Genomic DNA, 144,179 nt, shown 5'->3' on the forward strand with positions numbered 1-144,179 from the left:
TTGTAGAAATTCAGGAATGGTAAAATTTGGTTAAATTAATAATAACAATTAATAACTACAATAATAGTTATTTCATACTGATAGCCTACAATGCCAGGCACATAGTAATCATCACTTGCCAGTAGTTATGATTACTATGTTCCATGCACTGTGATAAAAATTAACATCACCACTTCATAATAATAATCATATAAACTAGGTATTATTAATGATGAAAAGTCAACAATATATCATACATGTATGATAAACAAATGAAATAGTAAGTGAAAAAAACTGGGGCTCAGAAAGTTTAAATAACTTGCCTAAGTTCATGAGACAGAAAGATTTGAAACTTAAGCTAAATCTGAAAATAGGAGCAGATTTGTGGCTAGAGAGGAAGAGGGAAATACCAAGTATCGGGACTGGAAAGAGGAAAGGTGCAGAAGCAGAATAAGCCTGGATGTTAATGGGAAAAAGAGACAGTAAGTCTGACTAGGATAGGGAGTGAGGTATTAGACAGTACATCTTATAGAATGTGGACAGTACAGTTCCTTGCAGTCTAGGAAGAAGAGTTTAGATATGATGTAACAATGTAGACATGACTGTAAACAGAACGACATGAGGAAAGTGTTGTTTAATAAAGATGTAAACAGGCAGCATTAAGCAGTGCAGATCTGACAGAAAAAGTCTATCATTAACATAGGAAGCATTTGTAAGTCTAAAATAGAATTATGAGGGTCTGCATTTTGATAGTTGATTGCAAAGGAGATAAAGAAGAAATAATTAATATAAGATATTTTGAAAGAAAATATGACTATAGAAGTGAAGGGAAAAGATAAAGCAATGAATAAGCCCATGTTTAGTGGGAAAGTATATCAAATGATAGTTTCACTAAAAGAAAAATAGATATAGAATATATTGTTTTACTTTACTAAAAGATAAATAGAAATAGTTAAGAGGTGGAAAAAAGAAAAATTGTATGAGTGAGGTGATAGTGTTATCTTCAAATGTAGATATTCTATGCACTGGTGAAAAGATTGAACTAGGATACAGGTGCGAAATCTGGCTTTGAGATGCAGAGTTTTACAACATGCTATGAAAAAGAGGTGAGGCACTTTAGACCAATATAATAAGCACAACTGATGGAGAAGTGGAACCAAGTTTAAGTTGTGATTATGAAATTTAACTAGAGGAAGTCACAACATCTCTGAAACTCAGTTATTCCGTGTTTAGTGGAGAAGATAGTGTCTACTTCACACACTTTGTTTTGAGCACACAAAATGAAAGGACCTTGCAAAATATACAGCTATATAAATTAAGATAGTATGATGTAAAGTCACGAGAATGGAAGGTTGGAGATTTTAAACTACATATTTCTTAAGGGTTTCCAAGTTCAGACTTTAGCCTTCTTCCCTTGATTGAAGATCCACATTTTGCTGTGCTATGAAGTGGATAACTCCTTATCATAAGTGAACATTAGAAGGCTGATTGGCCGGTCTGCTTCTGAAACACAGTAAAAATACTGCTGAAATCTTTCTAAATCTTGGAAAAGCCTTTGAATAATCATCTTTAGGTTTTGCTTAATTGCAGCAATATAATTTTAACCAACAAATAAAGGAATAAATCAGAAAAATCTCCAATTCAAAAGTTATTTTTCTTATGGCATACTTATGGGTAAACAAGCATGTTAAATATTGCTTATACTTATTCTGTATTATTACAGTTTCAAGCCTTAAAATTGCATAACACTAAATTATAAAATGAAATATTTAGACACATTGATTTAAGGATACATAATAATCCATTTTTAGTTTTTCTTTTACTTTTTAAAGTTACTATTTGCACTGAAATAAATGATATAGCTTTAGGAAATAAAAACAAAACATAGATGCCTGAGCAGAGTAAAAATTCTTAGAGAAGCAGGACTATGTATGTTTTGTGTTTTTAGACTACCTTTACAATATCAATATTTTATTGGTAAAGATTGAGCTGAAAAATATTTGTATCTACTTTATCCATTTTGATTGGATGAGACATGTGCATCTTGATATTTCTTAAGGGTATTACAGCTCAAGTTTTGGTACATAATAAGAAATTTCCTAATATAAATTCAAACCAACTTGTGATTACATTTTCGCTTGCTTTTTTTTTTCCTTTATTTTTGGTATGCTAGTCGAGGTGTGAGTTTTTTATTATAAACATCACAGATGTCACTTTTCCTTTTCCCAAAGGTATTTGAAAGAAAATAAGGAAATTATCTCAGTTTTCACCAGTATGCTTGAGTGTCCCCAGCACAGGGAATTTCTTGATTCAGCTTTGCATCCCAGCACCTTGGACAGTGGCAGGCTCAAAATTGACTTTTAATACCTATTTCGGAACATGAATGATTTTGTCGTGATATCATAATTGTTTTATATGTCTCTAAAGATAACAACCACCAGAGCTTGAGCATGTTTTTATTTTGCTGTAGTAATTGCTTTTATGCAAACTACTCCTAAATTGTTTTTATTTCACTTTTAATGCAAGATCAACACTTGGAAAATTGAATCTCTTAAGCTAAAATTCATGTTAGCACAAAAATTATTATTATTTCAAGATATCTTCTTCATTTTACTTACAAAATCACCATATAAATGTAACACAAATTAAATTGTAAAATGCTCCTTCAAAAGCAGTACTTACTTTTATTCTCATACTCAAGCTCACAAAGGAATTCTTAGAGGTAGAAGGGAGGCTCCCATGCCCCCTGCACCCCCACTCAAAAAAGAAATCGAAAAGAAAGAGAGAAATTTCCACTTAACTTTTAAAAATATTATTACTGTGAAACAGTATGGGTTAGTGTAAATTGTAAAGACAAGTATGTTCTGAACTCCTTTTTAAATGAATTCCCTTTTACTCTGATATAATATATTCTTTCTGCTTTCTGTTATTGTTCGCATGCACTACTATAAAGATTATGGATTCCAGCAGTTACTCCTTATTTTCACTGTAGAAACCGGCACTCAATAGGAAACAGGAAAATGTACAGAGGGCAAACCCGTCTGTAAAGGATCTCTGTGGGCAGATATTTATTTCGGTTTGCACTAAATTAGTCGTGGCTTCGCAAGAACCCTTTGTCTGTGGGGCGGTGGGTCCCATCATGGCAACCATTATCTATTCGTTGAAACGACATCTGCTGACTCCGCCCGGGCTGGGGGTGGGGAGAGAGCACCGCGTGGAGAGCTCGACTGAGAATTAAAGTGAGTGAACAAAGAGAATTCCCAGCAGCCGCCTGCCAGCGTCTCGCAGCTGCATCAGGAGACGTCAGTCACGCCCGGAAAGCTGTTCGAGTCCGCCTCCTTGGAAAAGGAGCTCAAGTAAATAATTGATGGAGATTGACGGAATCCAGGACAAAGCTTTGCAGAAAACCAGTGCATCCGTGTTCGAGCGGTTTTGGAATCTTCTGCCAAGTACGGGATAAGAGAATAGAGCAAGGACTTTGAGCACTGCTGCCAATTTTCCATCTCGGGCGTGGCTCTGGCCTTTTTGTCTCTTTATCACGCCACTCCCCACCCCCGGACCCCGTCCCCCTCCCCGCCGCCTTCTCTTTCCTCTTGAAAGTAACCTCTCTTTGGTTACTTCTACCCTATCGTCCCTTGCAATCCCGCCCTCTCCCCTGCCCAGTTCGGTGAGATCAGCTCATGAATATCTCTGCACTTCCTGGGGAGCGTCTGGCCCAGCTTGGTACCTCGCGTGTTAGCCTGCTGAGAGCTGCAGCTCCAGCCCAGCGACGGACCTCCGGGAAGACACCAGCTCTGGGGGCAGCTGAATCTCGACGTTACCGCCATTGTTTGGAGAAATCGAGTGGGTGTGGAACTGCGGCGAGCGAGCCCAAAGTCATGCTCACCCGGAAAGTCGCATACAATAAAATGAAGTTGAACTTCCCTCAGCGCAGAAAAGCACAATAATAAACCCTGAGATCCCCGGAATATCAGAAGGAAAGTGCTGTTGATTTGCTCAACTACTTGGAAACCTCGCCTCTGCTGAGAAGTGAGCAAGTTCTGGATTTCTAAAGGGTTAGGGATGAATGATGGGGTGGGTCAGCGGGCGGACAAAACTTGAGATTAAAAGTGTTGGTCTAAGTCGTGCCAGGGTTGGTTGGGTGGCAATTTTCACCGGGAAAGCCTTGAAGAGATGCAGCATCTTGTCACTTTGTGGGAACCACGTGACAGCAGCCGGATACCTTTGATTGTGGAGCCCAGTTACTGGAACACAAGCTTTCACCTGGGTTAATGCTGTCTGGGGGCTGAGTTTAAACATTGGCTTCTCAGTTCTGGAATTATTCTGCCTGATTAAAAACAAAAATAAGTTTGCATTGGCAATATAAATCAGTTAGATAGCCCATGTTAGTGTCACCCAAGATGATAAACTAGGCCAGACGTTCTAGTATTATTGTGGCTGGGAGAGAAGATGTAGAAAATAAGTTGATGGGCAAATTTCTCCCCTGATGTCTTCTTTGTTCACCTTTATATTTCAAAGTGAGTTGGAAGGAGATGCCAGAAACAGAAAGGGAGGTGGATTAGGAATCCTCTGGTAATATTTCTTTATAAAATGAGGAATTACTGCATGCTAAGTTGTGATGCTAAAAATAGATGTTAACAAGAATTATGCAAGTAAAATAACTGGCAGTAGGGTAACCTCCTTTCTCTATAGGACAAATATTTTTAAAGCAGAAATTTATGCCTAGTCATGCCCCTTTCACTGCTTTAGACAGAAATAATTTTAAGGAAAAGGCAACTAATTGACTAGCTGCCTGGATCCCTAGGGAGAAGAACCCATGAGGCAGTAGCTTGCTGTTTTTCAGATTAAAGAAGCTAGTGATGGATTTATCTTGGAAATATATATCCTGGAAATTGATCTTACCACCATGAGGGAAGATGCACCAGCCTTCTGGGTTCTGTCTCAGAATATGGCTACATAGGAGGGAATGGGCACTTTAAAAAGTACAACTTTGCCTATGATATGCAATGTAAGAAGATGGCTAAGAACGAAAATATTTTCTATCTAGCAATTACACTTAAAACTAAAGTGATTCATAAGGACTACAAAATTGGATGAGCATAGGAAAATTCATCACCAGAAACTTAGGAAACTGCAGAACTGACCATCAACTTTTCCAAATGTATTTTAAAAATTATTTCCCCAAAGGGAAAAGATATGCTTTGGGGTTGCTAATAACTAACCCATATAGACAATTCTTAATGCTGTTGTTTTCTTGAAACTGAGATTGATTTAAAGGCATTCATTATTTATATTTTCTTTTAGTTCTATTACAAAGGAAATTGGGTGAATTTCCCCAAAAACAACGTTGGAGCTGCCTGGAGAAAGTGTCATTTGTCCGTAGAAAATTTTCTCTAGGAGCCCTACATCATAATTCTTTTCCTCTAATTGAACTTGGGAATACTAATTAAATGAAAACTTTCTCCACTAAACTAGGCTTTACATATGGATTTGATGGTGAGGAAAGCCAACGTTGTAAAAGCAGAGATTTGACAACTCTAATATATGGACATCTTTTCTTTCTGAAGCCCCTTTTCGACTTTATCTCTTTTCTTTTCTATCTCCCTTCCCACAAATTCCTGTCTCACTCTGTACCTCACCCTTTCCAAAGCCTGCTACCATGAGAATGTAAGGTTCAGCTGCTTTCAGATCCGTCATTTTGCTAAGGTGGAGTGAGATGGAGACAGCGCCACCCTGGGCAAAATGAGAATTGACATACCTGCATCCTATTCCTAAAGACAGCCCTGTGTCCTATTCCTAAAGTCAAAGCTTCTACTAAGCGCCATCCAAATCTCATCATTTTCTGAGGGCTGAGATCTCTTGTACAGCAATATCACCCTTTGCTGTGCAACAACGCAGACACGTTGTGTTCTTCTCTCCTTTTGTTTCTGTCCCAGCTTAGGAAGGAAGGTTGGCGGCAGTGAAGAGGGAAGAGGATGATCTAGTAATGGGCTATTCCAAATCGCATCTGGTAGGTTCTTCTTAGCCATGAGTCAGCCACCGACTGGGGGCGCTGCCCCTGCCACAGCAGCAGCTCCTCCCGCCGCAGCAGCCACTGAGGCTCGTCTGCACCCGGAGGGCAGCAGCAGAAAGCAGCAGCGAGCTCAGTCACCCGCTAGACCGAGGGACAATTCGCTGCGACAGACAATCGCGGCCACCAGGTCCCCAGTGGGGGCCGGCACTAAACTCAATTCTGTTCGGCAGCAGCAGCTGCAGCAGCAGCAACAGCAGGGTAACAAGACCGGGAGCCGCACGGGACCGCCCGCCGGCGCCCGAGGAGGCGGAGGCGGGGCCGACAAGGCGACGCCCCTGGCGCCCAAAGGGGCCACTCCGGGAGCTGTCCAGCCCGTGGCTGGTGCTGAAGCGGCCCCAGCCGCGACCCTGGCCGCTTTGGGCGGCAAGAGGCCCGGACCGCCCGAGGAGCTGCCTCGGGAGCTAGAGTCCGTGCCCTCGAAACTCGGGGAACCCCTTCCGCTAGGAGAAGGGGGAGGAGGGGGCGGGGAAGGAGGAGGAGCCGGCGGCGGCTCCGGGGAAAGGGAGGGGGGCGCTCCCCAGCCGCCGCCGCCCAGGGGCTGGCGAGGGAAAGGCGTACGCGCTCAGCAGAGGGGTGGCAGCGGTGGGGAGGGGGCCTCCCCTTCGCCATCCTCCTCTTCTGCGGGCAAAACCCCAGGACCAGGCAGCAGAAACTCCGGAAGCGGCGTTGCGGGGGGCGGCAGCAGTAGTGGAGGGAGCTACTGGAAGGAAGGATGTCTGCAGTCTGAGCTCATCCAGTTCCATCTCAAGAAGGAGCGGGCAGCAGCGGCGGCGGCCGCGGCTCAGATGCACGCTAAGAACGGCGGCGGCAGCAGTAGCCGCAGCTCCCCGGTCTCTGGTGCCCCTTCCATTTGTGAGACCCTGGCAGTCCCCTCCGCCTCCCCAATGGCGGCGGCGGCGGAGGGCCCCCAGCAGAGCGCAGAGGGCAGTGCGAGCGGCGGGGGCATGCAAGCGGCAGCGCCCCCTTCGTCGCAGCCGCACCCGCAGCAGCTCCAAGAGCAGGAAGAAATGCAGGAGGAGATGGAGAAGCTGCGAGAGGAAAACGAGACTCTGAAGGTGAGGAGGGTGGGGGTACCCGGCTGGGGGATGGGAAGAGTGGGCCTGGGAGGATTAGGGCGTGTCCCGGCGGGGGTGAGAGGCTGCTAACCTGTTAGAGAGCCTTGAAGAGGGAAGAGAATAAGAAAGGAGGGAGGGGGTTTCCTAGGCCTTGTCCAAATTTGAAACTGAATCTGCTCTCAGTAACGCGAGGTTTTCATTTAAATTCTAATCCGGGCCTCCGTTTCTTTAATTATAATGGGTTGTCACACTTTTTCCTGGAGAGAGATAGAGTAAGAGAATGAGAGAGGGCCTAAAGTGGGCCTTTTCCCCCAGTTTCCTCTTCTACACTTAGCTCCTTGTCACTCCTGTCTCGTGGAGAGAGGGCAATTAAAGCTGAGAATTTGGAATTGGAATGGGGTGTGCATGGTGTGTGTCGAAAGGGCTGGAAGCGAGTTTGATTTTGACACGCGGCCTGTCACCGCCTCAGAACGAGATCGATGAGCTGAGAACCGAGATGGATGAGATGAGGGACACTTTCTTCGAGGAGGATGCCTGTCAACTGCAGGAAATGCGCCACGAGTTGGAGAGGGCCAACAAAAACTGCCGGATCCTGCAGTACCGCCTCCGCAAAGCCGAGCGCAAAAGGCTCCGCTACGCCCAGACCGGGGAAATCGACGGGGAGCTGTTGCGCAGCCTGGAGCAGGACCTCAAGGTCTGCGGCGCGGGGGCTCAGTGGCGCGCGGCAGGGGCGGCGGGTGGGGACTTTGGCCAAGGGCTCTTTAGGCTGAGAAGTCTTCATTGGCGACTGGCAAGGAGTCTTAGGGACACAGTTTCGTAGCGCTAACCACGAAATACTAGGGTCTCAGAAGGGAGAGAACTGACAGGTGGCTCTAAAGAGTGCAGAGTGTGTGGAGGGCCTGGCAGCAAACGAGCTAAGTGTGCATTCCTGGGAGCAACGGTGGCTCTCCAAGAGGTGATGAGAAGAAGGCTCCCTTCTGGGCAGAAGCAAGGGCGTGGCAGAGCGCAGGCTCTAGCCTTTGATCTGCCCTAGTCTGTCTACTGAGAGAATACGGGTGGAATCGGGCAGTCAGGAGCCACTAAAAGGACTCCTCTGGGGGAGTTGAAACCCAAAATAGGTAATGCACTAGGGAGATTCTAGAGTTAAGATTTATTTCAGCAAGTGAACACTCCACCTCCTTCTTCCAGGACTACTTCTTTTCTGCACTTGCCACTTAGGTGACTCCCTGAGAAAATAAAAACAACAAAAAACAAACAAACAAACAAACAAAAAAACCCCAACTAACCAACTTGGAGCCTGTTTGGTGTGAGGTAAATGAAAGAATTTCATTTTTTAAAGTGAAGTCGCTCCTTCAGAATTTCTTCCAGCAGAAAAATCTCAACCTTCAAGTGCATTTTCTAGACAGGTGTCTGCAGTTCAGTCTGACTGTAGGCAGATTCATTGACAATGCAAACTTAATCTCCTTGCACCAAATAAGTATACTGTTCATTGCATTAACTTCATCAAGATTTAAAGACCAAGTGTAATTTTTCTTTGTTTTAAAGAAAGCTATGTGTAAACATTTTATGAAAGACGTATTACTTTTTTCTTTTCTTTTCTTTTTTTTTTTTCTTTTTTTTGAGACGGAGTCTCGCTCTGTCACCCAGGCTGGACTGCAGTGGCCGGATCTCAGCTCACTGCAAGCTCTGCCTCCCGGGTTTTTTACGCCATTCTCCTGCCTCAGCCTCCCGAGTAGCTGGGACTACAGGCGCCCGCCACCTCGCCCGGCTAGTTTTTTGTATTTTTTAGTAGAGACGGGGTTTCACCATGTTAGCCAGGATGGTCTCCATCTCCTGACCTTGTGATCCGCCCGTCTCGGCCTCCCAAAGTGCTGGGATTACAGGCTTGAGCCACCGCGCCCGGCCACTTTTTTCTTACCATTTGTTGAGTGTTTAGTATGTACCAAGCACTGCAGCAAATACTGTTACATACATTATTATTTCATGTAATTCGCAAGGGAAAAAAATCCTACAATATAGGGATTATTAAGTCACCATTTTCCAGCTGCAGAAGGTACACCTTTTAAAGATGTTAAGTGCCCAGGCCTGGAAAACAACTAATAGGTTCCAGGCTCACTCTCCACTCAGTCCAAAATCACAACCTGTGTCCTAAGCCTCTATACCAGGCTGCTCCACTTTTCTTCCAAACCCTAGAATTTCCAGGATAATCTCAAAACATGAGGCAAAAATGCACAGTCATTCAAAAAGTAATAATCGCAAGGACTAAAATGTTTCCTAACATTAAGCAACTGGAATTCTAGTTATAAGATTGAAATTCAAGCCCAACCCACTACTTGTAAAAGCTTCAATTTTTCATTCTTTAACATAGATTATAATAGAAACATCTACCTTATAGTTTTGTTGAAGTAAAGGAGATTTGTGAAATTTCTTTACATGTAATAAAATCCAATACAACATTTGTTACCACAGGGTAGTGCAGAAGTTAAGGGAACAAAATTTAGAGCCAGATTGCTAGGCCTCTTAGCCCCACAGTGTCTACTCGTTAGCTGTGTGACCTTGACCTCTCTGAGACTCAGTTTCCTCATCTACAAAATAGGAGTAATAATAGTACCTATCTCATCGGATTTTTATAGGGTTAAATGATTGATATATGCAAATGGCTTATATGTATAGTTTGTAGAATAATGCCTGGCACATGGTAAGCACTATATAAATATTGGGTTTTAATGCTTTCAATAGGAATACAATTTTAGCCCTTATTATATAGTCATTAATTATATTTTATTGTTACAAACACCTTAATTCAGGTTGCAAAGGATGTATCTGTGAGACTTCATCATGAATTAGAAAATGTGGAAGAAAAGAGAACAACAACAGAAGATGAAAATGAGAAACTGAGGCAACAACTCATAGAAGTTGAAATTGCAAAGCAAGCTTTACAGAATGAACTGGAAAAAATGAAAGAGGTTAGTATTTGATTATTTCATGGTGTACTATGTATTTTTAGCCCATTAGAAAAGAATCCCAAGGACTAATATGACTGTTAAAAAATTTATTTTATGATTGCAGGACAATTTTTTACTCTTTTCCAAATAGTAAAAAATACATCATTTCATACCAATAAATGAGTAGTGACAAAAGATTCTGACCTAAACACTGTATCTAACTCGACATGTACAAGCTTTGACTGATCTCTGTGTTTCATCTCTGTGTCTTCTAAATGTATGTTAATTAAATAAATTCCAGAGCATACTAAATGCAAAGGGTGTCAAGAGTGTCAAGGAATGAGCCTTGTGATAGTTGAGGGAAATAATTAGCCCCATGAGATTACTATTGAGTTCGAAGAACCATGAATTTTTAGGATGGAAAAGACTCTAAGGTCCATTTGATCTAATTCAGTCATTGCTTGAAGTCTGTCTATAGCAAAGCCACCCCTTCCCACAATGTTCTAATGCTTAGAATATCACCAATGACTATCCCTGAAGATATTTCACAGCAGCCAACTGTATCATATCATAGCTCTGTTTAAAGATTTTCCTTTTTTCTTTTTTTACATGAGATATATTTAATTGTAACTTTAGCCAGTTCATCTTAGTTATACCCTTTAGGGTAGGAGAGTCACAGTTCTCCTTCATGTCAGCTATTCAAAGATTCCAAATGTATTTACCATGAGTCTTCTAAAAGAATAGAATCAGGATAAAGAAATGGAGAAGAAAAGAGACAGAAACATCTATCAAGAAATGATTAGCTTTAAGATAAATAGCAATTTAATTAGAATTAAATTATACTTTTCTTTGATAGCTACCTGAACATGTACAATGCAACTTGTGAAAACTACCATTGAGAATTAGCAAATGCACAAGTTGTCTTCTGAAAAATTTCCTTTGCTTGAATAAGCAGAATTCTAAAGAAAATTCTAATCTTTCCACAGACTGAGGTATTGACCCACCTGTCATTGCTGTGCTTATCTCAAAATGGTACAAAAATATATCTACCATGTAGCAGTGAAAATATCAACAGTCTGATTAAGAATATGTGTTAGGACTTTGCAGAATACAGTTTCAGTGGAGTGAACTATTTTTTTGTCATCTGTCTACTTATATTGTCCTGACTTTAAACATTTTTTAACATAACAAAATATTTTAAAAAATTTTTAATGATATGAAATCCTTGGCTACTAGCTAGGAGTTGCTCTGTGCTATAGTAGAAAAATGTGGAGACTGGGAACTGTGTGATCTATTTTCATCAGTAACTGGATGACTTTAAAAGACCTGTAACTTCTACTTGTCTACTTTTATCCAGTTCTACACTGAAAGGTTGTTTTTGATGATTCTCAACATGTTTTTTCTGGTATATAAGACTTTTTCTCATGAAATTCAGAACATTGCCATTTAAGGAATGGCAAAGATTTTTCCGTGAAGTTAAGAGATCAAATATGAAATTAATACAGATATAAGTATATATTTCTTCAACAATAATGTACAGTTGAAGATATGTCAAAAATTGACTTTCATTTATAGAAAAAAAGTAAAGTAGGTAACTGTATTAGTTCTCTAGGGTAGCTATAACAAAATACCAAAAACTGGGTGGCTTAAACAGCAGAAAAAATGAATTGTCTCACAGTTCTGTAGTCTAGAAGTCCAGAATCAAGACGTTAGTAGGGTTGGTCCTTTCTGAGGGCTGTGAAGACAGGATATGTTCCAGGCCTCCCTCTATGGCTTGTAGATGACCATCTTCATGGTCACATGCCTTTCTCCCTGTAGCTCTCTGTTTCCAGACTCCCCTTTTTTGTAAGAATATCAGTGATATTAGATTAGGGTCCTCCCTAAGAACCTCATTTGACCTGCCTAGGCTCAAGCTATTCTCCCACCTCTGCCTCCCTAAGAGCTGGGATTACAGGCATGAGCCGTTGCACCCAACCCTCATTTTAATTTGATTACCTCTAAATACCCTGTCTCCAAATGAGATTTCATCCTGAGCAACTGGGGTTTAGGACTTCCATATATGAATTTGACAGGGAGGGTAGAAGGAGAGAACTGAATTCAACCCACAGCAGCAACAATCTGATAGCTTCCTGTGAGCAAGCAAAGAGAAAGTTCATCTGTCTCATAGGCGCCATTCCCTGTTCATACATTACTGTGCTCTCTCATATTCCTTGTTTATACAATTTAAAACATTCAAGAACAAACAAACTTTGCTTGATTACCAGAGATAAAAAAGAAATGCCTTGTAATTTGGTGTCATGTGAATGTTTTAAGTGGATACCTAGAAAATTGTACTTAAGAATGGCATAAGAGGTTTCTGATTTTCATTTTACATCTATTAAAGGGGAAAATATGCGTAGATTGTCTATCCATTAGCCAGAACGATGGGACCTCTCCCATCTTAAAATAAAAGCCAAAATAATCTGGCCACCAGGAGGAAAGGGTAGAACTTGAGAATGTCCTCAGGAGATTGTAAAGATGCATTTCCTTGATTCTTTTGCTCACACTCTTCCCGGTGACTATTTCCTTCAGGGCTCTAATTCTGGGTTGGGAAAATGCTATTCCAGCACCAAGCAATGTGGGTATAGAAGTTCATACCAAAGAGGAAATTTAATTCTCCTTAGAGTTATAAAATACCAAATGCCAATGCCTGATTAGGGAATACAACAGTAAAAGTAAAAATAATTTAGGAGTATATATGCAGAACATCAGCCTTTAAAGTAATCTTTTATTAAGAAAATGGCATTCATGATTTGAGAAGATGGAAGGTGGTGGGGAACAGAAATTTAAAAAAAAAAAAAACAGAGGAAGGGAGAAAGAGTGGAAGATAAAGATCTGGAGGATACTAAACATAATAAAGGAAAACCAAATAATATTCTTGTAGGAGTGCTCTATAATTACTCATTTGAGGTTGACCTTCATAGTGTTCAGAAAAATGTCAGAAATAGAAGTAGTTTAACAACATGTTTAGAAATCAGAAATGTTCCATTCAGATAAGATTTTTGCAATGGTAATTTTATAATGCTCTAAGAAGATAAATACTAAAACTGAGCTGCAATTATAACTGGCTTACTCTGTAGATAAGGGTTGTAAGTTTCTACTTGGATGACTTGCAACAACTTCAGTTTACCATCTGCTTCACTGGTTGTAAAATGAAAACATATTCAAGCCCTTGGTGAGTGTTAACCAACTTGGTTAATTTGGTCAGAGATGAATTGTCATCCCTTCATGTCATTCTTTTAAAGGAGAAAAGTAGAACCAGGCCAAGCTCTCCATTAAGAGAAAAGACAATAGTTATAGAGTAAAATCATAAAATATTAAGTGGAATATACTTGAGAGAAGCAATCCTCCAATTCCAAGATTTTAGATCTTTATATGGAGTCATATAGATGTTGAACAGCACCACTGGGACCAATAGACCATCTACTAGAATTTAGAACTGTTTACTAAAAATTTAACTAGCTTCAAAGGTATTGACCAATTGCTCTCAGGATTAGTGGCTGCACAAGGTCCTGTGCAACTCCTTACATCTATCTGCCTATCTTCTCCCCCTGAGAGGATGGAGTAGGCACCTGGGAGTAAGAAGAATTGAGTAGAGGCAGAATGGAGGTAATTAGCGGCATCTGTTGCATCTCATTGCTTGTATTGAAATAGCTGATGTTTGACCAACTACAAATAGGAGGGACCTCTTCAAATGCTGCCTTTGAATCTTAACAGCATTTTCATCCCAATTATAAAACATTGATTGCTACCAGCAGTATGCTTTCTTACTGTAGAAGAATGCCTTTACCTTTCTGTAACCTGTAGAAAATGGTAATCTATCTTTCAACATTGGAAATGATCAAAGAGACAGAGGTTTTTGTTAAAGTTATGTCATGTAAACAACAAGTAGCTCTTCGAATGCCAGAATGGGTTCATGTGCAAATAGGATAAAGTGAGGTTGTGAAGGAGGCTTTAGACAATGCATTCTCTGTGAGAGGTGAGTTTTTGCTCCAGTTAAATTGAGGATCACTGTCTGTCATGAGGTTCTGCTGCTGTAGCAATGAACTTTATTTTCAAAGCTTTGAAGCTCCTTGTAATCATCAACAGAAGAAGGGTCATGTTGTGTCACTTTTAAGGCCTGCTGCTTGGTGAAGTGTTGATAACAGATATTTGAGCAAAGAATCACCAACAGAGAAGCAAAGAAAAGAAAGAGTAAGATGATGATGATGAGAACCGTTTATCAGATCTTTTTTCTTTTCAGAATCTGTACTCCTTATATTGTCTCATACCTCACTCATATACAAGATTCTTAAAAGAAAATAATTTTCTTAACTTTTCTCAGTCTGTGCTCCAGAAGGTTCTTAACTGGCCTACTGAAATAGCACCATCTATCTTGGACTTTAATATTTTGTGCACTTGGTATAATAGATCTTATCTATTACAATGAACTTTCATTCTAGAACACAAAAGTAATTAGTACTATAAATTTAACAGCATCTCTGATTTTTTGTTTTTTAGAGTCCCTTGAGAGTATATCTGTATATCCAGATTATCTTTACAAATGGAAAACTTTAATAGGCAAATTCTGTACTACATGTTTATAATTACCTATTTATTTTCTTATATAAAATAAAGAACTGATCATAACCACACTTGGTTCTAATAGGGCATGTTTTCCTGAATAATAAAATGTGAAAAAGAAATGTTGAATGATAAATCAGTGAAGAAGCAGTTCAAGAGACAGTTTAATGGGGCGTTTCTTGCAAATATTTTCCCCTGGTTCTGGTAGTTTACTTAACATTTTAAAATAAAACATTAGTCATGGATATTTTAAAATGAAATGGCCATACATATATTTAGATGCATCAATTAAAATTATTATTTTAGTCATATCTTCTCAGAGCCAATAGTTTGTTGAATAACATGGGCAGGAATAAGAGACTAAATTAAAAACAAGGAAGAGTGTGTCAGGTAAGCATAGAAAAGCTTGTCTTCCAGGAAGTTGCCATGTGTTATGAATGCATTTTAAAGATGTATTTATGTAGGCATTATAAATTTTATTGGATTTTTAAATGAAATTAGATATACAGATCCATGTACTCTGAAGTGATCTTTAATATTCAGTCACATGTAAATGACTCTTTTACCCAGATGCCAAGCCCCCATCAGAAGCAAAGTAGTACACAGATCAGAAATTGGTGGATTATTTTTGTGCGATATAATGAACTTTTATCATAAACTTCAAATTTCTTATTTACATAAAAATACAGGACAGCATGACACACCCCCACATTGTTGATCAGATTGCAGTTCCTTTGTCAGCTGAAATTTTGCACTTCATATTATTGAAACTGTAAAGTGCTGAACAAATACAGGCTTTTACCTGATTAAGCATCTCCTATTGAGTACATTTCCAGCTTGCATCTAAAATATCTATTGATTTGGATGTTTGCAATGTAATGGGCTTTCTAAAAAAATTGTTTAATACATGTATATTTAAATTTTTGTTGCTTTTGCTGATGAAGCATATTAATAAGAGTTAAGTCTCCAACCCTGAACTCTTAGAGGCCAGTTTAACTTGGTCCAAGGGCTCAAGGCTGAACTTTGAGTGACTCACCTCTGTGAGATTAGCAATTTATCCATGTTAAGTATCTCCATGGAAGTATATTACTTATATAGTTACTGAAGTGTTGTTTATTTCTCTGACTTCTATATCCAACCTACCTTAAAAGAGGATTTGAGGCCGGGCATGGTGGCTCACGCCTGTAATCCCAGTACTTTGGGAGGCCGAGGCGGGCAGATTACGAAGTCAGGAGATCGAGACCATCCTGGCTAACACGGTGAAACCCCATCTCTACTAAAAATACAAAAACTTAGCCAGGCATGGTGGCGGATGCCTGTAGTCCCAGCTACTCAGGAGGCTGAGGTAGGAGAATGGTATGAACCCGGGAGGCGGAGCTTGCAGTGAGCTGAGATTGTGCCACTGCACTCCAGCCTGGGGGACAGAACGAGACTCCATCTCAAAAAATAAAATAAAATAAAATAAAATAAAATAAAATAAAGTAAAATAAAGGCGGGGGAGTTGGGGGAATTTGAAATGGTTCACAATAAAGCCATAAAACTATTGAAATAAGGGTTTTCAAATTAGGTTAAAATTCTGGAAAGATGAAGAAAAACTTAATCCAAGGGATGTACATTGTTATGAAACAGCTCTGAGTTTAGTATCACTCAAGCCTGGGGACCAAATACTGAAAGAAGTCATTTCCTAGCTGTGACCAGATATAGAAGCAACACTGAGTTTTATGTGAGGCCTCTGGTGCAATCATGAAGAAAATCAATATAGTACAACAAAATGTTGCAGTTATACACAGACTTTACGTGCAACCATCATGGATAAATGAACCTTCTAAATACTTGACAGGTCTTTTCTATAGAATTAACAAATTATGAGTTAAAATTTTACAGAAAAGAAAATAGTCAGTTTTTCATTAGCCATGAATTTGAGTGTGACTGTTAGAAAGTACACATATCATGGAGTCTAGAAACTAGCTTAGATACCTCATCTGTCATTCCCTATGACCTTGAAGAAACAACTTAAAATTTATAGGCCTCAGTTTTTAATATGTAAATGCAGAAATTAAACTGAGTGCTCTCGAAGCTTCCTATAAATATACCATTTTCTACTTTGTCAGTTATCCATCTCTGTTCTCCCTGAACGTTTCATAGTCAGCTATAAAATTCATTTTCATTACTATTATTTAAATACTATAATTATTTTTTTCATATAGTCAGTCAACAGCTATTTTTTTAATGCCTGGTGTAGTGTGGCCATGTAGATAACACAGAGGATATAAAGATATAGATGGCAAAGTGTTGCATTAAACTCCAAGTTTGCACCCACTGAAGGTCCCTACTGAAAGTTTTTTTTTCCAGATAACACATTTTTTAATTGAAAAAAGTGGACATTTGAGGAACATGTGTCTTTTTTTTAACTTTTAAGTTTAGGGGTACAAATGCAAGTTTGTTACATAGGTAAACTTGTGCCATGGGGGTTTGTTGTACAGATTATTTCATCATGCAGGTATTAAGCCTAGTGCCTATTAGTTATTTTTCCTGATCCTCTGCCTCCTCCCACCCTCCATCCTCTGAAAAGCCCCAATGAGTGTTGTTCTCCTCCATGTGTCCAGGTATTCTCATCATCTAGTGCTACTTGTAAGTGAGAACATGCAGTATTTGGTTTTCTGTTCCTGCGTTAGTTTGCTAAGGATAACGGCCTCCGGCTCCATTCATGTCCCTGCAAAGGACGTGATCTGTTTTTTTTTTTTTTATGGCTGCATAGTATTCCATGGTATATATGTACCACATTTTCTTTATCCAGTCTATAATTGATAGGCATTTAGGTTGATTCCATTTTTTAACACAGGAAGTAAGACACACAGTTATCTCTCTGTTGCTACTCAGCATTCAGGGCCTGTGCTAGTGCTGTAGAAATTACAACTGAAGATGTGATATGTGGGAATGAGTACAAGTTGAACCTCTCTAATAATCTAGCCATGCCTTTTGATGTGGCCTTGGCTCTACACTCTAGGAAGCTATAAAGACCATGTGGTAACCAAAGAATTCATCATCTATTCCACTAAATAAACCAATGTGTTGAATGATGGCCCCTAAACATTCTAATTTCTGCAGAAAGTCTTGAGGTGGGGTTTTTAACCATACGATTCTTAGGATGAAATCTGCCCATGCTTCCTGCCCCTGGAAGGCTGCCAGGCTCTCACCACAGAATGTGGCCGTTAACCAGCGCTGATCCTCAGCTAAACATCCAAATGTTTGTATTTTGTTATTATTGAAATTTATTTTTATTCCCTATAACTTCTCTGATGTTTTTTGAAGATGCAAGTCTTTATGTTTTCAAGAGCATAATAAAAAAATTTTTTGAGATTACTTGGCCTTTGTATGTGTGACAGACATCAACCTCATGCAGAAAAGACATCAATTAAACAACCTCAATCCCTTCCTTAAGAGATTCTCAGGGCACAGTTGTAACTTAAATAGTCCATGTGGTGCATTCAGGCTTTGGGGCAGTAATAAACAACACTATTCTCCACCACTGCCCTCTACCGTGGCCACCCTTGGCTGCCTGTGAATGACATTGCTCCCACTAGTGGCAGAAATAACATCTTATTTGTGTCTCAGCCTTTTACAAAAAAATAAAAACATATAAACTTGGATCTGACTTTCACTTAGCAACTATTTATGAAGCATATATATAATGTGTATAAGGAATAACAGATAATGTCACCAGGTGGGTAGTCCTTGCCCACAAGTTAATTATTTTCTAATAGGAAAGACAGCTAAAGTACTTCGACTATAGCTGCACATATACATTACTGTACCAAATACTTCTCATGAAGTCTGCACAAGACCAACCAGACTGTGAGTTCTAAGAGGACAAGAGCCCCTCTTGCATTGGTCACTGTGTCACCGTCAGCATCTAGTTCAGTTCCCAGCATATAGGCAATGAGACCACCTTCTTCCGTAATATTACAATAATTATTTCTTACTTGATTTGTGTATAACTTTTTTCCTGCATTTGACTGTAAACTCCTTGAGACTAAAGACTGAGTCCATGTTATTAATTGTGTCTATAACAACCAAAAGAGAACAGGGCACAAAGTTGATAAACAATAAGTAATTTTGAAAAGAGAATAAATGGTAATTAAGCAAGGTGTTCATGCCTGATTTTGCAGAAAGAAAGAAAAAAAAAAAGGTGGCTGTGAACCAGGGCTGTTTCCATGGTGCTTAGTGCAATCCAAACATGATGAAAAGGAAGTGGATGGGTAACTCCAGCCTCACCCCACTTCCAGAAGTAGAAGTCTCCCAAGACCTTACTACCTTCTAGAAACTTCTAGCACTCACTTTGCATCTCTCAGATTCCATTTATCCCCCAGAAACAACAGGTCTTCCCTGAAACAAGGTACCATTGGATTCTTGAGAAAGGGAATGAGGACGGGAACCCAAGAACAAGAAGATGACTCTGACATCTTGGGCATCAGCTCTGCAGTTTAACTTCTTTGTGCTTTGGTGAAAAAATGTAAAATGCGGGTTTAAGGAATGAGAGAAGACTGCAGATCCTGTCACTCCCAAAGACTATCCGTTGGAATTTGCTTTATATCTTCAATGTCTGAGACAATTGATTTAGCAGCTAATTTGGCTGGAGAGATATGGAAAATTACCCCAGGGCTGCAGTGGTTCAGTAGCCACCAGTGTTGAGTGCTAATTACATGCCAGTGGCTGAACTAGCTAGTTTATGTATAATTATGTTGCTAATAGCCTCATTTTAGAGATGAAGACTCCAAGGCTCAGAGAGGTTAATGTCACCAGTAAGTAGGCCAGGCCCACACCTAAGTCTGTCTGCGTCCAATGCGTGGTCTCCAGTAGTCAGTGCTGCGTGGCCTCACTGCAAGGACTCAGGCTACCCCTCCACTGCCACTTTCATGTTCTTCCTGACCCACAAATAACATACCCTCTTTAGGGAACCTCAATACTCCTAGAATCTATAATCCTCTATAATACTCTAGGGTCTATCAGAGAATGTTTTGATTAAACACTGAGAGAAGACTTCCAAGGTGGCTGTAGGGAAAATTCTATTTTATCTCACAGAAAAGGAATCTTTGGAGAAAAAACTAGAAACATAGGGCTAGAAAAATGTTTTCAGGTCTGTCAATTCTATCTCACTTTCTACAAATGTAATAGCTATGTTACTTCAGAGAAGCCATGTAATAGCTGACTCTCAATTTAATCACCTTTTAAAGGAAAATAAATATTTTTCCTATCAAGTCTATTCACAAGGGTAACATGAGATAACATATGTGAAGGTGCTTTATAAATTGAACAGTACCATATCAGATGTTATTGATATTATTATCACTTAGCTGTAGGTTGGCTGATTAAGAAAATTCCTAGAAAGAATTTTGAAGTCTATCAGAATAAAATTTTGGAGCTATCTAGGACCCCATTTTTTTCTACAGAACTTTGAAATGCTTTTGCTTTCCATTTTTTCATGAATGTCTATTAGTCTCTGAAATTCTCCTTTAAATCTCACTTCATTATAAAGCCATGCTAACTTCTTCCATCTGATCCATTGCCTCTTCCACTAGGCCTGTATTTAGTCCTTACTGCTTCATGATCCATTTGCAAGTGTTTTGATGGACAGGGAGATAATCTGGCTGCATTACCTGCCACTGCATTCATCAACAGGGCAACAGGGCTGACTATGTTGATTTGTCCTATTAAATGGCTCTCTCTTACCGTACTGCTAGATAAATATGCTTCCTGAAAAGAAGCAGAGTAGCAGAGAAAGAAGAACTGTTCTTTGATCAAAAGTGGTCAAGCACAAGATAATTTAGATTGCATTGTAGTTTTTATTGACTCCACAGCTAAATTTAATGTTCTCTGAATTTAAGAACTATATTTCTATTTAATTCAAATACACACACAGTGATACGTATAAAATTATCAATAAAAGTTTGAGCAAGAGAAGAGCTTTAGAAAGATAAGATTACTGTCATAGGAGCTCATCTTTAGCTTCTTAAATTATAATTTACTCAGTTCTTTTGTTTTCAAATACTTGTGGTATTATTTTTGAGTAAATATAATGTGCAATTTTGCTGTATATTGGAAAGTATTTTCCAAATTAAAATTTCAGTTATATGTTGAAGACCTTAGACTTGACTGAATTTGAATGGAAATACAATTATTTATTTGATGCTTCTGTCCTAATTCCATTTTTACATTTCAGGGTCAGTTAAATTGATCTTCATCCAAATGGTAAATGACATTTGAAGTTGTCATTTAGCCTTTCCTGACATTTTCTATTTTATACTTACATATTTCACTTAATTGGAGCATTTATATTCAGCATGATTCAACTTAGAAGCACTTAAAATTAAAAATTCGGAGTATTCTACATTGATCTGCTGGCTAGCTCAGTTTTTAAGTTTGTGTAGCCAATTAATCATGGGGGTAAGTGGTTAATACAATTAACTGTTAATTTTCTCTTTCCTTCACAAAGTGAGAGTTTCTTACCATTACATTACCCAAGAACCTTGAATAATAGTAGAAATAACTAGACCAATTGCTTACTTATTCAGGTATATAATGACCAACTAATACATTAGTATGTGGTTGTATCCACTGCCTCTTTGCATATGAAGAAAAGAAAAATTTTCATAGAACTTTATCAAGTGATCCATTTGTGTGTATTTAGGAATATCTGTTATATGGAAAGTATTATCCATCAAGGATAAAATATAGCTATTGGGTTTATTCATTTAGTGGTATGGCTAAGTTTAAATTAGAATAATTGTGTTCTAGAGTCATTCTGAAAGTAGTTATCCTATTTTTAATTCTACTAGTGTTAATTATATTCTGTAATACATATACAATTCTCAATTTTCCCAACTGTTAAAATCAAAAATGAAACTTAAAAAATTATTGCCTGGGAGCAGTGGCTCATGCTTGTAATCCCAACACTTTGGGAAGCCAAGGTGGGCAGATCACGAGGTCAGGAGATCGAGACCATTCTGGCTAACACGGTGAAACCCTGTCTCTACTAAAAATACAAAAGAATTAGCCAGGTGTGATGGCATGCGCCTGTAATCCCAGCTACTTGGGAGGCTGAGGCAGGAGAATTTCTTGAGCCCAGGAGGTGGAGGTTGCAGTGAGCCAAGATTGCACCACTGCACTCCGGGCTGGCGACAGAGTGAGACTTCGTCTCAAAAGAAAAAAAAAAAAAGAAATCTTTCAGTTAGTTTAACTCCTTACACTACAACCTGTTCATTGTTAATTTAATGTGAGATTATAGACAAAATTATTAATACTAAATGTTTCATTGTTATAGTATATACTTTCCATTTTAAAGCCTGTGGGAAGGTAAAAGGTGGGAGAAGGGAGAGGATCAGGAGAAATAATTAATGGGCACTAGGCTTAATACCTGGGTGATAAAATAATCTTTACAACAAACCCCCATGACACAAGTTTATCTATGTAACAAACCTGCATATGTACAACTGAACTTAAAACAAAAGTTAAAAAAATTTTTTTAAAAATTACAGGTATTCAAACAATTCAATGCTATCAATTATTTTAAACCACAACTTCTACAATTCTGAGATCATAGTTTTAAATAATCTTTCATTGATTAGATAATACTTGACATTATTTTTCAGGAGAAAAGCTTATAAATATTTTCTGAACTTTTGCACTTTTGAAAATAGCCTTTGGTTGATTTCACATAGGAATGGCAGAATAAAATAATTGAGTCAAAAAAATCTGTCTTATTTTATATTAGCCGTGGCATTCATTTTGCAATGGAGAAGTATGAGATCAGGCTGACTTGTATTCCTTTGTAGGTCAGATTATTTTCTCTCTATGTATTTATGGATATTTTTCTTCATCATTTATATTAATCTGAGTTCCCCAGTGGGAAACAGGATTCACCCAAGATGGTTCAAATGAAAAGAGATTGTTACAGCGGTGTGGGCAGGATTATGGGAACAAACCAGGGCTGGCAAGGCATGCAGAAAAAAGTTGCTGCTCTTGGAAACCATCACCACCCTGAGAAATGAAGACATAGCTAAGGAAATAGTATTATAGAGGCCAGTGGAGTAGGGTCCTCCCAGTGGGATCTGTCGCCTGAAGGGGACTTAGCTGCTGCCTAAAAATGTGGTGTTATAAAAGAAAGGAAGTGAGGAGAAATACTCTGAACCATCTCTTCTCCCACCTTCCATCCCTCAGCGTGCCTGCCAGTGCCTTCTATTGGCCAAACCCAAGGAGGAGTTAACTGGTGGGGAGAAAGCCTGGGTAAAGTTTGCAGAAGTCAGCCTCCTGGAGCACAGAGCAGGGCAGAGAAGGAGCGAGCATGAATCTTAGTAGCTAAAGAAGAATACCCAGTTCAGAAATACCACCTGGGCATATCTAAGTGATGGTCTTTGTTTATAACATGTCCGGAACATACAGAAAATTAACACTTGTTTATTCATTATTTCAGAAAAGCTTTCTTGTATTATAGATTTGATAATCGTGCTCTATTTTTTCTTCGTAGCATTTTCTTCGCTTTGTATTCCTTACTACCTTCTCATCCTTTCATTTTTTAGTCGTTTTCCTCTGTGGTCTTAGATAATTTTCAAGTTTGTTTTCAATATTATTGAATCAATTTTCTGCTGTGTCAGTTGTGCTCCTTAAAGATGTCAGTGCAAAATTTCATTCTTGTGTTGAATTTTAGTGACCTTTTTGAGTTTTCTTATTCCTGACACCTTCCTAGTCTTTAGAGCTTAATCTCCTCTTACAACTTTCTTGTTAGTTCATAGAGGCCATCTTTGCTATCTTTTTAAGAATACAATATTTTATAAAACTATCTTCTGTTTCTCATAGCAAATAGTTTTCAGAAATATTTGGGAGCTCTTTTTCTTTTTTTAGCTGACTTTTTAAGTCATCCTGATGCATTTTACTTTTACAGCTTTGAAGTTTGATTTACATACCATAAATTCACTTAATTGTACAATTTAATGGTTTTTTAGTACATATGCAGAGTTATGCAACCATCACCATAACCCAAATTTAGGACATTTCCATCACTTCGTAAAGATCTTTCGTGTCCAATTGTAGTCACCTTCTGTTCTTAGCTCTAACCCCAATCAGCTACTAATCTATTTTTGGAATCTATAGCTTTTGTTTTCTGAATATCTCATATAATTACAATCATAAAATATGTCACATTTTGTATCTGGCTTCTTTCACCTAGACCAGTGTTTTTGAGGTTCATCCCTGTAGCGTGTATCAGTAATTCATTTCTTTTTATTTCCAAGTAATATTCAATTGTATATATATACCACATGTTGTTTATTCATTCAGCAGCTTTTGGACATTGGATACTTTCTAATTTTATAAATAATGCTGTTATAAACATACACTTGCAAGTTTTTGTGTGGATATATGTTTCCATTTCTATTGGGTAGATAGCTAAGATTAGAATTTGGGGGTCATATGGTGAATTTGTGTTTGACTTTTTAAAGAAACTGCCAACTGTTTTCCAAAGGGGTTGCATCATTTTACATTCCCACCAGCAATGGATGAGGGTTCCAATTTATCCACACCCTTGTCAATACTGATTGTATATCTTTTTTATTATTATTATTGTTAGTCTACTTGGTATCAAATGATACATCATTGTGGTTTTAATTTGTTTCCCTAATGATATTGCATATCTTTTCATCTGCTTATTGTGCACTCATATTTCTTATTTTGTGCAATGTGTATTCACAGTGTTTGGCCCATATTTAATTGGGTTGTCTGCTTATTTTTGAGTTCCAATTTAAGCTCCATCTGTATTTTGGATATAAGTCTTTTATCAGGTACATGATTTGAAAATGTTGTCTTCCTAGGCTTGTCTTTTTACTTTCTTAATAGTGTCTTTTGAAGTGCAAAAGTTTTCAATTTTGATGAAGTTCAATTTATATATTTTTTGTTTTATCACTTATGCTTTTGGTGTCACATCTAAGATATCTTTGCCTAACCTACAGGAAAATTCACTTCAATGTTTTTTTCCTAAGACTTTTGTGGATTTAGCTCTTACTTTCAGATCTACAATCCAAATTGAGTCATTTTCATGTATAGAGTGAGTTGGGGGTCTAAATTCATCCTTTGCATGTGGATCTCGGATTGCCCCAGCACCGTTTGTCAGAAAGACTATCCTTTCCTCTTTGAATTGTTTTTTCCTCTTTTTCTTTCTCTTAGAAAATATCATCATTGAATGTCAAACACTCTTTATAGATTCAATGTTGGCTTTATATACTCACTATGTGACTTTTTTTCTTAGTCCTTCTCACTATTCACTTGCTATTAGTTGTCCCTTCTCAGAGCCAAAGGTATAGAACAGCTTGATGTGCACAATTCCAGCTCAATTACTGATGATTGTAAACATTCAGCTAGTTCTGGCCTGTTTGAAGTAGGAAAGGCTGCTACTGCAGCACTCAGGTACACTGACTCTGAGGAAGACATATCTTAGAAATATTTGAAACAGTTTGTAGTTGTTCTTTACCTACCTTTAATATATGAAAAACAATAAACCTCAACATGGGTGCTCCCAAGCCTTTTCTACCTACGTTTCTTCCCTTGAATGTTTGGATAAGGAAAGAATATATCTCATGATTCATTGCACAGCTAGTCACCTAGCTTTTTTTCCTTGCCTAATTCCTACTTGTTTGAATATTTAACCACCAGAGAGCTACAGTATTGTCTGTGCAATACTTATTTATGTATTGGGGAAAATAGGATTGGGATGCAGACGTTTTAGCTGCCTGATTTTTTAAATAACTTTGTTGAATCATATTTTACATATAAAATAATTAATCCATTCCAATGGTACAATTCAGTGATTTTGCAGTAAACTTCCAAGTTGTGCAACAATGACCAGAAATCAGTTTTAGTACATTTTCATTACCATAGTGGTAAGATTCTTCATGCCCATTTACTGTTAATTCCTATTTCTTCCTTCCCTTTGACTACCTCCAGGCAATTACTAATCTACTTCTTGTATCTATGAGTTTACCTTTTCTAGACATTTCATATAATGTCTAGAATTACACTGTATGTGGTCTCTTAGGTTTGGCTTCTTTTACTTAATATACTGTTTTTCAAGTTCATCTGTGTCATATCATGTATCAGTAGTTCATTCCTTTTGTAAATTGCCCAATAATATTCCACTGGACAGATATCATATTTTATCTATTCATTCACCAGTAGATGGAATTTTGGGTTGTTTCCAACTTTTGGTTATTATGAACAATGCTGCTAGGAATAGTACTGTGCAAGTCCTTTATGGATATACGTTTTTATTTCTCTTGGGTATGTACCTAAGATTAGAATTGCTGGGTTATATAGCAAATTTACATTTAACCTTTTAAGAAACAGGATGTCTAGCTTTTATTGGTATGCATGGCCAATCCTTCTATTTCAGACATTGAAGGCTATATATTAGATGGCTTATATTTCTCGTTTGAATTCCACTGATGTTATTGTTAAAAGAAAATTTTCTCAGATTCTGGTTAATGCTTGATTGACACCTTAGTTTTTGATATTACTGTGTTTGCATTTTTGTCTTTGCCTTCAGATATATTTTAATCAGAAGTAAATGATAGCTTCATAGTATATTAACTCAGAATTCTGTCAATTTGAGTAACAATATGAATGGGGTAAATTTTCTTTAAAAAATAATACTTTAGGAAATAAGTCTGATTCATCTTTGGTTACTTTCCTTAACTTCATTAATATGTGGAATACTTTATTCCTATGGCAGTGATATCTCATACTCTTGTGTACATGCATTTATTTCCCCCAGGTACTTATTTATTATGTATTAAGGCACTACTATATGTGTAGTTCTTAAGTTGCTCTCATGTCTAAAAAAGATGTATGTGCATGTATGTGTATTCTTTAGCATTATATCAAGAGACTAAAGAATTTCCTTAGCCTAGAATATGGTACTTATTTTTGTTCAAGTTAAATTTTCAGAAACTTAGTGATTGTCCATTTATTCTAAAATAACTTAGAAATGAGCTGACTGACTTGAACACATACCAGTACAATTCCAGAGGATATCAAGATGCCTGCTAACATGAAGTAAAATCAAATTATAACTTATTTCAGTGGGCATGTCTTCTAATATTTGTGATACATTTCAAAATTACCTGTTTGGTATATGGATAGAGGTGTCAGAGATTCTGATTGCCCTTTTGTTTTAGAATTTGCTAAGCAGTTTTTAAAGTGGGCTGAAATTCTTTTCAGAACCTAAAACACATACATATATACACATTCACAGACACATATATGCTTCAGCATACATATATGATTTTCACATGCAGACACATGCACATAGACAGGCACAGACACTCATGCACATTTTCTCTATGAATGTACACATAAGCAAACACACTCCATGGATGTGTTACTTGCTTTTCAAAGATGGGCTTTGTTCTTTGCCCTTTTAAATGTACTCTCAATTTTTAAAATAAAGCTAAATCACAAGCATTCTTATACACCAGTAACAGACAAACAGAGAGCCAAATCATGAATGAACTTCCATTCACAATTGCTTCAAAGAGAATAAAATACCTAGGAATCCAACTTACAAGGGATGTAAAGGACCTCTTCAAGGAGAACTACAAACCACTGCTCAGTGAAATAAAAGAGGACACAAACAAATGGAAGAACATACCATGCTCATGGATAGGAAGAATCAATATCATGAAAATGGCCATACTGCCCAAGGTTATTTATAGATTCAATGCCATCCCCATCAAGCTACCAATGAGTTTCTTCACAGAATTGGAAAAAACTGCTTTAAAGTTCATATGGAACCAAAAAAGAGCCCGCATTGCCAAGACAATCCTAAGTCAAAAGGACAAAGCTGGAGGCATCACGCTACCTGACTTCAAACTATACTACAAGGCTACAGTAACCAAAACAGCATGGTACTGTACCAAAACAGAGATATAGACCAATGGAACAGAACAGAGTCCTGAGAAATAATACCACACATCTACAGCCATCTGATCTTTGACAAACCTGAGAGAAACAAGAAATGGGGAAAGGATTACCTATTTAATAAATGGTGCTGGGAAAATTGGCTAGCCATAAGTAGAAAGCTGAAACTGGATCCTTTCCTTACTCCTTATACAAAGATTAATTCAAGATGGATTAGAGACTGAAATGTTAGACCTAATACCATAAAAACCCTAGAAGAAAACCTAGGTAGTACCATTCAGGACATAGGCATGGGCAAGGACTTCATGTCTAAAACACCAAAAGCAATGGCAGCAAAAGCCAAAATTGACAAATGGGATCTAATTAAACTAAAGAGCTTCTGCACAGCAAAAGAAACTACCATCAGAGTGAACAGGCAACCTACAGAATGGGAGAAAATGTTTGCAATCTACTCATCTGACAAAGGGCTAATATCCAGAATCTACAAAGAACTCAAACAAATTTACAAGAAAAAAACAAACAACCCCATCAAAAAGTGGGCAAAGGATATGAACAGACATTTCTCAAAAGAAGACATTCATACAGCCAACAGACACATGAAAAAATGCTCATCCTCACTCGCCATCAGAGAAATGCAAATCAAAACCACAATGAGATACCATCTCACACCAGTTAGAATGGCAATCATTAAAAAGTCAGGCAACAACAGGTGCTGGAGAGGATGTGGAGAAATAGGAACACTTTTGCACTGTTGGTGGGATTGTAAACTAGTTCAACCATTATGGAAAACAGTTTGGCGAATCCTCAAGGATCTAGAACTAGATGTACCATATGACCCAGCCATCCCACTACTGGGTATATACCCAAAGGATTATGAATTATTCTACTACAAAGACACATGCACACGTATGTTTATTGCAGCACTATTCACAATAGCAAAGACTTGGAATCAACCCAAATGTCCATCTGTGACAGACTGGATTAAGAAAATGTGGCATATATACACCATGGAATACTATGCAGCCATAAAAAAGGATGAGTTTGCATCCTTTGTAGGGACATGAATGCAGCTGGAAACCATCATTCTTAGCAAACTATCACAAGAAGAGAAAACCAAACACCGCATGTTCTCACTCATAGGTGGGAACTGAACAATGAGATCACTTGGACTCGGGAAGGGGAACATCACACGCCGGGGCCTATCATGGGGAGGGGGGAGGGGGGAGGGATTGCACTGGGAGTTATACCTGATGTAAATGATGAATTGATGGGTGCTGACGAGTTGATGGGTGCAGCACACCAACATGGCATGAGTATGCATATGTAACAAACCTGCACGTTATGCACATGTACCCTAGAACTTAAAGTATTAAAAAAAAAAAAAAAAAAAAAAAAGAACATGTTAGAACTAGAATGATTTCTGTTAGTTGGGATGTAGGTTCAGTGCATGTGACAGAGATCCAAAATAAAATGTGGCTTAAATAAGTTAAAAAAAAAAAATTCCTGGTATTCTCAAAAAAAACAAACAAAAAATAAAATAAAATAAAGCTAATTACTTCTGTCTCTACTTTCCTTATCATAAAAATAGGAAAAGGCCAAAGAAGATCAACTATCCCCAAGAATAGTTAATTAGCATAGAATCAAATCATGAAGAGAAAATTTTTTTAATCCATTTAAGATTGCAGAGAAAATATTCTATAATCTTACTTTATTCATGATTTTTACTTAATGGTACATGGATAGAGATTACAGAAGTTGTGATTGTCATGCTTTATTGATGATGTTTTCATACATTTGTAACAAAAAGTTAACTCAGTCTTTCTTTTTGTGATTTGTTTTTTCAGCTTAGTTCAATTATGTCCCTAGTAAATACCTACTAAACGCTAATTTAGAAATATCTAGGCAGGATTCTTCTTACTAGGAACCAAGGAACATACAAGAAAGGATAGAACAAAAAATCAAAATGTTGTCAACATACTAGAGTGATAAACCTGAATTTACAAAATGAAATTTAATATGAATTAATGCAATGTCTTGAAATTTGTTTTTTTAAAATTTATACAAATACAGGAGAGTGAAATATATTCATAGGTATTTACACAAAAAAGGGCTTAGGAAGTTTAGTTGACCATAAACTAGGTACTAATTCATATTATATGAGGAATGTTTGAAAGAACTGGGGAGTGTTTATGGCCTGAAGAAGAAAATATTTGAGATGTGATTGCTCTCTTCCAATGTTTGAAGAGATGTACCATGTATAGAAGATAAATTAGGTTTTTAAAATCACTTTAAGTAGTTTTTAACTTTAAGTAGATTTGTGATCAAAATAAAGACTTTGTTATTCATTAGAGCCATCTGTAAAGGGAATGCATCACTTGCCTCATAGAGAAGCAAGCTCCTGGTTACCGGGAAAACACAGGTAGGGTGTAGGTAGTGTAGGAAAGATTCTTGTAAGGCGCTATATGGAAGGTTGTGTTTCTTGGACTCTTTCCACATACATGACCTTAGCAGTCCAGGGCAGAGTTTGAACATTCCAGTGTCACTAGGGGCCAAGCAGTGTATATGAATGAGTGAAGCTGTCTACATTGGAAGTGATGGGGTGAACTGGAGAGTGTATGTTGTGTGTGTCTTTTTTTTTTTTGAGACAGAATCTCACTCTGTCACCTAGGCTGGAGTGCAGTGGCATGATCCTGGCTCACTGCAACCTCCACCTCCCAGGTTCAAGTAGTTCTTGTACCTCAGCCTCCCGAGTAGCTGGGATTACAAGTGTCCACCACCACGCCCAGCTTTTTTTTTTTTTTTTTAATTATACTTTAAGTTCTAGGGTACATGTGCACAACGTGCAGGTTTGTTACATATATATACATGTGCCATGTTGGTGTGTTGTACCCATTAACTCATCATTTACATTAGGTATATCTCCTAATGCTATCCCTCCCCCCGTCCCCTCCCCACAATAGGCCCCGGTATGTGATGTTCCCCTTCCTGTGTCCAAGTGATCTCATTGTCCAGCTATTTTTTTTGTATTTTAGTAGAGGTGGAATTTCACCGTGTTGTCCAGGCTGGTCTCAAACTCCTGAGCTCAGGCAGTCTACCCACCTCAGCCTCCCAAAGTGCTAGGATTACAGGCATGAGCCACCATGCCCAGCCGAGAGTGTATGTCTTAATATTCAATTTTAACCCAGTGTTGCTGTGCCATAATCTCAACCCAAATTCCGTTCTTCAAATGTTTCAAGTGAAACTGGAAATTTGGATTTTTCAAATGTAAATGGTTTACATTTTTAAATTTGGTAACTAATTCCAAAAATTTTAAAACATAATTGTGGGCTATCACATTTAACCTAGTCCAGGAATTACCCTCAGAAACTTGCTTCTGCATCCTTTTAGTGCATTTTGGAAATTAATGAATACTCTGACCTTTAAATTTGTATTGTGAAATATCTTAATTATATAATTGTGTGAAGAACAATTTTTAAACACTCACGTAATGCCCACCCCTTAGTGTCCTGCCATCTTGTAATGGCACATTCAAGCATATTTCTTACAAGAGTCTAAACCTGATAGAACAATGTTGCTAATTTCACTGCATTAATGAGTTTGAAGCTGGTTGAGATGCAGTACAGAATAGACTGGACAGCTCATCCTTTCACCTTATACATGTTGGCCACAGTTTTTTTCTTTGCCTCAATTATAAGCAAAGGTCTTAAGGAACTGTGGTCACTACCCAGACATAATTTTCTAAATGTCTTTTAATTACTCAATGCAATAATGGTTAGAACCCAATCCATTAACAAGAGTGAATTAGAATACATATCTGCATTTGTTGTTATCATCCATAGTTTAATAAACATATCTTTACTGTGGATCTAAGATATAAAATAATTTTTTTTTTTTTTTTTTTTTTTTTTTGAGACGAAGTCTTGCTCTATTGCCCAGGCTGGAGTGCAGGGGCTTGATCTCGGCTCACTGCAAGCTCCACCTCCCGGGTTCATGCCATTCTCCTGCCTCAGCCTCCCGAGTAGCTGGGACTACAGGCGCCCACCACCACGCCCGGCTACATTTTTGTATTTTTAGTAGAAACAGGGTTTCACTGTGTTAGCCAGGATGGTCTTGATCTCCTGACCTCATGATCCACCCACTTCGGCCTCCTAAAGTGCTGGGATTACAGGTGTGAACCACCAGGTTCTCAGATTTTTTAAACTGTAAGCTGAGAAATATCCCAGTCTTAAATCCATTTGCTTGGGTGGAGTTCTCTGAGGCTTTTGCACGGTGCCATCCAAGTGTAATACATGATATATTAAAGAAGCACTTAGCACGTTGGCTTTGATTTTTTAAAGCAAGGTGGTGTTGCTTTGTGATCAGTTTATTATTGGCAGTTTGACAGACCCTCTAATAACACATACCCTGCTCCAAAAGAAGGTTCTACAATGATGAAAGGATTGCTTGTATCATAGACTATTTCAGTGGTAGCCTTGAGTCCCTTGACAAATCCCAGAGAAGCTTAGTAAATACAGAGGCCAATTCTTCCTAAGGATCCAGGAAATGTTTTCATCATATGATACGAACTACATAATGGAAGGCAGCCAATATTGAGTTCTAACCTGACTTTTAAAGGGTATGTTTTCACAAAGATCTTGTAGGCCTCAACTATTACAGTTTCTGATCAATGCTATCTCCTCCAGTTCTATTGTAATCACATCCCATTAACAAGAGAAGCCTCTGTTTTGTTTTTTTTTTTTTTTCTTCTTTCTGATATCCCATGGTTTTTAGGCTGTCTTAGATTTTCTGGAGTTAAGTTCAGCATTTTACTTTCTAAGTTTCTGATGTGCCTAAATTTCACTGTACTCTTAGGTTGGTGCAAAAGTAGTTGTGGTTTTGCCATTTTAATGTTTAATGCCACTAATAGTTACAAAACATGGGTTCCAGTTTAAAGATATTTAAGCATTATTACCAAATAATACATTAGGAAAAGGGCAGAGATGTTCTAAAGTAATTACTGGCACCAAAGAATGGCTTAAAAAGACACTGTACAATTGAAGGGCCATTCAAACCTATTTGACCCTGTGAAGACAATTCTAATTCCCACACCAAAAGAGACTTCAAAGTTTTCTCTTTTATTTGTAGCCTGATTCAAGGGTATGCTTTACAAATTGACTCATTAATATTCCTTAACAATAAAGAATTCACATAACTCTGTCGTCAATCTGACCTCTGCTGTACATATCTACTTTATCACATGGGAAAAGAATAGAGGAACTAAGAAAAGGAAAATTTATTGCATTCTTTAGTTTGAAAAAATAATAATAATACCATGATCACAGCTATTTTAGTTTGGCATTGTATCAGTTTTTAGAGCAGAAAAATAGTTTTCTTAGCTTTTAAAATTTGCTTTTATTTAGGCATTCACTGGAGGTAGGATAAAATAAGTTTGGCAGCCTCATAACTCAGAAGATAGGAATGGTATCTGTACTTACGGGATGGAGAAAGGGTTTCGCTGTCTAGCAGAAGAGGGTTGGTTGATTTATTGGCAAATTCAGATCTCTGCCTTCATGACATAAACATCTGTGTGCCAGATATACCTCCTAACCTCTGATATGTGCCTCTATGATCATCTTTAAAAGGGAGTCAGAGTGAAAAATCCAGGACTTTTAGAATTTATTATTACGTCTGGAAACAATTTCCAGATTTAAATTGCCAGTCAACTTTCCTTCCCATATCTTCCAATATTATTTATTAGAATCAATGAATTAATAATGTTTCTTTTCTTCCTTTGTCTATTCTTTTTTTTTTTTTTTTTTTTTGAGACGGAGTATCAGCTCCGCCTCCCGCCTTCGAGCCATTCTCCTGCCTCAGCCTCCTCAGTAGCTGGGACTACAGGCGCCCGCCACCACGCCTGGCTAATGTTTTGTATTTTTAGTAGAGACAGGGTTTCACTGTATTAGCCAAGATAGTCTCAATCTCTTGACCTCGTGATCCACCCACCTCGGCCTCCCAAAGTGCTGGGACTACAGGCATGAGCCACCACTCCCAGCTTCTACTCTTTTCTAAAGTCTGGCTTTTTAAACTATCACTGTAAGTTTGGAAAATCTAATTCTTAAATTAAAATTGAGAATTTCCTGGGTATAGTTCCCTTTGTATTTGTCTTTGTGCTTCAACTCTATAAATTTACATAAGTAAGGAATTTTGGAAAATTTAAAGTTATTTTTCTTCTCTTGCCTAGAAAAACTATAGAAACAGAATGATAAAATTTGCTAAAACTAAGGGTGGGATGGACAAATATAAATCAGAAGCATAGATAAAGGCATTGTGAAGATATATATATCACTTCTTCCTAAAAATGAAGAATAAAAGCTAAGTTCAAATAGAAGAAATACTTCAAAAATGTGCTGATTCACACCCAATAATAAGCTTAAATGTTAGGATGAAATATATTAGCTTTTAACTCATATATACCTTTAGTGCTAATTGAACACCTGCTATTATTAAGGGAAGTATCTGCAATTTGGAACTGGAAAAGTGAACTTTAAAAATAATTTCTGGCCGGGCGCAGTGGCTCAAGCCTGTAATCCCAGCACTTTGGGAGGCCGAGACGGGTGGATCACGAGGTCAGGAGAGGGAGACCATCCTGGCTAACACGGTGAAACCCCGTCTCTACTAAAAAATACAAAAAACTAGCCGGGCGAGGTGGCGGGCGCCTGTAGTCCCAGCTACTCGGGAGGCTGAGGCAGGAGAATGGCGTGAACCTGGGAGGCGGAGCTTGCAGTGAGCTGAGATCACGCCACTGCACTCTAGCCTGGGCGACAGGGCGAGACTCCGTCTCAAATAATAATAATAATAATAATAATAATAATAATTCCTTTTTTTTTTTTTTTTTTTTTTTTGAGACAGAGTCTTGCTCTGTCGCCCAGGCTGGAGTGCAGTGGCACGATCTCAGCTCACTGCAAGCTCCGCCTCCCGGGTTCACGCCATTCTCCTACCTCAGTCTCCCCAGTAGCTGGGACTACAGGCGGCCACCACTGCGTCCAGCTAATTTTTTGTATTTTTTAGTAGAGACGGAGTTTCACTGTATTAGCCAGGATAGTCTCAATCTCCTGACCTTGTGAACTACCTGCCTCAGCCTCCTAAAGTGCTGCGATTACAGGCATGAGCAACCGCGCCCTGCCTAAAAATAATTTCTTTAAGCTCAGTTTTATTAAAATTTTTTTCTGGAATCAAAATAGTGGCAAAGGCAGGGGAGAAATAGAAACAAGGAAAATACGTTAAGCTTTTTTTTTGTGTGTTTGATAACCTTCTCAACTCTTCCTCTTAGCCTTTTACATTCATGTTTTTTTGCTTTTATGGAATTTGAAGAAGGGATTTTTTTATAAATTTGAACTAAATTCATTAGCTTAATGTATTTTTTAATCCCAGTGGTGAAAAATGTTTGGTAGATGTGTCAGTGTTTTTTTGCTGTTAGCAAACCATCCCAAAACTTTGTGGCTTAAAACAATATTTATGTGGCTCATAATTCTGTGGTCCATTCTGGTCTCAGGTAGGTCCATGCATGTATTTATGGTCAGCTAACAGCTAGAAGGCTCTGCACTGAGGATTAACTGGCTGTTCACTAGGGCAATAGAAGCAACTGGGCCACATGACTTTTCATGGAGCAGGCCAGCCCAGACTTAAAACACAGGGTAGCAGATTTCCAAGAGAGAGTGAGTAGAATTGTATAATCTCTCAAGGATAGACTCAGAACCAGCATGCCATTTCTGCCACCACATTTTACAGGTCAAAGCAAGTCACGAGGCCAGCTCAGTTAGAAGAGGTACAGAAGTAGACTCCACCTTTTTTTTTTTTTTTTTTTTTTTTAGACAGGGTCTTGCTGGAGTCTAGCATCACCTAGATTGGAGTATGGTGGTGGGTTTATAGTTTACCACAGCCTGAAACTCCTGGGCTCAAGCTATCCTCCTGGTTCAGCTTCCTAAGTAGCTAGGACTAGCTGCATGCCACCATGACGGGCTAACTTTTAAAAAGTTTTTGTAGAGATAAAGTCTCACTGTATTGCCCAGGCTGGTTTATTCACATATTCCCATTTACAGGCATACCTCAGAGATATTGCAGGCTCTGTTCTAGACCACAGCAATAAAGCAAGTCACACTATTGTTTGATTTCCCAGTACATATAAAAGTTATGTTTATACTATACTGTAGTCTGTTAAGTGTACAATAGCATGATATATATAAAAAAAAGTATATACCTTAATTTTAAAATACTTTATTGCTAGAACATCCTAAGGATCATCTGAGCCTTCAGCGAGTCATCATCTTGTTGGGTGGCAGGTCTTCCCTGGATGTTGATGGCTGCTGACTGCCCAGGGTAGTGGTTGCCAAAGGTTAGGGTGACTATGACAATTCCCTAAAATAAGGCAGCAATGTTATTTGCCACATCAGTTGACTCTCCTTTTATGAAAGATTGCCTGCAATGCTGTTTGACAGCATTTTACCCACAGTAGAATCTCTTTCAAAATTGGAGTAAATTCTTGCAAACCTTGCCACTGTTTTATGAAGGAAGTTTATAGAATATTCTAAATCTTTTGTTGTCGTTTCAACAAAGTTCATAGCATCTTCACAAGGAATACAGTTCATTTCAAGAAATCACTTGCTCATCCATAAGAAACAGCTCCTCATCCATTGAAGTTTTATCACAAGCTTGCAGCATGTCAGTCACAATCAGGCTATACTTGTAGTTCTCTTGCTATTGTCACCACGTTTGCATTTATTTCCTCAACTGATGTCTTGAACCCCTCAAGTCACCCCTGAGGGTTAGAATCAACTTCTTCCAAACTCCTGTTAATGTTTTTACCTTCTCCAATCAATCATGAATATTATTTTTGTGTGTGTATTTGTTTGTTTGAGATGGAGTCTCGCTCTGTCACCCAGGCTGGAGTGTAGTGGCATGATCTCACCTCACTGCAACCTCCACCTCCCGGGTTCTAGCAATTCTCCTTCCTCAGCCTCCTGAGTAGCTGGGACTACAGGCACGCACCACCACACTAGGCTAATTTTGTGTATTTTTAGTAGAGACAGGGTTTCACCAGGTAGGCCAGGATTGTCTCGATCTCTTGACCTCATGATGTGCCCGCCTCAGTCTCCCAAAGTGCTTGGATTACAGGCGTGAGCTATGGCATCTGGCCCAATCATGAATATTCTTAATGGCATCTAGAATGCCATTTCTTTCCAGAAGACTTTCAATTACTTTGCCCAGATTTATCATAAGAATCACTACCTGGCAGCTATAGCCTTACGAAATACATTTTTAAAATAATAAGACTTGAAAGTTAAAGTTACTCCCTGATCTATGCGCTGCAGAATGGATTTTGTGTTAGCAGGCATGAAAACAACATTAGTCTCCTTGCATATCTCCATCAGAGCTCCTGTTTGACCAAGTGCATTATCAATGAGCAATAATCTTTTGAAAGGGATCCTTTCTTTTGAGCAGTAGGTCTCAAAAGGGGGCTTAAAATACTTGGTAAAAGTATGCTATAAATTGATATGCTATCATAAAGCCTTTGTTCTTTCATTTATAGAACAGAGGCAGAATAGGTTTAACATAATTCTTAATGACCCTAGGATTTTCAGAATGGTAAATGAGCACTGGTTTCAACTTAAAGTTATCAGCCACATTGGCCCCCAACAAGAGAGCCTGTCTTTGAAGCTTTGAAGTTAGGCCTTGACTTCTCCTTTTTAGCTATGAAAGTTCTAGATGGCATCTTCTTCCAATAGAAGCCTGTTTTATCTGCACTGAAAATCTATTATTTAGTGTAGCCACCTTCACCGATCATCTTACCTAGATCTTCTGAATAGCATCTGCAGCTTCTATATCAGCACTTGCTGCTGAACCTTGCACTTTTGTGCTATGGAGGTGGCTTATTTTCTTAAACCTTGTGTACCAATGTCCACTAGCTTCTAACATTTCTTCTGCAGCTTCCCCAACTCTCTTCCTTCACTCTCATAGAACTGAAGAGTTAGGACTTTGCCCTGGGGGATGTTGTGGGTTGTTTGATCTTTTATCCAGACCACTAAAACTTTTTGCATATCAGCAATAAGGCTGTTTTGCTTTCTTATTATTTGTGTGTTCACTAGAGTGGCATTTTTAATTTATTTATAGAACTTCTTATTTGCATTCACAACTTGGCTAAGAGGCCTAGGTGTTTGTCACAAGAGGCCTAGCTTTTGGTTTATCTTAGCTTTGGACATTCCTACCTCACCAAACTTAATTATTTCTAGCTTTTGATTTAAAGTGAGAGACGTATGACTCTTACTTTCACTTGAAAACTTAGAGGCCATTGTAGGGTTATTAATTGGCCTAATTTCAATACTGTTGTGTCTTAGGGAATAGAGAGGCCTGAGAGGGAGAGAGATGGGAGAACAGCCAGTTGGTGGAGCAGATAGAACACACACATTTAAGTTAACCAATTTATATCAGCGCAGTTCATCGTGCCCCAAAACAATTCCAAGAGTAACATCAAAGATCATTCACAGATTATTATAATGGATATAATAATACTGAGAAAGTCTGAGACACTGGGAGAATTACCAAAATGTAACAGAGACACAAAATGAGCACATGCTTTTAGAAAAATTGCACCAATAGACCTGCTCAATGCAGTTTCCACAAACCTTGAATTTGTAAAAATTGTGGTATCTGTGAAGTACAATACAGTGAAGCTCAATAAATCAAGGTATGCCTGTGCTTTATATCAACTCTAGATTACTGATGATACCTAATACAATGTAAATGTTATGTGAATAGTGGTTTTACTATATCATTTTTAAGTTTGCATTACTTTTTATTATTGTACTTAAAAAAAATTCAATCTATGGTTGGTTGAATCCACAGATGTGAACCCTGTAGATACAGAGGGTCAGCTATATGTGATATGTCCTGTTTTAAATACTTTTCAGCTCATACAATTTTTACTCTTTAGTCTTTTTGTTGAAAAGCCTAAGACATTTTTATTTTTCCAGCTTCTTTCCATTTTATATTCCAGCTTTTTAAAGGTCTACTTTTAAAGTTGATCTTTTCAAATGGGCTTTTATTTGTTTACCCATTTTTATCATTTATCAACTTTTAGTAATGCTTCCAAAACAAATTTGTTTCCAAAACAAATCTAGGTAAGAAATAAAGCTACAGTAGCTGTTTCCTCATTGGACTGACATAGACTGAGCACCTACTTTGTGTCAGGTATATTTCCAAGAGCAGGAGCTCTAACAGAGACCAATTCTAGGAGCCTGCTCTTGTGGAGCTCACATTGCAGAATGAGAAAACAGACATGAAACAAACAAATATACAAGCCAGTTGGTGAGATTAGAGGAGCTATGGGGAAAAAGAAAAGCAGAATTAGGAAGACAAGGAATGTGCAGAGGAAGAGAATGGGGGAAGGATTTGCTTTTTGATATGAAATGGCCTGGGAAGGTCTCTCTGATTAGGGAACCTGAAGAGACTATGGAAGTGGGTCATGAGAGTGTATGAGGGAAGAATGTTGCAGGCAGAGGAAGCCATAGTCCAAAGGCCCCAAACAGGGGCATGCTTGGCATGTTTGAGGAACTGCAAGGATGCCTGTGACACTACAGCAAAGAAAGCAGTGAGGAGTGTGATGGGAGATGAGGTTGAAGGGCTTGTTTGGGATGTGGAGTTGGCGGGTGGGGTGACCACATAGAGTGCGCTGGTGGTTGACAGAGCCAGCTACACATTCTAGTCACTCTGGGAGCTTTGAAAAAATGTCTGGGCCCAATCCCAAAATCTGTTTTAATAGGTCTGGGTTGAAATCTGGTCAAGTCTTTATAAAACATTACCAGAATAAATCTAGTGTGTAGTCAGGGTCTGGTATAGCTTAGTAAAGCATGGCTCTGACTCTGAGTGAGAGGGGAAGCCACTGAAAGATTTTGCACAGAATGACACAGCTTGATCACCCTGGCATGTGCCTCTTCCTCACCCACATTCCCCTCTGGACCTTACAATCATGCCTTAGTATGAAGCTTGGGATCCCGCCTCACCCTTTTAGGGAAGAGAGTGAATGTGACCGAAGCAAGCTCTCTGGGCACTTCACCTGTTCTGCCTCTGCCAGGCTGTCTGGGTAAGTGTCAAGGATGTAATAGAAGGAAAAGAGGAAGACTTCTAGGAACAAGAGCCCCTCCTGTCCTCTTCCAAGACAAGTTGGAGACAGAGCTCTTACCTTTTTCAGTTTGCTTCCAGCAGGCAATCCCTGGGCCTCCCTCCCAGTGTTACCCTATAGTCACAGTATTTACAGATTGATTTAAGAACCAGTAAGTGGTGTATGTCACTTCTGCTGATCCCTATGTTGAAAATATTAAAACTCCTGCACATACGTCATATATGTAACCTAGTTCCCCAAACCTTGCAGTCATGCTCTGTTACCATAAAAGATATGCTCAGAAATAATATAAGCCTGCTATCTAAATTGCACCTTTTATCCTTTGAAGTAACAGTATAATGTAGTTGTTCAGAGTGGGAACTCTGAAACTGGCTAATTTGCATCCTGGTTCTAACACTAGCTAGCTGAGTGACAAATCCATTGTGTGCTTCAGACAATGGTGTCAATAAGGCTGTTGTCAGTCTGAATGAGTAGATACATATAAAGTGCTTAGAAAAGTGCATGACACATATTTAGGGCTCAAAAAATCTAAATATTAATGTGTCTATAGTTTCCTTCTTGATTTAATTACCACACAAATGAATCTCTCTTTAATTTTATCAACAGCATAGGAGACTTCTATATGCACAATACGTCTTTTGGTAGCATGTTAGGCACATTCTTCTCTGTTGTTTAATTGCTGAAAACATAAAGATGCTTCATATTAAGTGGAGTAAATTTTAATTGAGAAAAGGAAGGTAATCTCAAAACATTTTTAGAAAACAAACAACCCATTTTATATCATTGCTGTGCAAAAATAATTACTGGCAAAACTCTCTAATTCCTGGCCTTCTCATGGTCAAAAAGAACAGCCACCTCTTTTGGACAAGCTGAGGCTGGGAATGTAAAGAATTAAGAAGTGGACAAGAAATGTTTTCAACATATTTATCTAGAGAACCATCTAGAGAAGTGCCTGCTTTGCCAGCAAAGATGAAAATCTGAGATTTCATTGTGGCATCCCAAACTGCTCCCCTAGCAGAGGTTACAAGATTTAGTGGATGATGGTGGGGGAGGACGACAACGGGGGAGGTTACACAGTTTCATCCTCACAGGAAAGGGACTACTTGGACTCACATTATTTCTCTAACTTTCTGTATCCATAGAAATGTCTCATCTTTGTTTCATAGGATTCAGAAAGCTAATAAAAACTTACTGGAATATGAAAATATGATGAAATATTTATTGAAAATGCAAATGTGATACTTACAGGTACTAGCAGCCCTAAAGGCACCGGAAAGCTAACGTATCTTTATTCAAGGGGAAGGCTTTACTTCAGAGCTTTATTTGAGCTTAACACCCCACTTCAGTGATATCTAAATAAAAGTGAAATAGAAAATGCCTCTTAGGAAAGAATGCCCTAATTTCAGCATTTCTCTTACATTAATTTAGAGGTCTCATTTTAACATTGCCCACAGGATAAAGTCTAAATTTCTCAGCTGCACAAGCTGACCTCAATCATTTCTGCGTCTTCTTCTACCCCATCTCTACAGTGGCCCTACCTCCATCACTTCTTTTCAGGAGTTAGTGCATCTGAAAGGCACACTCATTTCTCTATATCTTTACTCCTAAAACTGTTCAGTTTTATTTCTGTTGAAATTTTGCATATCCTTCAAAAGTCAGTTCTCTTGGATGATTTTCTCTGATTCCCCAGGTCTGGAATTATAGCTTCTTCCTTTGCTCTCTCAGTCCCTTGTTCTTCATTTATTTCCCTGAGTTAGTTCTGCCCACTGTTTATCATCCTTTTATTGTAATAAACAGTTAGCTCTTTGGGGAAAGAGTACAATATTTCTTAGTCATATGTGTTTGGCATATATATAGTACCGCATGTAAACCAGAAACTAAATACCTGTGAAATGAATGAAACACTAAGACCAAAAAACATTTCCAGAACTAGAATGTACTTTTCTCGAAATCCCTGCATGTCATCTCTTTATCTCACAGCCATTTGTACTGCCACCCTTCTTTGTATGTCTTCTATGACAGTCTAATTATGACATTTCTTGCTCAATTAGGAGCATTTACTGCTCCAAGTTGACCCTAGGACAATAATTTGACCTGAATGAGATAAAATTCAATCTTTATGCAATGTCCTTCAAGATCTGACTTATGCCATCAGCAAATCTCATGTCACTCCTCTCCTCTCACTCTGTAACACCCATACGAAATTTCTGTCCCAGAAATGGGTTTTCTATGTGGAATGCCTTGTTTTTCCCTTTTCTTCCTCTTCATCTTCCATTGGCTGGCTACTCATGCACCAGATTCTAGATAAGATGTTGCTCATTTTGGAAATTATCCCTAGCTTCCCACACCATCTCCAGCCCCAGATTAGATAAATTCTGTCTCCTTAGTGATCTAACAGCTAACAGTTAGATATCAGAAAGACTTGGGTCAAGATCTGAAGCTATTGTTAGTAGTAATTTTAGACATTTGCAAATTTTAGCTTATTAAGTCATAGATTTTAGACATTTGCAAACTTTAGCTTATTAAATCATAGATCACTGGGCCCCATCCTCAGAGTCTCTGAATCAGTGGGTCTGGGATGAATCTCCAGAATGTGCTTTTCCGACAGCTTTCTGGATGACACTGATGATGCTATTCTGAGGAGCACAGAGATAACTGATGCTTTCGATAACTTATTCATCTACTTTTGTTTACCCCTGTAAACTTTAGTTTCAGCATCTGCAAAGTGCGGCTAAAAGGAGTGTTTAAAAATTAGTTGAGATAACGTATGTGAAGGGGTTGACATGAATTAGGGCTCAATGACAGTTAATATTGTTTTTGTTTTATCATTGCTTTCATAACACTGTGTTGAATTCCAAACCGGACAGATCGTGCCAAGTAAGCTGAGAACCCCCAAAAGAACAAAGGTTGGTTTTATTATTATTGTGTCACAGGTGTCTTATGAAGTGTGTTAGTAGTCAGTAAATAAACATACAATGAAGTGAATTCAAATTACAAGCATTCAATAAGTATTTAGTGAAACAAATTTAATGCTTCTTGTAGATAGCCCCTACCTAAAATGTTCCAGATTTCTCCTTTTAGCTCACTTTATTCTTGGTATTCTTGGGACTGTTTTGTTGATTATTTCCTAAATTACTTTTTGGTTATGGTGAGTCAGTCCCCAAGCTTTCCTTTCTAAGAAGATTATACAAGCAACAGAAAGAACTTCTTCCTGTAAAGAACTAGAAATGAATAACCACGTGGGCTATTCATTTGTCTCTGTAGTTTTGGTTTCATACTGAATGAAAGCAGTTGCATAAAAGTATTCCCCTGCCTTCTGTGCTTGAACATATGCCTTTACTTAACAGTGGATATGGGTTAGAAATTAACATGTGAAGAATTTAACTTTCATTTCTTTGCAAATTTATGAAGCCTCCTCTTTGGAAAAGCCTTTCCTATTTTTACTGTCAGTCTATACCCCTTTGACCTCAGAACCTCGTATTTGGTATTCATACATTATTAGTTCGGCAGGTATTTTTTTCACCACCTGCCATGTGGCAAGCACTATGTTTATGGTGGTGATGCCACACTAAAACAAAACCCCTGCTTCACAGAACCTAAAGCATAGCATTTATCGACTTGCACTGTAATTGTTTACTTCTCTGTCTCCTCCCCTGCTAAGTTTCAGCCTCCTGATGGTAGATGCAGTATCTAATTGAACTTTGAGTCTCCCCATCAATGTCTAGTATATGGTAGACATTCATATCTATGGATAATTATTATTTACCTACAGAGACCCTTCATTATACTGGTTTGAGAAATGGAACTGAGCCCCAGAGATCATATAATGCTTGTCCTTGAAACAGTTTGGCACGAGCTGTGTATTCTTTGACTTCCAAAGTGTTAGTTTGAATTTTAATTAGGATCAGCCAGTAAAATGTGGGAGATTTTACATAAGAATCCAGATTTCCAGCTTCTCTTGTAAAAGCCCACATTCCTGTATCACACAATGAGCTGAAGCTGTGGCTGGTCCACCTGCTTCTTGAGATGGGGCATGCCTTCTCCATTTCACTACAACCCTTACCATACCCTATCATTTTGCACATGTCGGGGAGGGGCAGGGGGGTGATGTGTGGTGAGGGGAGAATGAAGTTCTTCCAATTCTACATAAATTCACTGAAAGTGTGCGTTCATAAGCTTATAGCAACCTAACTCCCAACATTGTAGATAATAACTTACGTTTTTCCTTCAGTGATGTGGAATGCTAACAAGCATTTGTTTACATTTGAACTATATATCATATTGAGTAAACAATCTAAATTTTGTCTGTTGTTTTTCTGCATTTTCACAGTAGGTTTCTTGTATTTCTCAAATTAAATAATTGCCAGCTACATTCTACTGTAATGTGTATCCTAGTCCAAAATAAAAATATATCTAAATCTATCTAGTTTAGGATTCTTTTCCTCCCTTCATGATTACTGAACTAATTCTTTTTATTTGTCTTGGTTTTGTCATTTGAGACTAGAATACTTAAAAACATAAAATTGAATTAAAATTATAGTTTATCCAACTAAATATATTCGTGCTTTGTTTCAGTTATCCTTAAAAAGAAGAGGAAGCAAAGATTTGCCAAAATCTGAAAAAAAGGCTCAACAGACTCCCACAGAGGTATGTGGAAATAACATTTCAACTAGTACATCAAGTACCTCTAAGTGTATATAATAATAAGCTACATTTATAAATAGATATAATGTCCAGATAAACTTATGGAAAACAAAGTCAAATTTGCATATCAATTCTGTAGTCGTGGATACAGGCAGTATAAATCAGAATGTTTACTAATAAAGCCAGCCGTAGTATCCCTATTATAATTGCTTTACATTGTAAGCACACAGAAAAATGTCCTTCGTACTTTATACGCTGCTGTATTTGAGAACTATACTCATGATGCTAATCTTGTCCTTTTATAATTAATAAGGTCAATAGAAAGGCTGTTCCTATAGTGTCAGGAGAAAGTAAAGAAAGGAATGTTGCAGAGGGAAGTCAGAAGGGAGAGAAAGGCTCATTATATCTTTAGAGAGCCCTGGAATGAAGTAATTCTCCATACCAGTGATTGGAGAAGCCAAATAAAGGAGACAAAGGAATAAAAATGAAAGATGTACTCAACATGGGCTTGCTAAAAACCTTAGAAACACAGCCACAGTAAAGACTAGCTCTGCTTCCAAGGTAAAAAGAGGTGCCAATGGTTGTAATGAAGAAGATTTTAAAATGGAAGGGGAAACGTGGGATAAAAGTGACACTATTGTTAAGGAAAGGGATCCCGATCCAGACCCCAAGAGAGGGTTCTTAGATCTCAAGCAAGAAAAAATTCAGGGCGAGCCCATACAGTAAAGTGAAAACAAGTTTATTAGGAAAATAAAGGAAGAAAAGAATGGCTACTCCATAGACAGAGCAGCCCTGAGGGCTGCTGCTGGTTACCCATTTTATGGTTATTTCTTGATGATACGCTAAACAAGGGTGGATTATTCATGCCTCCCCTTTTTAGACCATATAGGATAACTTCCTGATGTTGTCATGGCATTTGTAAATTGTCATGGCACTGATGGGATTGTAGCAGTGAAGATGACCAGAGGTCACTCTTGTGGCCATCTTGGTTTTGGTGAGTTTTAGCTGGCGTTTTTAGTGGAACGCGTTTTATCAGCAAGGTCTTTATGACCTGTATCTTGTGGCGACCTCATATCTCATCCTGTGACTCAGAATCCTTAACTATCTGGGAATGCAACCCAGTAGGTTTCAGCCTCATTTTACCCAACTCCTATTCAAGATGTAGTTGTTCTGGGTCACATGTCTTTGATATTACGACTCTCCAAAAGCACTTGGCTAGATATTAACCTTTAAACTATGTCCATTGGATTCTATGGTACTGTAGTATACTTTTATGATTACAAGGTTTTTTTCACATTCGATAGATAATTTAACTAAAGTGATTTTAAATATTCAAAATGTGAAAAAGTTGATCTCAGACATTTTTTAAAGCATAACATGTTAACTGTATATTATTTTCCTTTTTCCTCTCTGTACCTGCTGTGTTCCTGCTCTGTTTTCTCCTGGTACTTGCACCAGAATGTGTATAGACCTCAGCACTTTTAGAATCCCAGAGAGTCTCACAGCCAAGACCATGATATCATTTTTTTGTACCTTTCTCTCTGTTCCCTTAGTAAGTCCAAATATACTCTGTCACTACAGCTTTTCCACTCTGTCTTTGCTGTCACTTTATTCAACTTACTCTAAATATTTTGTTGTGAATCATTTCACGTGTTGCCATGAATCTTCTTTCCTACCTTGTTTATGGAGTAGACACTGTATCTACATTTGTCCTATTCTTACACTTTCTGCGTTAAAAGTTTATTTATTCTTTTCAACCATAGTCTCTGATGCAGGAATTCTTAACTGTTTAATCTTGGCTTTATGGACCTCCACTCGCTATGCATGTGGGCAACTTTCTGCAAAAACATCCACAACTTTAATCAGTTTCTCAGTGAGGCCTGGGACCTTACAAAAGTCAGGATGCCATGCAATCCACCAGTTTGCCCAGTTCACCCAGTTTTCATGGGCAAAAACTTCCTTATTTATATATACTGCAGCATTTGAAGTTTCTGCTATCATTTCCAACACATTTATTTTCAGAGCTTATGACCTGTCACTTTTCAAAAACCTACCCCAGGAGATGGATCAGGCTGTCTCCGATGGGATATCTCAATTATCAAATGGTCCATTTTTACAAAATTATAACGCGATTCCAATGTTCAGTCAAGATTGCAAGCCATCGATCCACATATTTGTATTACTGAAAATATACCATTCTATTGTAATTCTTGTTTATGCATTCATCTCTCCTACTTAGCCAGGGCATTTTTGTAGACAGGACTCATCTTATTCAGCTTTGAATCATCTGTGTCTAGTGATTGGCACTCTGCACATGTTCAATACATGCTTTAAAATATTCCCATGTCTCCTTTTTCTATGTTAAACCACACAAAATTGCCAACAATGGCAATTGCATATGGTCCAAACCTCTATTATTCATTTAGCTTTGTATTTCATTTTGTTAATTTGCTTCAGCATCTTTGATCTCTTCCTCACATGTTCCTCCAGCAGCACAGTGACTTTATTTACAGAGAATTTATATTGCACGGCAATTAAGAACTGTATCTCTAGGGCCAGGTTGCCTAGGTTGAAGTCTATGGCATATATCGACTGTATGAACTTGGGTCCATTACTTATTCTTTTTGTGCCTCTATTTCCTCATGTATAAAATGGGAATCATAATAGAGAGTTGTTGCACAGACTAAACGAGTTAATATATGTAATCAATTAGAATGCAATTTAGTTTCTAGCAGTGGCTCTTAAAGTCAAAGCCAGGCTTAGCTCATTTATTACTGGCCTTCATCATATCTTTATGTTCACTTCTTCACATGTAATTTGCATCTTAAATTGAATGAGTCTTTAACATACACAAAAATAACAAATAACTTGCTTCACACCTCAGAGCATTTTAATTTTTCTTGCCTACTGTTCACTGTGGGAAATAGGAGCAAGTATTTACTGCTCAATTACTGTAGACCAGGCACTTTGCATGCAATCTCCTGTCTTTTTCGATAATTATGTATGATATTTCTAGCCAAGTTTCCAATGCAGCCTACAATAGTTGGGTTACAAGATGAGGATGCAAGGCATATTGGCATACAGGGTTGTAAACTCTTGGCATTGCAGAAACTGCACATTTTGTATCTTGAAAAGATTTATTTTTAAATAAATAAAATAATTACCATGCCCATTAGCCCTTGATGCAATTCCTTCCCTCATAATGCCTCTATTACATGCAGTCTTTGTCCAAGTGTTAAAATAATTGTTGTTTTCATTCCTTTGGGCAGGAGAGCTTACATACACACTCATCAGATATTCTCTTTTTTATTTGGTTAATATAACCCATTGAAGTGTTATTCTGCTTCAGTTTGTGCCTTGTATCACAACCACTGCTGTTTTGGTTAGACTCAATTTGCAGTATATGCCAACTATACTAGCAAATAAAGGCCTTGCCTTGCAATCAAGGACTTCCACCACACATGCAACCCTACCTGGCTTCCCAGTCTCATCTACTCTTGCATGTCAAATAAAACCTAGCCTATATAAAAGCATATTTGACATTGTTGATCACGTTTCTGTTCAAATATTGCTCTAATTATTGGCCTACATGACCTTAGATTTCCCCTCCCAAACCTCTGACCTGTCTCCCTTCCTTTTTTTTTTTAGATTTTTTTTAGATGGAGTCTCACTCTACCACTCCATCACCCAGGCTGGAGTGCAGTGGTGCAATCTCAGCTTACTGCAACCTCCACCTCCCAGGTTTAAGCAATTCTCCTGCCTCAGTCTCCTGAGCAGCTGGGACTACAGGTGCATGCCACTATCCCAGCTAATTTTTGTATTTTTAAGAAAGACGGGGTTTCACCATATTGGCCAGGCTGGTCTCGAGCTCCTGACCTCGTGATCCACCCACCTCAGCCTCCCAAAGTGCTGGGATTAGAGGCATGAGCCACTGCCTCCAGCCATCTGTATCCCTTTCTTTTCTTCTTCTCATTGGTTGTGTCTGTGACCATTATGATAGGTTCAACCATCACCTCTATGCATCTCATCCACACGTCCTCACTTCTAGACCTGAGCTCTAAGTGCCAAGATGTAATCTTAGTAATCTAATCATGAGCCTGACATTCTACATGACTGTTGATGGATGTTTCCACCCCGTGTCACTCCACCAGAACACCTCACAGACAGCATTCTTAAAACCTTAAACCCATATTCTTCACACAAAACCATTTCCATTTCTCCTTTTGTACTTTTCAATTTGGTTAATGACTGGGCTTTGAGGTTGTCCTGAGAATGTCATGAGAATGTATGAGAAGAACTTCTGTCAGTTTCATTCCACTATCCTTTCAGCAGGCAGAACCAACATTATCCATTTTAGACTGATGGGAGTACATCCTATTTTAAAAGTGATTTAAATGGAATGCTCCTCTTTGTTCATTCTCTATCCTTGCTATTGGCCATACAATCCAATGAGACCCCCTCAACTTAAAAATTCAGGGTCATCTTTGATTCCTCTGCTGATGTGATCCAAAACATTGTAACATATCCTTGGTCTCATCCTCACTAAATTAGTGGGAGGGTCCCAGCACATAGTATAATATATTGTAGGCAGCTTCTCTCTTCCCTTGTGAAATGAGTTCTTCCATCAAAGCTTTCCATGACATACCCTCTTCTCCTCCTCTCTGGATGCTACTAAGGCTGTCTCATCTCTCCTGGTAGTCCTTCTCTTCTTTCTTCTAAACCTCTTCTAGAGGAAAGTGTACAAGACAACGCATCTTATTTCTTTGCTTTTACCACATTGCTCTATTTTTTTTTCTATTATGCTTCTTTTCTAGAGGCAGCATGTGCAGTGGAAGGAATATGAGTTTGGGACTCAGCCAGAATATAGACTGTGCTCTGTCACTTATTAACTTGTGCACTGCAATATTAATAAATCTCTCCCATCGGTAAAGGGGAGATCGCATCACCTATCTTGAAGGGCTGATATAAGGATTCAATACTATATGGAATGTAATGTTCAGGTTCTGCACACCCAGCAGCTCTCAAACCCTTCATATTCCCATTAGTAGATAGGAAGACAGGAGATCTATGCCCTGTTCTCCATCTCTTCCATCTCAAAGGCTCTGTCTGGTATTTACTGAGCGTCTCTGGCAGAAGCTCATTATTCTCCTCACCTTCTCACCAGTGGTTGCTCCTTTTTTACCAGAATGCATCTCAAACACAGATGACTAAGTACTAGGTAAGGAAAGAATTTTTATTTTCATTTTTTAAATGAAGAAACCAAAGTTCACAGAAGTTACATGATTGGCTCAATATACATACTTAAAAGAGAATTTTGAGAAATTGTCCTTGGGAGAAATGCCCGTAGACATAATAACATGCTTCGGTAATATCCCTCAGAGAAAGATTTCCACTAGTCCTTTTGTACTTTTCAGTTTAGTTAATGACTGGGCTCTGAGGTTGTCATAAGAATGTGTGAGAAGAACTTCTATAGTTCCACTATCCTTTCGCCAGGCTGCACCAGCTTTATCCATTTCAGACTCATGGGAGTACATCCTATTTAAAATGTGATCTCGATGGAAAAACTAACAGTTTCTCCTTGGATGGACCATTCCAGTGTCAAACTTTCCTGACTTACAGGCCTCTAAAACAATTATCCTTTGAATAAAAACAGGGGACAGATTATTCTAAGTGACACAGAAATCAAGAGCCTGAGCATTAGTTTCAGACAGAACTGGATTCAAATTTCACCTTTGTCCTTTGCTATTCATTAGCTGTGTAACCTTCTAAGAGTTACTGAACATCTTTAAATCAGGAACTTTAATACCTACTCCTAAATTTACTCTGAATATTAAATTAGGTTCATATTTGTAAAACACTTTTCAGCACTTGGCTCAGTGTGACAAAAAAGTGGCAGCGAATGCAAAGGAACCACATGCTCCTTGAACAGATTTTATATTTATTACTGCAATAATGAAACAACAAAAAAAGAAACACTGCTGAAATGATCACCAAACAGTTGTATGCAGTTAAAACATATAATAATCTCTGAATAGTGATAACCACAGTTTGTCTCTTTTCATATTCCTTTTCCTTTTTGCTTCCAGGATGTAACATTGTTCTAATCTTTAATTTGCCAAAGAATTGAAGTGATCTGAAGAAAATACTCAGTGTCTGCTTCTGTTTCTCTGTCATTAAATCTGTATTGCAAGAAAAAGAAATTATTTTTCCAGGTGTCCTCTTTTGGTTGTTTCCTTGATTTACATAAAAATGATGTCCTATCCTTGTCCCTCTTTTCCCCCAAATGAGGAGGACAATGAAGATCTGAAGTGCCAGCTGCAGTTCGTTAAGGAAGAAGCCGCTTTGATGAGAAAGAAAATGGCCAAGATTGATAAAGAAAAGGACAGATTTGAACACGAGCTTCAGAAGTACAGATCCTTTTACGGGGATCTGGACAGTCCTTTGCCCAAAGGAGAAGCTGGAGGCCCTCCCAGCACCAGGGAGGCCGAGCTCAAGCTACGGCTAAGGCTGGTGGAGGAAGAAGCCAACATCCTGGGCAGGAAAATCGTCGAACTGGAGGTGGAGAACAGAGGCCTAAAGGCGGAACTGGACGACCTTAGGGGTGATGATTTCAACGGCTCCGCCAACCCGCTCATGAGGGAGCAGAGCGAATCCCTGTCGGAGCTGCGGCAGCACCTGCAGCTGGTGGAAGACGAGACGGAGCTGCTGCGGAGGAACGTGGCCGACCTGGAGGAGCAGAACAAGCGCATCACTGCGGAGCTCAACAAGTACAAGTACAAGTCCGGCGGTCACGACAGCGCGCGGCACCACGACAACGCGAAGACGGAGGCCCTGCAGGAGGAGCTGAAGGCAGCGCGCCTGCAGATCAACGAGCTCAGCGGCAAGGTCATGCAGCTGCAGTACGAGAATCGCGTGCTTATGTCCAACATGCAGCGCTACGACCTGGCCTCGCACCTGGGCATCCGCGGTAGCCCCCGCGACAGCGACGCCGAGAGCGACGCGGGCAAGAAGGAGAGCGACGACGACTCGCGGCCGCCGCACCGCAAGCGCGAAGGGCCCATCGGTGGCGAGAGCGACTCGGAGGAGGTGCGCAACATCCGCTGCCTCACGCCCACGCGCTCCTTCTACCCGGCGCCCGGGCCCTGGCCCAAGAGCTTCTCCGATCGGCAGCAGATGAAGGACATCCGGTCGGAGGCCGAGCGCCTGGGCAAGACCATCGACCGGCTCATCGCCGACACGAGCACCATCATCACCGAGGCGCGCATCTACGTGGCCAACGGGGACCTGTTCGGACTCATGGACGAGGAGGACGACGGCAGCCGCATCCGCGAGCACGAGCTGCTCTACCGTATCAACGCGCAGATGAAGGCCTTCCGCAAGGAGCTGCAGACCTTCATTGACCGTCTCGAGGTGCCCAAGTCTGCGGACGACCGCGGCGCCGAGGAGCCCATTTCCGTGAGTCAGGTACAGTTCTGCCTATTGCGAGCCACGGCGGTGGCCAGGCTGGCCCGCGGAGCCGCGTCCCAGGGGGGCGTCTCGGCGCCCGGACTGCCGCGCCCCGCTTGAGGGAAGCCCCGGCTCAGGGCCGCACTGGGGCCTGAAACCCCCCGCCGGTCCACCCGTTCTTCCACACTGTACTGCAGGGCTGAGGTTTTTGTGAGTCCATCATGTAGTCATCATTTCTTCCTGTGTTTTGTTTAAAAGGAAAACTTAACACCATTCATTACCCTCAATTTTTGTGGAAACAGTAAAGGATTTTGAGATTTTGAGGCACATTATTATTTTAGAAGGTCAATATTTTTCTGTTACTCTGCTAGCAGATGAACTGCAAGATGGTCCTGAATAGGAATATTTAGCTGCTGATTTGTGGTTTTCGAGTCAAGATCCATATTGAGTTTAGGATTTTAAAAAAATGACTAGACTGGTAGACCGAGGAGGGCGGATCGCTTGAGCTCAGGAGTTTGAGTCCAGCCTGGTCAGCAAGGCGAGATTCGTCTCTCCAAAACACGAAAAATTAGACGGGTGTGGTGGCATGCACCTGTAATCCAAGCTACTCCGGAGGCTGAAGTGGGAGGATCTCCTGAGCCCAGGCAGATGGAGACTGCAGTGAGTGGTGATTGCACTACTGCACTCCAGCCTGGGCTAGAGTGAAACCTTGTCTCAAAAGAAAGAAAAAAGCTAAAACAGAATTGATGGCCGGTCACTGTGGCTCATGCCTGTAATCCCAGAGTCTGAGGAGGGCGGGAGGTCAGAAGTTGGAGACCAGCCTGGCCAACATGGTGAAACCCCGTGTATACTAAAAATATAAAAGTTAGCCTGGTGTGGTGGCGCACTCCTGTAATCCCAGCTACTCGGAAGGCTGAAGCGGGAGAATCGCTTGAACCCGGGAGAGGGAGGTTGCAGTGAGCCAAGATTGCACCACTGCACTCTAGCCTCGGTGAGAGAGGGAGACTCTGTCTCAATAAAAAAATAATAATAATAATTTAATTAAATAAAACAGAACTGATGGATAACTATTGGTAAATGTAGAAACCAGTGGTAAAAGGACATGATTTTGTGTCTGCAGCCCCTGGAAAGGAGCAAATGAAAGCCACTTTTTTTTTTTTTTTTACCATAAGTTTAAATAACATGATCATTATTTCCAGAGAAAAATCACTCTCAGTTGTATAGTGGAGAATCTCAGTACTGGGGAAGGAGTCTATACGGTAGCTTGAAGGCAACACTACTTCAGAGAAATAGTAATAACTATTCCAGAACAGGGAAAACCAGCATTTTTCCTCCATCCTGATTTGTAGAGGCACACCGGATGAATTGGACTGAGCTGCTTTGGCCAGGTATGGTGGCCATTTAAAGACCAATGCATTTTATCAGAATTAACCACATGAAAGATAATTTATGAAACAAAACAGGCAATGCTGTTTCCTCTGGCAAGCCTGGTGTCCTGTATCCATTGGAGAATCCACGGAAGTACAACAGCATGCATGGCTTTTAAGACACGCAAGACATTTAAAAGCCAGTTTATGTACAGAAGCATGATTTTAGATTAACTGCCTGTTGGTACAGCTAGAAAAATTGCAACCCTATCGCTTATTTATCTTGCATGTTGCTCCGCTTTGCTATGAAAAATACCGTTTTATGATAAAACTTGTTGAATTTTGATATGTATTCAGTTATACCCTCAGGGAAAATAATAGAAATTAGAGTGAGAGAAAGTGCTGTGTATAAAATTAGGCTTTCAGATTTTACAGATATAGGCTTAAGGGAGGGTGGGGGTTCTTTTGTATCTTAAGTTGAACGAATGCTTAAATTAGTTGATGTGAATTTAAGTTTTAAAGATTATTATTAATTAACTCTTCTCTTGTCTTTGCATTTACCTTCCCAGATGTTCCAGCCTATCATTTTACTTATTCTCATTCTTGTATTATTTTCATCACTTTCTTACACAACAATATTTAAACTTGTCTTCCTTTTTACACTGTTTTTTGTACTGTAAATTTTTCATCATCTACCATTCATTGTAGTATTTTCAGTTTGTTTATTTTGTTCACCCTTCAAGACAAGAAGTAAAAGAAGTATAATTTCTGTAGTAACCAATGCTATAAAAACACTGAAGACTGCTTATTTCTTTAAAAAGACACAACTCATCTTACCACGACCAAATTCAATAAGAAGCCCAAGCACTAAAATATTTCAGGTAAGAAAGTAAGTGTGACATTTTTCTGTATGAATTGTTTTAATTTTGCTGCTTTTTTTCATCCTGTTTGTCTCCTCTTGATAAATAATTGGCATATTGAATATAAAAATGGACTACATGTCTCGTAATTATTTCTCAGTAGCTCACTATTATTATTCAAAAGCTGGACGAACATTCACAATTTGGTCACATTTCCAAAAACTACATACATTTGTAAAGTACCTTTGCCAGGTTACATCAAACTAGCAAGATAATTTTGACATCCAATAAATACCTGAAAAAAAATACAGGAAATAAATGTGACCCTCATGGAAGCTAAGTAATGTGTTGTAATGCCAATGTGTTTTGTCTACAGAGATATGTTTGGAAGCATGAGATTGGATTAGGTCTTAGTTCATTTAGGAAACAGTTATCCCCATCCTACTCTGTTTGACCAGATTCCCACCAAACCTGCCATTCCTGCTTTTACTTTTTATACTTGAAGTCATGTATTGCTAATTGAACTTGGAGTTCAATTTGGATACTTGGAGTCCTATCCTCCATAATAGAATGCCTCCAAAGCAGGAAATGCTCTATAAATATGATATGTGAATTGTTTTGAATAGGGAAAAAATACAGTCATTCTCTAGAATTTCATTAAAATATGGTCATTTTCTCGAATTCATTAGACCACAATCCAAGACTGGTAACATAGTTCTGGCGGGAGTTGCTCTCAAGATATAAACTAACTTCAGTAAACCTGAGCATCCCCCTTTCTCCTCATACCTAAAGTGGCCTGGATAGACTCCGTCTACCCACAAGACCTATTCTGTCCATCTCATTGATGGTTTATCCAGTACCACCCAAGAGTCAGCAATCTCCGCACTTGTTGAAGTCACATACTTGTAAATACTCACAGGTTGGGTTGATGGATATGAAAATCTGTGGAAAGTGAAGTATCTTGCATGTCTGCAAAAAGAATATGTGGAAAAACTTTGTTCTAAAAGTTGCTATTGGTAATGGCCCTTGGAATCTCCAGGAATTTAAAGGGACTCTGATTTATCGTCACATCCTCCCACACATCCATTTGAGTATTAATTAAACAAACAAACAAACAAAAAACCTTCACAATAATCTAAAACTTTAGTTTAGAATAACTGCTCTTACTCTCTACAGGGTTTGTTTGGTTTTGGTTTTTGGTTCTGTTTGTTTTTTGATAGGGGGAGGAGAGACTTGGAGTGAGGAGTGGTTAACGAACGGAATCTGTCAGTATGCACTTCTGGCTTTTCATTTTAGCGATTCAGAGAGCTAGGTAAAACTTCATTACAAAAATGAATGAAATGAGATAAATACCATGTTTAATCAATTATATATAATTCAGGTGTTTACTTTTTAAAATTTTTCATCTCAGGGATAACAAACACTTTAAAACCTAAAGTTTGTCTGTTAGATCCGTGATAAGTTTCCAGGCCACCATTTCAGGAACTGAAAGTAAATGTTTGAGAGCTGAAATTTAGCTGAAATATGTATTGTCTTTGGAGCCAGTTACACCTGTTAAAAGGCTCTCAGCCACCTACAGAGCATTTGGAAGTGTGTGGAGTGTTGCAAGTTATTGCAATGACTGGGAAGTTTGCTGGCATTTAGGAGGAAGGGATCAAAACTTCAAGGTCCCTGAAATCCCACATCACAAAGAATTGTCTTGTCCAAACTGCTGATGTTATCTTTGCAGATAAATGTGATGTGGTATGCACTCATTCACTTCAGAAGCATCATGCATATTCACTACCATGTGTGACTTTAAGAAACTGGCTTTAGATTTTAGTTTTATCATGAGATTAATCAAAAATGAAATAACTAGATCGTAGTTCTCAATGCTAGCTGCACATCAGAATTTCTGGGAAGTTTTTAATTGGGGACATAATCCATACTAATTGAAATAAAATGTACGGACCTAGGCATCTGTATTTTTTTTTTTTTATTATACTTTAAGTTCTAGGGTACATGTGCATAATGTGCAGGTTTGTTACATATGTATATTTGTGCCATGTTGGTGTGCTGCACCCATCAACTCATCAGCACCCATCAATTCATCATTTATATCATGTATAACTCCCCAATGCCATCCCTCCCCCCTCCCCTCTCCCCATGATAGGCCCCGGTGTGTGATGCTCCCCTTCCCGAGTTCAAGTGATCTCATTGTTCAGTTCCCACCTATGAGTGAGAACATGCGGTGTTTGGTTTTCTCTTCTTGTGATAGTTTGCTAAGAATGATGGTTTCCAGCTGCATCCATGTCCCTACAAAGGACGCATACTCATCCTTTTTTATGGCTGCATAGTATTCCATGGTGTATATGTGCCACATTTTCTTAATCCAGTCTGTCACAGATGGATATTTGGGTTGATTCCAAGTCTTTGCTATTGTGAATAGTGCTGCAATAAACATACGTGTGCATGTGTCTTTGTAGTAGAATAATTTATAATCCTTTGGGTATATACCCAGTAGTGGGATGGCTGGGTCATATGGTACATCTAGTTCTAGATCCTTGAGGAATTGCCATACTGTTTTCCATAATGGTTGAACTAGTTTACAATCCCACCAACAGTGTAAAAGTGTTCCTATTTCTCCACATCCTCTCCAACAACTGTTGTTTCCTGATTTTTTAATGATTGCCATTCTAACTGGTGTGAGATGGTATCTCATTGTGGTTTTGATTTGCATTTCTCTGATGGCGAGTGATGATGAGCATTTTTTCATGTGTCTGTTGGCTGTATGAATGTCTTCTTTTGAGAAATGTCTGTTCATATCCTTTCCCCACTTTTTGATGGGGTTGTTTGTTTTTTTCTTGTATATTTGTTTGAGTTCTTTGTAGATTCTGGATATTAGCCCTTTGTCAGATGAGTAGATTGCAAAAATTTTCTCCCATTCTGTAGGTTGCCTGTTCACTCTGATGGTAGTTTCTTTTGCTGTGCAGAAGCTCTTTAGTTTAGTTAGATCCCATTTGATGGCATCTGTATTTTTTTAAATGCCCCAGAACCACTACTTTTAGATACTTGAATTGTCTAAAATACATGTTCGATATAGCCCCAACAAAGCTTACAGTAAACTATGTGATGCTAAGATATAGGATCATTAGTTGTCTAGGTTTGAGTAGACTTTAAAGTTTCAGCTGCTCAGTGGATGTCTGAATTCTCTCTAGAGCATTTCCACTTAGTTGTATAGCCTTTGCCAGAAGGGATATCACCTCCAGTGATAAAGCAGTTATATTTCTGCACTGGTGGTGGTGCCAGAAAACTTGGCTTGCATTAATACAAGTTCTCAAAAACACAAAATTAAAGGTAAATAGGAATAATACCTAACAGAAAAGAGAACCAAGGTGAATAATGTGTGGGCACAGCGTCACACACTCACTGAGAGACACAGGCACGTGTGCACACTGAATTCAAGACTCAAGATGATCCCACAGTGATGTAACATGTTATTACAATAAAATCCCTAGGCATTCTTAGGTGGACTGACACCATAAATATATGCAAGGGTGGTGCAAACACCTCAGTGATAACTTGTGACCTGAATAGGGAAGGAGAGCTGTCTGGACTAACCAAAACACCAGCCTCAACTATATATCTCATTTTAGGAACTGTGGTCGTGTTCCTTATGTTGCCCTTCTGGAAATAGTGGTATTAATCTTACCTGTGAATTCCTAAAACAGTGATAAGGTTTGACTCTGTGTCCCACTCAAATCTCATCTTGAATTGTAATCCCCATGGGTTGAGGGAGGGACCTGTAATCTCCACATCTAGAGGGAGGCAGGTGATTGGACCATGGGGGTGGTTTTCCCCATGCTGTTCTCATGATAACAAGTGAGTCCTCACAAGATTTGATGGTTTTATAAATGTTTAGAAGTTCCTCCTTCACTCCTGTCCACTGCCGCCTTGTGAAGAAAGTGCCTGCTTCCCCTTCCACCATGATTGCAAGTTTCCTGAGGCCCCCCTAACTATACAGAACTGTGAGTCAAACCTCTTTCCTTTATTAATTACCCAGTCTCAGGGAAGCTCTTTATAACAGTGTGAAAGTAGACTAATACAGGCAGTGATTTTATAGAATTTCATGAGACTCTTGAACCTCATCCAGATCCTCCATATGTGAAACTCCTGTGAAATATTGGGAAGAGGAAAGTAGGCTGAAGCAGGACTGACTTGATTACTGCTCACAGATTCTGGGGGCTATGGGATCATTCCAACAGCTCCTCTGAAGTTAGTGAATCAACTTTACTGAACAGTTGAATTCCAGGGAGGCTCTTTTCCACTCTGCCCCACTCACTGCATACACCAGGTTCCCAGTTGTGCCTGTGTGTACACACAGATCCATCACACTGCGGTGTATAATGAGAAATGCTGCAGGGTCAGGGCATTCAGACCTGCCTCTGTCTTAGGGACATGCTGGGGACCAGTTGGTGGAAGGTGGGGTCAGAAAATTGCCAGTAGGCATGAAGTGACCTTTTTCCTTGCCGTCTTTTCCCTGTAACTTAAAGCTGTTCAGCGGGCACCTAATATCCAGGATGCACTTATCTCTTAAAGCATAGAACATAAACTTGGGAATATAATTTAACAAAGATGGTGCCCAAAACCTCAGAAAGAGAATCCCCAGCGTCTTCCCCTTTGATCCTGTTGCTTGCATTATTTTTGTTGTATTAAGCTGTTTCTGAAAGAGGAACAACCACGCTTCTTGATTCACCAAGAGAGAAAAGACCCTCAATTATTAAGACAAGGCGTCGTCTTTTGTTTGGACCTTTGAAGCTGTGCTATTTAAACATCACACCAAACTAAACTCAACAGAGCAAGCCTTATTCTAGAAAATTCCCTTGTATGCACATTCTTGGCCATAGGAAGAAGTGTCTTCTTGTTAATTTGGCCTAGATCTAAGAAAAAAGGAATTCAGTTGGCTATTTTTAAGCATAAGTAACTAAACTCATAAAACAAAGGAAAATTCAGTCCTGAGCCTGGAATGTGTTTTGGCCTGTATTCTCTAATCTTCAACTTTACTTTGTGTGGTAGAATGGGATATGCTTATTTAATTAGCTGCCAATGACATTTGGACTGTCAATTTGGTAGCTCAGCCTTAATTCCAAATATTCATGCAGTGTTTGTAACTGCATTCTGATAGAACTACAATCCAGTTCATCTAGCAGAGTCATACTTTGTGTCAGACACCATAAGTGAATGTAGAGATTGAAGAGAAGGTGGAGAATAGTACCAGAAAGTAAGAAAAGTCGACCATTTATTAAACTACTGGGATATGGTACAGTTAAAACATAGTATGCATGAAGACATAACTGCTTAAACCCTAGCTGTAAACCAATTAGGTCTAATGAAAGATAGATTTCTTTCTGCGGTTTTAATTTTGATCTGGTTTTCGATAGGTAAAGTAATGTCATTCACATTTTGATGAAGCACATTTCATGGGTAGGTCCTGACATTCTCAGCAGTCTACTTGTAGAATTTCAGATAAAAACTCATATAAAATAGAATATTTCATGGCCTGGAGATGGCAGAACACCTTTGTAGTTACAGTAATAAATGTGGGAATATCTTCAATGCTTCTAAACTGTACTTTTGTGTTGATCAATTGAGAGAAGGGAAAGTGGTAGTGGCTGTTTTTCATGCTTGCCATTTTGAAAGTGTGTGCAAATCACAGAATCTCTGAAGGTCCTTTCCATGTAACTTAAATACATTTTCATCCATGTCTTCCCTGCTTAAAGGTGTATTTTCTGTACTCACTGGCAGTTCTAGCCTGTGTCTGTCCTAGTGAAGTTGTGGGTAGTATTTTAAATATTTCTGGGGAAGCTTTTGAGTAGAGTACTGTTATAAACCACTTGATCAAAAAATAAGAGCAGCAAATATAACAGTTTTTAGATGTAAAGAGAAACCTCAGAAACCTCTACCTTGCACTGCTCACTGTTAAGCCAGGCCATGTTGTCCTAAAGAGCCCCATCTGATCTTTTTATATCCCACATATTTATGATTAATAAACTTAAGTCTATTGACATTTCCTGATTATTCAATTTCACTGTTACCATTATAAAACTTTTTTAGTTCAGAGTTGAACGTATTTTTCTGTAGCTATTTTTTAAAATAAGGTACCAACAAAACCCAACATCTGAAGATAAAATTGCAAACATTTAGTTTAAGATAATACATAATCAGTGGTTGTTAGCAGTTATGCAGCCTTTACAAAAATGTTCATAAAATTTTATTGACTTGCATATTTGGTGTTTTTCAATGTTTTTGAATCCAAATTCCTATTTAGCATATATTAAACTCAGATAATAAAAACTTGCCTTTGTTTTGATGATTTTTATTTAAATTATCAGTAAAGTTTTAGATATATTTTAAAAATGATTTTAAGTGACTTTTGTTTTTTAGGAAAATAAGCATTAAATAAACAGTGACAGTGTAGAGCATTACACTAATTTAAAAACTAGAACTTTTCAGAAAAGTTTAGAACACCAACTCACTTAAGAAAATTGCAGGCCAGGCGCGGTGGCTCACGCTTGTAATCCCAGCACTTTGGGAGGCCAGGGAGAGTAGATCATGAGGTCAGGAGATCGATACCATCCTGGCTAACACGGTGAAACCCCATCTCTACTAAAAATACGAAAAATTAGCCGGGTGTAGCAGCTCCTGTAGTCCCAGCTACTTGGGAGACTGAGGCAGGAGAATGGCATGAACCCGGGAGGCGGAGCTTGCAGTGAGCCGAGATTGTGCCACTGCACTCCAGCCTGGGCGACAGTGCGAGACTCCGTCTCAAAAAATAAAAATAAAAAAAAGAAAATGGCAAACCACCCTGAGGTATTCATGAGTGGTGCAATATCTTGACTGTTTGAAGAGTTATAATATCATGCATACTCCAGATATGGAACTGTGGAAATTGTTGACTCTGAAAAAGTGTGCTTTATGCGTTTATTTTCTGTAGTCTCTTCTGAATGTTTTTAGTTGAGCTGCTTGTGTTAACAAGCATGATGCATAAGTGATTATTGAAGGCTGGGAAACGGCATCACTTCTTTTTGAGGTTGCCAACATGATGTACCTTTAAAGCCAGCTCTTTAAGTTTATGTCAAAAGTACCTGCCTTAACCTGTGCATTCAAATATTAAGAGTATGAGGGGCAGAGAGCAACTCATCAGTTTACTTACTTGCCTCAAGTGATTTAGTAAGGGAAGGTAATTTAGAGCTTTTTTAAAGAAATGACTTACATACTCTTATTTCTTAAAGTCAGAACGTTCAGTTTAGTTCGTAGTTTATAACTCCCTTCCTTCTTTCTTATAAACAGTTTTTTTCACATTCTTTGTTATTCCTTTTGTATCTCTGACTCCTGAACAGACAAAATAGAGTGAGACTTCTTAAATAGAACATCCTGTATATTGGCCTAGATCAGTCATTTATAACTGGGTTTCAACATGACAAGGTACTGAAATTAATTTTTTTCTGGGCATTAGGTGACTCCTGGGAATACAAGCAGGAAAGGAAATGTGTATCTTCTGAGCCTTTGCCTGAAAGGAAATGTGTACCTGCTGAGGCTGTCGGGCCACTGCATAAAGGGCCTTAGCATTTGTGAACAAGCTTAGATTACATCTAGTGGAAAAAGCCACAGTGAAGCTAGTTGAGGTAGTAAAGGAAAATGAGGACTGCCTGGCCTTGGACTTCATCTTGATGTGGAAAAACTGTCCAAGAGGGGAAACCGAAGCCTCTGTTCAGCCTCCTTACTTCAGAGGGAATGTACTTGATTCAGATGCAGCTATTAGTTTGAAGATACCTGATATTTGTAGAAAGTGACTGGATTCAAAATAGTAGCAGGGATTGAAAAGAGTTGGATAAAAAAGGGTGAGGTTGGCCAGGCACAGTGGCTCACATCTGTAATCCCAGCACTTCGAGAGGCCAAGTTGGGTGGATTACCTGACGTTGGGAGTTCGAGACCAGTCTGGCCAACATGGCAAAACCCTGTCTCTACTAAAAATACAGAAATTAGCTGGACATGGTGGCGGACGCCTGTAATCCCAGCTACTTGGGTGACTGAGGCAGGAGAATCACTTGAACCCAGGAGGTGGAGGTTGCAGTGAGCTGAGATCGTGACATTGTACTCCAGCCTGGGCGACAAGAACGAAACTCCGTCTCAAAAAAAAAAAAAAAAAAAAAAGTGAGGTTACAGAAATCTTATTTTGCAATATATATTGATGGCGTCAACAACAACAGAATACAGTGGAAGGGTCAGACACAGCTGCTTTTGGGGATGTACTAAATACCTACTGCTTCCTTCCTGCATTTGAATAGCTTTTGCCCTGCATGATATCACCATTTTGCGACTCTCTTTTCCTAAACCCTTTTCCTTTATGAATTTTTGAGATGTTCATGGACAAATTACCCATCAAGGTATTGTGCTTATAGGCTAATATGGACTTACTGAGGGACCTTGGCCATGGAAAATGGGTCTGGCTGGTTCTGCAGAAGTCATCTGATTAGAGTGGGCCTGGGGGCTACACCGAAGTGTGAATTTAGGCCTTCCTTTCTGTAATTTTACCTCCAAATCCTTTACCGTATCCCTCTCATGTCATGATGCCACATTTCTTTTGACCTCAACTCCAAGTGCTCAAAATCTAACACCCACTCATGCTGTTCCCCATTCAGATCTTCCACCTCTTTCCCCACTCCATGCCCTGTGAATGAAACAGATGACTTTCCCGACCTCTAATCAAAGCCTACGCATATTGATTTATTCCTTCTAGTCCTTAGTATGTGCTACCTCTTCTCCTTTTCTGTGCCGAAGTGTGACTAGCCAATAATTATTTCATCAGTGGTATTTTACTAGGCAATTATTGGAAATAGAATGCTGTCACCTGGTAGTGATAAATCTAACATTTCTTGTAGAAGATATAGGTGGATTAGTTACTCCCTGGGGGGATATGGATTAGTTCCTCTGTCCTTCAAATTACATTCACCAAGCCTGAGCCGTGCATTACTGCTGAAACAGCGCAGCAGAGAGAAGTGGCTCAGGGTGGCCCTCTTGTGGTGGACAAACATTCCCAGGACTCTTCTGGTCACTAAAGAAAAGGTAGCCCTCGAACAGTCCTTTTTATTATTTTGATTCTATTCTCATTATCAGTATCCTCCAAGTCAAGAATCTGTAAATAATACAATGAGATGCTAAAAGCAAATTTGAAAAATGTGAGCAAGCTCTGTTTCTAAAATAGCCCACATTTCTCAAATATGTTACTGTTTGGTTCAGAATTTGGACCACGACTTGAAAAGAACAGATCATTCAAACGTGTGTCTTTTGAGTATTTCTGTCATCTGGAAATGCCTGTGCATAAGCCCCATGATGGATGTGCTTGGCTAAAAAACCTATTGACGTGCAGCCTTCAGAATAGAAGAGAAAGCCAGTGTCCCATGATTCTAAGGATAAACATCCCCCACTGGAAAAATAGTGCATTAGCTGGCAAGTAATAGTCCAAACATGGAACTTCTATGGATAGTAAATATTCGGTGTGTTATCCTCATAATTTTATATCCCAAAACAGTACTTTAGGAGGATCAAAATTATATTTATTAACACACAGTTGAAATTGCCATTCTAGAACTCAAATAACACAGGACCAAATTTGACAGAATCAGCTGTGGAACTTTATCAAAAGTCTGAAGCCAGGACCTCACCACTGGATGGTCTGAGTCAGAAGTCTGGGGAGAGTTCCAGCATGGCTATTTTTCTTTTTCATTCTCTGTGTGATTATCGTGTGCAGCTAGGGCTGCGTGAGAGTAGCACTAAACTGTGATCTCCTTGGTGGAATGCTGTGGGTACTCCTAGGAGAGACTCTCCAAATTTGTGAATCTATACCAGTGTAGTGGGCTACTCAGAATGTAAACAGTCACGCTACATGTCACATTTCAGGGAATCTTCAGAGCTGACCAGACCTGTTGAAGACAAGGACTTCTTACTCTTCTTTGAGTCCTCTTGGTCTAACCAGGCATAGAATTGGTATTCACAAATATTTGTTAAATGGAATGTTAAAGTACCCAAGACCTTAGGAATTGAAGATAATTTGAGATTCAAGAGTTCTGCTAAACAACTGAGATCTCATGATCTTAAAGTAATTTCAAAATTGCAAGAGGAAGACATTATTCAAGAAAGAATTACTTAAACTACATCCCTTATAGTAGCCTTTGAACTTTAACATGCACAAGAATGAGTTTAGGCTGGGCATAGTGTTTCAGGCCTATAATCTCAGCACTTTGGGAGGCCAAGGAGGGAGGATCATTTGAGCTCAGAAGTTCAAGACCAGCCTGGGCAACATAACAAGACCTTATCTAAAAAAAAAAAAAAAAAAAAAAAAAAAAAAAAAAAAAAAAAAAAAATCAAAAAATTAGCTGGGCATGGTGGCAAGTGCCTGTGGTCCCCTATTCAGGAGTCTGAAGCTGGAAGATTGCTTGAGCCCTGGAATTGAGGTTGTAGTGAGCCATGATCACACCACTACACTCCAGCCTGGGTAACAGAACAAGACCATCTCAAAAACAAAACTAAAACAAACAAAAAATAACAAGTTTAGTTTTTTAAATCTTTTCTATCTTCTTTCTAATGAAAATAGAAACACAGTACCCCTTTTATTGTTAAATATGTTTAAAGGGTAAAAGAATCAGCAATGGAAAAATGATGTAAGCAAGAAATCAGAAGCTCTCCAGTCTCATAACAACCAGGTTGTCACAGCATAAAGAGAACAAATGAGTAACTGCTTTGTAATACTTCAGGATCATTCTGCAAACGAAACTATAGATTAAATATGTACTGGCATGCTTAAGGCCATGTTGCTGTGTTTGTCTTCAGATCTTTTTAACTGCTAAGATAAAATCCATTTGCCTTTTTATTTTGACCCAGTGTTTACAATTAGCTAAGGACACAAGCCTCTTCAGATAGTAATAAATACTCAGCTGGCCAGGCACAGTGGCTCACGCCTGTAATCCCAGCACTTTGGGACGCTGAGGCGGGCGGATCATGAGGTCAGGAGTTCAAGACCAGATTGGCCAATATGGTGACACCCTGTTTCTGCTAAAAATACAAAAATTAGCTGGGCATGGTGGCGTGCTCCTGTAGTTCCAGTTACTCAGGAGGCTGAGGCAGAAGGATCACTTGAACCTGGGAGGCGGAGGTTGCAGTGAGCCGAGATCGCGTCACTGCACTCCAGCCTGGACGTCAGAGCGAGACTCCATCTCAAAAATAAATAAATACTCAGCTATGGGATTCTTATGTCATACTTGGAAGACAGAGTATCATCTCTCTCATTTGGACATAGAAGAAAACTGAATTTAAAATTTGCCAAAGCCAGAAGTCAACTTCTCAGTCTCCTCTCATATCCAGCATTCTTATTTCAATTTTCTTCCCTTGCACTTCTTGGAATTTTGAACTTCAAGGCTCTCCACCAGGAATGAAGAGACCGGGATTCTATTCTTGGAATGGCCAGTAAGTGGCTTTGTGACCTTGAGCAGATGAGTAACCCTCAGGGCCTCTTCCCTCAACTGTAAAATGAGAAGGTTAGCTAGATGATTTCAGAAGTTCTTTCTGACTCTAAAATTCTGTAAGTCTGGAAACACCTGCTAGTGACATTTATGCACGCATTATTTCTCTTTTACCCTTTTCAAAATGTTTTTGATTGTGTCTTAATATTATTATTAATATAGATCTTTTCCAATTGTTTTTAGAATTTTCTTTTTTGTTTCTTGACAGCCGGCGGTGTTTCTACATTTATTTTCCATTAAGTGGTATTATGTACATTTCTTTATATATCTGTTATATGTTGAAATAAGATTAGTATGTCATCAGGTATGAATGATGTAATTCTAAAACACAGGACAATCATTTGTGAATTTCATATTTGAAGATTTAAATGTTCAAATGGTTTAGAGATAAACTGCATTACAAAACAAATTGCATTTTTTTTCCATAAGGTTTTCAGTCATTCTGACACCTGCTTGAAAACCTCAGGCAGTTTGAGATGTCTGAATATAACTGTTAGGGCTGAGTATGCCAGCGTCAGACTTTTAAATCTGTTCATTTTATGTACATAATTGTGGGAACTTTTCTTTTAAAAGTTTTCCTAAAAAACAAAAAGTTTTCAAGGGAAAATCTCAAAAGCTGTGCTGAACATTTCTTGACTTTGCACTGTATCAGCTAATTGACTTACTTTCTGTCTTTGGGGTATGAAATATGGCATGGAAATTATGTATTATACATAAATAACATATAATATAAATTTTACATATATATATATATAATTCAACAGAAAAGGTTGGTAAATACTAGAAAAAGTGGTAAACTTGGAGTAAACTTTTTGTCAAAGACTTTCACTAGTATTTGATTCTGTGTACAATTTAAGATGAGCTTTACTGTGACAAGAAGCAGATGAAGCACTTGAATCTGTTATACGTTGAAATAAGATTAGTATGTCATCAGGTATGAATGATGTAATTCTTTCTAAAACATAGGGCAATTATTTGTGATTGCCCTGGGACAATCACACTGGGACATCCATGAAGAAAGAGATTGAAATGGGTACTACTGAGTGACACTTAGGAAGTATAGTCCAACGTAACATCTCTTGTAACTTAGATACATACTATCTGGATTTTCAATAGGATTTAGAAAATGGTCTTAATTTGATTTACAAGTGATACATAGAAGTTAAGACGTTTGGAGTAAAAGAAAAGGTAAAGGAAACAATGTTTTTTGTTTTGTTTTTCTGAGACAGAGTCTTGCTCTGTCAACCAGGCTGGAGTGCAGTGAGGCCATCTCTGCTCACTACAACCTCCACCTCCCGGATTCGAGCAATTCTGCCTCAGCCTCACTAGTAGCTAGGATTACAGGCCTGCGCCACCATGCCTGGCTAACTTTTTTTAGTTTTAGTAGACACAGGGTTTCACCATGTTGTCCAGGCTTGTCTCGAACTTCTGACCTTGAGTGATCCACGTGCCTCTGCCTCCAGAAGTGCTAGGATTACAGGCGGGAGCAACCGCGCCCGACCAGAAACAATGTTAAGATAATTCTGTATTGATGTTTTTGTGCAACTCCCTCCTGCCTCTCCCTCTCTCAAAGAATCTTCTTCCTAGCCTCATAAGTATGGAGGTAGACATGAACTACCCTTTATTGTGTGCTTGGCGCTATATATATTCCTTCATATTCTTATGGCCTCTTAAAGTAAATATAATTATCTCTTTAAGGAAGAATCAGGGTCTACAAGATCACACAGATAAGTGGTGGCAGTAGAACTGAAACCTAGATTTCTATGACAAAATTCCATGGTTTGCAATTAAAAAAAAAAAAAAAAAACAGTTTCAAACCGTTTTCCTCCACATGGGTGCATTTCTATGAACTTTTGCAGGATGCTTTACCACTATGAGCCTTGGGTTTTATCAGTAAGATCAGATTATCAGTATCTACAGACAGAATTGCTATGAGAGTGAATTCAGATAAAGGTCTATTCAAAGTACTTAGCACAGAACCTTGTAGAGAGTTGCCCCTCAGTGAATAATTACTATTATTACTGTAACTATCACTGTTGTTGTTGTTGTTTTTGCTATTGAGATTATGATGTCAGGCTTTCCAGACACAGAGTAGGGTTTCATTTGATTGTCCTACATGTATTAAAGTCCTACTATGAACAGGTTACTATTATTAAACTTTAGCTCCTCATGAAATGTTTATCTGGAAGCAGGTGAAAATAATATCAGTAAATATGTATTACTTTAAAGACCACACCAGGGACGCTCTTCAGACCTGAAGACCTTATTGTTTAAACTTGTATATTTGCTAAGTTAGGCACAAAATTGCTCTAGAGACTTTTTTGACTAAATTAAACCAAATGTCATCAGATGGGTGTGTGTACAAAGCCACAATAAACCTGGAAATGTCGCTGGGGAGGCAAGATCTCCTAGCATTTCAGAACAGGCTGATTTGATCATGATTTAGAGAACTTTTCCATATGTTTAGGCTGCTTTCTTTTCCTATGTCTGCAGCACACTTCAGTGGAAAATAAGCCCATAAGTGTCTCATATTTGGGGTGTGTGTATGTGTGTGTGTGTGTGTGTGTGTTGTTCTCCCACAGTAAGAAATCTCATCCTTTCCCATGGGCTCTAATTTTCTCTAATGTAAAGACATCGCTACTATTGTAGATAAAAGCAACACACTGTCAGAATCACAGAGAGCTAAGAGGTTGGACTTTATGTCCCATTTCTATTTTATTTGAAGATAGAAGTTTGATAACTTTCACAGATCTTTTGAGAGTATGTAGTATTTATAATTATGCTATACATGTTGTTCTGCCACATCCAGATGCAAACTTCTAAAGGCACAGCAGAGTACATCCTACCACCAGCTGAGAAGGAGAAAGAAGTATGGAAGGAGCGAGATAATTCTTGCCTATAAAAAAAATGAGTTTACTTTCCTAATAAAATAAATCTAAAATTGGCCATTGTCATCGTATGATGTTAACAACCAGCTCTTTTGGCAAGTTTGAAAATACTGGGCTCCATTATAAAAGCTAAAAATGTCCTGGACCTGGAGTTGTTTACCCAGAGCAGGAGCTGCTCTAAAGTTACAGAGCTCTGGTTGGAAGAGGTGGCTTGAAGGCCGCCTCCAAGTAACTGACGTCACTGTAGTCTCAGCTGCTGCTGTGACACTAAGCTGAGCAGCTTTTTGACTTGTAAAAGTGGTGAAGGTTTCAAAGGGACTTGCCAGTACTGCTCTGTGGAATAGTTGGACTTATTTTGCATCCCCTTTTCTTGTAAAGAATTGAGATTCACCGAGTTGAGACTTTTCTCTTTAAGACAGCTAGCCATCCACTTCCTTCCATTGCTAGACTGACCAGTGGTCGAGCATCCATAGGATTTCTCCCCAGTGTGAAAGGTATGTTTCTTTCCAGCAAGTTTACAAGCAAGTGACTAATTATGGCAGGCTACAGAGGGGCTGCTGGTGAGATGTTTTGAACTATGGATACTGTTTAAGTGGAGTGTAATTTCAACATCTGTCTCTGCTGTTGTCTGTGTCTGGGCTTAAAAACAGTGGGCGGGGTGCATAACAGATTGTACTGACTCCTAGGAAAAAGGCTGTTCAGCTGCTCAGGGTAGATTTCCCAACTCTGGACTGACAGTACCATCCGTTCTTTGAGACTGTTTTTCCAACACTGCTTCTCAGTTGTTTGAAAAGCACTTTGCCCATCATTGATTTTCACTAAGTATATTTATTCAAATGTGATTTTTTTATTCATATAAAGACTTTTAACATTTGCAAATAAAAGTTCACAATCCTTGAGATTGTTGGTAAATTGTGGTGAAAAATAAATTTTAGTTTTATCTAAGGTGGTGGTGGTCTCTCTGTAGAGTTAGTGTTTCTATAATTTGAGCTGAAGTCTATGCCATTCATAATTGAATAATCTACAGTTAGGAGGGAAACTTTTTGTTCACGATGGTTAGTTTTAGACATTGTTTACTCAAACCAAATGTTTGCTTTAAAGTTTGCATTTTATGAGTTAAGTAAAATCAGTGTGCATACAGCTTGGATGTTTTCTAATTTGAGTAAATAACTGTAAAGAAAACAAGAAAGAAGATTATTAAATGAGACTGTAAAGTTGATTCATTCAGAATTGTGGTAGTGTCTCTTTGACCTTGTTGAAGCATGAGGAATGTGCTAAAACAGCAATAAACAGCAATGAAAAAAATTTCCCTTTTACCCTGTAACAAAGTCAAATCACGGCGGTCTTTGGAAAGATTCAATTGCAAGTGAACAATAGAAAGGAATGAGATTTATTAATTCATTGAAATAATTCAAGTGATTATAATAGCCTGGAGAAAGGGATAGAGAATTTAGGAGGTAAATGGTACATTACTCTGATAGGTTATAAGCATGGGAATTCCTAATCCATCAAAGTTAATCAGAAGCAAAGCATCTTCAGGCCAAATGAGTCTTCTAGGAATTGTGAGATTAGCAGTACCTACTGTGTGTGGCATTTCTATTGTAATATGTAACCTCTTATAAATGAAAAATCCTTAATTATATGAAAAGTGATATGTTTAGCAAAAGGAAATAAGGAGAGCAAGAAACAAGTACTCTAAACAATAATCTAAAAAGAGAGAAGTAGAAATGGAGCAGCTGCCCCTAAGGAACGCCGTTGAGTTTGTTTGACTGCAATCCAGTTTTCAATGGGCAAGATGGAGGTTGAAAGGGTAGTGACCAAGGTCTCCTAAGAATGGAGCACCCCTCAGAGAAAGAATTGCTGCCATGACCAGATGGAGGCTAATTTGGGGAATGAAAATTTCTTGTGAGACTTGTGTGTTACTCTTAAACTTTGCTTACTGGTAGGGCCGGAAGGCTAGCAAAACTATTTGCCTCCCATCACCATACTTATGCAACCCACTCACAACTCTTTATAATTCTGGCTTTCAGCCCTGGAAAGGGGAAGTAAGTTAAAAGGGATTATGCAATGCTGGTTTAGAGTTGGGGTGTGTGACTAAGTACTGCAGCTCACTCTGTCCTCTTACATTTGCTCTAATAAATTTTTATTCTGAAATGGAATTCTAGAAGGAACAACATAAACTGGAGAGCCAAAGAGATATGGGGTAGGGGACACAGACAGCAGAAATCCTTCCTTCTCTCCCACATAGATGCCAGTATCTGTGGGAGAAAATGAATGACAACTAGGAACTAAAAGAACTTTTATTTTTCCCCCAGTAGAGAGCACTTAAATTGAGTTTTTGAATCTGCTGAACCACTTTACCCATAACTTCTCATTACAAAACATTCTGTCTCTACAAAGTTGCCCCTTCAGTATGATTTTTTTTGTAATATTTAAGTCAGATTTATAACAAAAGCAGTTTTACATAAGATTTGTTCACATTTTTACTAACAATAAAACTTTTTCTTTAAATACTTGACATGTATCTTTAAAATACTTGAAAAAATGCAAAAGAAGATCATGGAGAATATGAGAGTTCACACAATTACACTTGCTTCTATCTCGTTTTTAAATAAAGATCAAAATAATCAGGTTTTTTCCCAGAGAACAACAGGGAGAGGGATAGATGAAGAAAAGAGAGGAGAAAGGGAAGGAGGGAGGAAAGACAAGAAGAGGAAGGGAGGGAACAAGGGACAGAAGGAAGAAAACAAGAAGCAAGTATTTATCAGGCATTTGCTATGATCTAGAGCAGGGTTTAGGCACTTCTTTTAAGCATTTTTCCCTTTTGCTCACTTAATCTCCAAAACAATTTTATGCCCCTCCCCCTTTATATTTAGAGGTATATGTTTGGCTACGTTAACATCTAACATTATATTTACAACAAGACTGAGATGCTAAGGAGGCCAAATCCTTCCACAAAAAATTGGCACAGATATTGCTCTATAGGAATGTTCTTGTAAAGGCTTGTTTCTGATCCATAACTATTACATATTTTGGCACTAGCAACTGCTCTGGGCCTGGAAAGGAAAAGCTCCATACATTGGCCCTTCTCCATATTAAGCGATGAGTTTGGCTCTTTGCAGATACAGGTCCAGGATTCATTCTGCTTCAGGACTGTTACCTGGGTTTAGATATAGTCTTGTTATCAAGAGCAAGACTGATTTAGGGTATTCCTGAATGATCTTCTGGTAGGTTAAAAAGAGAAAGGCCTGGCATCTTTCAACAGTAGTATGGAAACGATTAGAAAAGAGTTAGGAATAGAAGGAAAAATTGGAGCCATTTGCTACACAATTGTAGAAAAGACTTTATGGTGATTTCGGAACATTTCCAGTGTTTAAAGACAGTTGGGATAAAACATGGATTTCTCATAGCTCCTCTTTTCCAGGTAGCTTGAAATTAGTCTGCATCCTTTTTTAGCTTCTTTGGTTAAATCTGCAGTTATCTCTTATTATCTCAGACCACACCATTCTTCCTAAGAAATTACAGTGGTAAATACTTTCTAGTCAGCAAGGTAGTTTCGGCACACAGTTAATTACATACAGTTTTAAAGCAGTCTGCTAGTTTCAAGACAAGCGAGACATGATAGCACTTTTAATAGCCAGATCTAAAATTATGTATATTTCTTGACTGAATTAATCATAATAGTACTATTGCCAAAGACATAGGAAAAAATTATCAAAGTATCTTTAGTAAATAGTTTGAGAGTAGAGTAACAATATAGATCCCTAAATTATTAGGGTGTTTTGAAGGCAGAACCCTGCATGTATAGCTAACATTTTTCATTCTTATTCTATTCTAATTCATTGATTGTGACTCAAAAAATATATGTTCAAAACTGTTTACCACTCAGATATGTATGTTCACAACAGTCTGACAAAAATAAAATTAGTCTTCGATATTTATCTTATTTTTAGGCTATGAAATATGCAATTATCTTCTGTGAATACAAAATTGGCGCTTGCTGCTTGGGTATGTGGGCTTAATTTGGCAATGCCAGCACCTACAAAGCTATTGATTGTTGGGATCTTTGTCCATAATTAGCATTAGCTGCCACCAGTAAGTTATAGCATTTTGATAATGGCTTAGTGACTGAAGAGTTAGGACATCTTATAGGCACAATTATCTTAAACAGAGATTCGAACCTTTTAAACATGTTTTTCTACCTCCTAAAAAGGCACATGACTTATTTAATACAAAAGTATTTGAAGTCAAAATGAAATTTTGTAAAGCAAAAATAGAAAACTTTCTTAAATTTCTCAAACTACTCTGCATTCAGTATGCCATTTAATCTTTTTAACAGTTCTATGACTATCCCCATTTTAATGCAGAAAACTAAATCTCAGAAATTTTAGACTTATACCAGAGTTACATAGCTGATATTTTAAATTGTGACTTCAAACCTTAAATGCACATCCCTGAAGGCTAGAAAATTAATTATTTCAGTAACTACTTAATGTATTAGAGGATTCCCTGAAAACCGAGCAAAATGTTTTATTCAATTCTCTGTATTCGATATCCTAAGCAGTTTATAGTATATAGTCTATTCAAAGGAAAAGAGAGCATGGATAAATTTTAACATATATTTCACAGGATAGTTTTGATGCTTCTAGATTTTCCTTGATGAAGTGACATAATGAATATTTTTTTATAATTTAGATTAGTTTCTGGATGATACATCAGTCCCAAGTTGACTACCAACTTTGGGGTCTTAATAAGTAACACAGTAATGACATTTGGCATAGGCTTGATCTCTGAATATAGAATTAAGAATGCAACCCAGCTCTGTTTCAGGAATTTAAGTCATAAGAGTATGGTTGCATCAGAACAGAAAGAATAATTTTATTGCAGCAGAATCTGTCACAGTCTGTAGACGTGACCATACATTTGAATTGTATACTTCTACTCTTAGATATTCAAGAAAAAATCTACTTTTAGAGTAAGTGGTTAAAGGGATGATTATATCTCACATGTGCACTTAATCATCTTGTCCACTATAATTTTGCTGTCTGGTCTCAGAAAGGGAAAAAACTTTGGACGATACTTTTTACTTTATTGACTGTGTTAGTTTCTTCTTCTTAAGTAGACTGTTGTCATCTCTTTTCTTTCGAGTCCAATTTTCCTATAGTTTGTTTATATGAATGGCTCGACAAAATGATAAATATATTTCCAGAAAGCACATGGATTTGGAACTCTCTCTTGTTATGTTTATATTAGGCTTTATTTTAAAGGCAAGTGAGACTGCTTCAAATAAAACAACTTCAAGCTTCCAAGAAACGGTTAAGAGGAGGCAGAAAAGAGCAGAAACACTTCTTCACCGACACTTACACTGTTGCCATGGACCTACATAAGCAGTGGGAGAACACAGAGACTAACTGGCATAAGGAAAAGATGGAATTACTGGACCAGTTTGACAATGAAAGAAAGGAATGGGAAAGTCAATGGAAGATTATGCAGAAGAAAATAGAAGAGGTACACTTTAATTTGTTGTGGATGTACTGTAATGTTGAAGTGCAGGTTGAAAATTCTGTTGACTGTTTTGTATTGGAAACTCTTGTTTTCCTTATTCCACCTAAGAGGTGCATTTCTCAGTGATATTTACTAGAACAAAAATAGCATAATCTTATCCAGTGGCATTGTAAGGATTATTTTATATCATTGCATGAAAATTAAGCATTTGAAATGTCACTCTAAAATGTTTCAACTTATTATTTTCTGACTAGAGAGCTTTTTTATTGAAAGTGAGGTATGTATTTTGTATGATTTTTCAAATACCAGCGCCAGGACTAAAATGCAAGAAAGATATACTTGGTGGGACATAGATTAGCAAAATTATAATTGGGCATTAGAACATAGATCTTTCCTAAGAAGATTTATGAGTAATGTCTATTAAAGGAAATTACATGTTAGATATCTCAGTATAATCAAAAGGAGTATCATATATCAAACAGAAAATGGCAGTAGACATGAGATTTATTCTATTAAGGTGTGCACATTTAGTGGCATATTTATTGGAAAAGGGGTTATGAAAAATAACATATCATGACTCTGACACAATCATTTTGTTTCCGTTAACCCTCCCTCAGTCCGTTGACCCTGAAATATTTCCTTCAAGCATTTGGATTGATGTATATTCAAGCTTTTGCACCAACTGGAAATAATTTATGCTTATCTTGCTTTCTTTTGGTAGCATACATAGTATTGACTTTATATGGTTTTATGCACGTTACCAAAGTTGTTACTTTAAGACTTCTTGACCTTTTTTGCAGGCAAAGTAAGTGCTTTATGTGTTTATAGTTCTGTCATGTTTCTTATTAACAGCCGTGTAATTGACTGTGAATAAAATATGAATTGGCATAGTAGGAAGAAAGCTGAAGAAAAGTAACTATTAAGTCCTTCCTCTAAAATAGAGCTGAGAAGGCAGGCATGTAGTGTATGATTAGGGATTATAGGAGAATATATACTTCTTGTCCCTCTATAGTTTGGAAAATGTGTTCTACTTGCTCCTTTAACCCCTCTACCCATACTCAGATTGGATCAACAAAGAGATTCCCTGGTCAAATCAGAATTCAAAACTCGAGTTCAATCAGAAACTGACCTGTAGTCCTAGGTCATTGCCTCCCAAATGTTTGGGAAGTTCAGTTGGTAACAGTCTCAGACAATTCTAGCATCCAAGCGAAATAACTAAGGGATGCAGGATTAGTCTAGCCAATTTTTAAAGCCATGTAGTTAAAAGAAGCTGCTGATTGATTACATTTATTACTGTCCAATAATTATTCTGACAATTCTATAGAGTTCATCTAAGCTAAATATTAGCCTTATCAATTAGCAGGCATGAAATATGTTTTAAACATCAAATTATACCTCATAGAGATAACATCTCTTTCTGTATCAGGGAGACAGAAGGGCTGTCATTTTTTTTTTTTTTTTAATCTTGGAGAGTAGCTGTACTGCTGTTTATGTTTTGCTGCCTGTGCTATACAGCTCCATAGCTGGGAATTTGTTTAGATAATGTGCTTACCCCTAATGCCTACTGATGATGCTTTTCAATAAAGACTTGAATACCAGCACTGTGCTACCCTTACATACTAATATATATGCCAAACATGTATAAAAGGTACCTTCTTACAGGCTTCAAAGCTGAGGTGGAAAGATCAAGGAAAACAAGGGGAAAGTTTCTTCACATGGCACAGAGAATCAAGATAATTTTTTAAACTAAAATTAAGAAATCAACACTCGGAAAAATAATCTCATGCCGGAAGCATAAAAGACTGTATTTGTTTAGCATTTATCACAAAGTTCTATATGTTAGATCAGATGTAAATTATTAAGTCATGTACTAGAGATTTGTAGATTCCCAGGTATGCACATATATCTTCAGTGATTTTAAGTGATAATATCTAATGAGAGAATATAGTATTGGCTATTAAAATGCTCATAGTTCACTGTTCAGCTGCTATCCACAGTCATTGTATTTGCTATGGCAAAACCAAGATGTTCATACTTAGATCATGTGAAATTTGAAATAATCTAGATAGAAATTCTGGATAGAACTTATAGACATCTGGGATTTTTTTTTTTTTCCCACACTGTAGTCTCCTGCCTGTATCCGTTGGTAGAATAAATAGATAACCATTGACAAGGGCTGAGTACCAAGTAACTTAGATTACTTTTGTACAAAATAGTTTTCCATCAATAACATTGTTATTTGTTATTCATACCTCACGTAAGTCCCCAAGAAAATTTAAGATGGCATAAAATTAGGTATAACATAAAATATGCAAAAACAAAAATAGAAAGATGAGCTGAAGACAGGAGGAAGGATCGTATATGAAATGTACCAGTGAATCTTTCTAGTAACTAACAAAAATTATCAGGTGCATATACTTTCAAATTCAAATGATAAGGCAAACTTATTTCCCAGGAAGAGCACATTTTCCCCTGGTTTTGCAACTAAAGCAATTTTGTTTTCACTCATGACTTCTCAAAACCAGGACAGTTTCACCAACAACATCCTTAAATTTAACATGTCACTTTTTAGGCCGGGTGCAGTGGCTCAAGCCTGTAATCCCAGCACTTTGGGAGGCCGAGACAGGCGGATCACGAGGTCAGGAGATCGAGACCATCCTGGCTAACACAGTGAAACCCCGTCTCTACTAAAAAATACAAAAAACTAGCCGGGCGAGGTGGCGGGCCCCTGTAGTCCCAGCTACTCGGGAGGCTGAGGCAGGAGAATGGCGTAAACCCGGGAGGCGGAGCTTGCAGTGAGCTGAGATCTGGCCACTGCAGTCCAGCCTGGGCAACAGAGCGAGACTCTGTCTCAAAAAAAAAAAAAAAGTAATTTTTAGGGTGGCTTCTTATAACCCTCAAGGTCAGCTCAAACCATAATGCCCACAGAAGTTCAGTACAAATAATTTGGCAGGGACCAAACAATCGATTCATGGCTGCAGTTTGATGCTATCCTGACTTCATACAATAAGTACTAATAAATTTATAAGCATAAGAAAAATAAAGGCACTGTATATATTTCAGGCATCAACTCTAGTGCTTTTCTCAGCTGAGTTACTGGTATGTATTAAGTAGCAATAAATCTGTTATATTACTTGAATAATACATGTAGTGTAGATATTGATTGCGGCTGTTAAATATAGAGTCATTTGCTTTGATAGTCATTTGACAGTCTCTTTTGAAGTTTGACAAGCTTTTACATGACTCAAGCCTAAAGAGAAAGCCATTTCTTTCCTCTGTTCAGAAGTGAACTGAATGAATGTGTGCAGGTTTAACTAAGATCTCATAAAGAAGTAATCTGGGTTCTATTTTAATACAGACTAATATATGATCAAAGCCTTTGCAGTACTATTATATCACGTAGCGTATTGTCATATTTGTTTTAATCTGGATGAGAAACTTTTTAAAAATGTGTATCACCTTGACATTTTTTTAAAAATCTCAGTAATATCTAGCCCTCACCAATGTAATTGACCAACCAAAGGAAACATCTTTTGACTGACAAGTGACTATTTAAGGAACAGAATAAGTTGACTTACTATATGAGATTGTCAAGCATTTAGGCAATTAAATGTTAGTGTACAAGTGGGACCAGACATTTGGAAACTAGGACTTGAATGTTAAATTGTTGCTTCTCTCTGAAAGCAATTATATAGTATAGCCAGTAATTGATTCAGATCATTCTAATTTTGTGACAGTGTTTCTGTATTTATATACAAATACAGATTTCATTTTTTGAATGAATGATTGCTAGTCAGAAAGAATTAGCATCCATGTGTTGCCCTACTAAAAGTAGCCTTTATGTTTCATCAAACTTGTTCCAGCTAATCCATATTTTAGAGGCACTATTTAGAGGCCGAAGCATTAATACCTAGGAAGTATATTTTAATATGGCAAAGAGAACTCAAAGTGGTTTGCTTAGTATCAAGAATATTAACAAAGTGAATTAAGGGAAAAGAAGTTTTAATTTTGTTTTCTTTTTCTTACAGCTTTGCCAGGAAGTAAAGCTTCGGAGGAAAATCAATATGAATGAACGTGCTAAAATCATTGATCTTTACCAAGAGAAGACCATTCCAGACAAAATGATAGAATCTTCCCCAAATTACCCCGATTTAGGACAATGTGAATTTATAAGGACAAATCACGAAGATGGTCTGAGAAAAGAAAATAAAACAGAGCAGAGCTTAGTCAGTGGGGGAAATCAAATGTGTAAGGAACAAAAAGCAACAAAAAAATCAAAAGTAGCGTTTTTGGATGCTTTGGCTACAGACAACCAAAAGGAATGTGAGGCCTGGCCTGTCCTGAGGACTTCTGAGGAAGAGAGTAAGAGCTGTTCTGGCGCCCTCAATACAGTAAGTAAGATGTGATTGGCCTAGAACTGTTTCTAAAGAAATATTTACATTTCAAAGTGCTAACAGGCTGTTGCTTATATGTGTAAAGGCTCTTGAAGAACTTGCGAAGGTTAGTGAAGAATTATGCAGCTTTCAAGAGGAAATTCGAAAGCGGTCTAACCATAGAAGGTAGGCTGGTACATGTTATTATTTTAGATGGGTAAATAAAAAAGAATATTGTTTTTAGTTAATGAATCCAAACTGCCTCCTCCTTACATGTAAGAATTAATGAGTTATCAAAATGTATTATCTAGGGTGGGAGATAGAAACTTTAATTTCTTTTTTTTTTTGCTTATTTTTGAGATGGAATCTCGCTCTGTCTCCCAGGCTGGAGAGCGGTGGTGTGGTCGCAGCTCACTGCAGCCTCTGCCTCCCAGGTTCAAGCGATTCCCCTACCTCAGCCTCCCACGTAGCTGGGACTACAGGCACACACTACCATGCCAACCAATTTTTTTTGTATTTTTAATAGAGATGGGATTTCACCATGTTGGCCAGCATGGTCTCAAACTCCTGACCGCAAATAATCCCCCTGCCTCAGCCTCCCAAAGTGCTGGGATTATAGGCATGAGCCACTACACCAGGCCAGAAACTGTAATTGTATATTTCTCTGTTCACTAATTCTTAAAGCAAATCTTCCAATTCCCTTTGTAATCTATTAGTAATACTTTACTCTTTTTGCTGTTTAATTAGGGAAGACCCTCTATAAAAAATCAGTTAAGTAACCTCTAAAGTAGTTCTTACTCATTCTGAGCATTTGAGCAATGAGAGTGTGCAACTGGGCTTATTCAGTTAAATGTATCATTGAACGACGTCAGATTTAAAAGTGTGGCATTTTGCTTATATAATCATATTCTACTAAAATATTTAATGCTTAAGAGCACTTTATTTTACTTCAATTAGTATTTATATAATGGAGGCCTACATACTTTTCAGAACAACATATTATAAATATGTACACATGTACACATGCCACAAAAAATGCTGTTTCCATTTGGAAACAATATATACTTATAACAGTAAGTTTTAGCCAAATTAACAAATACATTGGAATTCTCTACAAGTTAAGTAAAGATGGATTATTCTAGGATCAACATTTATCTCTCCTCATGGGGCAGTATGCTTCATTTAGAAAGCTACACAAATGCATTCCCTTATTTTTCATTAGTTGTTAGGAAGCTCAGAAAGAATTTTTGTGCTGACTTGCAGTAGATTTTTTTAGCCAGTCTTGTTTTAAACATAACTTTGTCCTCTATTTGCCCATTTAGTTTTGTTTCTATTCTCTGTTAATAGGTATTTATCCACATTTTATTGTAGGCTATACCATAATCTTTTATAATTTGAAGAGGTATAAATATGATTTATATTTATCAATGTGATTAAGTTTGAATTGTGATATTTAGCTTATTTAATATAACCCAGAAAAGACTTAACAATTTTCTTTTACAAATCACACCTAATATAAAGTTCTTATTTTCACCCCATGAACTTCAGAACAAGGTTCAAGATATTTGTAATTCAGAGACATTACAATTTGACATGACCTAATGTTTCTCTCTCATTTTTCATTATCCTCCCCTCTCTGCTTTATAATTCATCCATATCAAAGTACTCATTTTCCTTCGAATAGCCATAGTATTTACTCCTTTTGCCTTTTACTTTAATCCTATATGCTTTTTACTCAAGTCATCCAAAAAAATTTTACTTTTTTTTCAAGCCTAAATGACACTTTCCATTTGGAATTACTCATGTCTCATTGTACTTTTATTCAGATTTCTATCTGACTACTTAAAATGTTATTTCACATTCAAGGAGAAGAACTTGAGCTCATTACATAATGAATAAGAATTCAGCAGGCAGAGAGGAGGTAAGGGAATGGCAAGATAAAAGCTACAGAAAGGGAAATGCCAGTAGCAGAAACCCAGGAGACTACATAGTTTAATCTGAGGGTAGATGAAGTCTCAGGTAATAGTGAAAATGAAAGAGGAGTTTGGAAAGAGTTTGAGTCAGAGTATGTAGAGCATTGAATATAACACTGAAAGGTAGACTTCATTCTACCATAAAAGGACTTGAAGTTTTTAACTGGGAGATTTATATAAAAATGATGTATGAGGGAGTTGTGAATCCTTTTCTTATAGCAGAAACTCATTGCTTTAGCCATGGTTGCTTTCGAGAGCATATTCTAAATAAAGTTATAACTAATACACCATGTTTTATTGTTGTTTAGGATGAAGTCAGATTCTTTTCTCCAGGAAATGCCAAATGTAACTGATATACCTCATGGGGACCCCACGATCAACAATGACCCGTGTATTCTTCCAAATAGTTTAGAAAAAGAAAAACAGAAAAATAGGAAGAATCTGAGCTGTACCAATATGCTCGGGAGCAATTCTGCGAAAAAATGTGGAATTGATACAATCGATTTGAAAAGAAATGAAACTCCACCAATTCCTCCTCCAAGAAGCACTTCTCGAAATATTCCCAGCTCGGGTTCTGAACAAGCCTATGAAAGATGGAAGGAAAGGTTAGACCACAACAGCTGGGTGCCCCATGAGGGTCAAAGTGAAAGAAATTACAACCCTCACTTCCCTTTGAGACAACATGAGATGTCTATTTTGTATCCAAACGAAGGGAAAACTTTGAAAGATGGTATCATCTTTTCCTCTTTGGTACCAGAAGTCAAAATAGATAGCAAGCCTCCAAGTAATGAGGATGTTGGACTTAGCATGTGGTCATATGACATTGGGATAGGTGCAAAAAGGAGCCCCTCTACTTCATGGTTTCAGAAAACCTGCTCTACCCCCAGTAATCCAAAATATGAAATGGTGATCCCAGATCACCCTGCTAAATCTCATCCCGATCTTCGTGTAAGTAATGACTGTAACTCCTCAGTGGCAGACAGCAGTAGCCCACTTAGAAACTTCAGCTGTGGCTTTGAAAGGACTACAAGGAATGAGAAGCTGGCAGCAAAGACTGATGAATTTAACAGAACTGTATTTAGAACAGATAGAAATTGTCAGGCAATACAGCAAAATCAAAGCTGCTCAGAATCATCGGAGGATCTCAAGCCCTGTGATACTTCATCTACTCACACAGGTAGCATATCACAAAGTAATGATCTGACTGGTATTTGGAAAACCAATGCCCGCATGCCTGTGCCCATGGAAAATGTGCCTGATAATCCCACCAAGAAATCCACAACAGGCCTAGTAAGACAAATGCAGGGACACCTAAGTCCTCGCAGTTATCGGAATATGCTCCACGAGCATGACTGGAGACCGAGTAATTTGTCTGGCCGTCCAAGGTCAGCTGATCCCAGGTCAAATTATGGTGTTGTGGAAAAGCTGCTGAAAACCTATGAGACAGCAACAGAGTCTGCACTGCAAAATTCTAAGTGCTTCCGGGATAACTGGACCAAATGTAATTCTGATGGCAGTGGTGGTGTCACATTAAGTCAGCAATTAGAAATGCTCCAAATGGAACAAGAGTTTCAGCAAAAGACAGCTGTGTGGGGGGAACAGGAAGTGAAGCAAGGAATAGATCGGAAAAAGATAACAGAGGTGAGAAAGCAAATAACATAATTTGGTAGCATCCATATTAGCAATGGCTCTGAATTCTGTTTATATGTCCCATTCATATAAACAGAATGGGGGCACAAGTTTTGGACTCTTCTTAGCCTCTTGACCCTGTTTGTAAATAAATATAACTCAACATGAACCTTGAAGGTGTAGTTTTTAAGACTGAGAATAGTACATTGTAACTTTTGAAAAATTCTGAAATGAGATAACATAAATACAGTAAGTGGATTTAGGAAACTGAAGAAGATCAAATGTTTGTTTTTTCTTGAAAAAATATTCAGAATGGACATTTCTTGATTTGTAGAATTTCATTCTTTTAAAGGTTCTTTTTAAGTGTATGGACAATATTTTAAAAATCGTTTTCACTTTTCAGTTATTAACTATGATTGGTTCAGTCATTCTCAGCATTTGACTCATGTTCTTTCTCATAGGATTAGTCACATTAATATGAATATGGGAAATACACATCATTTAACAGGACCTAATAGAGTCCTCTTATCTGTGAAACTAAAAGATAGTATATATAAATAAGGTTATTCTTATTTCTATGTATTCTTAGCATAGACATTGACCAAAAAACCCCACTCAAATGGACATTTTAAGTAAACTGTTATCTTTTTTGTCTATTTATGAAAGAGTTTAATCTTCATTAGTTATAGGAGAAAAAGAAGTCAAAGAAATTGGTATTTACAAAGAAGAGTTATACAACACTCTGTTTTACTCATATAATGTTTAAGAACCTAACAAAAAGTTACGAGATGATATATTGTTATTATTAACCAATACTTCAAAACTCCTAGTTTCATAGAATGCAGTGGGTATGCAGCATGGTTTTAAACTATTATGCAAGTTGCTTCCTTCTGGTGTAAAAAATTACTATGTGGATTTTAAACTCTGCAAAAATATCAGTTATCATCCATCTTATGAGAAATCTTGTCTGTCTTTATAAGGTGCAAAAAGTATCCTGCTTTTATATTTCCCTGCTTTTTAGTTGAGCCCATCAATGCCTGCAAGGTCCTGTAGCTAAAGATGGGAAATAGATATAGCTGTACGACAACCAAACAAAATTCTCGTTAACTAACAAGAAATAATACTAAATGATTTCCCTTTTTGCATTCTTTGGGAGTTTGGCAGGGCGGTCCTCTACTATAGATCCGTAGGAGCAGCTTTTGTTTTCGTTTTTTGTTCTTCCCCCTGTGGGAACAAATCTAAAAAATAGGTCTCCAAAAAGAAAAAGAAACTGCTGGTTACTGTCAGACAATGTCTAAAATAGTAGAAATAGGAGGCCATCCTCACTGCCTAGCTCATATGAAAGAGCACAGGCTTTGTGGGATCTAAGAAGGGTCAATAAGAACCAAGTGTATAAAGTGTGTCATGGAAGCTTTGTACTTTTGTTTTAATTTTAAGGACCAAGGAAGGCTTTTTTTTTTTCCATTAAAATAAAAGGAAAGAAGGAAGGAAATAAAAGAAAAAGAAGAAAAGTGAAGGAAAAGGTTTTCTCTCATCAGAACATGCCCAAGAGATAGCAATTTTGTATTAGTAATTAGAATGAAGACGTATTTAAAAGTATTTTAATGATAATTTTAAGGTTTTGGTAGTGCCAGTGAAAAAAAGCATCAGATTAATCATTTGGTTTGTGTGCCTTTTGCTTATCACCTCTAAAAGTGTCAATAACTTGACATGAATGGTTTCTTCTATAAATTATCATTTTATTTTTAAATAACACTGTAACATCCTCATCGCCCAATAAGAAACATCTGTATTTCCATGATATTCAAGTTACATAACTTGAAATTTTAAATCCTGAGCTCATCATTAATTCTACAAAGAGATTAACTGTATTAAAATTTGTCAGTGTGAGGAAAGGGACAAGATTATCAAATGTCATATTCCGTATTAAAATTGAATTGCTTTAAAACATTCAAAACCACAAATATTAGACAAGTACCTTCTTTAGTTTTCAATACTTTTTCTTTCTTGTAAATTTACTAAGAGACTAATTTTATAGTTGAGACTCATCATATATGAAGCCTATTGTTGGTCGTCAGAGAGTGAGGAATGTTTTCACTTGCATCCTAGGAATCCATGTCAGTGAACGCCTCACATGGAAAAGGATTTTCCCGACCTGCTAGACCAGCACATCGTCGTCTCCCCTCCAGATGGGCATCCAGATCTCCATCTGCACCCCCTGCCTTGCGAAGATCTACCCACAACTACACCATTTCTCTGCGATCCGAAGCATCGATGGCTTAAGTCTTTGGCCTGGACTGCTATATTGCAGAAGTTCTAGTCCACTTGTCAAACAGAGCATTCTGAGTGTTTACAGGCAGACCTGTTCTCTTCCGACAAGCAATTTAAATCTTAACTTTCCATCAGTCTTCAGTGTTTTTAATCTAAGGAATAATTATCTTCCTGTATTTTGATTTCTTAGGTCAGAATTTTTTAATACCATCCTCATTAATTTTCTGATACGATATAAGTTGAAACAATGTACAATATTGTATATTCTTTCTTGCAAGTGGCAGAAAGTAAGGTTATGTGCATGGCCATGTGTTTGTAGGTGCATGTGTTGAAATAGGAAGTATCCTAGTATGTATTTAGATAGGAAAAACTTATGTGCTAGTGTTGACTTTGAAATTATAACATGTATACCTATATATTATTTGTGTTTATTTAAAAGTTTTGAAAATATACAGTACTGTTTATATTTTGTATACCTTTTAATAGGTATCCACTTAAAGCATTTGCAGTACAAATATTAATTAACCACTTCCTTGGCCCCCAGCTACATTGAAAAAGAAGAATTATGCACACATCTAACATTGGTAGATTATGGCACACATAAAACCATATAAGGATAAAATAATACCATTGATATCCTTGTTTATTCTTTTTAAATAAAAATGTCACAAGTTTAATAGATCAGCCTTGTAAAGCAAGCATAAAATGTTCATAAATTTTTATATATTATTTGGTAGTCTAGTATGGCTTTAACTGAATATTTGATCCTCAGAGACAGTATCATGAGACTGCATTATAAATGACATGATTAAATAATGAATTTATTTTGTCAGCCTCAGTAACAAACATTTCCTAAATGGGATGCAAAAAGAAACTGAATTATGTTGAATTTTAGTTTTTCTTAAAGTTGTGGTAAGCTTTTAGTTTAGCTGCTTTAACATGGAGTCATACATACTTAGAGGTAAGTCATTTATTATTTTCTTCTTTTTTCTAACCTTTTCCTTAAAATTAATAGATAACAAACTAATTTACTTTTTTACTAACAAGGAAGATCAGGAATAATATTTCATTGAGAGCTGAATTATACTTCTCATAATTTGCTACAAAAAAAGGCTTAAACTAAACCTTGACATCCACAGTAGCATCAGGAATAGAAGTGTATATTTTGGCTACAGTTTGCGTACAGCGAACACATAAAATCTATATTGAAAACTGACAGAAATATGAATGTTGAGGAGCTTGGAATTCTAAATGGAAGATTTTAGAAGGAACTTTGCTCTCTACTGTCACTATGTAAAACCAATTATGTTTTGTTATTAGATATTAATTCTATTTAAGCTTTTCTTTTACTAAGAAATTCTTATGCCAAACGTATTCCAAGAGCCATCTCCTTATGATGTATTCAAACCATTTAGAGAAATTCACTTCATTGTACCCCATGACCTGAGGTAAAGAAAATAATTTTCAAATTGCAGACTTCCTGGAAAGGTTCAAGACTATAGCATGGTGATGTCTAGATTCATACTTTACTGTAAGGACAGTTTCGGAACTTAAGTGGAATTAAAGGTCTAGAGTGATTTGGATTGGATGGTAACTAAGGTCTATAAATCTACTCTTTTAATTCTCATTTCCTTCAGGAAGATCCTTTTCCACAGGAAGCTATCAAAGAAAAGTAAACTAGACACCAAGTAATATCACTCTCATAATATGCTTTCCAGCTAGAGGGGAGAAAACACCAGGAAAGTGGAACCCTGGGTCATAAAATGACGGATGTGTTAGGAAAATGCTGTTGTGTGACAGTGGAGAGCCTGCCCAAGGACTGTGCAACCTATCTGTTCCTCTCCACCACTGTTTCCCAAATAGTCTGGTATGATCTGTGTTTCCTTAGGATATTGAGGATCTCTTTTAAAAAATGAAATTTCTGATCTCACCCCATAACTACTAAAGCAAAATTTCCAGGGGTAGGGATGGGGACTCCAGAACCATTAATAAAATAAAACAAAACAAAGCAAAATATTGATGATCAGGCAGATTTGAAAACAGTGACAATGATTGATCTCTGAATGGATGGATGCCCTTGGATGGTCACTTTTCTTCCTAGGACTTGCCTTTGTTGTCTGTAAATTAGAACGACTATACTTTCATGCTTCACAATTTTAAGCCACTTTTTTCTACTAACAGTTGAATGAACCAGTGGGACACATTTTAACATCTTTTTATGTTGACTAAAGTTATAGTTAGAGCTGAGAAAAACAAAAAAATAGCATCTAGTCCAACTCGTTGATTGTAAAACTGAATTAAGATTATTTGAATGTTCTGATTTCTCTTTTTAAATATTTTATAATTTTTAAATAGAAAAACCTATTGGGTAAATGGAAATAACCTTTGAAAATATTTTGATGTTTTGTGATTTTTAACTGGTAACTTTCTACTTTAGGTGGGCATTTTCTTCCCTAGAATATACCCTTTATTATGCTATCATTGCTAGATTTAAAGGAACTTCTAAGCATTTCTGGAAATATTTGATTTAAAAAGATATATTAATAGATGTTTTCCCTAGCAGACTTTTGGAGCAAAAATATTATTTTAGTTCAGCAGAGGATTACTGATATTATGGGCTGATCTCGGAAAGGAGTAAGAATGAGGCAGAGAGGAGTACTTGAGTTTCTGTGTGTATATGTGTGTGTGTGCGAGTGTGTGTTTGTGTTTGTGTCAGTGTCACATAAGTTCTCCATATTGCCTTATGTCCCAAAGCCAAATATAAAAATATAAATGATGCTTTGTGTAATTCATTTTATCAAAAATTACCCAAAACTTTCATTTGTTTTTATATCGACAATGAAGATGATCATATTTCATTTTGCAGATGTGGCCATAAAATATTATTTACTTCTACATAGGTGATTTTACCAGATTTAGTTATCTTGAGAAAACATCTGGACTTCAAAGAGTTTCTGCTTCCCTACAAAGATCTTTAAAATTATTTTTAGGCACATTTGTGATAAACAATTACTTGATATTGAAATCTTCAACCATTAGAAGCTATCAAATAAAGTAGACGTAAAAACAACTGTCTGTGGTATTTGTATACATCGAGAACATTTTTCTCTATCTCCTTTTCTGCAGTGAACTCCAGTAAAGTTGAGTGTGTTATGAAATCTAAACTCAAATATGTACACAGTTCACTCTAGCCTCTTCCAAAATATCCCTAGATAGTAGAATTGAAGCCAAACCTGCCTGACTTCCTACTCCTGGCCACCCAAAACTCCATATGGTTCTTGTACACTAACATCCTCTCTGCACCCATGTAACTGTTAATCGAGTCTGATAAAAGTCTTATTTGAAAAAAGTTTTCACTTCTAAGAATTGCATTTACATCATAAAATTAAATTATTTTCAGGAAAACCAGATTTTTTTATTATAGTACTATTTTCTTTAAATTCGGCATGTTTTTCTTAAATGGCAAGTATATGTATCAGAACTTACAACTGGCTGGGCGCGGTAGCTCATGCCTGTAATCCCAGCACTTTGGGAGGCCAAGGTGGGCAGATCACGAGGTCAGGAGATCGAGACCATCCTGGCTAACACAGTGAAACCCCGTCTCTGCTAAAAATACAAAAAATTAGCCAGGCGTGGTGGCAGGTGTCTGGAGACCCAGCTACTCGAGAGGCTGAGGCAGGAGAATGGCGTGAACCTGGGAGGCAGAGTTTGCAGAGAGCCGAGATCAAGCCCCTGCACTCCAGCCTGGGTGACGGAGTGAAACTCTGTCTCAAAAAAAAAAAAAAAAAAAAAAAAAAGAACTCATAACTATGACTTGTTCATCTTAACCTGAAAATATGTTCCTACAAGAAAATATGCTTTGCAAAGCAAAAAAGGCAAAAATTGGGGATGGGAGGTTCTTCAGACAAGTATCGAAAATGATTTCTCGTCATTTTTACTGTATGCATATTCATCACAAAAAATAATTCTTTTGTTTTAGTGGGAATAAAATCATGATACTTAAAATCTGATACACATTTCAATGATCTTATTAATCCAATAGGTTAAATTAACAAATTCTTAGAAAAAAAATCTGTTTATATGAAGCTATGGAGAAATCTAGAAAGTAGGTAACGGTCTAGATTTTGAGGGACCTACGAACTCAGAACAAGTTCATTTCGAGATGGGAAACCTGAGATTCAAAGAGGTCTGCATGACTGCCAACGTTACAGGGACAGAATCCAAGCCTGGGCTCACTCATGTTCTGCTCTCCTGTATAAATGTCCCCTGTGCATCTATGACTTTATTGTTTGCAAAGCACATTAATATTCCATGACTTGTCTGCTTCTTATAACAAATTTCAAGGCAGGCATTGTGATTTCTAAGTAAGAAGGAAAAATTAAGTAGTCAAGATAATATTTAGAATAAATATTTTTGAAGATAATAGTTAAATAGATGGCTCTTCAGACTCCTAGCTCAGGCTCTTTTTCCAGCCTTCTTTTCCCAAGGAAGAGAAGACAAGGAAAAAAACAAACAAACAAACAAAAAAAACAATTGACCAGCTCTTTTTCAGTTTTGTTTTGTTCATTTTATACATGACACAAATGTTTATCTTGCTCTCATTGAGAGTTTCTGTTGATTTCATCTTTCAATGATCAAAAGTCATCACCCCGACTTAAATGGTTTCATGAAATTCAGGAAGTTGTGAACAAGGCTTTAACAAAATATTTCCACTTTTAATGCCTATGCTCTGATTTTATATAAATTTTTAGGTAGGACATGATGTTGAAGTAAAACCAATAAATAACCAAGCAGTATTCGTCTATAGCATCAACTGAATCCTGACCTCGATCTCCAAAAGAATCAGAGAATAGTTTCACACTTCATAAGTTACATATACTCCAGAATAAATAAGAGCAGTTCGCTTGAAATATTATCTAGACTCATTTGTGCTGCTATAACAAAACACCTGAGACTAGGTTACTTGTAAAAGAACGAAAATTTATTTCTCTACAGTTTTGGAGGCTGGGAAGTCCAAGATCAAGCTGCAAGCAGATTCGGTGTCTGGTGAGGGCTGCTGTGTGCTTTCAAGGTGGTGCCTCATTGCTATGTCTTTATATGGCAGAAGGGGCCAACAATGGAGAAACAGCAGAATAGCAAGAAGCAGCTGAATGCTGTGTGATGCTTCTTTTATAAGGGCCTTAAATCCCATTCATGAGCGAGGAGCCTTCATAATCCAATTACCTCCTAAAGGCCCTACCTCTTAATATTGGAGATTAAGTTTCAACATGAATTTTGGAGGTACGTATTCAAACCATAGCACGCATACAGTAATTTCCAATATAAACCTCACTCAAAATTATAGTCACATGCTGCACAAAACAATTTCAATGCACATATATGATGATCAGATTATCATACAACATTTTTGCTATACTTTTTCTATGTTTACATATACAGATACCATTGTGTTACAATTGCCTTTAGTATTCAGTACAGTAACATGCTGTACAGGTTTGTAGCCTGGGAGCAATAGATAATACAATCAAGCCTAGGTATGTACTGGGCTATAGCATCTAGGTTTTTCGCTCAGTGATGAAATCGCCTGAGTACACGTTTCTCAGATCAGATTCCTGTTGTTAAGCAATGTGACTGTAATTGTGTTCTGCTGCCAGTTTCTTTTTGAAGCTTTATTTTTCAATTACTTACTCATGGCAATTTTAGAAGAATCATTAAACAAATTTCATCCAGCTATTTGGGATCTGCAGATTTTTTCTTACATAATGCTGATCAGTCTCAATACCAAATTGGCTAACCTGAATTATATATTTGTTTATTTAAATATTTTATTAAAATTTTATGTTTAAAATTAACCCAGTAAAGGATTTTTTGAGTTAATGATATCTGTAGTAAAATACTTCATTTGTAATGAAAGCCAGAGAAGCACCCACAATATTCTTTAGAGGAAGCTACATGTAGGGGGCAAAAGTCTCCATCTATGAAAAATCAGGAAATAAATGATTGGGAATAAAGATTCTTCCTAGAAAAGCAGAAGTAATGAGAGAGATACTGAGACCTGGCATGCCACCTAGTTAAAGATGGTGGCCATGTAGCCCATGGAGCCAGAGCTAAATGAATTTATGAAGTATCCTACTTAGCAAAAGCAAGCATCTAGGCTTCCCAGACAGATTCAGGGGCTGGGAAGAGCACTACATCAAGGACTCCAGGGTGGACAGCGCTCAAAGGTCAGACACGCAGTCTGTCCTCAAGGAGATCTCTTCCTAAGACAGCAGAGACCTGACTCTGCAGAGGCCAGGGTAGAAATAAAGAGTTCCGGGGGTGGGGGGGAAGGGAAAATTGGCAAATGCAAGATCCAAGATCAAGAATCCCGGTCCTAGGGACCAGCATGTAGGAAAAGAGATACAGCCTGAGATATGGAGGTAGGCTCATTGGAAATAGGAATTGAGAGGTCTTTACCAGCACATCACATCTTTACTAAAGTTGGAACCTAAAAAGACTACAGTGGCAAATGAGGACCCTCTGGTAGGCAACTAGAAGAGTAATCACCACTAAGCTGAAATAAATGGAGGCTCCATGCAGCTTGAGCTCTCATCTGGGATATTTTCAGAAAAAAAAAAAATTATAGGAAACCATCAGAGGCCTCACTGTGAGAGACTGGAAAAGATACAAAGATGATGAGGTGGGGACTGATCCTCTCTTTTCTCTCCACTTTCCATTTATTGTCATTTTCTTGTGACTTTATCCCCAGAACCTAAAACTTTACCTGATAATATAATAAATAAAATAAACCATCTATACTTTCATATAATTGACAATAAAAACAAAAATTAGAAAATATATTTTTCTTCAATTAAAATTAAAAATGGGCACATAATTAAAGAGTAGGACCATTTTTATAACTTACAAAATTACTCAAAATTGCCATTATAAATATGAGGTAGAGTAGCATAGGGAACACCTGTACTGCATTGGTAAGAATAAATACAGGCTCATGGAGAAAGAAATGCCATGTGAGTATAAGTAAAGGCAGTGAAATGGAATCGACCTATCCTGAGCTCCAGCTACAGGTGGGGTGATGGGCTGCATGCAGCACAGGAAAAGGAACCCCAAGAGCAAGAATATCCAGTGTTGACCCACTATTGTCCAGTGAGAAAGGTCAGGCTCTGAGAACAGAAACTTTCTGCCACACAGCTACTTCCTTCTGTTGTGGGAAGAGGAGATGCCTCCAGATGGATCTGTGCCAGACAGGTATCCCTGGAGGTCACCCAATTCTATCAACTGACTTCTTTCACACTCATCCTAAGAGCCTTCTGATTAGCAGATTAACTACTTAGGTCCTTAGAGAAATTAAAGAGCATCTAAATCAGTGTTTCTTGACTGTTTCCAGAAAGTTTTTTCTAACTGGAGAGAAAAATAGTCCTCCAAAGGTCTCTCCTAGTATCTAAAGCAGCCCATTGTTAAGAGAAAATTCTTTAACTTTGAAGGGTTTCAACTTGAAAATGTTTATAAACAAACCAGGATTCTATCTGCTTCATTCACTGATTATGCCAAGCACTTAGAAAAATGCCAGCAGAGATTACGTTGCATGAATTAAGATTTCAGCCAGGCACGGTGGCTTACCTCTGTAATCTGAGCACTTTGGAAGGCAGAGGTGGGTGGATCACTTGAAGTCGGGAGTTCGAGACCAGCCTGGCCAAAATGCTGAATCCCCATCTCTGCTAAAAATACAAAAATTAGCCAAGTGTGGTGGCACACACCTGTAATCCCAGCTACTCAGAAGGTTGAGGCATGAGAATCACTTGAACCCGGGAGAGGGAGGCTGCAATGAGCCAAGATCGCACCACTGCACTCCAGCCTGAAACTGTCTAAAAAAAAAAAAAAAAAAAAATTAACAAGATTTCTTTTTTTCTTTTTAACTTTTGTCTGCATGTATTTTATTTTATTATTCTCACACCATAAGTTTTTGTTGCTACAGTTTCTTCTGGGATATCTTTTTCTCCAGTGGATCCTCCTCTTCTGGTTTAGGAACAATCTGTTTCTTTTATGTAAGGATCATCCCAGTGTGGCAGAGGAGTTAATGCATGGATTTAATCAGACCATGAGCTCTGCAAGTCCAGCGGTGCACCCTGAGTGCTTTGTTCACCTAGATATGCTCGATGACCAGAGAATCTCTGCTACAATCTTAGGTTCACTTAGCATAACTCTGCATTTTAAAGCACGTGCAGCAAAAATTCAGCACTCTTTTTGGACCACTGACCCTGTGTCCAAGCCCACTGTTTGTCCTGGACACAGTTATCAACTCCACCCTTGTAACATCAGAATAGTGAACACTGTTTCTATAAAGTGACATATTTAGTGGCTTTTTGTTTGTGCATGCCCTTGATGGCCTGGCCAGACTTACGAGTGTTCTTAAAATGAACACAAAGATTTGAACGTCTTGGTTTGCATGATTTTGTGGAGTTTTCTGGGTCAAGTGAGTAACAAACCATTTTCATAGATCACCTCAGGCCACTTAGGGGAAGAGTGAATTAATGAAATTTTTACATATTTTAATTACTTGTTAGCAGCAAAAAAAAAAAAAAAAAAAAAAAAAAATTGTTTTTCTTCTCTGACTCTTCATTTAGTCACAGCTGGATTAAGAGTGCAGGATTTTAGCTCCACTAAATTTACTTATTTCAAAACCTTGAGCTGACCTGAATATATATGGTACAGTAATTTCTGTTCTGGTGTCAGTATATTTTCAGAACCTGAATCCACTGAAAAATGTGCACACAAATTGAAACTGTTTTCTTGTTGTTTTGAAATTTTTATAATATAATCACTAAGACAAGATGACCAGAATACTACTAAAGATATAGCATACTGTAATATTTCAGATGACTGCTGGTAGAAATTCTGTTATTTAACAGAATTAAAGAAGAATTAAAGATTTTAATCTTGTTAAATATTTATTTAATATTTATTAATAATAAAATAATATGAATTTTATTATTAAATTAATAACAAAAGGCCAAAGGACTTGCAACATGTGAAATATCATAAGGCTGTCTCTTCTATTGTCTTAGGAAAACAATAGTTGAAGGGCCTTCTTGAAGGAGGAAAAATAACAAATTACATAGACTTAATTTTGTGTAGTTGAATTAAGTGTTCAAAATTTTATTGTTGATAAAAACTTCACAGCTCTCACACTTTAATTCTGTTGCAATCTTATTGCACAGAATTAAAAGTGAAATGTAATTCACTAATGAAATCTTTCACAATTTCGCTTTCACAGGGAAGTTACCCTTAAAATGCCTTGGCTGAGTAAGCCAACTTTGAGAACCAGTTTACCATTAGGCAAAACAATAATTAGGCATTTTAACCTATGTTTTAGGCATTGTTATGGAAAGTTTTTTAGTTCTCCACTTTAAAAAGAGTAATTCCAATAATTGAAAATCTGATCAGTGTTTTTCTCTGCCTAAACCAGCAAATACATATGTCAAAGAGCAAGTTTTCAAACTCATCTCCCATTTCTTTCTTTCTTTCTTTTTTTTTTTTTTTTTTTGAGACAGAGTCTTGCTCTGTTGCCCGGGCTGTAGTGCAGTGGCCGGATTTCAGTTCATTGCAACCTCCACCTCCCAGATTCAAGCGATTCTTCCACCTCAGCCTCCTGAATAACTGGGATTACCGGCTCCAGCCACCACATCTGACTAATTTTTTGTATTTTTAGTAGAGACAGGGTTTCACCGTGTCAGCCAGGCTGGTCCTGAACTTCTGACCTCAAGTGATCCACCCGCCTCAGCCTCCCAAAGTGCTGGGATTACAGGCATGAGCCACCATGCCTGGCCTCATCTCCCATTTCCTTATGGATTAATCTAAAAAGATAAACATCTAAATGTTTTTTTCTACTAATATTAAACGAAATCCAGCATTTCTTTCCAGCTCAGTAAAGCACACAGAAAACCAAGAGACATTTGTGACCAGCCTAACTAACATGGTGAAACCCAGTCTCTACTAAAAATACAAAAATTAGCCGGGCGTAGTTAGTCGTGAGCGCCTGTAATCCCAGCTACTTGGGAGGCTAAGGCAGGAGAATCACTTGAACCTGGGAGATGGAGGTTGCAGTGAGCCGAGATCACGCCATTGCACTCCAGCCTGGGCAACAGAGCAAGACTCCATCTCAAAAAAAAAAAGATAAAAAAAAAAAAGAAAGAAAAAAGAAAAAAACAAGAAAACCAAGAGACAAACTCTTTGAGAGGAGATATTATTAGTGAGTGACTGCAGGGCTGTCGACTCATGCAGGACACAGAAATGCCACCTTTCCCGCCAATGTCAGCATCACAGATTTGTTTCCATGCATACACCCATCTATATGCGTTATTACATTCATTTTTTAAATCTCATTTATCTTTAAAAAATGATTTTTACCAGTTATATCAGTATAAATTATCACTTTAAAATTAGTGGACAGAGATCAATAACTACATTCCTAAATTATTTGTGTCCATTATTTCCAATGTAAAATAAATAGCAAGGTTATGATTCTTCTCTCAGCCAATCATTCCAGGTTATCCTTCTTCAATGTTAGAATTGTTTCGTTGGGTATCATTTAATAAGTATGACTTTTTCAGTTTACCCGTTTATTTTTTATTTATTTTTAATTATTTTTTATTTTTTTGAGACACAGTCTAGCTCTGTCGCCCAGGCTGGAGTGTAGTGGCATGGTCTCTGCTCACTGCAAGCTCTGCCTGCCGCCATTCTCCTGCCTCAGCCTCCTGAGTAACTGGGACCACAGGCGCCCGCCACCATGCCCAGCTAATTTTTTTTTTTTTTTTTTTTTTTTTTTTTTTTTGTATTTTTAGTAGAGACAGGTTTTCACTGTGTTAGCCAGGATGGTCTCAATCTCCTGACCTCGTGATCTGCCCCTTCTCAACCTCCCAAAGTGCTGGGATTACAGGTGTGAGCCACCACACCCTGCCTTTGTCAGTTTATTGTTAAGCTTCACACAAGTTTGACCTTAACTTCAGTGTGGAATTTACCAAGTTTTTGCTTGATTGGGGTTTGTTGTTGTTGTTAGTGTAAATAGACTTTAAGTTAATTATCAAGTAATTTTGGCTTTTCAATTGTGGTTTTCATTCCTAGCGAATATTTTTTTCTTTTGTTAATACAACGTTTTCTGGTTGTTTGAATAGTTTGTTTTTATGTTACCCACAAAAAACATTGAAGATTTATGTAATATTCTCAGGATTTTATCCACTGAAAGATATAAAGTATCAAACCTTTAGCAGTTACACAATAATAAAGCTATTTTAAATATGCCTCTCAGTATATCTACTATTTTTAGATGGCATCCACCTACTACCAGTAGTAAAGAAAATTGTCTGTGATATTTTTCACCATCAATTTCTTTGGGAAAGCCTTATCTCTCCAGTCTTTGCAGATTTCTGATTGTACTGAAATTTTTAAATTATCTTTCCTATTTTACCCAATGTCAAATTTATTATTCAAACTTTCTGTATTAAATCACAATATGTGTTTCCCATTGGAAATATAATTTTAAAATTATTACACTTTAAATGTATAAATGGAAAAAAATGGTAACTACACACAAAACAGAGTATTTAGTGGGTGGCAAGGGTGATACTTATCTGCTATTAGTAGGAAGGAGAACTAATGGGAATCACATGCTTGTAAACAACGTATACAATGAGAGTAACTTAAAAACGTTTAAGCTCCATTTGGGAATCCATGACTTCTGGAGGGGTGTAATCTAAAACAGTTATTCCTGCAGTAGGAAAATAATTTATCAAAACACTGGCTGTTTGGGTATCTGAGTTTATATGAAGACATCACAATTTTCAGCTCTTTTACTCTGGTAGCCAGTGCCATGAGCAACCTCAGCACATGCTGTTCTTCCCCTAGTAGCTTGCCCACATCAACTGTTTGGAAGTGCAAGGTTAATGCCACTTTATTCTCCAAGCACAGAAGTGCCAAATTTTCTAATCGGCAATTGCACATAGAAATTTATGGTTTCCGCCTGTAATCGCAGCACTTTGGGAGGCCGAGGCGGGAGGATCACGAGGTTAGGAGATGGAGACCATCCTGGCTAACACGGTGAAACCCCGTCTCTACTAAAAATACAGAAAAAATTAGCTGGGCGTGGTGGTGGGCGCCTGTAGTCCCAGCTACTCGGGAGGCTGAGGCAGGAGAATGGCGTGATCCCAGGAGGCGGAGCTTGCAGTGAGTGGAGATGGCACCACTGCACTCCAGCCTGGGCGACAGAGCAAGACTCCGGTTCAAAAAAAAAAAAAAAAAAATTATGCTTTCCAGGCTTAAATAAAAACAACACAATATTCACCAAGAAAGAAAATAAAATTTTCTTAGGTTCATTGAGTTGGCATATACCAAACACATTTTTTAAACTTTTTGTTGTGAACTGAGAATAAACTCATGGGAGGTTGTAAAAATGGAAAAGTCCCATGCAGCCTTCACTCACCTTCCTTTGATGATGACATCTTTTATCAGTGTAGTAAAAACTCAAAACTGGGAAATAAACATTAACACATTAGTGTTTAAAAATCTGCATTCATTGTGTGTGTGTGTGTGCATGTGTGTGTGTTTCTATGCACCCTTTTCCATGTACAAATTTGTGTAATTGCCACTATAGTCAAAATACAGATTTGTTGACCACCACAAAAGAACTCCCTTCTACTACCTCTTTGTGTCTCCTCTTCCCCACTATGTTCCTGTGCTATGGCAGCCACTGATCTGGTCACCATCTCTGTAGTTTTGAGGTTATTATGTGAATGGAACCATACAGTATGTAATATTTTGAAATTAACTTTTTTCAGTAACCAAAATGCCCTTGGAGTTCATTCAGATTATTACATAGTATCAATAGCTCATTAATTTTTATTGCTGAGTAGTATTCTATTGTATGGATGTACCAGAACTTTTTCAACCATACTCATTTAAAGACATTTGTGTAATTTCCAGTATTTTACTATATAAACTATTATTAACATTCAAATAAATGTGTGAACATGTTTTAATTTCTCTGGGATAAATGCCCCCAAAATAATTCCTAGTTGTACTATAACTACATGTTTAGGTTTGTAAAATCTGGCAGACTATTTTTCAGAGTGACTGCACCATTTTCCATTCCCAAGAGCAATGCATGAGAAATTCAGTTTCTCCTCATCCTCACTGATATTTGTTATTACAGTCTGCCTTTCCTATTCACAGGAGATTGGTTCCAGGACTCCCCCTCTGACTGATACCATATCCACTGATGTTCAAGTCCCTTATATAAAATGAGAAGTGTCGCATATGGAGGGCCAACTATATAATTATTTTGTATTTTAGATGTTTTGAGAGATATATAATATTATCTCATTGTGGTTTTAATTTGCATTTCCTAATGGCTAATGATGTTGAACATCTTTAAATGTGCTAATTTGCATGCAATTCATGTGTCATTTTTTACAAAACGCTTTTACATATCTTTTGCCCATTTTCAAATGGGATTTTTTTAATGTTGACCTTTGAGAGTTATTTATAGATTCTTGATATAAGGCCTTTGTCAGATATGTGACCTGCCGTTATTTTATTCCAATCTGTAGTCTGTCTTTTCAACCTCTTCACACAGTGTTTTGTGGGGGAAAAGTTTTTAATTTAATGAAGTCCAATTTATTAATTTTTTTCACTTATGAATCATGTTTCTGGTGTCAAGTCTGAGAACCTTTCCCCTTGCCACAGGTCCCAAAGATTTTCTCCTATATTATATTCTAAAAGTTTTATAGTTTCATATTTTATATTTAAATCTATCATCCATTTTGAGTTAATTTCTTTAAGTTGTGAAGTTTAGATTGAGTTTCATTTTTTTCTCATTCTTATTCCTCTTTTTCACATTTCTTGTTCACATATTTTAGAACACGACTTTAGTTTATCGAGAATGTTTCTCAATGTATCTCTTTGTATAGTTTTTAATGGTTGCTCTCATTAGCATGTTCAGACATCGCTTGTTATAGTCTACTAGTATCAACATCCTATCACTTTGAGTGAAGTGTAGGAACCATACCTTTATTTAGATTATTTTGCTCACCATGTTTTTAAATATAAATGTCTTCAATATTTTCTCTATATATTTTAAGTACCAAATCAGATGATGTTATAATTCTCATTTCAACTTCAAACATGGTTTAAAAACTCATGAGACAAAAATACAGTCTATAATTTTTACCCCTATTTTTAGCCATTTCCTTTTTAAATTCCTTCCTCCTGAAATCCCAGCCTCCTTCTGTTAGTGTTTCCTTTCTCCTTAGAGAACACCCATATATATTATATATATATATATTTTTTTTTTTCTTTTTTTTTTTTTGAGACGGAGTCTCGCTCTGTCGCCCAGGCTGGAGTGCAGTGATGCGATCTCGGCTCACTGCAAGCTCCACCTCCCAGGTTCAAGCCATTCTCCTGCCTCAGTCTCCCAAGTAACTGGGACTACAGGCGCCCGCCATCACGCCCGGCTAATATTTTTTGTATTTTTAGTTGAGACGGGGTTTCACCGTGTTAGTCAGGATGGTCTCGATCTTGCTGGGATTACAGGTGTGAGCCACCGCGCCTGGACCCTTTTAGACATTTTTTAAGGGTAGTTCTTCTGGCAAGAAACTTTCTTAGGTTACTTTCATCTGAGAATGTCTTTACTTCTTCCTTCCTGTGGATATTTTTACTGAGGTTGAAACCAGAACAACGTTGTACCACTTTCTCCTTGCTTTCTCAGGTTCAGATAAAACAATTAACTTTAATAATTTCCCTCTATAGACAACGTAGTCCTTCTCTACAGTGTGTTCTAAGATGTTATTTCATTTTGTTTAGCTCTCAGAAGTTTCATTATGATATGTCTTGGCATAGATTTCTTTAATAAGTTTATCTTGTTTGAGTTTCACTCAATATTTTGAACTGGTAGGTTTACGTCTTTCACTAACTTTAGGAAGTTTTCAGCCATTATTTCTTTGAATAATCTTTAGTATCCAGTCTTATTTTATAGGGCTCTAGTGATATAAATGTATCTTTTGTTATTATATTATATATATATTTATTAACTTTTAATATTGAACCAGCCTTGTATTTCTGGAACAAACCCTACTTGGTCATTTTACATATATATAAATTATATATATTAATATGTATAAAATATCATTTATATATAATATCACATATACACACACACACACACCACTAGATTCAGTGTGCTAGTATGTAGTTCAGGATTATTGTGTCTAAATTCTTGAGAGATTGAGAGATACTGATCAGTTGGTTGTTTGCCTTCTTTGTGCTATGTGGTTTTGGCATTAGCATACTACTGGCTTCATAAAATGAGTTGGGACTGAAAGCAGTGCTCATGCCTGTAATCCCAGCACCTTGGGAGGCTAAGGCAAGAGGATCTCTTGAGTCCAGGATTTCGAGACCAGCTTGGGCAAAATGGCAAAACCCTATGTCTACAAAAAAATACAAAAATTGGCCGGGCATGATGGGGCACACCTGTAGTCCCAGCTACTTGGGAGGTTGAAATGGTAGGATCGTTTGTGCTCAGAAGGCAGAGGGTGTAGTGAGCCCAAATTGTGCCACTGCACTACGGCCTGGGCAACAGAGTGAGACCCTGTCTCAAAAAAAATAAATAAAAAAAAAAAAAAAAAAAGAGTTGGGAAGTGTTTCCTCCACTTCTGTTTTCTCAAAGACATTATGTAGAATTGAAATTAATACTAATTCTTATGTAAATATTTGGTAGTATTCTCCAGTGGAATAATTTGAACCTGGAGATGTCTTTTTAAAATATTTTTAGACTATAGATTCAATTTTTTTGGAATTGTTAGACTAATTAGATGTCACTCAGGTTGGATGTTTGGTAGTTTGACTTTTCAGAGGATTTGGTCCATCTCATCTAAATTGCTGTATTTGTATATGCAAAGCTGTTTATAGTGCTTCCTTTATATCATTTTAATGGCTGCATAATGTGTAAAGATATTGCTTGTTTTGTTTTTGATATTCCTAATTTGTGCCTTCTATTTTTTAATATTTATCAGTCTTGCTAGAAGTTTATTCATTTCGTTGATTGTTTCAAATAACCAGCTTTTTGTTTCATTGATTTTCTCTACTTTCTGTTTTCAATTCCAGTGATCTCTGCCCTTTATTATTTCCTTTCTTCAATTTGCTTTGGGCCAATTTTGCTAATTTTTCTTCTAGTTTCTTGGGATATAATTGGTATCAACGAAAGTTTAATGAGCACTTGAAAAGAATGTGTGGCCGGGCACGGTGGCTCACGCCTGTAATCCCAGCACTTTGGGAGGCCGAGGCAGGCGGATCACCTGAAGTCGGGAGTTCGAGACCAGCCTGACTAACATGAAGAAACTCCGTCTCTACTAAAAATACACAAAATTAGCCAGGCGTGGTGGCACATGCCTGTAATCCCAGCTACTAGGGAGGCTGAGGCAGAAGAATCGTTTGAACCTGGGAGGCGGAGGTTGTGGTGAGCTGAGATCGTGCCATTGCACTCCAGCCTGGGCAACAGGAGCAAAACTCTGTCTCAAAAAACACAAATAAAAAAAAAAAAAAGAATGTGTATTCTACTTTTGGATGTATAGTGTTCTGTATATCTCTATTAGATCCTGTTTGTTGCTTGTGTAGTTCAGTCTTCGATGTCCTTGATGATCTTCTATCTAGTCCTGCTATCAACTGTTGAGAGAGTGGCATTAACATCCTCAACTATAATTTTGGATTAGAGTCTATCAATTTTTGCTTCATGTATTTTGAAGTCAGTTTCTATGTTTCCTTGGTATATTGACCTTTTTATCATTATATAATCTCCCTTTGTGCTTGGTAACTTTCTTTTCTCTGACTTCTAGTTTATCTCATATTAATATATCCACTTCTGCTCTTTTTAAATTAATGTTTACATACCTTTTCCATCCGTTTACTTTCAGCCTACTTACATTGTGGGTTATTTGAAGTTAGTTTGTTGTAGCCAACAATAAACTTGGCTCATTTTTTAAACCCACACTGCCAATCTCTTTTAATAGGTGTAACTACATCATTTACATTTAAAGTAATTATTGATATGTTAGTACTTTAAGTCTGCATTTTTATTTTATTTTATTTTATTTTTGAGACAGGGTCTTGCTCTGTCACCCAGGCTGGAGTGCAGTGGCACAATCCCGGCTCACTGAAACCTCTACCTGCCAGGCTCAAGCAATTCTCCTGCCTCAGCTTCCTGAGTAGCTGGGACTACAGGTGTGTGCCACCATGCCTGGCTAATTTTTTGTATTTTTAGTAGAGACGGAGTTTCATCATGCTGGCCAGGCTTGTCTTGAACTCCTGTCCTCCTGTCCACCTACCTTGGCCTCCCAAAGTGCTGGGATTACAGGCATGAGCCATCATGCCCAGCCTATCTTTTAAAATTTTTATATGCTGGATATAAATCCTGTATCAGATATATAATTTGCAAATATTCTGTCTCATTCTGTATGCTCTCTTTTCATTTTCTTTATTGTGTCCTTTGAAGCACAAAAGTTTTTAATTATGAAGAAGTGCAATTGATGGATTTTTTTTTTTCCTTTTATCACTTGTGCATTTAATGTCATATCTTAAAAAATCCATTTCCTAAAGCAAGGTCATAAAGATTAGCTTCTATACTTTCTTATAAGCATTTCATTGTTTTAGCTCTTACATTTAGGCCTGGATTCATTTTTAGTTAATTTTGTATATGGTGTGAGGTACAGGTCTAACTACATGATTTTGGATGTGGATACACAATATCCCCAGAATCATTGATAGAAAGTAATTGATCTGGCTGTGTGTGGCAGCTTATGCCTGTAATCCCAGCACATTGGGAGGCCAAGGTGGACAGATGACTTGAGGTCAGGAGTTCAAGACCAGCCTGGTCAACGTGGTGAAACCCCATCTCTATTGAAAACACAAAAATTAGCTAGGCATGGTGGTGGGTGCCAGTAATCTCAGCTACTCAGGAAGCTGAGGCACGAGAGGTTGCAGTCAGCCAAGATCGCACCACTGCACTCCAGCTTCGGTGACAGAGTGAGGCGCCATCTCAAAAAAAAAGAAAGAAGGAAGGAAGGAAGGAAGAAAGGAGAAAGAAAGAAAGAGAGAGAGAGAGAGAGAAAGAAAGAAAGAAGGAAAGAAAGAAAGAAGGAAAGAAAGAAAGAAAGAAAGAAAGAAAGAAAGAAAGAAAGAAAGAAAGAAAGAAAGAAAGAAAGAAAGAAAGAAAGAAAAGAAAGAAGAAAGAAAGAAAAAAAGAAAAAAATTAAGTATTTAATTTGCTGATGCTATTATAAATTGAATATTTTTCTTGATTTCATATTACAATTTATTTTGTATATTGACTTTGTGGCCTGCAGTCTTGCTAAATTAACTCTTTTGTGCTAATATTTTTCTGTGCAGGGTTCTTTGGGATCTTTTACATACAAGAATGTGACATCTGCAAATAGAGTTTTACTAGTTTCCATCTAATCTGGGTACCTTTTCTTCATTTTCTGCACTAATTGACATAGAACATCCAGCACAAAGTTGAATAGAAGTAGCAAGAGTGGATATCCTTGTCTTATTCTTAATATTAGGGGGAAGAATTCAGTCTTCCACCATTAGTTATGAAGTTTACTATAGGTTTTCCATGGATCTTTATCAGTTTGAAAATGTTTCCTTATATTTCTAGTTAGTTGAGTATTTTAAACATAAAAGGGGTTTGGACTTTGCCAAAATCTTTTTTCAAATCTGTTGAGATGATCATGTTAATTTTGTCTTTTATTCTACTGATACAGTGTATTACATGGAATGATTTCATGTATTAAACCAATGTTGCATTCCTGTGATAAATTCCACTTGGTTATGGTATAATCCTTTGTATATGTTGATGGTTTCAGTTTGATAATGTTTTGTTGAAATTTTTTATATATATACGAATATATATATACTGTCTCTAGTTTTATTTTTTGTGATGTCTTTGTCTGGCTTTGTTATGAGGGTAATATTGACCTCACAGAATGGGATATGAAGTGTTCCCCCCTCCTATTTTTTGAAGAGTTTGTAAAGGATTTTAAACTAGTAAAATTATCAACTTTTCTTTAAATCTTTGGTAGAATTCACTAGTAATATCATCTGCCCCCAAAATTTTAAGATTGAAAGAAATATTGTCCTTTAAGTACAAATTTTCAAGTAAAATTTACATTCCAGGAAGTTGTGTTGAGCTTAAAATATGACACACCACTCCCATTTTCATTTCAGAAGCATGAATGTAGTTCCTCATTCTTTTGTGAAATGCTATACCTTCTTAGAAAAGGAGTATCATTTTTGAGGTGCCTCTTTCTTCTGGTGTCAAAGACATATGTTCTATTTGTAGTGTAGGATTTTTAGTGGCTTTTTATCAGTACTTTTATCAGTCAAGGTCCAGTTAGGAAAACAGAGAAACACTAAGCATTTAAACACATAACAACAGGAAACTGGAAACAAAGGTACTAAAATATCTAGAAGAACAAAATGATGACGGGAGACAGGGGAGCAAGAAGGAAGTGGAAATAATACCTAGAGATTAGAAACTGCTAATGATCCTGGCCTGGAACACACACCTGAAACTGCACTGTTGGCTGATTCTGGAACACTGAGTAAGAACGATTTCACATGGAAAAGTTCTGTTTCGATTTGAAAGTGTGAAATCATCTGACTTCCAAGGCCATAACAACAACTACCAGCGTTTCCCACTGGTATAAGCTAGAAACCAGAAGCTTCTCTTTTCCTTTATTCTTCTGATCTTCTGCCAGTACCAAAGGACCCAAGGAAATATAATTTGTAAAGTTCCAGCCCTGACCACACACAGCAAAGTATGTAAAGGCAAGTGGGGAAAATCCAAGTGTTTCTGCAGAACATATTCGAAAATTAAACATTTGATCTTAAAATGCCTTAAACTATAGGAAAAATGATAGACGATAATGTTTGTTGGGTGATTTTCTGTTTATTTCAATATTTTAAAGCAAAATAAAATTATCCCCCAAATGTAGAAGTATCATTTACTTACAGCTCTCAGTAAAATCAACAAAGAGAATTTATAGCTTCACTTGGCAGAGGGTACTACACAGAAATGTCAAACTGCCAGAGAAGATAATAAACAGGTTTAGTTTTATATATATATATATATTGTACTCAGGGTATTAATTTGTCATATCAAGGAAAAGAGCAAGGAATAAGACTTTCACCATAAAAACACTCAACCCATTCCAAAGAGGGAAGGGGAAGGATAAGAGATTCATAAACCATTGAGGGCTATTCCTTAAGTTTTATTTCACATATGTGCCTTAAGCAAGCACCTGTAACCCAGGTCATCCTGAAATAATTTACAAAACCAGTAAATATGTTCATCTACCTAATAGTTCTTTAATTCTGAAATTTACATTCTAAAATGTTCATGCTTATTTAACAAAGATTCCATAATTATTTAAATCTTAGTCCAGGCTCGGTGACTCATACCTGTAATCCCAGCACCTTGGGAGGCTGAGGCAGGCATATCACGAGGTCAGGAGATCGAGACCATCCTGGCTAACATGGAGAAACCCCGTCTCTACTAAAAATACAAAAAATTAGGCCAGGCACAGTGGCTCATACCTGTAATCCCAGCACTTTAGGAGGCCAAGGCGGGTGGATCACCTGAGGTCGGGAGTTCGAGACCAGCCTGACCAACATGGAGAAACCCCACCTCTACTAAAAATACAAAATTAGCCAGATGTGGTGGCACATGCCTGTAATCCCAGCTACTCAGGAGGCTGAGGCAGGAGAATTGTTTGAATCCAGGAGGCAGAGGTTGCAGTTAGCTGAGATTATGCCATTGCACTCCAGCCTGGGCAATAAGAGCAAAACTCTGTCTCAAAAAAAAAAAAAAAAAATAGCCGGACATGGTGGCATGTGCCTATAATCCCAGCTACTTGGGAGGTTGAGGCAGGAGAATCACTTGAACTTGGGAGATGAAGGTTGCAGTGAGCCGAGATGACGTCACTGCACTTAAAATGAATTCATTTTAAGAAGGAAATACAAATTATTTTCCTTGGTCAAGCATAGTGGATCACACCCACACCCATAATCCCAGCACTTTGAAACTTTGAAAGACCCAGGTGGGAGGATAGCTTGAGCCCGGGAATTTGAGACCAGCCTGGGCAACACTGAGAGACCCTGTTTCTAGAAAAACAAAAAAATTAAACTTAGTCCCAGCTAATCAGGAAGCTGAGATGAGAGGATTGCTTGAGCCTGGTAGGTCAAGGATGCAATGAGCTGTGATCGTGCCACTACACTCCAGCCTGGGTGACAAAGTGAGACTCTATCTCAAAATATATATATTCTTAAGTAAAAAATATGTATATTTTAGATAAATATATATGTTTTTCCTTAACAGTTCAACTTTCTGGGCCGGGCCTGGTGGCTCACGCCTGTAATCCCAGCACTTTGGGAGGCCGAGGCGGGCCGCAGGTCAGGAGTTGAAGACCAGCCTGGCCAACATGGTGAAATCTCATCTCTACTAAAAAATACAAAAAATTAGCTGGGCATGGTGGCATGTGTCTGTAATCCCAGCTACTCGGGAGGCTGAAGCAGGAGAATTACTTGAACCGGGACCTGGGAGGCAGAGGTTGCAGTGAGCTGAGATCACACCACTGCATTCCATCCTGGGCTACTAAGCAAGACTCGGTCTCAAAAACAAACAAACAAAACAGTTCTACTTCTGAAATGTTATAAAGTGCAAAGGGAGACTTTTCAGAATGAAAAGAAGTATGACTTACAAGTGATCGTAATGAAGTGATTGAATTTTTTTATTTCAGTCTGGACATGGGGTAAGAAGCCCTTTGTGTCTCATAAAAGTCCAGTGAAAAGGCAGCTCTGGTCTGAAATTACACCACTGCCATCTTCCCCAAATTCAGACAGTACATGTCATGCAATGGGAGCACAGACACAAACGCACACACAAAATTAGCAAACAGAGGCATAAAAGTAAAGTGGGTATCCTGGGGAATATAGCAAATATATCAGCAGTGAAAACAGCAAAGCACACACTATCCCATTGGCTTGTGCTATCTTGCAGAGAGACATGCTGAAGCAGGGGAATCCGGATGCCAGGGGGATCCGGACGACAGGGGGATCTGGACGCTTCCTGGAAGGAGTTCTAGGAGTGCCTCACCTACTACTACCACTCTACATATTGACAGAGTAAGAGGGGTAGGTTACTTCATTTTGGCAGTGTAACAAGGAGAGCTTTCTGTAACAATGCCACAGGTCATTGAAAACAGTCTTGTGACAAAGAGGGAGCCGCAGAACTCAGGCACTGTATCTGCTTGTTTGTTCTTTGGTTAAGCTGACGCAGATGGATGTCTTGCTAAACTACCAAAAGGGGGAGGAAGTAAGTCACCAACGCCAGCCATCTGACCTAGTTTCTCATTGTATTAGTGAACTATTACAGCCAAGAGAAAGGGAAAGAAAATTTAGAGAAATTTAGAAGACTTTCTGGCAAATAGGCATCTTTTGACTGTAGCAGAAAAAGTTACTATATGGTAGAATGCCTAAAAAGTAACAAGATCACTTTTATATGGTAATATATTTTTGTATTTTCTACTCAAAATGTTTATGAGAACAGATATATGAAAAGAGAAAACAAATTTTTAAAAATATAGACCATATGATTTATTTTATTTAGCCATTCAAATTATGTTTATCCGTTAGAGTCCTAATTAGATTAGCTTAATTTTCCCCTAAAAAATAAGAAATTATGTTTTTTATGGTATAAATATATTTCTTTCCAGTCATTTAAACTAATACACTTTATTTGTTAGTTTTATGGTGCTCGGCCTATTAACTTATTTTAAATAATATACTGTAAATGCTGAGTTATTCACCCTACTGATGAATAAGAAATTGCCATCCTTGAGGAAAACAGTTTCAATAAACATATTTATGATGACCGTGCATCTAGGGTTACTAGATTTAACAAATATGAATATGGAATCTTCAATTAAATTTTAATTTCAGATAAACAACAAAAGTGTTTTAAAATAAGTATACCCAAAATATTGCATTTATCTATCTCTTGACCTACCTGTCTTTGTGTTAACAATCAGTTCATAACCACTTTATTGGTTAATTACACTAAATCACTAATTTGTGTCAAAGGTACTCCCAACCTCAGATTCTTTTGCCTATATACATCCAGTTTTGCCTAGGACAGTCCTGGTTACAGCATAACTTCCCAGTAATTATTAACCCCACCTTTTCACTCTCAAAAGTGTCCCAGTTTGAATATTAAATTATATAAAAAATTTATGCACATTAAGTATAAAATGCAGCTCAAAGCACTCAAAGGGGGATTAAAAGATAAACAAAAGAAAAAAAAGGAATAGTTTAAAACCAGAAGGCAGAAATCAAAGGAAGGGCTAACTAGAACTAGTGATAAAGTCCTTGTGTTGAAAGTAAGGAAGACTGGCGGGGTGCGGTGGCTGACACCTGGAATCTCAGCACTTTGGGAGGCTGAGGCGGGTGGATCACTTGAGGTCAGGAGTTCGAGACCAGCCTGGCCAACATGGTGAAACCCCGTCTTTACTAAAAATACAAAAATTAGCCAGATATGGTGGCATGCACCTGTAATCTCAGCTACTTGGGAGGCTGAGGCAGGAGAATTGCTGGAAACCGAGAGGCAGAGGTTGCAGTGAGCCAAGATTGTGCCATTGCACTCCAGTCAGGGTGAGAACAGCGAGACTCCATCGAAAGAAAGAAAGAGAGAGAGAGACAGAGGAAGGAAGGAAGGAAGGAAGGAAGGAAGGAAGGAAGGAAGGAAGGAAGGAAGGAAGGAAGGAAGGAAGGAAGGGTGGGAGAGAGGGAGGGAGGGAGGAGAAAGAAAATAGGGAAGGCTTTAAGTTTACTTACATGGGGCACACGTAGAGCTCCTAGTTGTATAAGATAGTACAGATGTTTTTTCCGGTCTTAAAAACTATGCTGTGAAGCTGAGAAGAAAATGGAACAGACAGTCTGTAAGTCAAAATAATTGGAAGTGGAAGGGAGCTTAGAGTAGAATAAACCAATAAAGTGGTGTTAGTTATTGCTAACGAAAAGGTAAAGAAATCAACTAGGACAAAAAGGCAATAATTTTAAAGTATATTTCCCATTGTAAGCATAATAAAGCTCATTATATCAATGTGAACTTGTTTGATTATAAATATAATTAGAAGGATAATCTTCTCCCAACCCAGAAATTCTCTCCATAAAGGTAGTAAAGAAAATTATTGAATAAACATTAAGCCAGAATGTGAGGTGCATCACAGGTAATCCATTAAGAGATTCAAAAAACAGAAAGTAATCATACCCCCTTATATTGTCAAGCAAATACAACTCATTACATACATATTTCCAAGATAAATAACAATTTCTCAGGTAAGACAACATGACAGCCCCATTTGCAAGCATCATTCATCTTAACTTAACCTAGAAATTGAGGAGATCATTCCTGTTAGCTAAGTGACCTTGTCCAGGTGAAAAGCAAACTTCTCGTATTTTTATGATAGAAGGTAGTTCTGGAGCCTGGCTTCCACTGAAGTTAGATTCCTTTCCTCCCACAGAAACTGGGAGATTAAGGATGCTATCTCCCTCGATGTGTACATTTCAATGGCATTGTTCCTAGATTATTGAGAGAGACATTCCTGGGCTGACAAAGGGCCTATCTAGTCTTCAAGATGATTTATATACATTTTAATGAACCAAGAAAGTACAGTGGGCCCTCTGAATCCAGCAGTTTGCATCTGTGGATTCAATCAACCATGGATCAAATATATTTGGGGGCGGGGGGGGAAACATTCCACAAAGCTTCAAAAAGCAAAACTTCAGTTTGCCACATACCAAGTACTACATTCAGTCCATGCAAATGAAGTGATATGTAGACATGGTATTAGGTATTATAAGTAATCTAGAGATGCTTTAAAGTCTATAGGAGGATTGTATAAGTTACATGCATATACTATGCCATTTTATAGAAGAGACTTGAGCGTCTTTGGATTTTGGTATCCTGGGGGTCATGGGGGGCCTGGAACCAATCGCTCACAGATACTGAGGATAATTATGTTTAAAATTACAAGCTTTCTAGAATAAATGCTCTGATAAAAAGAAGAGAAAGAAAATCTCTTATTTTCAGCAGGGATAATTATGCTTCTTATTTTAAAATTTTAATTGTCCTTACAAAACCTACAAAAAAAGTTGAGAAAATTCAATATTACCTATATCAGGATATAACTGTATTAGCATTTTTGTATATTGTCTTACATTTTATGTATTATGTTGTTTTTTTACAGCTTTTAGCATACAATATATACATAATTTTATGTCCCACTTTTTTCTCTTAACATTACCCCATTTTATTAGTTTAATATCACTTTAAATGGCAGTATTTTAATGATTGTATTATATTTCATGTTAAATGATAGATAATATCTTGGTAAGTAACAAATTTTCTTTTTTTTTTTTCTGAGATGGAGTCTCACTCTGTTGCCCAGGCTGGAGTGCAATGCCATGATCTCGGCTCACTGTATCCTCCGCCTCCCAGGTTCAAGTGATTCTCCTGCCTCAGCCTCCCAAGCAACTGGGACTACAGGTGCCCACCACCACACCCAGCTAATTTTTGTATTTTTTTTTTTTTTTTGAGACGGAGTCTCTCTGTTGCCCAGGCTGGAGTGCAGTGGTGTGATCTCCGCTCACTGCAAACTCGGCCCCAGGGGTTCACGCCATTCTCCTGCCTCAGCCTCCCCAGTAGCTGGGACTACAGGCACCGGCCACCATGCCTGGCTAATTTTTTTTGTATTTTTAGTAGGAGACGCAGTTTCACCGTGTTCGCCAGGATGGTCTCAATCTCCTGACCACGTGATCCACCTGCCTCAGCCTCCCAAAATGCTGGGTTTACTGGTGTGAGTCACCGCGCCCGGCCTTTTCTACTGTTTTCTTTTGAAACATTATCAGGAATAGGATTTCTAAGTAAATAAACATTTTAAAGCTTTTGATAGCTGGAGGAAGAGGACATGGTCTTTGCCTTCTTTCTCCTCAGTTGCAGGCTCATTTTTCTCTCAGTCTTCATAATTACATTGTCTGATTTAGAGTGTGATTCCATTAATGCTAGATCATGTTACTCAAAATTAAACAAGTGGGTAATTCCAAGATTGATTGGCCATACTATTGTCACTGTATTAATGCTCATTTTGTTACACTGGTTCATCTTCCTTCTCAACTTACCTATTGCCACTTGGGATATATATTGATTCATTATGATGCCAAGCAGTAACATAGGAGTGTTTGATCCAACAGAAATACACAATCAAGGACAGCAAAAGTAACACATGAAAGACCATAATCAAGCTTAATTTCCACTTGCTCTATTTTTTCACGTATCTTTAAACTATGGTTTTAGCTTTGATAAATGACTGAAGCTGGAGAAGCCATGGTTGAAATCAACCTATACTTCAGTGCACAGTTGAGGAGCCAGAGACTAAAATCATCTACAGAACCATGACAATGGCAGCATATCTTTTCTTCTTTGAACAAAAATCATTTTTGCTTTCTTTTTTACTGTATAAAGTTTTTTTGGTTTTGTTTTGTTTTGTTTTTTGGTTTTTTTTTGGGTTTTTTTTTTTGAGACAGAGTTTTGCTCTTGTTTCCCAGGCTGGAGTGCAATGATGAGATCTCAGCCCACCACAACCTCTGCCTCCTGGGTTCAAGCAATTCTCCTGCCAGCCTCCTGAGTAGCTGGGATTACAGGCGTGCACCACCATGTCCAGCTAATTTTTGTATTTTTAGTATAGACAAGGTTTCTCCATGTTGGTCAGACTTATCTCGAACTGCCAACCTCAGGGGATCCGCCCACCTCAGTCTCCCAAAGTGCTGGGATTATAGGCGTGATCACCCTGCCTGGCCTAAAGCATTTTTTAAACATGAAAATAATAAAGATTTTGATAGATGTTGCTGAATTGCTAAACCTTATTTAAGTAACTCTCTGTTTTATCCAATAGTTTTTATCTTCCTTGTTAATCAAGCAATTGCAGAGTTTTAAAGTAACTTTAACAATTCCTTCTTCTTCCAATTAAATAGCCTAAAACATTCAAAACCAGTAGGCAGCGTGAAAAAAACATATATCCTTGTTGTTCTTTTTTCTCCCTGTTTAGGGGGAGCCCAACACCCTCTGCCCTCACTGGAAGCACAGTGAGCCATCACTAATAATTCAGTAGCAGATATAAAACATAAGGGAAGAAAGAATACTGAGTGATTCTCAGGTTGCCTTCAACTCTGCTTTAAAGCCTTGAATATGGGTGATAAATTTTATACTCATATAGAGAAACAATTTGCTCAACCCCGTAAGAATAACAGAAAGGTGACTTTTTAAATAATCTAGTTGACTGTATTACATATTTGTCTTGCTCTACTCCAGACTGTCAGGTTTGCCCTAGATACCCAATAAAGTAAACCCTGGAGACTACTAACCCAAGTCCCTGAAGTAGCCACTGATGTCCTGTGATCAATGGATACAAAAAAATAAATAAATAAAATAGGTCACTCAAACAAAGTACCCTTTCTCTTTTTCCATTCCATCCTCAGCTTTTCCACTTTTGTAGCTGTTTAAAAGCTCTGAGTAAAGCCACTGTGTTTTGATACACACCCAGCCTCTGGTAGCTTAAATTACAAGTCGGTCTGCAGTCAGAGACTCAAAGCTGTGTCCTAACTTTCAAAGCTGAAAGTGCATAAGAGCTGGCATTTGATCCAATTCAGCATTTAGTTTTACAACAGAGAGATGAAAGAGAGAACTGTATATTTTTTAAAATTAATATGCAGAATATAAAGCTCTTGTAACAACGGTTAAGCCCTATCTTCACATATTACTAACCAATGAATAAAATGTCAAATATGAGATAATCTGAAAGCATTTCATCACTGTATCAAATCTAGTTCATCAATTGACAAATATTTTTGTTCATATAGAATAGAAAGGACACTTGTCCAAGCATATTGGGTAAACAAATTATAATAACTATACAGCACTCTCAAAAACTTTAGAATAATGGATGGAGAAACAAGGCAAATAATATAAACAATACATGGTATTGAACAGGAATTATAATGATATACCTAATATTTCCATAACTTTCTAGAGTTTACAAAGTTTAACACTCACATCAGCTCTGCACATTTGGCATTATTGTCACAATTCAATGAATGAAGAAATTGGTATTTAAGAAAACTGCACAGGCCAGGTGTGGTGGCTTACACCTGTAATCCCAGCACTTTAGAAGGCCAAGGTGGGAGGATCACCTGAGGTAAGGAGTTCAAGACCAGCTTGGCCAACATGGTGAAACACTGTCTCTACAAAATTACAAAAATTAGTCAGGCATGATGGCGGGTGCCTGTAATCCCAGCTACTCAGGAGGCTTAGGCAGAAAAATCACTTGAACCTGGGAGGCGGAGCTTGCAGTGAGCCGAGATCATGCCATTGTGCTTCAGCCTGGGTGAAAGAGCAAGACTATCTCAAAAGAAAAAAAAAAAAAGAAAACTGCACTTGCTCAAGGTTTCACTCCTTCACTTCTGATCTTCTAGACATTTAATTTTTGGAATTTGATCTTGGTATCAAATTCATTATTCTGAATGTTCCAAGAAATTAAATGTCTAGAAGATCAAAATTGAGGCATGACTGTACCAAGCATTCCTAACAGATGCTGTATTTGTCTGGGCCTAGGACATAGATCATGCCAAGTGCAGAAGTTTGTTGGCAAAGGCATGGCAGTGGGAATTCTTGAGGCCTCTCTTGAAATCTGGAAGACAGTGAGTGGACCATCTTGCCTGGAGGGGAGGCTTCCAGTAAGGCTGGGATGGTAAATATAAAGTTGTATACTTTATTCAGTACCCCAGTGGGTACCTAATGAAATTTGGAAGAAGGGAATGATATTATGTCTTTGAAGAAAATGACAGTAGGCTTCAATAGGTAGATGAGTTAGAAGTGTTCTTTATATTTTTAAATAATTTATGCCTGGGAACCTAGGACTCAAGACCTCACTAAAGACCATAAATGTTCAGACCACTAATCTTGGCAAGATTGTTATAGGTATCTTGAGCTGTCAAAATTCACTCATGGATGCTCAGTAGCTAAAAGATATACACTTATGGAGTAGGGGCGTTCAAAGATGGCTGAATTGGAACAGCTCCAGTCTGCTGCTCGTAGCATGATTGACACAGAAGACGGGTGTTTTCTGCATTTCCAACTGAGGTAACTGGTTCGTCTAATTGGGACTGGTTGGACAGTGGGTGCAGCCCATGGAAGGCGAACTGAAGCCGGGCAGGGCGTTGCCTCACCCGGGAAGCGCAAGGATTTCCCTTTCCTAGCCAAGGGAAGCCGTGACAGACTACCTGGAAAAATGGGACACTCCCACACAAATATTGTGCTTTTCCTAACGTCTTAGCAACCGGCAGGCAAGGTGATTCTCTAACATGCCTGACTTGGCAGCTCCCACACCCACAGAGCCTTGCTCACTGCTAGAGCAGCAGTGTGAGATCAATCTGCCAGATGGCAGCCTGACTGGAGGAGGGGTGTCTGCCATTGCTGAGGCTTGAGTAGGTAAACAAAGCGGCCAGGAAGCTTGAACCGGGCAGAGCCCACCACAGCTCAACAAGGCCTACTGCCTCTAGACTCTCTCCATCTCTGTGGGCAGGACATAGCTGAACAAAAGGCAGCAGACAACTTCTGCAGACTTAAATGGCCCTGTCTGATAGCTCTGAAGAGACCAGTTGTTCTCCCAGCATAGTGTTTGAGCTCTAAGAATGAACAGATTGCCTCCTCAAGTGGGTCCCTGACCCCTGCATAGCCTAAATGGAAAACACCTCCCAATAGGGGCCAAAAAACACTTCATATAGGCGGCTGCCCCTCTTGGATGAAGGTTCCAGAGGAAGGAGCAGGGAGCAATATTTTCTACTCTGCAATATTTGCTGTTCTGCAGCCTCCGGTGGTGATACCCAAGCAAACAGTGTCTGGAGTGGAACTCTAGCAAACTCCAACAGAACTGCAGCTGAGGGACCTGACTATTAGAAGGAAAACTGGCCAGGCATGGTGGCTCAGGCTGGGTATGGTGGCTCACGCCTGTAATCCCAGCACTTTGGGAGGCCGAGGCGGGTGAGTCACAAGGTCAGGAGATCAAGACCATCCTGGCTAACATGATGAAACCCTGTCTCTACTAAAAATACAAAAAATTAGCTAGGTGTGGTGGCGGGCACCTCTAGTCCCAGCTAGTCGGAAGGCGGAGGCAGGAGAATGGCATGAAACAGGGAGGTGGAGCTTGCAGTGAGCTGAGACTGCACCATGGCACTCTAGCCTGGGCAACAGAGTGAGACTCCATCTCAAAAAAAAAAAAAAAAAAAAAAAAAGAAAAGAAAGAAAAGAAAAGAAAAGAAGGAAAACTAACAAACAGAAAGGAAAAGCATCAACATGAACAAAAAGGTCATCTACACCAAAACCCTATCTGTAGGTCACCAACATCAAAGACCAAAGGTAGATAATACAACAAAGATGGGGAGAAACCAGAGCACAAAAGCTGAAAATTCTAAAACTCAAGAGTGCCCCTTCTCCTCCAAAGGATTGCAGCTCCTTGCCAGCAAGAGAACAAAGCTGGATGGAGAATGACTTTGATGAGGTGAAATAAGTAGGCTTCAGAAGGTCAGTAATAACAAACTTTCCCAAGCTAAAGGAGGATGTTCAAACCCATCACAAGGAAGCTAAAAACCTTGAAAAAAGATTAGACAAATGGCTAACTAGAATAAACAGTGTAGCGAAGACGTTAAATGACCTGATGGAGCTGAAAATCATGGCATGAGAACTTTGTGACATGTGCATAAGCTTCAGTAGCCGATTCGATCAAGTGGAAGAAAGGGTGTCAGTGATTGAAGATCAAAGTAATAGAATAAAGTGAGAAGAGAAGGTTAGAGAAAAAAGAGTAAAAAGCAGTGAACAAAGCCTCCAAGAAATTTGGGACTATGTGAAAAGACCAAATCTACGTTTGATTGCTGTACTTGTGAGTGATGGGAATAATGGAACCAAGTTGGAAAACACTCTTTAGGATATTATCCAGGAGAACTTCCCAAACTAGCAAGGCAGGCCAACATTCAAATTCAGGAAATACAGAGAATACCACAAAGATACTCCTCAAGAAGAGCAACCCCAAGACACATAATTGCCAGATTCACCAAGGTTGAAATGAAGGATAAAGTGTTAAGGGCAGCCAGAGAGAAAGGTTGAGTTACCCACAAAGGCAAGCCCATCAGACTAACAGCGGATCTCTCAGCAGAAATCCTACTAACCAGAAGAGAGAAGGGGCCAATATTCAACATTTTTTTTTTAATTTTTTATTTTTTGAGACAGAGTCTCCCTCTGTCACCCAGGCTGGAGTGCTGTGGTGCGATCTCAGCTCACTGCAAGCTCTGCCTCCCGGGTTCACATCATTCTCTTGCCTCAGCTTCCCCAGTAGCTGGGACTACAGGCAACTGCCACCACACCGAGCTTTTTTTTTTTTTTTTGTATTTTTAGTAGAGATGGGGTTTCACTATGTTAGCCAGGATGGTCTTGACCTCCTGACCTTATAATACGCCCGCCTTGGCCTCCCAAAGTGCTGGGATTACAGGCGTGAGCCACCATGCCTGGCCTCAGCATTCTAAAAGAAAAGAATTTTCAATCCAGAATTTCATATCCAGCCAAACAAAGCTTCATATGTGAAGGAGAAATAAAATCCTTTATAAACAAACAAATGCTGAGAGATTTTGTCACCACCAGGCCTGCCTCACAAGAGCTCCAGAAGGAAGTGCTAATCATGGAAAGAAACAACTGGTACTAGCCATTGCAAAAACAGGCCAAATTGTAAATACCATCAATGCTATGAAGAAACTGCATCAATTAGTGGGCAAAATAACAAGCTAACATCATAATAACGGAGCAAATTCACACATAACAATATTGATCTTAAATATAAATGAATTAAATGCCCCAATTAAAAGACACAAACTGGCAAATTGGATAAACAGGCAAGACTCATCAGTGTGCTGTATTCAGCAGACCCATCTCATATGCAAAGACGCACATGGCTCAAAATAAAGGGATGGAGGAAGATCTACCAAGCAAATGGAAAGAAAAAAAAAAAAAACAAAAACCAGGGGTTGCAATCCTAGTCTCTGATAAAACAGACTTTAAACCAACAAAGATCAAAAGAGACAAAGAAGGCCATTACATAATGGTAAAGGGATCAATTCAACAAGAGCTAACTATCCTAAATATATATGCACCCAATACAGGAGCATACAGATTCATAAAGCAAGTCCTTAGAAACCTACAAAGAGACTTAGACTCCCAAACAATAAGAGTGGGAGACTTTGGCCAGGCACAGTGGCTCACGCCTGTAATCCCAGCACTTTGGAAGGCCAAGGCGGGTGGATCACGAGGTCAAGAGATCAAGACCATCCTGGCTAACACAGTGAAACTCCGTCTCTACTAAAAATACAAAAAATTAGCCAGACGTGGTGGCGGGTGCCTATAGTCCCAGCTACTTGGCAGGCTGAGGCAGGAGAATGGCGTGAATCTGGTAGGCAGAGCTTGCAGTGAACCAAGATCGCGCCACTGCACTCCAGCCTGCGCAACAGAGTGAGACTCCTTCTCTAAATAATAATAATAATAATAATAATAATAATAATAATAATGGGAGACTTTAACACACCGTTGTCAATATTAGACAGATCAAGACAGAAGGTTAACAAGGATATCCAGGACCTGACCTCAGCTCTGCAACAAGCAGACCTAATAGACGTCTACAGAACTCTCCACCCCAAATCAACAGAATATACTATCTGATCAGCACCGCATCGCACTTATTCTAAAACTGACCACATAATTGGAAGTAAAGCACTCCTCAGCAAATGTAAAAGAACAGAAATCACAACAAAGTGTCTCTCAGACCACAGTGCAATCAAATTAGAACTCGGGATTAAGAAACTCACTCAAAACTGCATAACTACATGGAAATTAAACAACTTGCTCCTGAATGACTGCTGGGTACATAACTAAATGAAGGCAGGAATAAAGATGTTCTTTGAAACCAATGAGAAAAAAGACACAATGTATCAGAATCTCTGGGACACATTTAAAGCAGTGTGTAGAGGGAAATTTAGAGCACTAAATGCCCACAACAGAAAGCAGGAAGATCTAACATTGACACCCTAACATCCTCATTAAAAGAACTAGAGAAGCAAGAGCAAACAAATTCAAAAGCTGGCAGAAGGCAAGAAATAACTAAGATCAGAGCACAACTGAAAGAAAAATAGACACACAAAAAACCCTTCAAAAAAAAAATCAGTGAATCCAGGAGCTGGTTTTTTGAAAAGATCAACAAAATGGATAGACCGCTAGCAAGAATAATAAAGAAGAAAAGAGATAAGAATCAAATAGATGCAATAAAAAATGATAAAGGGAATATCACCACAAATCCCACAGAAATATAAACTACCATCAGAGAATACTATAAACACTTCTATGCAAATGAAGTAGAAAATCTAGAAGAAATGGATAAATTTCTGGACACATACACCCTCCCAAGACTAAACCAGGAAGAAGTTGAATCTCTGAATAGACCAATAACCGGCTCTGAATTTGAGGCAATAATTAATAGACTACCAACCAAAAAACATCCAGGACCAGATGAATTAACTGCCGAATGCTACTAGAGGTACAAAGAGGATCTGGTACCATTCCATATGAAACTATTCCAATCAATAGAAAAAGAGGGAATCCTCCGTAACTCATTTTATGAGGCCAACATCAGCCTGATACCAAAGCCTGCTAGAGACACACAAAAAAAGAGAATTTTAGACTAATATCCCTGATGAACATCAATGTGAAAATCCTCAATAAAATACTGGCAAACTGAATCCAGCAGCCCATCAAAAAGCTTATTCACCATGATCAAGTTGGCTTCATCTCTGGGATGCGAGGCTGGTTCAACATATGCAAATCAATAAACATAATCCATCACCTAAACAGAACCAATAACAAAATCCACATGATTTTCTCAATAGATGCAGAAAAGGCCTTCGGCACAATTCAACAGCCCTTCATGCTAAAAACTCTCAATAAACTAGGTATTGATGGAACATATCTCAAAATAGTAAGAACTATTTTTGACAAACTCACAAACAATATCATACTGTATGGGCAAAAACTGGAAGCATTCACTTTGAAAACTGGCACAAGACAAGGATGTCCTCTCTAACCACTACTACTCAATGTAGTGCTGGAACTTCTGGCCAGGGCAATCAGGCAAGAGAAGGAAATAAAGGATATTCAATTAGGAAATGAGGAAGTCAAATTGTCCCTGTTTGCAGATGACATGATTGTATATTTAGAAAACCCCATCATCTCAGCCCAAAATCTCCTTAAGCTGATAAGCAACTTCAGTAAGTCTCAGGATACAAAATCAATGTGCAAAAATCACAAGCATTCCTATACACCAATAACAGACAAACAGAGAGCCAAATCATCAGTGAACTCCCATTCACAATTGCTACAAAGAGAATAAAATACCTAGGAATCCAACTTACAAGGGATGTGAAGAACCTCTTCAAGGAGAACTAAAAACCACTGCTCAACGAAGTAAAAGAGGACACAAACAAATGGAAGAATATTCCATGCTCATGAATAGGAATAATCAATATTGTGAAAATGGCCATACTGCCCAAAGTAATTTATAGATTCAATGCCATTCCCATCAAGCCACCAATGACTTTCCTCACAGAATTGGAAAAAACTACTTTAAAGTTCATATGGAACTAAAAAAAGAGCCTGCATTGCCAAGACAATCCTAAGCCAAAAGAACAAAGCTGAAGGCATCACGTTACCTGACTTCAAACTATACTACAAGGCTACAGTAACCAAAACAGCATGGTACTGGTACCAAAACAGATATATAGACCAATGGAACAGAACAGAGGCCTCAGAAATAACACCACACATCTACAACCATCTGATCTTTGACAAACCTGACAGAAACAATAAATGGGGGAAGGATTCCCTATTTAATATATGGTGCTGGGGAAACTGGCTAGACACACATAGAAAGCTGAAACTGGATCCCTTCTTTACACTTTATGCAAAAGTTTATACAAAATTAATTCAAGATGGATTAAAGACTTAAATGTTAGACCTAAAACCATAAAAACCCTAAAAGAAAACCTAGGCAATACCATTCAGGAGATAGGTATGGGCAAGGACTTCATGAGTAGAACAGCAAAAGCAATGGCAACAAAAGCCAAAATTGACAAATGGGGTCTAATTAAACTAAAGAGCTTCTGCACAGCAAAAGAAACTACCATCAGAGTGAACAGGCAACCTACAGAATGGTAGAAAATTTTGCAATCTACCCACCTGACAAAGGGCTAATATCCAGAATCTACAAAGAACTTAAACAAATTTACAAGAAAAAAACAACCCCATCAAAAAATCAACAAAGGATATGAACAGACACTTCTCTAAAGAAGACATTTGTGCAGCCGACAGACACATGAAAAAATACTCATCATCACTGGTCATCAGAGAAATGCAAATCAAAACCACAATGAGATACCATCTCACAACAGTTAGAATGGCAATCATTAAAAAGTCAGGAAACAACAGATGCTGGAGAGGACGTGGAGAAATAGTAATACTTTCACATTGCTGGTGGGAGTGTCAATTAGTTCAACAATTGTTGAAGGCAGTGTGGCAATTCCTCAAAGATCTAGAACTAGAATTACGATTTAACCCAGCGATCCCATTACTGGGTATATACCTAAAGGATTATAAATCATGCTACTATAAAGGCACATGCACATGTATGTTTATTGTGTCACTATTCATAATAGCAAAGACTTGGAACCAACCCACATGTCCATCAGTGACAGACTGGATTAAGAAAATGTGGCACATATACACCATGGAATACTATAGCAGCCATACAAAAGGATGAGTTCATGTCCTTTGCAGGGACATGGATGCAGCTAGAAACCATCATTCTCAGCAAACTATCACAAGGACAGAAAACCAAACACCGCATGTTCTCACTCGTAGGTGGGAATTGAACAATGAAATCACGTGGACACAGGGCGAGGAACATCACACACTGGGGCCTGTCACGGAGGAGGGAAATGGGGGAGGGATAGCATTAAGAGAAATACGTAATGTGAATGATGAGTTGACGGATGCAGCAAGCCAACATGGCACATGTATGCCTGTGTATCAAACCTGTAAGTTGTGCACATGTACCTTAGAACTTAAGAGAGTATAAAAAAAAAGATATACACTTACATCAACTCTTTCTTTGTAGCAGTGCCTAGAAATTCAAAGAATTGTTGTTGCTTTTAATATAAGAAATTTGGGTCATTATCATCTCTAGTAAATAGTCTCTGTATTCAAGGACCTTGAACATTTTCTGAAGAATAGTCTTGTTTCCCAAAGGCCTTGAGATAACCAAGAAACTGGGAAGAAGTACGGCAGAGAGGAAATGAATGAGATAGCAGTAACAACTGGTTTATAATCTATTAGGGTGGGGCTTTGAGACTTACTGATAGATGGGATCTTGTGTTAGAAAACATTGCCTCTTTATCTTTCTAGATCAGGGCTGAAATCGTTATCTTCAGTCTTGCTGAGACAACATAATAAAGGCTACATCACTAGTACTTTCTTCAACAGACCTTGGTCTCACTTCTAAAATTCTCTGGCACTGAAGTGTAAGGAAAATCTAGATTTGAAGAGATCACTAAAATGGTTTTGATGAATATTATACCAATTACTTTTATAAAATATATGAAAGCAAGACACATTAGGATGAACAGGATTAATTTGCATTCTGAAAATGTTTTCAATGCTTAAATAATTAGCTATGAACATTGAAGCAGTATAATATAAAATGACTCTTTTAATTATTCCTTTCCTTCCATTTTCTGATTCCACATTTCTTAATATTTTTAAGGACATAAAAAAAGTATTTTTTCTTGTATGGATCTTATATAGTTTGATATAATTGATACCCATGGGTTATGACTATGATTTCTGTGGCATTAAAAGACAGTAATCACTGCACCAAGTCAACCTACATTTATTGAGCCTCTGTACACACTATCATTTTGAACATCATAGAAAACTGGTCCTTTGCACATGCACATGTATGTTTATTGTGGCACTATTCACAATAGCAAAGACTTGGAACCAAACCAAATGTTCCTCGGTGACAGACTGGATTAAGAAAATGTGGCACATATACACCATGGAATACTATGCAGCCATAAAAAAGGATGAGTTCGTGTCCTTTGTAGAGACATGGATGCAGCTGGAAACCATCATTATCAGCAAACTATCGCAAGAACAGAAAACCAAACACCACATGTTCTCACTCATAGGTGGGAATTGAACAATGAGATCACTTGGACACGGAAAGGGGAACATCACATACCAGGGCTTATTGTGGGGAAGGGGGAGGGAGGAGGGATGGCATTGGAAGTTATACCTGATGTAAATGACGAGTTGATGGGTGCTGACGAGTTGATGGGTGCAGCACACCAATATGGCACAGGTATACATATGTAACAAACCTGCACGTTGTGCACTTGTACCCTAGAACTTAAAGTATAATAAAAGAAAGAAAGAAAGAAAGAAAGAAAGAAAGAAAGAAAGAAAGAAAGAAAGAAAGAAAGAAAGAAAGAAAGAAAGAAAGAAAGAAAGAAAGAAAGAAAGAAAGAAAGAAAGAGAAAGAAAACTGGTCCTTTGCCTTCAAGTATTAAAACTGGCTACATACAGAAAATATACACGCTTTGAACCCTTTCCAAAGTCAGGAGGTTGGTGAGCATAAAACAATATTGTAACAGCACAAATTAAATACACACATGTAAGATATAATCAGAGTGAAAATGATGACAGACTAGACAGATTGAGTAATAATATATCTGATCACAGATGGTATCCATATCCCTGCCAGCAGAAAAAGATTTCACAAGGTCCCAGTGTCTTGGGAGCCCACAGATAAACTAGAAGTCCAGTAGCAGGGTGGCTAGCAACCCTGCCCTACTGGCAACCCAAGGCCATCTAATCTTTTAGCTTCCCTGGGCCACATTGGAAGAACTGTCTTGGGCCACAGAAAATACACAAACACTAATGATAGCTGATGAGCTAAAAATAAAAATCACCAAAAAAATCTCATAATGTTTTAAGAAAGTTTATGAATTTGTGTTGGGCTGCATTCAAAGTCATCCTGGGCCACATGCAGCCCACGGATCATGGGTTAGACAAGTTTGTTTTAGACAGGAAATAGCAAGTTAAAACGTCCTAAGGCAGCAACGTGCCTAGTGTGTCAGAGGCACAACAAAGATTCCAGTGTGGCAAAGGGTGAGCAAGAGAGACAGAAATAGAAGTGAAACTAGAAAAGTAATAAGGAACCAAGTTGTACAGGGTCTTGTAGGATGTCTTAAGGACTTATGCTTGCACCCTGACTAAAATAGTCATTTCAGGGTTTTAAGCAAAGACATGGCATGATCTCACACATTTTAAAGTGATTTCTCTGCTGTGTTGATAATTTTTTTTAAAAAAATCTAAACATGTAATTTTTATCTGCCTCTTAAATCAGAAGTTTATAAAAATATTATGTATCAGGTGAAAAAAATAAATGTCTTGTCCTTAGTGTGCAAAAATGTGACTAACTCATCCTCATTTGGGCATGTGGCAAAAAAATGGTACAAATTGGAACTGACCCACCTATCCTCTGTAACCCTGCCACCCGTATGACCAGTTGTACACACTAAGGAACCAGCTGGTCAGGATTAGGAAGGTAGAATAATAGGCAGGTGTGGGTGGCAGATGCTTCTCATCACAAGTGCAAGTTCAACTACTGATCTCTCCTCCTACTCCTACTCAGATGAATACCAGCTTCCTCTCAAGTATATTAACAGTATTTTTATTAATAAAAAATAAAACTTCTTTATTTCAATTACTTTCTCTAAAAATATTGCTTCAGTCATCAGAATAAAATGCAAAATCCCAACTTTGACATCCGAGGCTTCATCAGCACAGCCCTGTTCTTTCCCACAATTTTTTATCTTTCCTTAACACAGACGGTGGGCTTCAGCCCAACTGAGCTGCTGTTTTCTACTTCTTTGCTCATGCTGTTTTTTCCACCTAAGAGGCTTCCTGGCTCCCATTTCCTCTAGTCTAAATCACACCCAAAATGAGGCAACAAAATACATTTGAAAGAGCAAGAACTTAGAATGAGAAGCCCTGAGATACTAATTGTTTGGGATTTTTGTTTGTTTGTTTGTTTTGAGATGGAGTTTTGCTCTTGTTACCCAGGCTGGAGTGCAATGGTGCCATCTCAGCTCACTGCCATCTCTGCCTCCCAGGTTCAAGCGATTCTCCTGCCTCAGCCTCCCGAGTAGCTGGGACTACAGGCGTGCGCCACCACACCCAGCTAATTTTGTATTTTTAATAGCGACGGGGTTTCTCCATGTTGGTCAGGCTGGTCTCGAACTCCTGACCTCAGGTGATTTACCAGCCACTTTGGCCTCCCAAAGTGCTGGGATTACAGGCGTGAGCCACTGCGCCTGGCAGAGATACTAATTGTTAAATGTGAGTCACATCATTTGAACTTTCTCAGCCTCTTTCCTTATGTGCTGCTGCCTACCTTGTGGAATTTGTTATACATCAAATAGATGATATAAGTGAAAGAACACATAGATTGAAAAAAGGAACTACACTAGTTTATATATTTATTCATTAAAAGGGAAAAGGTTGAAAATAATTATAGGTTATGTCAGACAATATTCAGGAATAAGAAGGCAGGGTGCTAAGTGCTGTTAGGAAAGAGGATGAGGGCTCCTGAAGTCTCTTATCCAATTGTACCTGATTGTAGGGTGGAAAGAAAGAAATCAGGCCTGCCCTAACATTTGTGGAGCTTAGGGCAGTAGTACAAAAGGAGACCCATATTTCATATGTCACTTACCATCATAGCAACAAAATTGCAAAATATGTGTAAAACTATGGCTTTTATATGACTGAAAGTATGCAAAATACCAAATTTGACTGAATTCAATTACTGTTGCACATATCAACGTGTTTGTCAATAGACAGGTGATGTGATGAGTAACACAATGAAGATAAATGTAATGAATAAATTATCATACATTTCATAACATTTATTTTTTATGTCTTTACTTTGGCAAAACCACTAATGATGTGCTATATGTGTAAAATACACACAAATTTTTGAAGACTCACTACCAATAAATGAGAATGTAAAATATCTCATTGATCACTTCTGTATTGATTACATACCAATATAATTTTGTGTATACATTACATTAAATACAACATATTATTTAAATTATGTATATATAGCCCTCATTTACTTTCATATTTTAGGTAAAACTACGCACTAAGCAGTCTAAAGCGAATTTTAGCTATTACCCCTTCTCATTTTATTTCTGAGTCAAGAGACATAATAGGACATTTATTGTAATCATTGTTCTTTCCATCCTTTTTTTGACTGGACATTAGAACATGTCAGGGGCAAGGGCTATAGCTCAAGAACCTGCATAGGCCTAGGTTCAGTTGAAGTTCACCATTGGCTATGCTGTTTTCTGATTTCTCCCTTTCTCTTTAGGGTCACTATGATGCAGATTTTTATACTGGGCAGGGTGAGAGGTGGGGAGGACTCTGAATTCAAATGGGCCCTGTGAACAGGAAGAGAATGTAGCACCTTGAACTGGGCACAATCTCAGAGACCCCAGAAAATCACACCCAGAAAAATCTTCCTCCAGAAACTTGGAATACTGGAAAGAATTTCTTCCTAAAATAATGTCACATTAGGTAATGGACAGCAGCATTCAAGTCACTTCTCATAAAACCATATTGCATGTTTTGTGGAAGTCTTTGAGTATATTGTAAAATTAGGGACATCAGAGCTCTCAGAAACAATCTTGAAATTGAAGAGGAGGCCTGGCACAGTGGCTCACACCTGTAATCCCAGCACTTTGGGAGGCCAAGGCAGGCAGATCACCTGAAGTCAGGAGTTCAAGACTGGCCTGGCCAAGATGGTGAAACCCTGTCTCTACTAAAAATACAAAAATTAGCTGGGCGTGGTGGTGGGTGCCTGTATCCCAGCTACTCGGGAGGCTGAGGCAGGATAATCGCTTGAACCCAGGAGGCAGAGGTGCAGTGAGCTGAGATTACAACACTGCATTCCAGCCTGGGTGAAACAGCAAGACTCCATCTCAAAAAAAAAAAAAAAAAAAAAAAAAAAAAAAAAGAAAGAAAGAAAAAGAAATTGAAGAGGAATTGTAAAATGGCACATATTCTATCAGATAGAGCCTATATCTTTAATCATATCACTGGTAGGAATTATTGTCTGGTCAGCTCAAGTAGAGGAAGTGATATGGTTTGAATCTGTGTCCTTGTCCAAATCTCATGTCAAATTGTAATCCCCAGTTTGGAGGTGGGGCCGGGTGATACGTGATTGGATCATTGAGGTGGATCCTTCCTGAATGGTTTAGCACCATTCTCTTGGTGCAGTTCTTGTGATAGAGTTCTTGAGAGAGATGGTTGTTTAAAAGTTTGTAGCATCACCCTGCTCTCTCTCTTCCTCCTGCTCCAGCCATATAAGACGTGCCTGCTTCCCCACTCACCTTCTGCCATGATCGTAAGTTTTCTGAGGCCTCTACAGAACCCAAGCAGAAGCTGCTATGCTTCTTGCACAGCCTGCAGAACCGGGAGCCAATTAAACCTCTTTTCTTTATAAATTATATAGTCTCGGGTATTTATACCAATATAAGAACAAACTGATACAGGTAGGAAATTCAGATAAGTATGACTTAAAAATTCTGAATGTTTGTCTTTTTAATCTGAATTATTTAGACTGAGGAAATAACCCAAGGATTTAGAACACTCAGGATGTTTGGGCATAGGATAGGGGTTGGGGGTTGATCACAGGGGCAGGTAAAGTAAATTTCCTTCCCGCTAGAAGGAGAGTTTGAAGAAAGGTGTTGAGGCATCTGTACAGGGTCTTCCCTCCTCGAGGAACAGGCTGGGAAGCAAGGAGAGTCAGGGTCAGCAGATGCTCTCAGCATGGCCTGGAGTAGAGCAAGGGTAACACTGAGTGGGTGAAAGGAAAACGGTAACAGGAGAAAAGAAGGCAGGAAATCCTCTTGCTTTTTTTGTCTCCCTCATCTTCCGTTTTACCTCATAACACACACACTCTGTGGGGGAGGTATGCCCTGAGAAAGAGTTTAAACACCAGGGTTGTACCCAGGATACAGTGTTGTTCTCATCCACAGAGACAAACAGGTGAGAGGACTTCCATTGTCCTTAAGAAAGCGGTAATGAGATACTTGACAGAAAGCTGATAATAGAATGCATAAACACCCTCACAGAGGATGACCAAAAATATGTAAAGCTGAGGTGTGAAAGGCAAGAACTATTAATAAGCCATGAGATCAAGCAGCCAAAGATACAACAGATACAGGAAAAAAAAAAAGAAGAAGAAAAAAAGAAAATCAACTTTATAAGAGAATATTGTTTGGCCAAGTGGGGAGAAACAAATAAACAATATAATTGGTCTTCTAACAGGTGGGATGCAACACTCCCCTTTCTGAGCTATTATATTTGATTTGTAGCTCTAGGCAGGTAGAGGTAAAAATGAGAGGAAAAGGATCAGATCTGGACATCCTTTAGAACCTCATCCCAATTGGGGTTAAATGTAATGGAAACATAATTATTGGTATCAGGACCCAAACTGATGTGAACTTAGAGAAAGGCTGGGCAATCTTCCTCCTTAAAATATTTTATATTTTTAAATTAGTGTTATACTGTCTGTAACGTCAAAGTTAGCCTGGGCACGGTGGCTCACACCTGTAATCCCAGCACTTTGGGAGGTAGAGGCAGGCAGATCATCTGAGGTCAGGAGTTCGAGACCAGCCTGACAAACATGGAGAAACCCCATCTCTTCTAAAAAATACCAAATTAGCTGGGCATGATGGCAGGAACCTGTAATCCCAGCTACTCAGGCCGCTGAGGCAGGAGACTTACTTGAATCTAGGAGGCAGAGGTTGTAGTGAGCCAAGATCATACCATTGCACTCCAGCCTGGGCAACAAGAGCGAAACTCTATCTCAAAAAAAAAAAAGAAAAAAAAAGGCTGGGTGCAGTGGCTCATGCCTGTAATCCCAGTACTTTGGGAGGCCAAGGTGAGCGGATTGCCTGAGGTCAAGAGTTCGAGATTAGTCTGCCAACATGGTGAAACACTGTCTCTACTGAAAATACAAAATAATTAGCCAGGCATGGTGGTGTGAACCTGTAATCCCAGCTACTTGGGAGGCTGAGGCAGGAGAATTGCCTGAACCAGGAAGGTGAAGGTTGCAATGAGCCAAGATCACACCACTGCACTCCAGTCTGGGAGATAGAGTGAGACTCCATCTCAAAAAAAAAAAAAAAAATGAAAACGAAATCAAAAACAAAATAAAACAGTCAAAGTTAGCCTGTTCATTATCCTTCTTTCTGTAGGGCAAACATGCAGAAATATGTTTTTTTGTTATTTATTCAACCCATATTCATTGGCCTTTTTCTTCTAGTTAGATCACAATGAAAAATTAGAACAAAACTTTTTTTAGCCTTTGAACTCATCTTTTTTTATCATGTAATATAAAAATAATTTATCTAATTAAACATGTTTGAAAGAGATATTTGCATAAGGTAGTAACTTTTGAATATGGGGAATGTTTTGGTTTTGGTTTTGTCTTTGTCCAGTCCAACAGAGCAATTTGGAAAGCTATGCTATAAGCATTTACAAGATCATGTTTGGACAAAAACTTACTTGATAATAGTCAAACTGTGAAAGTGTTACTGGAAAGAGGTCCCAATCCAGACCTCAAGAGAGGGTTCTTGGACCTCACACAAGAAAGTATTCAGGGCATGTTCATAGAACAAAGTGAAAACAAGTTTATTAAGAAGGTAAAGGAATAAAAGAATGGCTATTCCATAGGCAGAGCAGTGGCATGAGCTCCTCAGCTGCCTATACCTATGGTTACTTCTTGATTATATGCCAAAAAAAGGGTGGATTATTCATGAGTTTTCCGGGAAAAGGATGGGCAATTCCTGGAACTAAGGGTTCCTCCCATTTTTAGACCATATAGGGTAACTTCCTGACATTGCCATGGCATTTGTAAGCTGCCATGGTGCTGGCGGTAGTGTCTTTTAGCACATTAATGCATTATAATTAGCACATAATGAGCAGTGAATATAACCAGAGGTCACTTCCTCTCCATCTTGGTATTGGTTGGATGTGGTCAGCTTCTTTACCACATGCTGTTTTGTCAGCAAGGTCTTTGTGACCTGTATATTGCATTGATCTCTGTTGGGGTAATCAGGCCCAACACCAGACCATGGGGGTTACGAAGTCTGGAGGAGTCCAAGGAATGAGACAAGACAAGTTAAGAGTGCATAAAGTGGGTCCCGGGGGCCAACGCTAGTATAGAGGTTGCAAAGTCCTGGAGCTCTGGAAGCCCACATTATTTATTGGTGATCAAACAAAGAAGCAGGTGGTGAGGATGTGCAGATGTGAAGGTAAACAGGTGAGGACTTGAGGACGTGGGGGTAGAAAGATAGCAGTGCATCAGCACAGCTATGATGGTTTAGTATTTTCTTTGATATATATGTAATATGCTCTGCTACCTGAGATAATGGAGAACATGTTTACGAGCCTGGGAGAGCAAGAAGCAAGGAATGAACAATTCTGTGCACATTCCAGAGGCCACAAGGGGTTTTATAACCTGAGTCTTGCATTCCATCCAAGTCATGAGAGGTTTTATGCCCTGGGCTTAGATTGTGTGGCAGGGCAGCCTTCCACCCTTTGGCACAGAGTTTGGTGTTCCAAGGCCACGAGAGGGTTTAGACCCTGGACCCAGGACATGTTCCAAGACTCTTTTACATTATGACAGACATGCTAGTCCTGCCTCAGCTCTTCTACCAACAACCTCCTATCTTACCCTGTCACTAACAATGCCTTAACCTCCTGGGAATGCAGCCCAGTAGGTCTCAGCCTTATTTTACCCAGTCTCTATTCAAGATGGAGTTGCTTTGGTTCCAAGACCTCTAACAAAAGAAGTATAAGATGAAGCAATTAAGCCCTCTGGACATCACCAGAAGGAGGTCAGGGTTTCATCATTTTGAATAAAGTATTTTAAATCTGTATTCAAAAGTAAAGTATTTTGAATCTGAATTTTCTACCTGACTGAGATATAACTTTATAACTATATAGATTATTTTTAATTTGAAGAAACTACACCTCATTATATAGTCATTGATTTTCATTACACAAAAAATAAAAACATGTATTCAAATATGTAAATAATTATACCAAATTGCTATGGGTGTGTGTGCATTTATGTGATGAGGTATGTTCCTTCTTCTTTCCTCTGTTTTCTAAGTTTATTTTTTATTTTTTTATTTATGAGACAAGAGTCGCACTTGGTTGCCCAGGCTGGAGTACAGTGGCCCGATCTCGGCTTGCGGCAAACTTCACCTCATGGGTTCAAGAGATTCTCCTGTCTCAGCCTCCTGAGTAGCTGAGATTACAGGTGTCTGCCACCACACCCAGCTAATTTTTGTATTTTTAGTAGAGATTGGATTTCACTATGTTTGCCAAGCTGGTCTTGAACAGGTGACTTCAGGTGATCCACCTGCCTCAGCCTCCCAAAGTGCTGGGATTACAGGCATGAGCCACCACACCTGGACTGTTTCCTAAGTTTATTTAAAATTTCTTATATGATCTAAATAATAAATCAATGTTAAAAATAAATAAATAAATAAAAACCCCAAGGCTATTAATAATCTTGCTTGTAGTAATTTTGAATGTTATAAAATCATTTTCAACTTCTTCTGCACCACTGAAGGCATTGACTGCATCTTGAAATATTCTCCTTTCTTGATCCCCATCCCTGCAGTCTATTTTCTTTCCCTAACTTTGGTTGCTCCCATTTAGGGTGCTTTTTACCTTCCTCTGATGGCCCCTTAAATGTAGGTGGCCCACAGTTTTCAGTTGTCTCTCTTCTTTCACCAAAATATCTCATTCATTACTGTCGCTTTTTAAACATTTTTATTCTAGTTTTTGATTTTTTGATTGCCCCTTGCATGTATCCACTAGGCAACTTATCCTAAAGATATTTCTCCACACTCTAGAAGCACAGGATAAAATAGTGGATCCTACAACTCAGCAAGCACCCGACTTGAGGGTAAAGAGGATGGCAAAGGAGGAGACACGCTAGTCTTCCCATGAGAAAGGACAGGTGAAAGGAGAATTTTCACTGGTACACCAAGAAAGCAATCTCTTTCCCAGTCTCTAACTTGCCCTTAACAAAGGAGACTGAAGAGGTTATACTCTTTGCTGGAAAGTCTTTTGTTGCCAAATCCCACCATGAGGATATCTAGTGTCATTTGTTCCTGGACATGAGCAGTCCCTATAGTAAACAATCATTAGAGCAAGAAAGGGTCTCCATAGGTACAACACCTTCATATTTCTCATTTATCTATTTAACAAATGTTGACTATCCGCAAAATTGTCTACAGATCCTTTGGGAAGACACATATTAAACTGGCAATTACACAGATCATTATGTAATTATAGTCTATTAAATGCTATGAAGGAAAAATATGGGATGTTGAGCATATTTAACGGAGAAGCTTACCTAATTTAGGGCATCAGGAAAGACTTCCCTGAGAAAATGTCCTTTAATTGAAAGGTAGAGGACAAGTAGGAGTTAAGCAAAGTGATGGAAAAAGAGTCTTCCATGAAAAGCAGTTGTAAAACCCAGGGTCTATGTTGGTATGAAGCTTGATACACTGTAAGAACTGAAGGCAGATCAGTGTGTCTGGAATTGATTGAGAAGAGGGGCTAATGAAGGGGGCTTATAAGCGTGCTGAGAAAAGATCTTGGAGAATCCTGCTGAGAATGTTACTCAGACTGCAATTTCATTGTATTGTGTAGTAGCTTGCCCTAGAATCAGGTTCTATGAATTTTTCCAAATGTACCCATCTTTGTACTCTAATGCAACTTAACTAAGATATTTTTGGCTGGGCACAGTGGCTCAGCATTGTAATCTTAGCACCTGGGGAGGCCAAGGTGGGCAGATCACCTGCAGTCAGCTCAAGGCCAGCCTGGCCAACATGGCGAAACCCCAGCTCTACTAAAAATACAAAAATTAGCCAGGCATGGTGGCATGCACCTGTAATCCTAGCTACTTAGGAGGCTGAGGCAGGAGATTTGCTTGATTCCAGGAGGCAGAGGTTGCAGTGAGTCAAGATCGCATCACTGCACTCCAGCCTGGGCAACAGAACAAGACTTGGTCTCAAAAAAAAAAGATATTTTTGATCAACAAATATACAGTATTTCATTTTGAGAAGTAGAAAGCCAAAAGAAATAATGGATGAAAATATCAGATTTTAAAAAATAATATTTTGCCCAGGCACAGTGGCTCAAGCCTGTAATCCTAGCACTTTGGGAGGCCGAGGTGGGTGGATCACCTAAGGTCAGGAGTTCGAGACAGCCTGGCCAACATGGCGAAACCCCATCCCTACTAAAAATACAAAAATATTGAGAAAAAAGAGGCTGGGCACGGTGGTCCACACCTGTAATTCTAGCACTCTGAGAGGTCCAGATGGGAGGTTCACTTGAATCCAAGAGTTTAAGACCAGACTAGGCAACATAGCGAAACCCTGTCTCTATTATTTAAAAATGCCAAAAATTGGCCAGGCATGGTGGCACCTGTAGTCCCACTACTTGGGAGGCTAGGTGGGAGGATCGTCTGTGTTTAGGAAACTGAGCCTGCAGTGAGCCATGATTGCACCTCTACACTCCAGCCTAGGCAACAGAGCTAGACTCTGTCTCAAAAAAAAAAAAAAAAAAAAAAGGAAAAAAAAGGATAAGAAATATATTGTATTATTCTATTTCAAAACTACATGTTAGTTTATAATAGATTATGTAATACATCTATGGACTTATAGACAGTTGCACCAAATTAGCCAAAAAACAAATTCACTGAGGTAATTAAACTATTTTTTAAATAATGGCTTTATTTCCCTCTATTTATGATCTGATTTTTTTTAACATTAGTCTCTTTCAACTTTGTTCAGGCCCCGTCTGTCTGCATCTATTCTAATGTCAATTATTTTAATAACTAATATTTTACAGTTATATGCTGTAATTGTTTCAATTACTTTAAAAATGAACAACACTGGAAAGCTAGATCATGTTTCTAAGTAAGGCTGCTGGTTTAACAAATGAAGTACAGCAGTTAAACTTAGTACTGTCCAGCTTTCCAGTCTCAGGATTAAATAAGGCCATCATCTTTTTAACAAGTTAGTATCTGTCACTGTATTAACCTATTATATATCGTCTGATTGTTAAGAATGCAAAGGAAGGCCACCAATGATGGTAAAAATGTTTACGGAAAAAGTAGAACAATAATTGACCTCTACAGATGACCTCACGGTTTGTATATTCTCATATGTCCCAAATTGAACTCTGTGCTATATCCTTGGGCTTGCTGAGATGTTTTTACTATCTGCACTATTTATTCACACTGTTTCCTAAGCTAGAAGTCTTAGAGTTTCTTCTTCCAGAAACTCAAACTAGTTAAACAACTTCTAATGATGAGGTTATTAGGCCCATCTCTTTATTCTGCCCACATTAACCCACTCATTATTATCCAAACATGGCCTTTATACATGCCATTACTTGCAAGGAAGAATCTTTATTCTTTATGTCTGACCAGCTTCTTTCATCCTTCAAGTTTCATCTCTGATGTTCAATTCCTCCAAGAAAGTAGCACCCTGTCCTATGCTCCATCAGTGACTCTGTCATTCTTGTGGTATTGGAATTTATTTGCATATATGTCTGACACACTAAACTGTGAAATCCTTCAGAACAGGGAGCATATCTTCTACACATCTTTCTATCTCATCAAGCACATGAAATGTGCATCATATAAGTCAAATATTCAAGAAATGTGAAATGAATAAAAGAGTGAAGAAGAATGCAAACAAATGGATGAATAGCAATAGAATGAAATTAAAGCACTAACCTTTATGGGAGGACAAGTAAGAATTTTTAAGAGATAGGAGGTAAGAATTTTTACCCATTTGATATCTATAGAATATCTATATACATACACATATTATCATTTTTTTGATAGAAATAAACTAGGTCCAAAGAAGAGTTCTTACATTTAGGAAGAACTCAGGTCAATGGCAGAAAGAAGACCTGAGATTCTTGCTTTACCAGGTGAAATCAGCCAGCCAGGTCCTACAGGAAAGATCTTTCTCCCAAAGAGGACACGCCCCTTGTGCAGCAACTCAGCTGGCTTTTAGCCTTTGACAATCCTTTGTTCTTATACATTGTTGTAGCTTAGACAACCTTTCTCTATCTTTTAGCACTCCTTGCCTATACTCTGAATCATGTACCTAAGAATTGCCTGGACTTGTTCTGTAAAAAACTCTGCAACTCTCATTTACCCAGGTTTAGACTCTCTGAGGTTGATACTGCCTGATTTGGAAAAATTAATTTCAGTTGGTTATTGGGAGAACCCGTATCTCTACCAACACCTAGCCTGGCCTCTGTTTCCTCCTATCTAAAATAAGGAAGAATAACTCTGATGACCCAGAAGTTCCCTTCTAGCTCTAAAATTTTGTGATTCTAATGTTAATAATGATAAAGATAAATGACAGATGATCTGTCAGCTAAAATCACTAGTCTATATAATAAATAAAGGTCTCTGTGGTTGACAATGACAAAATAAGTCAAAGTGACTGTGTGAGAGAAGCCACATTGTCCTAGTGAGCCACCTAGCTTAGTTAAGTGGGCAGCCATCTCAATGTGCCAGGTTTCACTGCAGAAGACTGGGCCTTTCAAATGTCTTTGAGTCAAAGTGGCAGGCAGAGCTGAAATATCCTAAATAGCTCCTGAGTCTCCTAGTCTCAGTTCTTGCAACTATAAAAATAGAAGAACATTGTGTATTAGGTCTTTTATAAACCATAAACTGGAAATACCAAAACATGAGCCTCCTCTAGAGAGAAGGGGTAGGAGTTTGTCTTCCACCTTGTGTGAGAGAGGCAGCAAGGTTACTGATACATACGTTATTTATAGCAAGGCCGTGATACCATGCTGGTAATCTGAACTGTAGGGAGGATTTTAACATTTCTGAAGAAGTGCTGAACTATATTTATTTGATGTCAAGCATCCGAATGAGAAACAAAAACTTTATGTGATAAATGAATGGAAAAATACCTATTGGCTTGATATATAGGCAAGACAGCTATGTATTTGATGGAATGTTACACATCCACACAAAGAACTCTTGACATGACACAGATGTAGCCTTGGGCTTTGTCAGAGGGTAACCACTAATGGGAAATTATAAGCTTTGGGAGACAGGAAGGTGAATGGGTTGTCTGTGGATTGAGTTGCATTGCCCTTACTCTATTGCTGTGAAGTTTCCATCTCATTTGCTAGCATGCAGTCATTCCAATGTAGCACACGCTTGTCCTGCCAACTATTCTGTATGTGAGAGGTTCTGAGACATTATATTCTTGGTCATGGAAATAGCTGCAGCATTGCAAAAATCTGTTACACTCTCTACCCCACACTATAGTTCATGCCTCTGTTCCTTATTCAGTCACAGTAGAGTGTCCAGAGATTTCTTGGCCAGAAACTGTGTGTTCTTGGTCCAGAAACTGTGTGTTCTCATTCAAAGACAATTTCTGGCTTGTCTCTGTCCTCATTTCACAAACGGTATTTTGAGTTCATTTATTTTACTAGTTCTGGAGGAGAATAGGATCTCCTATTAAAAATCTGATATGTTAAATGAAACTCTAGAGGAAGTTTTGTTAGTACAAATTTTTAAATAATGGAAATATTACATCAGTTAGGAATAGGTTCTCCCATATATATTTTATTAACTTCACTCTTTCTTTAACATCCTTTAAAAAGTGATACGTTCAAGCTTTCCTCTCCTTTTTAATAATGCATGCCACCGATGACTTCAGAATGCAACTCATAATATTGCTTTATTAATTTTCATTTGCCTTATATGGGAAAATATTGATTAATTGGTAACTTATAAACCCTGAAGATTCATGGTGAGTTTTTTAGTTTTTGGAAAAAACTAAAACCAAAACAAAATGGAAATCTTATAAGAAATGCACATGGTGGAAAGAGCATGATTTTCAAAATCAGACTTCTCTAGCTTTGATCCTAATTTTGCTACTTACAAGTTCTGTGCAATAGGAATAACGACTTCACTTCTATGAATTTATTTATCATCTTTAAAATAGGAAAATACTTATAATGGAAAAATATCTTTTTGAAAATTTAAAGTGATCACATATATAGCAAAGCATCAGTAAATCTTAGTTTTCCATCTACTCCTCCTTCCTTCTTCTTAGTAATAGCCTAAGATTTTGTTAAATCCTCCTTCTGCCTCTTTTATTTCTACATGAAGTAGGATAGTAATTGTTTCTAGGCTTTACCTAAGCTGGTTTAGAGCAAGGTGCAAGGAGTTGAGCCTAGAGAATATTGGGTCACCATTCTGTCAAGAACCTACCCTGTACCAGTTCACAAATAGAACTGAAGCTATTGGTTCCTACACTTGCACAGCGTTGATGTGTAGCTGTACAATAAGGAAAATGAAGGTGAGCTAGATTCTCTTTACTGAGAAAATTCTCAGTCGCATTCCTCAAAAGATTGTTGTTATTCTGGTTTTCTGGCCAAGAGTTCTGCAAAGCCAAGTTTTTAAAAAAAATTACTTAATTATCTTAGTAAGTTAGAATCTCTTTCAAAAGTCATTTTTGCAGCTTTTCTTACAATATGTTTTTTATACAAGTTTGCCTTCAATCCAGCTTTGATCTGGAGAAGATAGACTACGAAGGGTATATTGTTTTTGTCCATACTGATGTAACTGGCTCTACAAGAAAAGATCGGCTGGGTGCCATGGCTCACGCCTGTAATCCCAGCACTTTGGGAGGCTGAGGTGGGCGGATCACAAGGTCAGGAGATCGAGACCATCCTGGCTAATACGGTGAAACCCCGTCTCTACTAAAAATACAAAAACATTAGCCGGGCGTGGTGGCAGGCGCCTGTAGGCCCATCTGCTCGGGAGGCTGAGGCAGGAGAATGGTGTGAACCCAGGAGATGGAGCTTGCAGTGAGCCAAGATCATACCACTGCACTCCAGCCTGGGCGATGGAGTGAGATTCAAGTCTCAAAAAAAAAAAAAAAAAAAAAGGTTAGTATGACCATTTGGGCAGTATGTGGTGATAGCAGTAGAAAGAAAGACTATTATATTAACTCCTTCTGCTGTTACCACTTTTCTTCTTACAAGTTGGAAGGCAAGACAGGCCCAGCTGGTTTGGAAACTCAAGTAAATTCAGGAAGCAAGAGCTCCCTCTCTAACGTCACAACAGACCCTGGGGTATGAACTCAGAATCTGTTATAAAGCTCTTTGCACTGTGCTGTCACTCTGGCTAGGGCAGTGGGTCAGCTAGTGATCACTCACCTTATGCCTAATCCTCTTCTTCTGCTTTGTGCTAAGGGTCAGAAACATTCTCCAGATAACCCGCTGTAGTGTAAAGCTTTATCTCTCCTTCCTGTTGAACTCCTTGCCTCCTAATATTACCTATATTCTTTCAATGGAAATTGACTTCCGTTCTTATTTTTCCATTGAAACTGTCCTTGCTAAGTTTCCTTTGGGATTTCCTCTTCCACCCCTTTTATCTGCTTTTCTTATATTATCAGCTTTTTTGTTATATACACTTTAATAACTTCAGTACTTTCGGCACTTTCTGAGGTGATTACCAGTGTTAAAGAACAAATTATCAATGCTACTTGTTAAAGCATGGTCAGAAGGTTTCATTTGGAACCATCAGAATAGGTACAAGGACCACTGCAATGTGATTTTGCAGTGAGGGGGAGAAATTAGGCTCCACTCTGAATATAGCATGGGCAAGGGGGAAATTATGACCAGGGAACAGGGTGGAGGTCAATGGATAGAAAATTACTGAGAGGAAACATCAGGGGATACTTGCTAAACTGACTTAGTGCCCTTTGCTAAAAGTGGGTTGTACAAAAAAGTGCATAAAAGGGCCTAGAAGAAGCTTCAGGAGCCTGACTAAAGTTTGGCCAAGCAAGGAATCTTTGTCACCAGACTCACAAGTACCCTTTTCCTGGGAGCCAATCCCAACACTGGGAAGTAAGGATACCTAAGGGCCATGTCTGAAGGAAAAGTCCTTATTAATATCACTATAGCCATTTGATCCAAAGATGAATTCCAGAGCCAAGCTGGTCAATCAGAAGAGGGGATAGTCAGCCTCAGCATTAGCTGAACTGAGTTCCTTAAGCGACAAGGAGAATCCAGACAAAAATGCTCAGTGTCTTGCTCTTGGATTTCTGGTTCTGCCTTGTTCCTTCTTAAATTCTGATTTTTTCTGACTTCGTGAGATGTGTCCATAGTCTTCCAACAAATTCTTGGGTTTTATCTAGACTAGTCAGAATTGCCTTCCACTGCCCCCAGCCAAAAGAATTTAATGAATGCTCTTACAATTGAGATGACTTGAAGTTAAAGAAAGGTACCTTCCTTGGAGGTTGCATGGCAGGATTAGTCTTCTCTGTTTTTTGGTGCAAGTTTGAACCAGCGATTATGTACCATTGCATCACAGCATCTGCTTCTCTGTCAGATCCCCACTAGACAGTAAGCTTCATGAATCCTATGCACCCAGGCCTTGAACTTAGTAGGTGTACCAATATTGTTGAATGAAACAATGAAGTAGACACCTTGTCATATATACCATAGTACATTTGGCTGTACATTTGGCAAAATTGGCTAAGTTCACTTTGTAATGCTACAGTGTAACTACTAATATTCTTTTCTTTTTATTTATTTTAGGGCTTCCATTTATATTGCCTTATAATTTTCTTCTTCTACTAAATCTTGAGGCTCAGTTAATTCCTTTGTTTTGAAGGACAATTCATTCTGAACCCATATTTTAGCATAAGATTATGACTTTATTCAGATACTGACTTTCAAACATAAAAAATGAAGAAAATGAAGTGTAGACTAACAAAAATATAATAAATTAAATAACTTGCAAAAAACTACAAACAATTCTTTTTGGTTACTTTTACTGTGTGAGAAACAGGGGAGAACGCTCTCATCTGAACCTCTCAGTTAGTGGAAAATTGGGCATCTGTTTGTAGGTATCCAGTGTAGCTAATGCAGTTTGCAAGGCATTAAAATCTGTAACCTCACATCCTGAACTCGGTGGGAAGAAGAGGAAGGTTGTTGTCTGGTGAATGATCTGGTTGTTATCTGGTGAATATTAAAACAGCTGTGGAGCAGCTGAATCCAGCCTTGACTGTTCACAAATTTTTTCTTCCTTCTAAGATATAACATGTGTAAACATCTGACCTAAGGACAGGGTTCTGATCACAGGGTGCTTGTAAATGTTTTACAACTGGCTTTCTGGGAAGGAAAAGCAAAAATAAAAAATAGAAACAAAAACAAAAAACCTAGTTGTATAATAACAACGTATATTGCAGCAATATATTTTTGTATATATTGTTTCTATCATGGCCAATTTCCAGTTGCCAATGTGATGTCAACGTGCTCACAAAACTCCTGAAAAGTTATTAATTGTCTCTCATGAGCTGGCATCAGGAAACTGCAGCACACCACTGATTCTCCCCTTCAAGAGTGCCTATCACATATCTCAGCCTGTTCTGGAGTTTGGTTTCATTTACTAGTGCATGCATACTTATGTTCATTTGCTAAACTAATATCTATGAAGTGTTGTGTAATAGGAATTGGAAAAAAAAAAGGTTAACCCTAATCTCTAAGGGTTCATAGTCTAAAAGAGACAAACTTCTTAACAAGTACATGTAACATTAGAAGTATGTACCGGCTATATGACAGCACAAACATGAAAGTACATATATCTACCTGAGGAGGTAAAGGGGCATAACATTAACAATTTACTCATTTAATGAGTACGCTTTTAGCAACTACTATGTTCCAGAAACTGCTCAGTATTTGATAATGCAAAGGGAAATTAGATATCCCTAGTGAGGGCATCAGACTATAACAGGAAGGGTCATAGGTAAATGATCAGAATTTAGTGTACACATAATCATAGAAGGGAACATTAGAAACAGTGATGGCACATTAAAAAAAAAAAAAAAAAAAAAAAAAAAAAAAAACATGAAATCAAGGCCAGGTGCGGTGGCTCACGCCTTTAATCCTAGCACTTTGGGAGGCCGAGGCAGGCAGATTGCCTGAGCTCAACAGTTTGAGACCAGCCTTGGCAACAGGGTGAAACCCCGTGTCTACTAAAATACAAAAAATTACCCAGGCGTGGCGGTGGGCACCTGTAGTCCCAGCTACTCTGGAGGCTGAGGCAGGAGAATCGCTTGAACCTGGGAGGCGGAAGTTGGAGTGAGCTGAGATTGCGCCACTGCACTCCAGCCTGGGTAGCAGAGAGAGATTCTGTCTCCAAAATTGATAGATAGATAGATAGATAGATAGATAGATAGATAGATAGATAGATAGATGAATAGATAATAAAAGCATGAAATCCACACTGTTCAGCACAGCTCATAAGTTCCCTTCATGTCTCTCTGGACCCATTTCTGCTATACTCTGCAATCCATGTTCCAATCTAACTAAGCTTGTTGAAGCTCCTTTAAAATGCCTATTCCCTACACCTGAAATTGAGGCTTTCCTTTCCTGGAATCAAGTGACTCTGAACATTTTCATATAATGTTTTTTGAAGAGAGACACACTAACGTAGATTTTCTTTAAAGTGCCTCTCTTCAAAGGTTACTAGATGGTAACTTTCTACTTTCTTTTCTTTGCCTTTTGAAAATGTGACATTGATTTCCATAACTTTTACATAACATAATAAAATCTACTGTTTTATTTGTTCAGCAATCTTTTCCTATCTCAGACTATTTGAGATCATTTTACTTTTTCTAAAGGATGTCTTTAAATGCTGCTTTATGCTGCACTATTGGAAGTAAACTGTTTTTTATTCATAAATACTTTTTTCTCTCATCCTTAAAAGGTTTTTCTGAGAGTGTGATTCTAATATGAGAGTTATTTTCTCTCCATAATTTGAAGATATTATTCCACCATTTTCTAGCTTTCATTGCTAAGAAGTCTGCTATAGTTCTATTGTTGTTGATACTGCTCTGTAGCTTGGAGTGGAAAGAACGAGTCTGTAAACTATTCTTCTCTCCATAGGGATAACAAAGGCAAGCCTGACCCTCCTTGAAATCATTGACTGGTGAAATTTACTGGCTAAGAAATACAGAAGGGTCATGCAGGGGTTTCCATGTACTGATTACAGAGCCAGGGATGCTTTTAGCATGAGGTATCTGTTCCCTTGAGATTGGTCACTGTAAAAATCCATCAATTTATGTCCTGCTGCTGTGCTGAAAAAGTAGAAGGTATGTACAGTTGCTTTCCTGTTCAACCTTGGCCCATATTCAGCTCTCAAGACTCTAAAACCAAATATATACTGGTGAGGGAAAGGGATTCTGGAAATGGCATCTGAGAGTTTGAGACCTCCTGTGTATTGAATTTGAAAACACTTGATAGAGTTTGGCTGTTTGTTCCCTCCAAATCTCATGTTGAAACATAATCCCCAATGATAGAGACAGGGCCTGGTAACTGGATCATGGGGGTAGATTCCTCATGAATGGTTTAGCTCCATCTCCTTGGTGAGAAGTAAGTTCTTGTTCAGTTAGTTGACAAGAGATCCGGTTATTTAAAAGAATATTGGACCTCCCTCTGCCCTCTTGCTCCCTCTCTCACCAAGTAATATGCCAGCATCCTCCTTTGCCTTCCACCATGATTGTAAACTTCCTGACACCCTCACCAGAAGCCAAGTAGATGTTGGTGCCATGCTCGTACAGCCTACAGAAGTGTGAGCCTATTGCGGGGTCTGACCAGCAGCCTGCAATGCAACGGGGCTCTCTCTTTGTTCCCAGGCAGATTGGCAGGTCAAGAAATAATAGACACACACAAGATAGTGAAAGCTGGGTCCAGTGGGGTCACCACCTTCTGGTCCCGCAGTGCCAACAATGCACTGGATATACCAGCATTTATTATTAAGTTTAGTGAGGATGGGGGTAGGTTAGTGAGGGATTTAGGGTCATTTGATTATGAGGTGAGATGGTCACATGGGGATGAAGTAATTCTTTAACGTAACCTTTGTATGCAGAAGTACCATATACACAGGTAAGAATTTACAATATAGTGTGTGCATCAGTAATTTCTAACAGAGCCTTAAAACAGAAACACAGTCTCTCCATAACCTATGATTAGCAAGATATTAATCAACAGTAACAGTTGCAGCAAAAGCTGGCTACAAACAATCCATAGAAACAGGACTTGAAGCTGAACAACCAGTTAGACCAAAAATTCTCATAAGTAAGTATGCCTTAACCCTAAAGAGGCCTAGAAGAGCCATGGCAAGATGAGGGCGTTTATAGCCCTATCTTATCCATATGGACAGGCGCCACCCATGTGTCCATTTACAGGCTCTCCACAAGGGTCGCATTCCATTCCCAGAGCTATGAACTTCTGCTTTTCAGGGATAGGAATCTTGGTGATGTGAAACCTTGCTGACTGCACATCTGTTCATAGGCTCTCTGCAGAGGGAAGCACATTACATGCTGTTGGCTCATTCTGGCAGTTCAACCTGGCATTGTCTTTACACAATCCTGCATGCAATTTTGTATTTTCAATCATCAGGAGCATTTCATCTTTTATTCCATAGCAATAGTTTCAGGGGGTCTCCCTACATGAGTCAATTCAATTTCTTTTCTTTATAAATTACCCAGTCCCAGGTATGCCTCTATAGCAATGCAAGAATAGACTAATACACCACCTCGGTGTTTTATGTTACTCTAATTTGAGGTTTTGTGATCATATATAGGTTTCTGTCCTTTCTTTTCAACTAATTTTAAGAGTTTGTGTTTTGACTTTAACATCACATAGTTTCACAATTCTTTGTCTATGTATGGAGTTATTTGTATAAATAGTAATACATTTTTAATGTATTTTCCTTCTTGGATCTGTGGATTTGTTTTTAAATAGTTCCAGAATATTTTCCATGACAATCTCCTCTAGTCCCTCAGTTCTCTTTTCTGAGTCTTTTGTTAGATTTAAGTTAAATTTTGTTTATTGTTTTTTGTTTTTTGTTTTTGAGATGGAGTCTCTCTCTGTCCCCAAGGCTTGAGTGCAGTGGCGCAATCTCGGCTCACTGCAAGCTCTGCCTCCCAGGTTCACACCATTCTCTTGCCTCAGTCTCCCGAGTAGCTGGGACTACAGGCGACTGCAACCACGCCCAGATAATTTTTTGTATATTTTAGTAGAGATGGGGTTTCACCATGCTAGTCAGGATAGTCTTGATCTCCTGACCTCGTGATCTGCCTGCCTCAGCCTCCCAAAGTGCTGGGATTACAGGTGTGAGCCACCACACCTGGTCTAAATATTTTTATTCTATCCTGTTCATCTGTAAACAACTCTTTAATATTTTCTAAATCCCTGTGTCTTTATCTTGTAGTCTATAATATTTATATATTCTATTTCAATAACTTTTTTTTACTATACTTTAAGTTCTAGAGTACATGTGCATAACATGCAAGTTTGTTACATATGTATACATGTGCCATGTTGGTGTGCTGCACCCATTAACCCGTCATTTACATTAGGTATATCTCCTAATGCTATAGGACCCGGTGTGTGATGCTCCCCTTCCTGTGTCCAAGTGATCTCATTGTTCAATTCCCATCTATGAGTGAGAACATGTGGTATTTGGTTTTCTGTTCCTGCAATAGTTTGCTGAGAATGATGGTTTCCAGCTGCATCCATGTCCCTACAAAGGACACGAACTCATCCTTTTTTATGGCTGCATAGTATTTCATGGTGTATATGTGCCACATTTTCTTAATCTGGTCTGTCACTGATGGACATTTGGGTTGATTCCAAGTCTTTGCTATTGTGAATAGTGCCGCAATAACCATGTGTGCGCATGTGTCTTTATAGCAGCATGACTTATAATCCTTTGGGTATATCCCCAGTAATGGGATGGCTGGGTCAAATGGAATTTCGAGTTCTAGATCCTTGAGGAATCACAACACTGTTTTCCACAATGGTTGAAGTAGTTTACAATCCCACCAACAATGTAAAAGTGATCCTATTTTTCCACATCCTCTCCAGCACCTATTGTTTCCTGATTTCTTAATGATTTCTATTCTAACTGGTGTGAGATGGTATCTCATTGTAGTTTTGATTTGCATTTCTCTGATGGCGAGTGATGATGAGCATTTTTTCATGTGTCTGTTGGCTGTATGAATGTCTTCTTTTGAGAAGTGTCTGTTCATATCCTTTGCCAACTTTTTGATGGGGTTGTTTGTTTTTTTCTTGTAAATTTGATTGAGTTCTTTATAGGTTCTGGGTATTAGCCGTTTGTCAGATGAGTAGATAGCAAAACTTTTCTACCTTTCTGTAGGTTGCCTGTTCACTCTGATGGTAGTTTCTTTTGCTGTGCAGAAGCTCTTTAGCTTAATTAGATCGAATTTGTCAATTGTGGCTTTTGTTGCTGTTGCTTTTGGTGTTTTAGACATCAAGTCCTTGCCGATGCCTATGTCCTGAATGGTATTGCCTAGGTTTTCTTCTAGGATTTTAATGGTTTTAGTTCTAACATGTAAGTCTCTAATCC

At 38.2% G+C, this 144,179-nt stretch overlaps 3 protein-coding genes across 4 annotated transcripts; all 3 read left to right on the forward strand.

The window, feature by feature from the left end:
• Positions 1 to 3,585: 3,585 nt before the first annotated feature.
• SOGA3 (SOGA family member 3) lies at positions 3,586 to 54,109 on the forward strand. Its single transcript, XM_010358363.2, has 7 exons — positions 3,586 to 4,008; positions 5,916 to 7,107; positions 7,577 to 7,801; positions 9,915 to 10,073; positions 44,347 to 44,418; positions 50,704 to 51,879; positions 53,798 to 54,109. Exons 2-7 carry the CDS (start codon positions 6,007 to 6,009, stop codon positions 53,906 to 53,908), a joined length of 2,844 nt encoding a protein of 947 aa, XP_010356665.1. The 5' UTR covers positions 3,586 to 4,008; positions 5,916 to 6,006; the 3' UTR covers positions 53,909 to 54,109.
• On the forward strand, positions 53,798 to 86,679 carry KIAA0408 (KIAA0408 ortholog). 2 transcript variants are annotated; one of them, XM_030929367.1, is made up of 6 exons: positions 53,798 to 54,109; positions 73,788 to 74,042; positions 78,068 to 78,430; positions 78,519 to 78,598; positions 80,694 to 82,026; positions 84,124 to 86,679. In XM_030929367.1, the coding sequence occupies exons 2-6, from the start codon at positions 73,908 to 73,910 to the stop codon at positions 84,295 to 84,297; spliced, it is 2,085 nt and encodes a 694-aa protein (XP_030785227.1). In that variant the 5' UTR covers positions 53,798 to 54,109; positions 73,788 to 73,907; the 3' UTR covers positions 84,298 to 86,679. The 2 variants fall into 2 exon arrangements, with proteins under 2 accessions (XP_030785227.1, XP_010356654.2); XM_010358352.2 differs by lacking the exon at positions 53,798 to 54,109 and adding an exon at positions 68,809 to 69,028.
• A 23,675-nt stretch (positions 86,680 to 110,354) lies between these two features.
• LOC104658329 (protein cornichon homolog 4-like) lies at positions 110,355 to 110,683 on the forward strand. Its single transcript, XM_030929015.1, has 2 exons — positions 110,355 to 110,586; positions 110,634 to 110,683. The coding sequence occupies exons 1-2, from the start codon at positions 110,355 to 110,357 to the stop codon at positions 110,681 to 110,683; spliced, it is 282 nt and encodes a 93-aa protein (XP_030784875.1).
• The last annotated feature ends 33,496 nt before the right edge of the window (positions 110,684 to 144,179 follow it).

This window comes from Rhinopithecus roxellana, chromosome 4 (genome assembly GCF_007565055.1).
Source record: "Rhinopithecus roxellana isolate Shanxi Qingling chromosome 4, ASM756505v1, whole genome shotgun sequence".
NCBI lineage: Eukaryota > Metazoa > Chordata > Mammalia > Primates > Cercopithecidae > Rhinopithecus > Rhinopithecus roxellana.

What these genes read in the sequence shown, in the direction of transcription:
- KIAA0408 (XM_030929367.1), top strand. Translation starts at nt 73,908, where the DNA reads ATGGACCTACATAAGCAGTGGGAGAACACAGAGACTAACTGGCATAAG. An exon ending in TGCAGAAGAAAATAGAAGAG is followed by an intron (nt 74,043 to 78,067) that starts GTACACTTTAAT and finishes TTTTTCTTACAG; the next exon opens with CTTTGCCAGGAAGTAAAGCT. An exon ending in AAGCGGTCTAACCATAGAAG is followed by an intron (nt 78,599 to 80,693) that starts GTAGGCTGGTAC and finishes ATTGTTGTTTAG; the next exon opens with GATGAAGTCAGATTCTTTTC.
- SOGA3 (XM_010358363.2), top strand. Translation starts at nt 6,007, where the DNA reads ATGAGTCAGCCACCGACTGGGGGCGCTGCCCCTGCCACAGCAGCAGCT. An exon ending in AGGAAAACGAGACTCTGAAG is followed by an intron (nt 7,108 to 7,576) that starts GTGAGGAGGGTG and finishes TCACCGCCTCAG; the next exon opens with AACGAGATCGATGAGCTGAG. An exon ending in AGCCCATTTCCGTGAGTCAG is followed by an intron (nt 51,880 to 53,797) that starts GTACAGTTCTGC and finishes TTACCTTCCCAG; the next exon opens with ATGTTCCAGCCTATCATTTT.
- LOC104658329 (XM_030929015.1), top strand. Translation starts at nt 110,355, where the DNA reads ATGGTCTTTGCCTTCTTTCTCCTCAGTTGCAGGCTCATTTTTCTCTCA. An exon ending in TATTGCCACTTGGGATATAT is followed by an intron (nt 110,587 to 110,633) that starts ATTGATTCATTA and finishes GTGTTTGATCCA; the next exon opens with ACAGAAATACACAATCAAGG.